This window comes from Triturus cristatus, chromosome 9 (assembly GCF_964204655.1).
Source record: "Triturus cristatus chromosome 9, aTriCri1.1, whole genome shotgun sequence".
In the NCBI taxonomy this organism is placed as follows: Eukaryota; Metazoa; Chordata; class Amphibia; order Caudata; family Salamandridae; genus Triturus; species Triturus cristatus.
The window spans coordinates 971,715,691-971,859,869 of record NC_140592.1 but is presented as its reverse complement, the minus strand read 5'-3'; positions in this window follow the sequence as shown (position 1 = coordinate 971,859,869).

The window sequence follows — 144,179 nt, the reverse complement described above, 5'->3', positions numbered from 1 at the left end:
GAATCGCATCCATTGCAAGCCATGGTTAGCTTACGACCGAGACGTACGGAGCAGTCCGGACCCAGAAACGACTTGGTCGGTGAATTTCATGTAGCACGCATCGTACTGGTTCGCTCGTACAGCTGTACGAGTGGGGTGGGAAACACACGTATGGCTCATAGTTTTTCCGGCCGGATCGCGTTTGGTGCCCTTCCGACCCGGATCAGAATCGGCTGCTCTTTGGTACTCCTCTGCAATCCAACACTTTCGCTACTGTTACAATGATTGGAGTGGGAATAGTGAATTTTACCCCTCCGCTATCCAAAACTTTCCCTACTGTTACAATTATTGAGGTGGGAATAGTAAATGTTATCTCTCCGTATTCCAACAATTTCTCTACTGTTGCACTCACTGGAGTAGGAATAGTAATTTTTACTGCTCCGCTATCCAACACTTTCCCTTCTGTTGCACTCATTAGAGTGGTAATAGTAATTTTGACCCCTCCGCTCTCTAACACTTTCCCTACTGTTACACTTATTGCAGTGGGAATAGTAATTGTCACCCTTCCGCTATCAAAAACATTCCCTATTGTTGCACTCAATGGAGTGGGAATAGTAATTTTTATACCTCCGCTATCTAACACTCTCCCTATTGTTGCATTCACTGGAGTGGGAAAAGTAATTTTTACCCCGCCACTATCCTACACTTTTCCTACTGTTGCACTCACTGGAGTGGGAATAGTAATTTTTACCCCTCCGCTATCCAACACTTTCTCTACTGTTACAATTATTGGAGGGGGAATAGTAAATTTTATCTCTCCGTAATCCAAACATTTCTCTACTGTTGCACTCACTGGAATGCTAATAGTGATTTTTACCCTTCCGCTATCCAACACTTTCCCTACTGTTGCTCTCATTGGGGTGGTAATAGTAATTTTTACCACGCCACTATCCAACGCTATCCCTCCTATTAAACTTATTGGAGTGGGAATAGTAATTTTTACCCCTCCGCTATCTAACACTCTCCCTACTGTTGCACTGACTGGAGTGGGAATAGAAAATGTTATCCCTCCGCTATACAACACTTTCCCTACTGTTGCACTCACTGGAATGGGAATAGTAATTTTTACCTCTCTGCTATCCAACACTTTCCCTGTTGTTGCACTCACTGGAGAGGAAATAGTAATTTTTACCCCTCCGCTATGCAACACTTTCACTATTGTTGCACTCACTAGAGTGGGAATAGCAATGTATATTTTTATATAATTTTTATATCATTTTAAAATTATAAAGTAAATGAAAATTAATAGTTTAATAATTGTTTTAAAGTGAATAAATATATATTTATTTATTATTATTATGTGTGTTTAACTTTTTTAATTACATTTATGTTATATTTCTTAAAATGTATATTAAATCTACTTTATTTAAAAATAATATTATTTAATATATTACATTTTGAATATTTTATTATATATATGTATATATATATATATATGTAACTTTAACATACTTGTTATCTGATGGACTACTGTGGTTATTCTTCTTCTTTTTTTCTTTTAAAGTTGTCCCTCATTTAGGGCTTTTTTCTTTAGCACGGTGAGCACTTTATATGAATATTAATGTGACATATTATGACGTGACACAAAGATACGCAATTGAAGTATTTTTACTGATAATAATATATGCATTTAGGCTTTTATTATTGTCAGACGCAATGCAATATAATTTATGAAATTGTGAAAACTGAATTTCCATTTCAATCGCATTGTGCCTACATAGTATTTCTTCGTGTATACATGTTTTCTATGTCTATGACAGAAAAGTAAAAAAATGTGTTGCATTTGCACTTTAAATACCGGGCCTGCACGGATGTGTGGTCAGGTGACCAAGGCTGCTGTGACGGCCGAAACGCGTCCTGACATCCGTTATGGGGATTGTAAATAAATAAAACTGCTGGCACGACAAGAGGTCTGCGCTCGTGATTTCCTCCTAGGAAGTGTGCTTACGAGTGGTTAAGAAACATTACCGGCAGGCGGCTGCTGCCGGCTCGCAGACCCCCTCCTATGCAAGAGGATTTGCTACGAAATCAGCTGCTGCACTCGAGGGTTTCCCGGGCGGACATAACCACAGGCTTGTGGTAAGTGACGGCGGGGACCCCCGGGGCACTTCGCAGAGTCCAGGAAAAGGAACCAGGCAAAGCCCCTCGGGACCCGACAGAGTAACCAGTACGGCGTTATCCGGAGGAGTTTGAAGCACGAGAAGGTGCTCTTCGACCGCTGGTGAGGAATGCTCGGCTGAGCTGTCACCGTGTGAGGAGCGTCCAGTGCCGTATTATGCTTCTATCCCTCCGGTAAGAAATTACGTTGGCTTTCTGGCTTGGAGGTTACCGGGAAGGAGGTGTGCCCGCACTGGGAGGAAAAACGGACTTACAAGTGTTCTTAGCTTTACCCGTAATATTGTTTCCCCAGTGTGTCAAAAAGCAGTTTAATTCAGTTGAAACCCCCCAAAAAAGGATGTCGGCTGACACGCGTGCAGCCCGTGAGCTTGCCGCTAATGAAATATTCTCTGATGCTTTAGAGAATGAGGCGACTATACAAGCCAAGGCATCAAATGAGACTAATAAAGAGCCTACTGGCTTAAGAGAACAATTCAAAATTCTGGAGAAAATGAAAAAACAAGAAACTGCCAAGTGGTGGGAAGCCCGATCACTTAAAAGATATTTAGATGTTGGAAGAATTCCAAGGGGGCTTCGCATTATGCTGGCCCCCAGCTATGAGACACCCAATCCCCTTATGATGGCAGAATGGGGAGAATGCAATCTGGACTCGTCCAGGCGTCTAGTCCAGATTTTAGTAAAATATGCTGAAATAGATGGGGCAGCCTTGCAAATAAAAATAGACGCGCATGAAGTATAAATTGAACAACAAAAACATGATCCCCAGCAGCAAGCAAAATTAAGGGAAGAGATGAACAAGCGGCTGGAAAAAGAGGAGGAGAAAATAAAGGAACGGAAGATATGGAAGTTTAAAAGGGACCGCGATGATTACGCAAATGGTCAAATCTTCACCTTCTCGCGGCGCTATGATTCCCTGAGAGCAGCTACAGCCAAAAAAAGATATGGGAATAAGGGACCTCAAATGGAACAAGTGGAACTTTCCTCACTTTCCAGTTCCGCACTGGAAAGTGAATCTGAAAATGAAGGGACACGTAATACATCAGGAATTAAACTGACGGTGGGGGAAGAGTTGGATGTTTTAAAACAGGGAAGAAGGGAGACATTGAGACCAAGACCACAAGACATGAAGGCACCACAAAATGCCAAAGAAGACGGGCGAGACGTCGGGCAAATAAGCAACGGCGAACCAAGGAAGAGAGGACGCGGTCGCGGACGCTCCCGAAGGTATTAGAGACAGAGAATGTTGGTTTTCAGGCTGACAAAATCAAGACTATCATCAACCTGGGACAAATAGACCTTACGAAAGCAGAAAACCAACTATTGAGTTTGGGCCTGAGCTACTGCCCGGAAACGAGTTTCCATTATACTCGTACCAGGGCAGACGTGTACCTATTTATTAGGAAACTAAAACTCAAAAAACTATATCTACAGAAGCCGGGCCTGGATATTGACAAAAGGTCTAGCAACAGCAACAGTCCCAGCAACCTCCAAGTCTCTGATGCAGCCCTATATAATGACTTATACCAACTGGCAACAGGCGACCAGGTAGAGGCAGGTGAATCAATGCCAACTCTCAACCAAAAGAAGCCTGATACTCCCTTCAAACCGAAATCTAAATTTATCCCTATTTCGTCCCATGACGGGCTGGACACCTTTAATGACCATGTGACAGTTCAACTAAAAAAACTTATGTACATGAGCAATTCAGTAAGAAAAAAGAAATATTGCAATCAAGAAAGGAGATTTAAACAATTGATTTCAAAGCTACAGAAGGCTGATTTAATAATCCGCAATTCCGATAAAGGGGGAAATATTGTACTTTGGCCCACAGCGGATTATCTCAAAGAGGCGCACAGACAATTGGATGAAGTAGGATGTTATAGCAAAAGTACCCCTTTCAAATATAAAAATGCGCAGGAGACCCTATTTAAAAATGTATTAGCGTGGAAAGGCTTGGGTCTCCTTAGCTGGGAAGAATTCAAATTCATCAAAAAAGAATATCCATCAACGCCTTACATGTACTTCATCCCCAAGGTTCATAAAAGTCTGACCTCACCTCCGGGCAGACCTATCATATCTGCCTGTGATGGCCCCTTTGAGAACCTTTCAAAATACATTGACTATTTCCTGCAAGACCATATGAAAAAACTGGATTCATACATCCAAGATACTGGTGACTTCCTTAAAAAGATTGATAATTTTAAATGGAAAGAGGATTATCTATTAGTCACCCTGGATGTATGTTCACTATACACCAGCATCAAACACCAAGATGGCCTGAGAGCGGCAGAGTTTTATTTGAGTACCAGGACAATTGAATTTGCTGATCATACTAAAATGTTATTGAACATGCTTTCCTTTTGTTTGGAAAATAACTTTTTTTTATTCAATGGTTGTTTTTTCCAGCAATTACGAGGAGTAGCTATGGGCGCCAGCTTCTCCCCCAGCTATGCTTGTTTATTTATGGGCTGGTGGGAGGAGCTGGTGATCAGGCGACAATATCAGCAGATTTTTACTCAAAATGTGATGCGATGGTTCCGTTATATTGATGATCTTTTTATCATATGGCAGGGATCTAAGGAAAGTGTACTCAAATTTGTAGAGGAAATCAATTGTAACAATTTTAATCTTTCTTTTACATCAAATGTTAGTAATGAGACAGTGACATTTTTAGATGTACAGGATTTAGTTAATAATAACATTTTAACTACTACCCTTTTTAGAAAACCTACGGCAGGCAACACACTCCTTCATGCAACCAGTGCGCATCCCCCACATCTTATTAAAAGCATCCCGTATGGGGAGATGCTCCGTATCCGACGTATATGTAGTGACCCTCTGGATACGGAAATTAAACAAAAAGAATGCATGACTAGGTTTTTAGATAGAGGGTATAGTTTGGAAGTAGTGGAAGCGGCCATGAATAGATCCCGGCTAAAACCAAGAGAGGAAATTTTGGAATATAGAAAAAAAGATAAAAATGAGGTTTCAAATACTGATAATGAACCAGTACGCCTTATTTTAACATATTCCAAACAGGAAAAGGAATTAAGGAATATCATGAGGAAACATTGGCATTTTATACGCGAAGACCCAGTGATAGGGGGACTTATGCCACTTAATCCCTCTATCACCTTTCGTAAAGCAAAAAGTATGGGTAACATGTTAACTGCCAACAGCCAAGACACCTCCAACAAACAAATGTGGCTGCCTATTAGAAATGGTTTTTACAAATGCTCTATATGCAAGGCCTGCCAATTTGGTACAAATACCAAAACTTATTGCACGAAATTCCCCAATACACAACGGGAAATTAAACAACACCTTACGTGCAAAACGGACTATTGTGTCTATGTCCTAGAATGTGACTGCACTTTAAAATATATTGGCAGCACAAAACTGGCGGTACACAAACGCATTTTGCAGCATATTAGAGCCATTAATAACAAGGATCAAAATTATCCCGTGGCTAGGCACTTTGAAAAGGTACACAACAGCAACCCTAAATGCCTGAAATATTTTGCCATCGAATCTGTACCACTGAGAAAACGAGGTGGCAATAGGGAGGCCACACTGCGTCGTTTGGAGACTCAATACATTCTAGAGTTCGATTCGAAATGGCCAGGTGGCCTCAATGCCACGGAGGATCTTTACACCTTTCTTTGAATTTCATACAGACATACACATCCATTCCTTGGTTCCATCACAAAACAAATATAGGTGGAATACATATTGGGGTCATATGTGCATATTTTAATGATTGGTTTTTAGGATATTGTAGGGTAGTATTAACAATCTTATATTCCCATCTCCTTTTATTGATCATTTTAATCATGTCACTGGTTTTTATCCCTCATAGATAATGTCTGTATATTCTTTTTGCCTTTCGTGACTCAGATGAATTTGATTGCTAAAAATGAATTGCGTATGGGATATTTTCTCCGTCCATTCTGTATGTTTACATAATAGGATTGAATTGTATTTTTAGATCGGTGGTCTCCATTAGTTGATTGCCAAGATGTGTTTTGCACTAGTTGCATTAGTCACTTTATGGTATTTAGTACTGTTGCATCATGCACTTTATTTGAAACTGTACATAGAGTTTGACAAGCACTAGTAGCATTAGTTAAACTAGATTATCAAGTACTGTTGCATTATGCACCTTATCTGATTTTATAGGTTTGTTCGCCTCATTCTATTTAGATTAGCACTAGCCACTTTATGTCCTTCCATCAGTGGGGCATTTATGCACTTTAACATACTTGTTATCTGATGGACTACTGTGGTTATTCTTCTTCTTTTTTTCTTTTAAAGTTGTCCCTCATTTAGGGCTTTTTTCTTTAGCACGGTGAGCACTTTATATGAATATTAATGTGACATATTATGACGTGACACAAAGATACGCAATTGAAGTATTTTTACTGATATTAATATATGCATTTAGGCTTTTATTATTGTCAGACGCAATGCAATATAATTTATGAAATTGTGAAAACTGAATTTCCATTTCAATCGCATTGTGCCTACATAGTATTTCTTCGTGTATACATGTTTTCTATGTCTATGACAGAAAAGTAAAAAAATGTGTTGCATTTGCACTTTAAATACCGGGCCTGCACGGATGTGTGGTCAGGTGACCAAGGCTGCTGTGACGGCCGAAACGCGTCCTGACATCCGTTATGGGGATTGTAAATAAATAAAACTGCTGGCACGACAAGAGGTCTGCGCTCGTGATTTCCTCCTAGGAAGTGTGCTTACGAGTGGTTAAGAAATATATATATGTATATATATATATATATATATATATATATTGTACAACTATATATTTAACACTGATATTATATTTTTTTCTATATATTTTTGTACTTACCTGTTTAAGTATAGGGAGTCGATATTTTTTTTTTTGTAAAAGAATTTTTATTGTTTTGTAAACAGTTAAAACAGTAGGACACTGAAACGAACCTTGCGTACATAACCCTTGATAGATCACCACCCAAGTGCACAATTCTTCAACCAACCCTAGCTCTACTGCTGTGCGAAAGACTCTGGCTCCCCACCTCCCCACCAACCTGCAGGCCCGCTTAACCATCCGAATCTGAGGAGTCTTCATCTGAAAGAGGCGGTGGATCGCATATACCTCCCCTGTGCTTGTTCCACGCCCCCCAGACCTTGGCCCACTTGCGAGGACATCCCCGTTTAATAAATACAGAACGCTCTGCAAACATGGCTGCATCCATCTCCCTACGCCATATGGAGAGCAATGACGCCTCCACCGCACCCCATTTTTGGGCTATATTCCGTTTGGCCGTCATGATCCCCAGCGTCACCCAGCCCTGCGTCTGACGATCGAGATCATTGGGTTCCCATACATTTACCAAACAGCGTCTGGGCTCCGGCATCAACGATATCCCACACGCCTGTGACATTGTACGTAGCACTCGCTTCCAAAAGTCTTGAACGATTGGGCAGTCCCAGATAGTGTGGTAAAAAGTTCCCTCCTCCCCACAACCCCGCAAGCAGAAGGGGTGTGGCGCTCTGCCCATCCTGTGTAGTAAGCACCTGGTGTAATAGGAGCGATGTAAAATACGAAGCTGCACCAGTCACAGTCTCGATGGTATACCCGCCTCGCGCGGCGAGGCCAGTGCCTCACGCCACTCTGGGTCATCAAAGTCGCCGAGTTCGTCAGCCCACTTCTCCCGCAAGCGCCCCATGGGGTCCGGCAGATTGTTGATCAGTTTGCGGTACGTAAAGGAAGTAGCCTTCTTCGGCATGTATTCCGTTAGCAACCTGTCCTCCAGCGGGGACGCCTCCGGAACCTTCGCGCCAGGAGTCAGCTGTGACATCAGGGCATGCCTCATCTGGAGGTATCTGAACCACTCAGAGGGGGCCAGCTTGTACTGCTGTTGCAGGCGCGCGAACTGGACGATCTCCCCCTTTTGCCACACATCGCCTATCACCGATATTCCAATGTTGTCCCAAACGTCGAAGCCCTTACTGTCCCTCAAACATCCCAGCTTCTTGGCATCCCATAGAGGTGTAAGCTGAGTCAAGACCCCTCGCCATCCCAACCTGGCCTGCGCGGCATGCCAGATGGATATAGTCTGCCTCAAAGGGCCGATCATCCTCGAGGCCATTCGGGTATCATACAGTGGGGACAGCATACCCCTTTCACCCAGCACGTCCCTGTCCGCCTTAAATGCCGGGTCAGATTGAGGCGCGTGGAGCCACTGGTTAATCACCTTCAGCTGCGCCGCCCAGTAATAAAGCTGGATATCCTGGAGCGCAATTCCTCCATCATACCACCCGCAAACCAGTTTGGACTGTGCTATGCGCGCCGGCTTGTTGCCCCAGAGCAGGCTGGACACCTGCGCCGCTATCACGCAGAAGTAGGCCGGAGGCACCTGGTACGGGGTATTCTCCAGCACGTATAGAAACCGCGGCAGAGCCATCATCTTGAAGAGCGCCGCTCTCCCAACCAGGGTCAGGGGCAACGCTCCCCAGTACTGCACATCCCGCTTAAGGCGATCCATCTGAGGGCTGAGGTTGCGCTTGAAGAACTCCATCTGATCCAACGAGATGTGTATCCCTAGGTACTTGAACGACCCCTCCGCCACTCGGAGCGGGCAGCTCGCCGGTAGCCGTGGAGGCGGGCCCCGCAGCACCAGGAGGACCGACTTCGACCAGTTGATCGTATAGCCAGACGCCCGGCCGAAAATCTCACAGATGTTAAGTAGCGTCAAGATGGAACGCCTCGGGGAGGACAAATAGAGCTGTATGCCATCCGCATAGAGAGAGACGCGGTCCTCCCAGTCGGCAGACCACCGGAGGCCCCGCATCATGGGCTCCCAGCGGATCCAAGCCGCGAGCGGCTCGAGCACTAGGGCGAAAAGCAGAGGCGACAGAGGGCAGCCCTGCCTCGTGCCACGCGTCAAGGGGAAGTCCTCCGACATGTGTCCGTTGGCCGCGACATGGGCCAGCGGTTTAGCATAAAGGAGTTGGATCCAGGCACAAAATTTGGGTCCGAACCCCAAATGCTGGAACTCCCCGAAGAGAAAGGGCCATTCCACCATGTCGAACACCATTCGTGCGTCAAGGGAGAGAAGAACAGCCGGTTCCTGCAACCGCTCCACTCGGGCCAGCACACCATGCAGTCGCCTCAAATTGTGAGACGTGCTTCTGCCAGGCATAAAACCGGATTGATCCGGGTGTACTATGTCAGATAACTGAGGTGTGAGCCGGGCGGCCAACACTTTCGCGAGGATCTTGGCCTCTGCGTTGAGCAGCGAGATGGGGCGGTAGGAGGTACATCGGTCCGCCGGCTTACCCGGCTTCGGAATTACCACAATGGTGGCCGTTCGCTGGTCCTCAGGGAGTTCTCCCACCTCGAGGCTGTGCGTAAACATATTCAGTAGGTGCGGTGCTAACGTCTCGGAGAGCATTTGGTAAAGCTCGATTGGGATGCCGTTCGGTCCGAGCGCCTTACCAGGCTCAGCGCGTTGATAGCCGCCTGGAGCTCCTCTACCGTGAGCTCAGCCTCAAGTGCCTCTCGAGCCTCAGGGGAAAGCTTGGGCATCTGCAGGTCTCAGATGTATGTCAGCGCAATCTCCACCGTCATGGACGAGTTGGAGGAGTATACTCCACGAAAGTGCTCTGCCAGAGTGCGCACTATTACTCGTGGGTCTGTCGCTACTTCCCCCTCATCCGTGCTCAGCTGCGCAATCCACCTGGTGCCCGTATCGCGCCTGTCAAGCCACGCCAGCAGCCTACCGGTTTTATCTCCCACATCATAAACCGTGTGCCTCGAGGCCTCTAGGCGCTGCCTGACGCGCTCTGCGAGGTGCTCTTTATATTTCGTCTGAATCACATGCAGGTCATGTGAGGCTGCACGGGAGGGAGCCGCGGCCTGGCGAGCCTCCGCCGCCCGGAGCTCGAGCTCAAGCGACTGCAGCTCAGCTACCTGTTCCCGCCTGTGCTCCGAAATGGCGGCCATCGCTCGGCCCCGCACCACCGTTTTGTACGCTTCCCAGAGAACTGCCGGGGAGTCGACCGAGGCGGCATTTTCCTTGAAGTAAAGTTTCGTTGCCTGCACTATGGATTTATTAATCTTTGGTAGGCGCATGTAGCTAGGGCGCAGCGGATAAACGTGACGGCGCACCAGGTGGTAACTGGTGTAGTGCAAGAGGATCGGGGAGTGATCAGAGATGCCTCTGGGTCTAATGTCTATACTGTCAATATTGTGAAGGCAACCGGGGGAACCCAGAAAGTAATCAATGCGGGTGAGACTGTCATGCACCCCTGAGTGATACGTGTACTGTTGTGCCGTCGGATGATGGAGCCGCCATAAGTCCGTTAACCCGATCGCCGTCGCGAACCCCGCAAGGCGGGACACTCCCCCACTCTTCCCCCGAGGTGGAGACCGGTCAGTAAGATCGTTCATTACAGCATTAAAGTCGCCACCCAATAACACCTCCCCCTCTGGGAGTGCGAGCAGAAACTCACTGAGTGCCGGGAGCGTCGAAGCGTGCAGTCCAGGTGGGATATAGACAGACACTATGTTGAGGGGCCGCCCCCTCCCACTGAGTGTGTGCTGCGGCGAAGCGCCCAGCCCCGTCCGTGTGTACACTGAGCACGATCAAGTGGGACTGACGCCGCAGCAAGATACCAACCCCCCGGGACCCGGAGGAGAATTCAGAGTGCGCCACCATCTTATACCCCCATCTATCAAGCGCTTTAGTTGTGATGACAGTGAGGTGGGTCTCCTGGAGCAGGACCACTGTCGGGGAACATCTTTTGTGGCTGTGCAGGACCAGGCCCCGCTTGATTTTATCCCCCAGTCCCCGTACATTCCACGAGAGTAAAGAGAGGGGTTGCACGGGAGTCAGAGTGTTGTCAGGGGGTGGGTCGTGCAACACGCCAGACATTACGGTGGCTGGGCGAAGTGACGGATCATGGTGCGGATAGCGTGGCGTGATGCATGTGTCTGGCAGCGAGATCGCGCTGGGTTTAGGTCAAAGGCCCGTGTCCTACAGAACCCCAACATAACAACAAAACCGTAAAACATCCCCCATCCCCAAACCCCCCTCCCTGCCTCCCTGCCACACGGACTTAGAACTGCCCGCCACCCCAACTCAGCAGAGTGCTCCATTCCCAGAACCCCAACCAGTACTTGCGCTGTAAGGAGCGTGGGGTCCGAGGAAGACCAGAACATCCCCTGTCCCCAGGTCCCATCGTTCACACCCTCTGGCAATAGGACATAGGCCAGTCCAGCATCGGCGGGCACCAGGTATTAGTCTCCGACTTCATGCCGGGGGCAGCCGCTGCCACGATGTCATCCGGTGGGCTCCCCCTCAGCCTCCTCCGCGCGCCGGTCACGGCCATCAGAGTCCTCCTCACTCCCTAAGCGCCTCGTCCTGCAGGTCGAGCGCCCACCACCCTTAGCTTGGCGCCATCCCTCCAGCCAGTCGTGAGCCTCCTCCGGTGTGTTGAAAAATACCGTTTTGCCATCCGCCACAACGCGGAGTTGCGCCAGGAAGATCATGGCGTAGGGGAGTTCTCGAGCCCGTAGTTTCTTTTTGACCTCCAAGAAGCTGCGGCACTGCGCCGCCACCGCCGCTGCTCCGCCACCGCCGCTGCTCCGCCACCGCCGCCGTGTAATCCGGGAAGAAGGACACCGTGGAATTCTGGAGACAGATGGGCGGCGCCACCCGCGCCGCCTGAAGAATGGCGTCTCTGTCGCGGAAATTAAACAGGCGGGCCAGGACAGGCCGCGGGGGCGCACCCACTCTCGGTCGGCCGCCGGGTACTCTATGGGCGCGTTCCACCGAGAAAAAGGTTGACAGGCCCCTGGGCTGTAATTTGGACTTGATCAAGTCTTCAATGTAGAGGTCCATGGCCGGGTGCCCCTCGCTTTCGGGAATCCCGTTGATGCGCACGTTGTTGCGGCGAGAGCGCCCCTCTTGGTCGTCCAGCCTGGCCGCCATGCGCTTGTTGTCCGCCTCCAACTGAGACACCTTTTGCAGGAGATAGCTTGAGTCTTTTGCTAGGGTCTCCGTCACCTGTTCCACATCCGCAACCCTGGCGGACATTTTTTGGAAGTCCGCGCAGAGAAGAGACACGTCCGTGGAAATTGACCCCACAGTCGTCTGCACTTGTGTCAAGGCAGCCATAATGTCCTCCAGCGTTACCTTAGGCGTCTCCTTATCCGTCGTCAGCTTCTCGGTGCGCCCGCCACGGTCCGTCAATGCGGAGGAGTCCTTGGTGTAGGCGAATTTGTCGAGTTTGCCCTGCGGGTTCCCTTTGGGCCCCTTCCCGCTCATAGTCGCAGCAGGTGGTGCCACCAGACTTTCCTTCTCGCTCACCACTAGTGAGCCGGTGAAATGGGCCTCCCTGACCGGGCGACGTCTCACTCAGGCAGTCCAGGAGATGCACACCGCATCCAGTCGCTCGCCTGGGTTCAGCCCGGCGAAGCGTCCAGGGCACAGCGAAATTCAGCAAAGGGCGGGTGCACAGCCCTCAGTCCTCACCTCCGGTCACAATTATTAATAGGCGCCCCGGGGGGCCTCACCGGCGTCAGGCAGCAGCTCCAGGAGTCGTTATACAGGCAGCCAGGACGAGCAGCACCCCAGCTCCGTTCTGCCAGTCGGTCCTCGCAGCAGGGGCCGATCAGGATCTCCGTGCCCGGGTGCTCCGCCCCCGCCGGGCTGCTCGCCTCAGTATCGCTCAGGCCTCTTCCCTCCTCTCAGGCATTGGTCCGCCAGGGGCCGCAAACACACCGCCTCCGCCTCAGAGACGGCCCGGTCCGGTCGCGCTCCGCTCGGGGCACCGCAGTCACTCGAGGCCCCGGCTTCCAGCGCCAATGCAGGCCGCAAATCCCCGAACCTCGCTGCTCACGCCCTGGGTGCCCGGGAAACTCCGGGATCGGATCAAACAGTGTCACTTCGCCTCCGCCGTCAGTACAGGGACCCTGGAGTCGGATCGCTTCACGGATGCTGCACGGATGTCAGGGGAGTCGATCTCACCCTCGGAGCCCAACTAGGCTGCGGCCATCTTGCTCGGCTGCAAGCCACGCCCCCCGGGAGTCGATATTTTTGCATTTTTTTTTCATCTAGGTTTTTGACATTGAGATTTTGTCAGTGAATCCCCTGTACAACCCCCCCCCTGCATTGGTTGGCGAGCCAGAATACGAAGTGGACTACATTGTGGACCCCGTAGAGTACGACGCAGACTGCAGTATCTGATACATCGGAAAGGGTATGGGCCTGAATAACGGCCTTGGGAACCCGCTAGCCATGTTCATGCTTCCAGGCTTTTGCAATTGTTCAATCGACATTATCCAGCTAAACCCAAGCCTGTAGGGGGGGTTCTAGGGGGAGTGTACTGTCATGGTTGCCTGCTCACCGAAGGATGTCCGCGAGCAGGGGCGATGCTTAGGTCCAATAAAGAGGGCGGTCTGTGAATGGAGCGCACTTTTGCGTTCCATCACAGATTCCTACTGAGACTTCCCGCACTCCAGTATTTCCCTGCACTAACCTGCAGTCTTGATCAGATATGCTTCGGGTCACAGAGAAGTCTCCAGCGCATTCTCGCAACGATGGGTAGAGTCTTTCTCTTTCAAGTTGCAGTCCTTCTTCCAGGTCAGCAGCTGTGTTGGCGTTCCCTCGCTAGCTCCTCTCCGGGCCAGCGCTCCCACTGCACAGTTTTTGCCTTAACCTGTAAGGAAAGAGAATGGTTGTGTTTTATTTAAAGTATCCTAGCCTCCAGTATGACGGTAGGATTGAGAAACATGTGATTAATGTATTTTCACTTATCTGATTTCCTGCATTCTACACAGTGTGGATTTGGAGATTCTTCCTTGTTTTTTTCTGCATTCACTCCTATGCTGTTAAATAAGAGAGTGGTAATTGGTTACTTTTTGTGAATCCTAAGGATAGCCTATCCTAATCTGACCCAGCACCTTTTTGTGTATTGTTTCTCTTATTTTTTTATCCTGTCTAGGAAAATACGTTTTTTATTTTCTTTCTAGTAGTTCAGGATAGATATAACCTTTAGGTATAGTGGATACTTATGGTGGTCTTCATTAAGGTTAGTATAGTTTACGCTTTTCATGATTGAATGCCTGGTTCTGCAGTCCTAATGTTAATGCTTTGTACTTTTATTTTCTTGTAGACACAACAGTTCTAACTTTATTCCTACATGTCCATATCTTAAATTGAATTGGAAGAAGGATGTCCATCAGGTATATCCCTCCTAAATATATATCACATCATTATTAATATTATTGTCCTTTGTATGCATGGACATTATTTACTACATGTCATTTTCACCTAGGATGTATATGCAATCAAACCTATAAGAACATCATGCCAGACATACCATCATGTTCTACTCCTATTCCCCTTTCCTTGTTTTGTTTCCCCTCTTCCCCACTTTCACCTCTTTGGCTTTTACTGTGTTGATCTGAATTGGTGGGTGAGGGAAGTTGGGATCCGGTATCTGTCCATCCACCTCGTCTCTGCAGAAACACCAGGTGAGCTCCACAACTTGGTGGTACTCTGCTCAGTTGTACAGTCATGTTTTGAGTCCTTTCTTGAACTCCTGGAGCGAGAAGGTGGTCCTTAGGTGCATGGGAATATCGTTCCAAGCCTTGGCCGTTAGGTGGGAGAATAAGCGCCCTCTGCTGTTGCTTCTCCAGATTTGGGGGGGTGTCAGCAAAGGAGAGGGAGGCGGAGCATTGGAGTCTGGTTGGTTTGTGGAAAGTGATGCACTTGATGATTTATCAAGGCCCTATATTGTGCAAGGCTTTGTGTGCGTGGGTCAGCATTTTGAACTGGCACCGCTTCTGGATTCAGAGCCAGTGCAGTTTTTGATGTGATGTGAGTTCTTCTCGGGAGGTCGCAGATGAGTCTTGCTGCTAAGTTCTATATTGTATGAAGTCTCATCAGTAGACGTGTGGTTATACCTATGTAGAGCATGTTCCCGTAGTCCAATATGATGGTGATGAGGGCCTGTGTGACGGTCTTTCTGATGTTGATGGGGAGCCACCTAAAGATTTTGCCGAGTATACGCTGAGTGTTGAAACAGGCTGAGGAAACTGTATTTACCTGTTTTTTCATGGATAGCTTGTTGTCCAGGATGATTGCAAGATTACGGGTGTGGCCTATGGGGGTGTGTGATGGTATGAGGAGCACTGTCCACCATGTTTTCTTCCATGGCGACAGGTTGCTTCCAAAGATGAGGACATCTGTTTTGTCTGAGTTGAACTTGAGATAATTGTCCTTCATGCAGTCGTCAACATTCAACATACATCTGTGGAAGTTGGTTTTGGTGATGGTGGGGTCTTCGGACAGTATGAGGATGAGTTGTGTATCGTACACGTATGAGAATATGTTGAACCCGCGTTAATTGGCTGTGTCTGTGAAAAGAAGTACAAATGCAGATAAGGTTGGTACTTCATTTAATTATGTCCCATCAGGGCAGCTCCCAGGCAGCAACTCCCACAACAAAGCATTCTATGTTCCACACAGGGAACAGTGCTGCAGGAGAATTCTACAAGGTGGAACGTGAAGGAGAACCCAACACACCTCCCTTCCCACACAATAAAAGAAAAGAAAAGAAGGGAGGGAAATGGATAATAGCCAATGAGAAAAATAGAAAAGCAAGAATCAACAACTATAAAAACAAGGTACATTAATGCATTGAAAGTCTTGACATTTAACCGGATTCGATCTCATCCTAGAAGAAAAATATAGTAACACAAAAACACAGTATCATCAATGTATAACATAATCTTGAAACTTAACAATAGTAGATCTCAATCTGGAAGAAAACCTGTTAGAAGAAGAACAATCCGAACGAACATTGCCATTAGAAGAATCTGCATTAGACGAAGAGCAACCTGGAAGAACAGGAGTTACATTAGCGGAATCAAAAGGAACACCCATTTTCCCGCCAACATACACAATTGTGGAATGAGGAACAACAGAAATAGCACACTTATTCAAAATCTTGCCATTCTTCAACACCACCACAGTGTCTGTTACTTCTCTCACCTTAGCCGGGGCTGAGAACCGAGAAGTCCCCTTGTGAATGAAGCCAGGCATCTTGATTCTTACCCAATCTCCAACACACACAGGAGAAACCCTTCCAGAAACAGTGGTGTACTTTGATTGAACAGCAGTTCTCACATCGGCAACCTTGACAAGTCTAGCTTGGTCAACTTCTTTCCTGGACATCCAATCCTTGTTCAACTTAGAACCGGCAACTCTTCCCCTAAGCAGAGTGAAAGGAGACATCCCAGTACTAATATGAGGAGTAGTTCTGATTGCCCACAACATATCTGAAATGGCCATACGCCAGGATAAACTATTCACCAAAGCCAATTGTAATTGATCTTTTGATAACGCGATTAAAGCGTTCAACCAATCCGTTGCTTCGAGGGTGATAAAGGGAAATTAAAACGTGTTTGATGTAGTTTTCTTTGAGGAACTTTTGCATTTCCAGAGACACCAATGGGTCCCATTATCTGTCACTAGTTCCTCAGGAAACCCCTGCTGAAGAAACACTTCCTTGAAGAAATTAATGACAGACGAAGAATTCACACACTCCACAAACTTAATCTCCGGCCACTTGGACATATAGTCCACTAAGACTAGGGCATACAAACGAAAACCTCCAGAAATCCCAAAAGGACCAGCAACGTCAAAAGCTAATTTGCACCAGGGCAAATTCTTGACAATGATAGGATCAATGGGAGAGGGATGAGTTACTTGAGTCTTATGGCTGAGAACTAAGCCTGGGCGAAGCACTACGCTACGCTCGCGTAGTTTGCGAAGTTCGCGCTACTTCGCACTACGCGAACTGCACGTAGCACAGTGCGAACACGCGTAGCGTAGTGTTGCGTAGTGCTGCGGTCATTTTTTGCTTGCTCGCGGTCCTCAACGTCAAGTTGGCGACCGCGAGCAAGCAAAATGACATCCCGGCGAGACTTTTTCCTTGTTCGCGATCAGCAACTTCAAGTTGGCGATCGCGAGCATGGAAAATAAACCTCCCGGCGAGATTCCCAACGCGAGGAGGTCAGGTTTCCCATTGCGAGTGGTCGCGTATGCTCGCGACCGCTCGCGATGAGAAACTACCAGTTCGCGTTGAGAAAGCTGAAGCTCGAGTAAAAATCTACTCGAGCAGCAGAAAACTACAGCTCGCACTGTGCAAGATGCCATTTTCAATGATTGCACAGTGCCGGTTGCTTGTTCGCACTGTGCAATCATTGAAAACGACATCTGGCACAGTGCGAACAAGGTACTACGCAGTTCGCGAAGTGCTACGCGTAGCTCGCGTAGTGCGAACTTCACTTTGCGTAGCTTCGCGAAGTGCTACTTCGCGAACTACGCCCAGGCCTACTGAGAACACATGCACAACAGTCCCTAATATAATGCTCGATGGACCTGTTCACCCCGGGCCACCAAAAGTCCTCATGGATTCTGCTTTTCATAGCACGAATACCAAGGTGACCTTCGTGAGCCAGATCTAAAACGTTTTTTTTGCATGCATGTAGGAACGACCAAAACACCCCCCCTGTGTAAAATTCCATCCACCATGGATAACTCATCACAAACTCTTTTGAAAGGAATTAACTCGGGAGGCAAATCCTTGTTGATAGGCCAACCATGAACCAAGAAGTCAATGACCATCTTGTTTTCATTGTCCTCTGATAAAGCTTGCAACCATTCATGTTCAGAAAGTGCGCCTTTCATAATGTCAACAACAGCACCTACGGCACACACAATGTCAAGATCCTCCTCAGGAGATTCACTGATGTGTTTGACAAGGGGCAAATGAGATAAACAATCCGCAATGTTATTTTTGACACCAGCAACATACACCAAACGGAAATTGAAATCCTGCAGTCTATATTGCCATTTGGCAATCCGTGGAGTGGCGCAACCGCCACCTTTGGTGGTGAAGAGATCAACCAAGGGTTTGTGATCGGTCCTGAGGATAAATTCATTTCCCCACAGGAAATTTCAATTGTACTGGACACCCCACCATAAGGCTGACGCCTCTTTCTCAATGGTGGAGTACGAATCCTCAGCACCACGAAGAGTCCTGGAGGCAAACGCAATGATCTCCTCACGACCATCACTCCTCCTTTGCATAAGAACAGCACCCAATCGTATGTTGCTGGCATCTGTAGAGACGATACACTTATCATTAATATAAAACAATTTCAAAGGACGTGCTTGCACAATTTCCTTTTTTAGAAGATTGAATTGGTCAACACACTTGTCGCACCACACAAACTTAACATTCTTCTTCAGTAATTGACGCAAACAGGAGATCTTATTAGCAAAATTCCCCACAAATTTGGCATAGTACTCCACGAGGCCTAGAAAGGAGTGAAGTTGGTCTTTATTGGTTGGTGAAGGTGCATTTTGAATGGCATCTAAAATTTTAATTTTGGGTTCAATTCCTTTAGAGGAAATGTGGTGACCCAAATAATCCACACCTTCCAGAAAACATTTACACTTGTCCTTCCTTAAAGTTAGCCCATGGAGTTTCACAGTATCCAGTACATGTTTAACTCTGCTGTCGTGCTCTACCTCAGTTTGTGCATACACAAGAATATCATCTTGGAAAAACATGACTCCTGCTGTGTCTTCGAATAAATTCCCCATGAGGCGCTGAAACACAGCAGAAGCCGAGGCCAGACCACAAGGCATTCGTTTGTAACGGAAAGCTCCTTCCGGAGTCACAAACAAGGTGAGATGTCTGGAGTCCTTGCTTAATTCAATTTAATGGTAAGCTGAGGAAATATCAAATGACAAAAAATACTTGTCTCCATCTAATGTTGTAAGCATTTCATTTATATTGGTCAACGGCTGGCGGTCGATCCAAATATTAGCATTCAGATCGCGCAAGTCTACACACATCCTAAGAAACTTGTCAGCCTTGTGTGCAAGAACTATGGGGGCCAACCATTCAAATCCCTCTATGGCCTTAATTACATCCATGGTGCATAAGCGTTCAAGTTCATGTTTTAATTCCACACGCAAGCTCAGGGGTACCTTGCGCACCTTATGTGCAACAGCCTTAGCAGCACTTTTTAGGATGATGCGGTGCTGAAAACCCTTTAGCTTCCTAGGTTTATCACAAAAAACTTCGGGATACTTCGAAACCCACTCATCTCCCGATAAATGTCCAATAACCAACACACTAGGTAGATTGGAAGATGAGGAAGGATTATAAAATTTGCGTGCTTCATGCCTAGACAGAACCATGTTAGGATGATTAGGATCAAGAATGATGCCAAGTTCTCCTTGCTCCTCCCATCCCAACAAGTTTGCACCATCCTCAACAATGTATACAGTTCCTGTGGCAAAATCCCCACAGAATTCCAAATTTGCTTCAAATTTCTCAAGAACTTCTACTCTTTTGCCACCGTATGCAAAATATTTTATATTTGACTGATGCAACTGAATGTCTTCTAACACCCCAAAATCCTTAGCATTGATAAGGGTGAATGGGGAACCGGAATCAACCAAACAAATTACTTTTTTCCCATTCACACAAATAATGCATGAGGGGGATTTTCTTTTACGCAAACCACTCATGGATGCGATTTCCACAACACCCTCAGATTGTAACGATGAAGAAGATAACATTGGCAACATATTATCATTTTCTTCACTAGAGTCAATGAAGTCTTCTTCAATGGACTTGACCATTTGCATGTTCCCTTTGTTGGATCCCATGGCTTTGCAGAGAAGTGCCAGATGACCTTTCTTCCCACATTTGTAATAAGTCTGGTTCAAAGCAAAACAAAACTTCGCATTACCTAAGTGAATTTTGCTCCCTCAACGAAAACAAAAGAGTTGAACTTTCTCAGGTTTGATCTTAGGCGAAGGTAGAGAAGGAGAATTTTGCATTTTATTCTCAATGGTAACTTTGGTAGACTTAACATTATGCTTTGATGATAACAGTTTAACTTCAGTGGGATGAGAAGGGTTGCCAGTTATTTCTTTCATGCAAAATTGAGAATGTTCAATGCTTTTCGCGAGAGTGATTGCTGTCTCAAGATGGGATCATCAGATGAAATCTAACAATGTGCCGGAACCTGCAGTCATCTTCCTTCTTTTTTGCTGCTGCCCTTAAGATAAGTCTTGCATGCGGTTGCTCTGAAACTATCTTAGAAACAATCTGTTTTCTATTCTTGGTGTGTTATTTAACTCTGGATGAATGAAATTCATATCTTTAGATTTGATCTAAACATAGATTCTGAGACTGTCATTTAATAAATTACGTTTTTAGACTAAGCATAGAATCGGATAGATTTTGATGTGACTTAATGATTGTAGGTTTATTCTATGTAAGCGTACATGTTTTGAAATTTGTCTATGAAGTATAATTGTCGATTTCTTAGATTTCTGAGAAGAAGAAGTTTGAGAATATCGTCGTGCCGTGTGGGAAGGCTGTTTAGTTTACATGCGGCGCGTCATTATTAACATTTTTTTCAATAATATTGAAAACGCTTGATTTGCTGCATAAACATATTTTGGCACGTTACAATAAAAAAATTAAAAAAAATTTGCTGGAAGAATAATAGATTTTAACGTCGCAGTTTAACGATGCAGAATGTGTATTGCTTAGGATTGAATGGTCCTTACCGTTAGTGGTGAGCGCGTGCAGCGAACGTCATAATGCCCTAGTAGCCATGTTACAGTCAGGCTGCTTTGGTGGAATGACGCGCTGATGGCATACGCACGTTTATTTATCGCGTATGTTTCAGGCGTGTGCACAGCGTGAGGAGAAGTGTCAGTTTAGTCAGAAACTGACTAGGGAGTCGTGTACGTGGTTTTTGAACTTGGATGGAATAACGGTGATCCGTATTAGCAGGTGGTCGAGCATAATTGGTTGTGCAGAAGGGATGGTTTATGTAAGCTGTCGGTCATATTTGTGAAGTAATTCTAAGTAGGAATTAAGAATCTTGGTGGGTGAGGATTACCTTGAGCTTTGATTCATCTTGTTTATTTACTCAGTGGTGTTCATAGTATATTCAAGATGTCAGAGGAAAATGGAAATGCACAAGCCGGGTCAGGATTGGAGGAGATTAGTCAAATGTTGAATAAGTTTGCAACAGACTTAGATAGAAAGATGGATAAAACATTTGAGGATTTTATTAGAAATAATGGCCATCCCTCACAAGATGAGCATTTTTGGTCTGCTGGAGAAGGTCCAGTACCAAAAGAAAAGAAAGGTGGAAAAGTGAGCAGAAAGAGGAAAAATACGGATGCAGCTGTTTTTAAAGGCAAAAAAGCTAAATCTGTTAATCCGGGTATGTTTTTTTGTAACAACAAGAGTTGTGTCGAGGACACACAAGGGGACCTTGTTAGAGGTCAGAAGGAGTCTAGAAGACATACAAATATCCTTTGCGATGATTCTTCTGCAAGCGCAGAGATTGAGTTGAGCTGCTCATCCAATTTTTGATCTGAGGTAGAATTTGTGGAGAATGATAAGCCAGTTGCGATTAAATCAAAATATATTTCAGATGGCATTGGTGGGGTCAAGGACCCTTTAGGAGAGTCAATGTTTGACCCTATGTTATTGAAACACCCTTTGTCTCCAGAATGGAGTCCAGCTCTTCATGTTGCAGAATATGTACAAATGTGGCTGAGGAACAGATTCCAAAGGACGTGAGATTGAGGCTCCGTTCAGATTGCCCAAGACCTAATTTGGCAAACAAAATCGGAATGACTCCTGATCTTGATGCTAAGATAATTGCATTCATAGGGAAAGGAGTCAGCGACCCAAAAAAAGGGATGGACAAGGGTCTAAGGATGTGTCAGGACAGACTTTTAGATTTAAAAGGACCACTGACAAAGATATTTGATATGGACAAAGAGGCATATGTTAGTAAGAAAGTTTTGGATGTAGAGGAACTTAGGGAATGGATTCAGAGAGCGGTGTGTTTGCTGGGGAATGCAAACACCGCAATTTCTTTGGAAAGGGGGAAGATTATTCTCCTCAAAATTGATCCCAAGCTAGTTGAATTAGCAAATAATGAGGGTGGAATGGAAGCTGAAGGCATGTTGTTTGGAGAATCCTTTATTAAGGAAATGTCCAAATATGTTGGGGCATTTAGTTCCTTCCAGAAATCGCAAAGGGATATTAAAAAGGTCTTTGATCGTCGTGTTTTTGACAAAACTAGAGGTCTCTTCCCAGGCCGAGATCAAGGGATTACAAGGACCTCGTTTTCAAGGGGTTTCAGACCCTACAATTATAGATATCAGTCTCAATATGGTTTCCAATCAGGGAGCTTTTACCCTCAAAAGGAAAGAGGAAACTCAAGAGGGAATAGAAGATCAAGAAAATCAGGTAAGAATAGACCTTATGGTTACCCAAATAAAGTTGGGCGGCAGACTTGTCCAATTTTACCAGAATTGGCGTATGTTAACAGGGGATCCGTGGGTCCTTCAGTCTGTGTTGGGGTATCGCATAGATTTTGTGGAGGAACCAGCTCAGAATCCATATCCTCCCATGATAAAATTCAAAAAAGATCTTGTAGAGGAATTGGATGTATGTGCGGGTTTCGTAAGTGATATTTTCCTGGTGGAATAGAAAGGGAAAGGTATGAGGCCAGTAATAAATTTAAAGCATCTGAACGATTGGGTGGTGGACCATCAATTCAACATGGAAGGAATGCATATGCTAAGAGATATCTTACAAACCAGAGATTGGATGACTCGTCTATACCTAAAGGACGTTTATTTAACTATTCCAATTTGGTCGGAACATCAGAGGTTTCTGAGGTTCAGATGGGGAGGGAAGTTGTGGAAGTGTGTTTGTCTCCCTTTCGGGCTATCCTCGGCCCGTGGTGTTTCACAAAAATGCTTCAACCAGTAGTTGACTTTTTGAGAGAGAGAGAGGTATACGTGTGATTATTTATTCAGACGATATCTTAATTATGGATCAGGAAGAATTGAGAGTGGTAGATCATACGAGGTTAGCGGTGGACCTTTTAGAGAGTCTCGGTTTTGTAGTAAACAGGAAGAAGTCATGCTTAGTTCCAAGTCAGGAAACTCAATTTTTGGGGGTTTTGATAAACACAATTCAAGGTCAATTGAGATTGCCTATGGAGAAAATAAAGAGAATAAGGAAGAAAATTCGAAGAGTGTTATCTTTAGATATAATTTCATTGAGAATGTTGGCAAGAATGAATGGGCTGTTGTCCTCAACTATCCAGGCTATTTTTCCAGGACCATTGAATTATCGTGCTCTTCAGAGATTGAAGAGCAGTCACTTAAGACATGGTATGAAGTATTCAGAGGAGGTTACACTTTCAAGGAAAGCGAGGTCAGAGCTCCTTTGGTTGCTAAGAAATATAGAGGCTTGGAATGGGAAAGCAATTTTTGGAGTAAATCGGGATTGATTAGAATCAGATGCGAGTTTAACTGGATGGGGAGCTCGCTGTGGTGCTACTTTGACAGGTGGAACCTGGACTATAGAGGAAAGGAAAATGCACATAAAAAATTGTCTGGAGCTACTTGCAGGGTCTTTTGCGATAAAGAGCTTTACAAAGGACAAGGCAAGGTGTTCGGTCCTATTGAGAATTGACAATGTCTCAGCTGTGAGATATGTCAACAAACTGGGGGGCCCGAGATCAAGGGACCTGGCGGATCTTGCAAGGGTGTTTTGGGATTATTGTTTGAATCAGAATATCTTGGTTCAGGCGGAACACATTCCTGGCCTGAAAAATGTGCAAGCGGATTGGTATTCGAGGAACTACATGGATTCAAGTGACTGGACTCTTCACAGGTTGGTGTTTTTGAGGTTGATGGAGATTTGGGGTCCTTGTTATGTGGATCTGTTTGTGAAAAGGGGGAATACTCAGCTAGTGAAGTTTTTCAGTTTGCGTCTGGATCCGGACTCAGCAGGGATAGATGCCTTCAGACAGGATTGGAGGGGTCTTTGTCCTTATGCCTTCCCTCCATTTGTTTTTATAACAGGTGTAACCTTGTTGGTTCGCAAATGGAAGGAAACAGTGGTTTTGATAACACCCCTATGGAAGTCCCAAGTCTGGTATCCAATCCTTCTAGAAATGTCAATAGATTTTCCTATTCTGATTCCATTGTTTCAAGACGTACTGACAGGTCCTTTGGGGGAACATCACGATTTAGTGGTTTCGGGTCAGTTGAGACTGATGGCATGGAGAATTTCATGATGCGGGAGAATTCTACAAGGTGGAACATGAAGGAGAACCCAACAGTCTGCTAAAGGGGTCATCTAGGTGTTGAAGAGGGTGCAAGTGGTGTGATTTCAGAAAGAGATTTTCTAGCATCTTTAAATTTAGAAATATACAGAACTAGTACTAATCCTTTCAGACCTAAATCCTTATGTAACCTCAAAACTCTGCATGATTCGATAGACACATTTCACAAGATAATCAATCGAGATCTCAAGAATCTGTGGAAAAAATCTATGAATAACGTTGCCTCAAACCTGACCAGTAGACAGAGAAAAGCTTTGAGAACTCTATCCAAGGACCAGAGTATCCTTATTAAACCCTCAGATAAGGGCAGGGGCCATGGGGTACTCTGGGATGTAAATAAATGCCTGAGGGAAGCACAGAGACAGCTACACTCCAACAGCTATGAAGTAAGCACCCACTATTGCATAGCAATTGGGATATTTCATGATATGTCATATGGATGGAAATCGAAAGAACTACTGAACACTGACGAATATCAGTTTCTTTTAATAAAGAAACTAGTTGCCCTCGTTTTTATATGTAGGCCAAAGTGCACAAAAACAAGACAGAGCCACCTGGCAGACCAATAATATCAGCCAATGGAAGTCTGCTTGAGCAAACTTCCAATTACCTTGACTTCCACCTTCTCCCCTATGTTCTTGCTCTGACGTCGTATTGCATAGACAGCACAGACTTCACCATCAAAATTTCAGGCATACCGTGGCAGCCCAACTTTACCATTCTCACCCTTGATGTAGTATTCGTATACACATATATTGACCATGATTTAGGCATAAGAGCCTGAAAACACTTTTTCATGGACAGGCAGATACATAGATTTGATCACTTTTGATGCTATTGGACATGCTACGTTTTTGCCCAGAAAACAACTTTTTTATATTCAATGATGTTTGGTACCGCCAACTTGATGGCACTGCTATGGGAAGTTTCTTTGCTCCAAGCTAGGCCTGTATGTTTATGGAATGGTGGGAGGAGCAATGTGTTTGGACAGATGAGAATGAAGGATGGACGAACCACATTATGTTTTGGACAAATTACATTGATGACTTGTTTCTATTATGGGAAGATCCTGAACATAAATTAAATGATTTCTTGACACATATTGCTCAAAAAAATTTAAACCTGGCCTTCACACACAAAATCACCAACACTGTGATGGACTTCCTAGACGTATCTGTCAGAGTAGTAGAAGGAAACATCCAAAGCAGCCTATACCACAAAGTGACTGTGGAAACAGTATCCTTCATGCAAAAATTCACCACCCAGAGAAATTGAAGTAGATTATCCCTTATGGAGATCTTTTGTGGTCAAAAAGAGCATGTAGCACCACATAGATTTTTAAGGATGAGGAGTGTCATATGACATCCAGAGTTAGAACTAGGGGATACCCCTGAAAAGTTATGAAAGAGGCTAGCGGCAAGGCAGCACTAACATCTAGAGAGCACCTGCTGACCCACAAAAAGAAGGAGCAAGAAGATCCCCATATGGTCAGGCTTATTACAACTTACAATAGTGAATCAGGTGCCTCAAGAATGATTTTCAATAAACATTGGCATCTGAATAAAACAGATCCAGTCATTGGTAAAGTTATGCCACCACATCCTTCTGTGACTTACCGCAAAGTGAAATCTTTGAGGGATCTTCTAGTTCATACTGACACCATTACTGCCACTGACAGGAGGGGGTGGTTACAAGAACGGATGGGCTTTTTCAAAGTGGTTGATACAAAGCCTGCTGCTGCAGGACGAATAAGACAGAATATGTATTACCCACTGGGCAAACAAGCCGCAATAACAAATTCATTACATGTGGCACTGATTGTGGTATATGTCCTTGTTGTCGGATTTAGGGTCTTTCTTACCAGTCTCGAGGTGTTGGGATGGTTCCCGGCTTTGGTTTTTGTAAGTCCTGGTTTGGCCGAGATGGGGGTGACCCCTTCCAGTAACCACGGTGCTGCAGACAATTAAAGCCTAAGCAGCCAGTGCCCTCCATAAGGAGTCCCGAGAGGCAAAACCCCAGAGAAAAAAAACCTCTGATGTTGAAGATGAGGCCCTAGGAATGAAGGAGAAGACAAGGAGCCAGAAAACACTGGAAAACCAGGAGCCTAAATAGGAACCAGCAGAGGACTGGAAGACAAGCTGGAACAGAAGGCGCAAGGGGAAAAATAAGCGCCAACAGAAGGAAGGAATCACCACAAGAGGAGCCACAGGACCAACAGGAGCGAGGACACACCAGCAGGACCCAACAGGAGCAAGGACACACCAGCAAGAACCAACAGGAGTGAGGACACACCAGCAGGAACAAGGAGTGTTGCAACACAAGGAAGGACAGGTTCTGATCAATTATATACAGAAAAAACAGGAAGTGACATACAGGAACAGGAAGTGACATATAGGAACAGGAACTGACATACAGGAACAGGAAATGACAAAACGGGAAGGAGAGGTGTCATCATCTTGGATAGGGAAAGAAGTGAAGTGCAATATATTGGCCCCCAAGGAAGGGGGATCACCAGACGCCAACACCAGGTGAGTGTAATGTCCCAATGTGCCTCGCGAATCAGATGGGCCGCTGTGCAAGTATGCAGCATGCCCAAAAACCAACAGGCATCGCGGGTGCTTTCCGCGATGCCGTTGAAATGGCCACAGCGGGCCTCAATGCTGTACCGCAGGCACCCCCGAAGAGGAGGGAGGGGTGCCGTGGGCTGCATCACGGCCGGCGAAGAGGAAACGGGTGGCGCCGCGGGTTGTGAGTCGGCGCGCGGTGTAACACTTGTGTGTCAATGTGAGTGTCAGTATGTGGAGAGCACTATCTGCCCTATAAAGAAGAGGGTGCTGGAACATTACAGAGCCATTAAGAACATGGATATAAATGATCCAGTAGCAAGACAATGGGCAAAGATGCATAATCGAAATGCTGACCTATTGTGTTATTTTGGCATGACAGGATTCCACTGAATGTCCGCAGAGGAGAAGGGAGAAGAAACTGGTGGAGTCAGAATTTATCATCCTGCTTAGGAGTAAATCTCGGGAGGCCTCAGTGAAGATGAAGAAATTCATGTCCACATCGGCTGATGGGACATAGGATAACTTTAACTCTGCATCTTTACTCTCCTCATTGGTGAGCGCATAGGCTTAGTTTTCCCTCCCTCCAATGGCTGGTCTTGTTTTGGGTTTTTTGAGTGCTTTGATGGTTTTGAGTCTTCTTATATCTGAGTTGTATGTACATCTTATACTCACATATAGGATTTGTGTTTAGCCATCCATTTTCTCCTAAGCAGGATACTGGCTGGTATTTATATGTAATATTTTGAGCAGTCATGAGATAGCATGTTTTATTTGTTGGACACATGGTGCGGGTATAGGCTTCATACTCGATGCAGAGGCTTCAAGCTCATCTATCTTTTTGTTTGTTTGTGGTCTGATTTTGCTATGGTCTTTACTCGTTGCACTTTAACACGCATGTCTACAAGCTTCTAAAAAAACACTAGGATATCTAATAGTCTATTGTGGATAACCGAGATGGGGATGGTCAGCCACTTGGCTGAACCATAATATTAATTATTACAGGTTGGGACTTATGTGAGCAATCATGTCTGACCACTATAAGGGTCCAACAAGAGTTGTACCTTAAGAATCTCACTAATTTGAATTTTCAACCACTTGGCTTCAAAATTGCTAAACATGTTTTTTGTACGCTCCTTAAATTGCCTGTACATTACTTCTAATGAGCATCTGGTTTTTACAAAAATGCCACACAAATGCTTTATTTGTTTTATTTTATTTAAAAAATGTCCCCTTAATGGACATTGAATACAGCTATGCAAATTATCAAGCGAAATTGGGCAAGTCGGGGAATACGACTCTAGTTTGAGTATTTCATTTATTTCCTTTATGTCTATTGCTGTGCACATCCTCCTGTGTTCAAAGGGAATTAGGCACTGTGTTTTCCGTGTAACTGGCCGTGACAAAGCCTGAGTGAGGGTGAAAATGTTGCCAAAATAAGCAACCTGAAAATCAGAACTGTGGAGTGCGAGTTTTCTGGAGTGTTATACATTAACCCCAGTTTCTGCCTGAATATAAATGAGGGATTCTACACCTGTGTTCTTGCACCAGCCCAATTAGTGTGGACGAGCCTTGATTTTTTGCAGCAGGGATCAATTTTGCATGTATGTATATATGCATGTATATCTGTATATATATGTAGATGTAGATTTGCCATTGCTGGTAGACCTGGGAATCCCCCTTAATGCTACTCCTTCCCAGGTAAGGTGTTACTTCCTCTTTCTTTGTGTGCTGCATCTTGCTGCACACATAGATAGAGGAATATACCTCAGGAGATTATTACTAAATCAATCCTGCATGCAACACAGGCACCCTTGCGCCATGGTGCAAGGCTGCCTGTGTTGGTGTTAGGCAGCCTATTGTGTGCAAGCACTAGGGAAAGGAGAGGAGTGCACCTTAATGCAATAAATACAGGCCATTCCTGGCCTCTCCTCTAATGCAGTGCAGTGCAGCAAGGTAACTTGCTGCACTGCGCTGTGCTGCATTACTTTACATTAACATAAATATGGCCCTATGTTATTTGCCCACAAACAGCACCAGAACTAAACCTGGCTCTCCTGATGCAAAGTTGATATCTGTGCATGTTAGGCCACATCCCTATCTTTCAATTTATGTGTGAAAGACATACACAAGTTGGATGACTCTCTATGAATACATATAGCAAGCACATTCTCTGTTTACTGGAAGGTTCACCCAGAGTCTTGCAAATGTTTGTTATAAACCTAGACGTAGGCACATAGTTCAGTAGTATTGCACCAGGGTTTTATGCCATTACCATGCATGCAGTTACAACGCATGCATTTACCAGGCATCCATTACAACACAATGACTTTACCACACATTGACTTTACCATGCAAGCGTTTACTATGCATATACTTTTACCACGCATGCTTATCCAATGCATAGCAAGTTTATATAAGGTAAGTGAAACCATATATATACTTTTATACAGATATATATAGGTTTTGTAATCCCTACTCTTTTAAAATTATTATAAAAACACATATTTTATGTTTTTGGGGGAGCTCCCTAAACCCTCCTTTATTTCATAACCTTACCATCCTATTCCCTTACTAACTACTAAACCCTAAAATCACCCTTCCCACCCAAAACACCCTTAGAAGCACTGCCGTTAAGACTGATGAACAGACGTACACTAAATTTGGAAGGAAACTAAATCTTGGTTGTCCACAAATTGTTCTTTTTGTGACTTGGTGTAAATCCATTCAGTAGTTATTGAGAAATTCAGGTTAGAAAACTATTTTATATCTGGACAGTTGGGTCTACAAGAGATTCTTGAGAGTCTCATGGGAGTGCTTATTTAAAAATAGTGCACTCTGATTGGCCCAGGAAGCTTTTATCCTTGGGCCAATTCGCTGCAATGAAAGTCAGAATCCCGTGGGAGCAAGTACTCTGATTGGCTTCCAGCAACATAAGAACAATGTTGCTGACAGCCATTACAGGACTCAGGGACTTGGTACCCTGTCCTGAAGTGTGAAAGAAATTATAAAGCAGGACAGGGATACCCTGCCATCCGGGCCCCCTGGGGGGACCCAGAGGGACCACTCCAGGGGGATAAATTGAAGACAAATTGGCAAATTTCTGCAGTCATAAATAATTGTCATTTAAGCTGTTATCTGTGATGTCATAAATGATGTCTTAGCTCTGCTAACTATAACTAGGGCTTCCGGTTTTATGGTATTTATTTTTTTACCCTTTCCGTATTTTTTGCTAATTTTATCTGTACTTATCCATATTTATTTTGGGTTTCATTGAAAAAGTAAGCTGAAATTAGTATATTTCCACATTTATTTAACTGAGAATATGCGCTCATGCTTGAATGTCTGCCAGGTTTCAGTGCGGTAAACACCCGCCGAAGATAAATCAGTGAATTATATAAAAATATGCAAATTTCTTAATCAACCTTGTGCATATCTACTGCTGTTAAAGCCTCTTAACTAAAATTCCTTTCTTTTTTAACCCCCTTATCTATCAATCCACCCATCTATTGGCCTGGCAGTCATGGTAAACAGTGTTTAGAATTACTCAGAAAGCACTCCAATTTCCATTTTTATCCACATTTAAAAATAAATACAGACAAAAAAATAAATGTTTTCTGTCTGTATTTATCTGTAAAAATAAGTAAAAATGGAAAATAGGGAGCCTTAACTATAACTGATTAATTTCTGTGTTTTTTTAGTTCAAAACATTAGTGTTATGGCTGACGTATTCACTTTCATATATAACGTTACTCATGTCTTTTCAGTGAATATGTATATATGTATACACACACACACAAATACACACACACACTTACCTTATATATATATACTTCCCATTATTTCATCATTTTGTCTTGAAGTCATTTGTGAGAAAGGCATATGGATGGTAAAAAACATGCATTGTCAAGGCATTGGGTGGTAATGGATACATGGTAAAGGCATTATGTTTTAATGCCTGTATGGTAAGCCTGTTTCCCTTGCACAAGTGGTGCTGGAACTATTTTCTGAGTGGGAGAACTGACATCAATGTTACATCACTGAACTCATACGGGTTCTAAAAAATCCTAGCTTCGCACAAACTGTAGCAAATGTATTCAGTAGTAGAGCGGTAAGGGTGCAGTATGTAGCTGGTGGTGCATTTTGGCTCACACTGCCGCAATTATATTACTAAAGCATTGTGCAGTATTGCACTGTAACTTATAAACAGCACATTTTCCACTGAAATGGTGTTAGACCGGGCATCCTTAGGGTGGTCTTACCATGGACTTTTTGCCTTTTGCCTTCTCGTTTTGCTGATTCTTTTGTTGGCCTTAGGATGACTCTGAGCACTTTACAATTCCTAAACAGTGCTAAAGTGCATGTTCTTCTCCCATAAACATGATGACATTGGTGTATATCTGATTTGAATCTTTGTTGTACTGTAAAGTGGCATACCATATACCCAGGGCCTGTACTACAAATGCTACTAGTGGGCTGCAGCACTGATTGTGCAACCCACAGAAGTAGCCTTTCCAACCCGTCTCAGGCCTGCACTTCAGTGCCTGTCTGTGCAGTTTACTGCCACTTCGACTTGGCATTTAACTACTTACCAAGCCTTAAACTCCACTTTTATTACATATATCTCACCCCTAAGGTTGGCCCTAAGGGCATGGTACCATGTAAGTAAAAGATAGGACATGTCCTTGGATGTTTTGCATGTCCTGGTAGTGACTAACAGCCTATTTTGTTTTTCACTACTGCGAGGCCTACCCCTCTCATAGACCAGCTTTGGGAGTTCCTTAATACACTTTTAAGCATTAATTCTTAATCAGAGAGGAGTAGCTGTTACATGTTTCATATGTTTGGAATGATATCGATACATCCTCCTTACTGGTGAAGTTGGATTTAGCATTACTATTTTAGAAATGCCACATTTATAAAATGGACATTTCTCTGCTCTCAGTTCATTTGTGCCTTACAGCCTGTCTTCAACACACATCTGGGTTGGGTGACAGATATGCTTTGTTCATTCCCCCTAGACAGCCACAAACACAGGAAGGTAAGGCTCATCTGCATTATGAGCACTCATCTGCATTCATCTGCATTCTGATGGGTCTTCCTGGGCAGAGAGGAATGGGAGGGGCTGACACTTACACTTCAATAGGTAGTGTCCTGTCCACACACAAATCACTGATTTACCCCCTACAGATAGCCTGGCAGAAAGGACTGGGTTGAAAGGGATCCTTGTGCACTTCAGAGACCTGCTTTGAGGTCACCCCCTACATCAAAGAAACTTTTGGGTATAAGTACTGGGTTTCTGACCCCCTAAAATCAGACACTTTTGTATTTTTAACTGAAACTCAGAAGGACTGCTGTGCTGCTTAAAGGACTCAACTGGACTGCTTTTCTGGAGAGACTGCTGCTCTATTTGTAGCACTGCTGATCCCTGACTCTACTGAAGGAAAGTTGGACTCTGTCTTCCTTACAAGTGTCCAAGGGCTTGCTGGCTTGCCTCCTCTTTTCTGGAGTCTCAGGGTCACAAAAGATTTCCAGCAATTCTGCTGGTACAGCTGAACTCTGACTTCTGTGAGTCCTACCATTGCCTGAGATGCCCACTCCCAGTTCTGGGCCTTGAAGGTGGGCTCTGCAGCTGTGTTCCACAAAACTGACACATTGTCACCACTGCGCTGATCAGAACCGATGTATCACCCTTCAACGCCAAAGCAGAGGCTATTCGAGGACAGCAGTTCTACAGCCTTGATGACGACACTGTGTGGCTTGACACCGACACATTGCCTTCACCTCAGCGAAGCTCGACGATGACACAGTGACTGTGTGCATAACTCATTGAACCAGGAATCCCATTTCTAACAAATGGCCACTACATTTGCATGGACATATGGTTTTACTGATAGATCTATATAGCACACAAATTATACTGTGTTGAGATTGCCTTTCTGTGAATATCCATCAGCTGTGCATCACCAAGTAAAAGTGTCTTGATTTGTTTTGATCCTATTAAAATCTTTGTTTCCATCACACCTCAGAATTACCTACAAATGCTTCATGTTTGTTTTCCTAGTTTCTGACTTATTCTAACATATGTGTGCAGTTAATTTACAGGCATTTAAATTGCATTGTGTGTCACAAAATGACAACCTACAGCCTTTCCTTTCACACCCCATGTGCCTCAGCAAGATTGTCACAAAGTTGAATTCAAAAGCACCTCTCACATTGCAGCCAGAGAAAGAAAAGTAAACACCAATCCCTATTTATCAGCTTGTTTCCCACCAGTGGCCCGCGATCCACAGTTTGGGAAGTGCCAGTTTTAATCATTAATTCAGTTTTACATTATTTCCTATGGAGTTTTATCTAAAGTCCAATCTCTTTATTTGTATAGTAGTGTTTTGGAGTCCTTGTCATTGGCCATTGGCCTAGACTTACTCCATCCCTGAGCTGAAGACCTACTGCTATTTGTTTGGGTCCTTTTTTGGCATTAGTAACTTGAAAAGTGCAGTTTAGGAATAGCAATGGGTTTACTATTTTTGAGTGGGTACACATCCATCCCTATTTCCCTGCCTACCTTTCGTGAACCCTTCCTTACTCTTCCCTTAAACCGCCATCCTTCATTTGTAAGTATTCTCTATTTTCCAGCCACTCTCCTCTGTTCATCTCGCATTTACTACAGAAACATACACTTATGTGTACGGAGACTCTACAGTTGAGGAGGAGCGGTACAATGACAATATTTTTTTTAATTTAACATATGTCAAAAGAATTTTTCGAAGAGCATAGATGCAGTTGTACCAAATCAATACAACAATCATGCATTTTAAAGAGGTTAGTAGCTACAGTCCACCCTAGTGTCTTGACAAAAATATTCACGTTTTATTTTATCTGTTGCATATCTAACTTCACATTTATCTCCCTTCTGTATTTTAGACATTTGATTTTGTCTGCTGTTGGTGGAAATGTACTTACTTTACACTTTGGTCTATTTTGTGAACATTCTCCTCCTCTCAAGAGATATTGTAGTTTATAATTGGCAATTATGGTAGCTACTGAACTGCTCAAATAATTTACGCACAAATAAGTGATTTTATAAAAATAAAATAGTCTTCAACAGTAACACCTACGGAATGGTTACCTGTGGCATCTCAAGATGTTGATTTTAACGATAGCCTAAGGCTCTGGACCATGACTCAGCAACTATCTCCTAATTTAAGATAATGTTCCTGTCACTTCCTGTGTAGGTTCCAGACGATGGACCCAGCCCTGCATCAGGCCACAAGTTCACACAGCAATGTCTCAAATATAAAATATTAATAACCAGTATAAGTTGACAGTGAAGAGATCCACTTGTGTCTGATCATCGGTGTTCCTACCAAAATGGCTGTGGAGTAGGAATACTTTTTACCTACAGCCATAAATGTATTGTGCCAACTTAGGGGCATATTTACAATGAAATGGTGCAGCATGGCTCAAATTTTGTTCCGCTGACCTGCATCATTTGAAAAATGCAGGGATGCGCCGTATTTATAAGAATACGGTGCACTCCTGTGCTCTCCCTTGGGCCGGTGCTAAAACAGCGCCAACGCAGGCACCCTTGCACGGCGTTGTAGTCATGATTGTTGTTGTCCAGTAAGGGCCACAAACCTTCCTGCACAAAAACAATCATTGATTGCTTTTTGCTTTTTCTCTGTGTGCTGCAAAATGCAGCGCATATAGAGTGAGCAAAACATGAGAAATAAAAGTATTTCCCCTTGTTACACCACTCTGATGCCTCCCCTGGAAAGACTGTAGTTTTTGGCACTGACTCAGAATTTACAAATCTGTGTAAATCTGTGGCATTGTCAAAGCCATGGGTATTGTGTGGGAGAGTACTGCGTAAAAAAGGGCCATATTTACAAGCTGTGTAAAGCAGAGCAAAGTGGCTTTGAATGGCCTTGAAATATGGGCCAGCACACAGAGCCACCGGAGCATCAAAAAAAGTGACATTCCAATGGAGCTAGGGACTTGTAAGTATGAATATTTTTGTTAAATAGCATCGAGTGTCCTGCTTCCAAATCCAGCTTTGCCTCTTTAGTGTTTTATTCATTATTTATTACAGTGGGCCAAGCCCCAGCCTTTAACTATTAATGTACTAGTCAGTCGGTCAGCTTTTAGTCACTTTTTGGGAGTGTTAGCCTTATTTATTGACAAACTTTAAACACTTTGGGCCATATTTACAAGGAAGTAATGCAGCGCGGTGATACAAGCTATTTGGCTGCGCCATGCTACGTTACTTATGAATCAGCTCTCCCCTGCTCTGGCTCACAATTGGATGCCATGCACCAATGCAGGCATCCTTGCACCATGGTGCAAGGTTGGCTGCGTTGCAGGGATGATTGTTTCTGTGCAGGAAAGGACCCCTTCCTGCACAAAAACAATCACAAGAGGTGTTTTCCTCTTTCTATGTGTGCAGCAGAATGCAGCATGCAAATAAAGAGGAAAATATGTGGAGAAATAAAATAATTTCTCCTCGTTGCACCTCCTTACACCTCCCCTGGGGAGGTTAGGATTCTGACACATTCCCAGGTTTACGAAAGGTTGTAAATCTGGGAACACCAACAGTAATACCCATGGAATGCCCCTTTCACGCAAAGTGCTGTATGAAAAGGAGCCGTATTTACAAGGACACGAAACGTTACACATGGTGGCTTTACGTGTCCTTGTAAAGATGGAGCACCACACTGAGCCACCGGTGCATCACAAAAAGTGATGCACATGCGGGGCAAAGGGCTTGGAAATATACCTGTACATCTGTACCTTTTGTTTTTCATCTAATTCAATATAGAAACATGGGTGCAGGAAATATCACCTGCTCTGGTTTATCACCAGATCTCTTGTTCTTTTAGGACCCCTAGATTTTGATACAGTTGTAAATCAGACTTGGCAACCAGTCTTCAGACCCTGTGTTGTTTTCTTTCCAAAGTGCATTCCTCTATGTCAATCAGGGAGGCCTGACATACAGGGCCTTATTCACAAAGGGACTTACGTCTTGAAAAGTTACGAGTGTGGAGTACCCACACTCTGGACAGAATCTCTGCACTCCTTGCACAATCCGAGCAGGGGCAGCTCCTCCCTATGAGCAGAGTAGAGTTGCCCCGCTAACCAAAATGCACAAAAAAGGCCCAGAGAGGAAAAATAAAAAGGTAATAAGGTTCATTTATAACCATTTTATTTTTCATTCTCCCCATCCCCAACTCAGTGTCAGGAAGGGGTGGAGCTTGTTGCGTGGTAGCTGCAGGGAGAAGGGCGGGCTGCCTCTGCACCTTTCAAAATGTGCATGTCCCTTTGGCTGGCTATGTTGGCCATATGTCTCAGTATTTCCCTCCATAAAAAAGTATCTTCTCGAGATGTTACAATCTGAAGATCACTGCAACACAAACCACTTCCATTCTGATGGCCTACCTTTGTCCTGTTCTCAAAAACAGAAACATTTACACATATATAACTTCACAAAACGGTGCAATAAATGATGCAAAAATATATGTCATAATATGTAAAGATCACACAACAAAACATCTATTGTTCCATAAGGCAGAGCAGATGGATAGGGCAGAAGGAGCTAAACAGAATGAATCAAGCACAGGATATGAACGAAGTTATGGGTTTAATGCATGGTACACGCTTTCGTTTTTTTCACTTAAAATGTTTTATCATCCAGTCAATCTCTTTTCTAACAAGATTAAAAGTATTAAAGGCACATTCTTGTCTTTACATTGTATGAGTGGTCAGAGTGGACAATGTGTGCCTAGATGTTAGTGATGCAGTTGCAAATCCTGTCATCCAAGCCATCGAGAAATTCTGCCATAACACCATGGGGAAGATGTTTATCATCTTTGATTTATGGAGGCAATAGCATGCCTAAACTTCTACTCTATGTTGAACATCATTCCTTCCTACTGGTAGCACTTAAGGCTGCATCGTTAGTGCGGGCAATGAGAGTAGCAAGGAGTCCTAGGTCGGGGAATTACCATGATTAACTATTTTCCACCAACCCACTCGAGCTAAAGTGAGTTAGTGGTGAAATTTGGGACCCTACCCCAACTAGAAGATGACTTCTCCTGACCTTACCGTGAACCTGATGTCTTGTTTGCCAGAGTGTCCTGGCAGGAATAGTCTGATTCACCATACTGTCAAAAGCACATACTAGACATTTTGGTGAGAAAGACTTATGCACTTTTATTTTCGATGCTACTTGTCAATTGATGCACTTCAGAATGACCACAATTGATGAAAAATCCTTTAAATTGTTAGTTGATTTTCCTCTTGAATCCTTCCTGCATAATATTGTGGAAGAGTGAAAGGAGAAAAATGCTCTCCTTCAATGGGATGTATAAAAGAATATCATGAAGAACAAAATCATGACCCACAATAGTGTCACAGCTTTTGTCCAAACAAATATTGAATTTGCATAATTATACAATATAACATATATGTATATATATGCACACACCCCAAAACTGATCCCTGGATGCTTGTTTCTGGTCCAGGGATTACCTAGCCTGTCAGTTCAGGCTGGCTTGTTCCCATGTGGAGCAGGGGCAAAACTGATTTGCATATGTCTGGGTCTAAACTGGAATGGCATGGCGGGCAAAACAACTATGGATTCAACCCAGATCTGTGACTGGGGGTGAATGCTTGATTCCTTCAGCATTCCGTCCATCATTTGTTCTTTTTGCATTTGTTGGCCTAAGTGGAAAGGGTATGCCCAGACTTGGGTCCCGTGCTCACTACGCCACCGGATTTGTGCTAGCCTGGCTCATGAGGGGGTGATACCCCAAAACCGGTCCCAGGATGCTTATTCTGGTGCAGGGAAGACCTGGCCTGGCAGTTCAGGCTGGACTGTTCCCATGTGGAGCAGTGTCAATTTGCATATGACTGGGTCTAAACTGAAATGGTGTGGCGTGCAAAAAACTACGGATTTAACCAAGATCGTTGACTGGGGTGAATGTTTGATTCATTCAGCATTCCGTCCATCATTTGTTGTTTTTGCATACCTCCAAGTCCCTCCAGTCCTCGTTCCATTCCTAACAAAGTGGAGATGACCATCTCCACAACAGAAAAAAAGAACAGGAGAATGCTGGGACAACTAACCCCAACCCTCCCACTGGGAGTACATAAGCTGTACCAACCCAGCATTCCGCCTGTTCTTTTTATTCTGTCTTGCGACAGAATGGGAGGAATTTTGATGGTTCTTACCTATTTGCAGTCTTCTTTGGATGTTTTTGTTGGGCTGCTAAGCTGTCCTCAGCATATTGCTGCTCATCTCCTGGCCTGTCGGGCTTGTCGAGAGCCACCTTGGTTGACAGCCAGCTCTTTCGGGCTGGGGCACCGTTCCTCCCGCTCTGTTCCGGGTTGGAGTGTGCGTCTTCCTGTGGCTGCAAGACGCGCTGCTGCTGCTGCTGTGGAGTGTCCTAGAGCCAGTCTTGGGGGTGCCCCTGGGGTTCCAGGATTACTGATGGGGGCCTGCTTGTGTCCTTTTCCTCCCTGGAGGCCCTTCCAGATTTCTGTGGTGGTGCAGGGACAGGCCTGGTCTCTCCTTCACTGTCTGACCGCCTGGGAGTGCTGAATGCTGCAGACTTTCCCCTTCTCCCCGGCGCTGGTTTGGTGGAGGGTGCCTCGGCTGGCTGGTGGGGGCAGTCGGTCTGTGGTGCTATCCACCTGCCCCAGTGGTGAGTACCGCATAGCGGTTTCTTTTCCGATCCTGATGCTGCCTGTAGTCATATCACCCTTTTTTTTCCAGTGTTCTGGTCTACTCTCCTGTGGGACCTGGTTGTTGCCTTCCCTGGGGAGCCGCCTGGAGGTGCCTGTCCTTGTTGGCTGGCTTTCCTGTACTCAAATGGCGTTGCAGCGCGTGCAATGTAATTAATTTTATTTATGTACTTAACTCTGGTAGGCCGAAGGCCAGAATTTACTACCCACACCCTGCCCCGACCCCACCCCACCCCACCGCCCCGCAGCACTCCCTCCAGGAGCTGCAAAAGGCTGGGGGGCTTGCTCGTGGTTACTGCTCCCTCCCGTCCTGGTTTGTCCAGTTTGGGTCTCTGGGTCAGTGCCTTGGTTCTTTCATCGAGCACCGTCCTCTTCTGTCTCCGCTGGTCTGCTGGGGGCTTCCCCTGGTATGTTGGGGTTGGTCCTGTGGTTGTTCGTGTTGCTCCTTTGTCTCCTGCTTTGGGTGGAGCCTGTTCGGTATCTCCTTCCTTTCCCTTGGCTTTTGGTGAGGTTGTTGTGGGTTCTTTTGGTGGTGCGTGGCGTTCTTCCCTTGTCTGGAGGGGTCGCTCTCTGACGTTTCTACTGCTGGGTTCCAGGCACCGGGTGGTGTTCCTATCCTTGGCAGCCTTCTCGCTGGTTAGATGCCCTTCCTGGCTTTTTGTGCCCTGTGGGCGCTTCCGCTTTTTCCCTACCTCCTTCTGCTGGTTGTTCTGGGGAGGGGGCTGGTTGTTTCTGCCCCTCTTGGGGTTCACTTGGGGCTTGGCCCTGTGTGCTTGGCCTGTTTTCTGTCCTTGCTTGGGGGTCTTTTCTCCCTCTCGGTGTGGCCCTGGCTCCTTGCTATGTTGGGTTGCTCTGGGTCTTCTACTGTGGTGGCCTCATCGCTGTCCTTCTGGTGGGGTCAGTCTTTGGTCATTTCTTTTTAGGTTTTCCTCCTCTGTGGTTGGTTTGGAGGTTCCTTGTGTCGGTTTTTTGCCCTTTGAGGGGTGGCTCCTTGGTTTTGCTCCTTGTCTTGTCTCTACCTGGTCATCCCTTGCTTGTTTTGGGGTTTAGGCCCTGTTGTTTGGTTGGTAGCCTTACGAGTTGTGTGCTCCTGCCTGTGTTTTTTCTTGTGGTTCTCCCATTTGCTTCTTTTGGGGTGCTGCTTTCGGTGTGGTGTCCCTGGTGTTGGTGGGAGTTTGGAAGGCCGGGTCATTTGCTTTGGCATTCTCCACTTTGTTAGGACAGGGACGAGGACTCGAGGGACCGGGAGGGTATGCCCTATTACTTACCGATAATTTTCATTACTCCTGGTCTCGTTGTCCTTGTCTCATTCTTTACGCCCTCCCTCCCAGCCAGCCGGCCTTCCGGTTGGTGGCTTGGTAGTTCAGGCGGAATGCTGTGTTGGTACAGCTTATGTACTCCCAGTGGGAGGGGGTGGGGTTAGGTGTCCCAGCATTCACCTGTTCTTTTTTTCTGTCTTGGAGTTGGTCATCTCCACTTTGTCAGGAATGGAATGAGGAGAACGGGACCAGGAGTAATGAAGATTACCAGTGAGTATTAGGGCATTACTATGAATAGTGTGTTGACAATTGATTTAGTTTTGTGTATTTTAACATTGCTCTTACATGCATTTTTTATGTGTAATGCATTTGTTTCCATTTTACAACTTATCAAGGTAAAATGAACACACCCGTACTGACACTTAAAAAAACAAAATATGTTGTTGTGATGGGTATGGATATTGTGCTTGTGGTGCCTGTGGGCGTGCATTCAATAGTGTCTGTGTTTGTGTTGTTTATGTGCTCAGCAATGTGTAAGAAAAGGGGCATAACATATTACCCACATATATTTTAGAAGCAAACACAACATACAGTGGCGTAGCTAGGGGGGACGGTCCGCCCCAGGCGGCACTATTTTGGGGGCAGACAAAGGCATTCAGATAAGGCTCAGCTTGCTTTCGTGGACGTTCGGGGATGGACAGAGAAGGAATAGGACTCGGGCAATGTCCTCTTCTTTTTTGTGCTGGCAGCTGTCCCCCCCCTCTTCCTATTATTCCCTCTCTTTCTGTCTTGCTCCTCACTTACTAAAAACCGTAACTTGAAGAAACGGTTCACAACCTCTTTCCTTCTTTCATTTAGTTGCTTCCCTGTGAAATGGATCAAAAAAAGAAAAATACTCTTGCGGGAAATGCCCTTTTTCTGACATTTTTCTATTCCAAAGTGCAGCGGGATGGAGAGAAATAGAAGGTTTTAAATACTAAAAATAAATACATAACTAAATAAAGCAAGACAGAGTGGTTGCAAAGTGGCCAGATTGGTTTTATTCACATCCAAACACATCAGCCTCACTTTACAGACTTTGCAGTGAAGCGCTACTTTTGTTTTCTTGGCATTGTTGCTCCCAGGTGGGGAAGTGTACCATTCCTGGAGGTACTGCAATACCTGTTGATGGGTGGATTGGAAAAGGATTGGCTCTGTTTATGGATGTGGTCTTTTTAAACCTTACTGCTTACGTTTATTAAGGATATAAGCAATAGACATTGAAACGGTTCCCTTCAGGGCCCTGTAGTCATGTCCTTAACTTTTCAAGTAACACCACTCGCTGATTTCTGAATAGTGAGTGAGAGATCGTTAAGGTAACCATGTTGTTTCTGCTTACATTTCACATGCTTTACTTAATCTTGCATTCCCTATGAGTGTTTGTTTTTACTTTTTTTTTTTAGGCAGCATATTAATCTTATCAAGTGCATAATTTGAATTGAGCCACATCCAAGTGTTTATAGCGGGTACAATTAGGTTGTAGCTGAAGGCAGTGCGAGTTTCTCTCAGTGGGGCAGTATGGTGTTCAGTGGGGGAGAGGATGTGGCACTATGGCCAGAGCTGTCGAATTTGGAACTGGGGAACTGGGTTCAGTCTTCATGACCAGTCCACCAGACCACTCTACTGAGGGAGCACATTCCCATGTAAGACCTTAGGGGGCCCCACTAGACCTTAGAAGGCTTGATGTCTTAGCACAAGCAGGTGTACCCTAGTGGTGTCAATTGTGGTTTAACCTTGAAGGCCTGTCCACCACAATCCATATTGAAGTTCATCTCCAGTCTTGCGGGCAGGCCTACGAAGCAGCACACCCTAGAGCGACAGTGATCCAGTCACTGTGACTCTGTCACTGAGGTCACATGAACCTTGAGCAGGTTAGGGCAGTGCGAACGGTGTGACCGCACTGGGTACCTATTTCGGTGGGTGCGTAGTGTTTGCAAGTATATTATGGTTTAAAAAAAACTTGCTGCCTCCTTTCTGGCCTCCAGCAATTTTCAGAAACAATAAAAATGTCATGATAACTTCGGTAATTAATGTTCTTCCTAGAGAGAGATCCGAGTTTTGTCTAGTGAAAGGGTTGCCTCCTGGAAAGGTAGCAAAGAATATGTACCATGCAGATCACAAAGTGCACTGCTTTAATGGGGGGACCATGATGAATGGTCATTTAATGTCAGCTGTAGATGATGGATCCCTGAACAGTGTCATGTATGTGCATGTTTGCATTGTGCTGAGGGGAACACCAGGTAATTGTTCACGCAGCTCTCTGATAGATGTCACATGCGGTTTTTCTGAGTCCCCAGATAGATCATGCAGTCTGTGTGTTCTCTTTTGTACTGCCAGTCACTGCCAGTCACCGGTGTATTCAACTGTGTAGCCTTGGACCGTGTCATGTATGTGCATGTAACTTGCATGATTGAGGTAACTATTAACGGCAAAACAACGTGTCTCTCGGTCCTCTTTCAAATGCTTGCCATCCTTTTTCCCCAGCAAACCCCCCCCCAGGGGCGGCAATCTGAGGGATAGCCCCGGGCGCCACAAGCTCTAGCTACGCCTCTGACAACATATATGTGTATTGACAAATACATCAGTAATACTTACCCGTCTCCACACCACCAGGGACTTACTCCGACAGCAAACCACTGCTAGGACAAAGCCAGCACAACTGGAACATCTAAAAGGCTCAGTGCAAACCCGTTGACCTGATGGTGATGGAGTACTGTTGTACCAGCAGGAGTGTGCCGCCTCGACAACGGTGCACCGCTTATGCGACAGGAAACAGTCTATCGATGCAGAAGGCTGTTTAGCCTTTGGAGGGGTTACATTTACTATTCCCAATCCAACCTAAATAACAATAAGAAATTGTTGGACTTTGGAGAAGAATGATTTACTATTCCATTCCAATCTAATCAACAGTAGGGAGATTGCTAGACTTCAGAGGGGTTAGATTTACTATTCCTACTCCTATGTAAACATAATCAGGAAAAGTGTTGTACTTTGCAGGGGTTAAATTAACTATTCTCTATCCATCGTAAGCAAAATCAGGGAAAGTGTTGGACTTAGGAAGGATTAGAGATACCATTCAAAAGCCTTATCATTTCTAAAGAAATATTTAAATACCTAACAACATAAAAATATTAAAACCTTTCCAAAATAAAAAATATATAATGAATGACATTTTTTATTAAAATGTAAAAAAGTAAATCCAACAATAATGTTCCAAATAGAAAACCAAATCAATGCACCTCTCTCTCCACTACCCAACACATGCAAAGCCCTCCCCACAAAAAGTATAATAAATTATAAATAAAACAATATTGATATTAAAATATTTATTACATTAAAGAAATAATTTAAAACAAAATAAGCCTAAAAAGCATTTGACAAATTGTATTATTAAATCCACTAATTATTGAAGCATCAATTAATTTAAAAACAGCAAAAAAATTCATAACAAATAATCAGTTAACAATGCATTACACATTTAATATTTAATTAAAATTAAAAAAATGGAAAAAAGATATAGGACCTGGTTTAGATATCGGTGGACAGGTTACTCGGTCACAACAGTAATGGATATTGCATGTGCCAAAATATAAATTCTATAATATCCTATGGGATTTAGATTTCGGCAGACGTGATATCTGTCTCAGTTGTGATGGAGTAACCCACCCTGCGATATCTAAATCAGGCCCATAATTTAAATAACTTTCCACACTATTCTCCTATAATACCACCAGCTATACAAATAAAATATAAATAAAAAATTTAATGATGGAAAAGTTAGTTTATATTGAAAAGCACAAAATACCCTACATTTTTAAAATAACAATTAATCAATCAATATACATAATTAATCACAAATTAAATATGTAAGTAACATAAACATAATGAAATGTTAAAAAACAATAATTTATGATTTAAATAACTGTACACCATATTTCTCTATAAACCCAACAACCCACTACTAAATTATAAATAGGGCTCCCTGTTTTCCGTTTTTACTGATTTTTACACATAAATAAAGACAGAAAACATTTACAAATTTACATTTACAAATTGGGTTGCTTTTTAAGTAATTCTAAATACTGTCTGCCATGACTGCCAGGCCAATAGCTGTGTGAATTGATAGGTGATGGGGTTAAAAAAGAAAGGAATCTTAGCATAGAGGCTTTAACACCAGAAGATATGCACAAGGTTGATACTGAAATGTGCATATTTTCATATATGTGCATTGATTTATCTTCTGCGGGTGTTCATATCACTGAAATCTGGCAGGCATTCAAGCATAAGTGCATATTTATTGGTTAAATAAACGTGGAAATATACTCATTTCAGCTTCATTTTTCCACAAAACCCCAAATAAATATGGATAAATACAGAAAAAATTAGCAAAAAATAAATATGGATAAATACAGACGGAAATGTCAAAAAAATAAATACCATAAAACCGGGAACCCTAATTATAAATTGCTAATTAAATGTAAAACAAAATAATTACACAATAAAATGTACAGTCTGTACATATTTCAAACATTTACACTTATATTATTAACACCTACAATTTACATAATAATTATAGCATAATAAATAAATTAAAACGATATTTAATACAACTTTATTAAAGTAAATATTATTATATACAATGCTATTTTCAAAAACACAGAAATAAACAATTTCCTTACCTTCCATTTTTGTTACTCAGTATTTTTGTAGTCTCAATGTTATTGACTCAATATTCATTACGCACAACATTTTTGAATCGATATATTTGTTTTTCACCCCTCCAATGCTTACATGAGAAGTTATTATGTTACTGATAGTTCCATTATATTATTTTCAAGGATGGTCTTCGTTGGCCGGCTCTTCATTTTAGGAGGTGACACAGCAGTAAATAGGAAACAAAATTGGCGAGAGATATCTGCACAAGCATCATCTTGGGAGTCACTCTATTGATGTTCAAGGAGATCACACTCTTGATCTCTTACCATCTTGTTCTGAAATATGTCTGCTTACACTTAATACATATCTGTCCTTCACAACTGCTCCACATGAATTGGGTGTCTTTTTACCAAATAGTACATGCTGAAAAGGGGTCTTGGGCCGCTGGAACTTACCTGGCCCCACCCAGAAAAAGGATGAAGCAGGAGGAATTACTGTCCTTATGGAGAAAGCAAAATATGTAGCAGATACTTGCAACAGCATGAACCCGGATGTCCTGGCCACAGTTTCATAGCTCAAGAGGGTTTCGAACAAAGCAATGTTCAGTTGTAGCAGTTTTCCTTTTATCTGAATTACTGAAAGCATGTTTCAATGGTACTCACATATGCTCATGTTCTACTCATTTAAAGCTCTGCAAGAATGAGCTTGGAGATCAAGCATTAACGTTCCAGCTGAGCCACTAACTTTCTACAGTTCGCTAACTATAGCAATACAAAAGAACAATCACTGGCAAAGTTAATATATCTGGCTTGCATTCTGCATAAGCATACAAAATCTTATGCAGGGGAAAATAGCAAAACAAAAGAACAATTGCTTTCTGTACATAGTGCTATCTATGAGATGTAAAATTTATTTTGTGATGATCCAGTGTACTTTTGGGATGTAAAATAGCCCTGCAGGCTTTCCAATAAAAGCACTCCATATCAGATGGAATAATACAGGAAGCCCACTCTGTATATTTTACCGTATTGGTTGCAAATCAATACGACTAAGCACTGACAAAACCAGTAGGTCTTGCCGTTCAGTGGCATTACCCAACCTTTTAGTTTTGCCAAAGCTGTTTTTTTTTTGTTTTTTTTGATGATGATGAAACTTTGCATTGTCAAAAAGAAAAAAAAGTACATCTTTGCAGACCTAGAACTGCATCAGCAAAAAAGCTGAGCAGATGAATACACATGCATGATGCTACCACAGCCCCGATTTCATGACATAAGTGTCCATGTGTCATGATGGAACAGCCATATTTGTATAATTTACAGTTCCATAACGGAGGACACCCTTCTTGGAATGGCAAATTAAAGCCAAGTGATAAGGGAATGGGCAGCAAAGACGAACTTTGGGGACGGGGGGAGCGGGGGGGGGGCAAGAACACATATGAACTCCATGAGGTGCTTGAAGAAAAACAAAAAAGTAGTTTCTAAATGTGAGGCAGTGAAGGGCTTCAAGTCAGTCTATCAAAAGCATGATGGAGAAGCTATGATATAGAGAGAAAACAACACAAGAAGAAGAAAGTAAGTAAGTGGATAAAATACAGGTAAATGAGACATTAAATAAAGCCAATCAGTGGTATGCAATGTGCTGACCCAAAGCCCACTGTAAATAATGCCATTGCCCGCAATAGATCCACAGCATTATAGATCGGCCATAAAAGCAGGAGGCTATGCCATCAACTAGATCTAAAAAAGTGCACGGAAAATCTTGCTACAAATTGTGGGGCATATCATCAAGGCGGCGCAATGAAATTACCGCCGCTTTTGAGGCCGTTTTCGGCCGAAAAGCGGCGACAATTTCATCGCCTTATCAGCAAAGACACACTATCGCGTGTTTTGCTGATTTAGCCCCCATTTCCAGCACGCCTAACTTTGCATCGCTAATGAGATGCAAAGTAGGCGTGGCTGTGAAACCAACCAGGGGAAATATCGCAAAGGCAGCTTCGTGATATTATCAAGGAAGGTGAACGATTTTTTAAAATCGCGTTAAGTATGCCTTAACGCAGGAACTTAACGTCTGTTAAATTCCTGACTAAGGCATACTTAACATGGGGGTGGATTGTGTGGCTAAGACCACAGGCCCCTATCATCTAGGATATCGACATTTGTCACCATGGAAAAACGGCGAAATCCCAACTATCTCTGGAATTTTTATCGCCTCGGTGATGCGCGTTGTTGATAACGCGCTAACCGGGCGATAAATTCCAGAGATAGCCGGCGATAAATATGCAAGCGCTAAGCGCGCTTTGCGATGTTTATCACCGGACCTTGATAATATGCCCCTATATTGCTTTCCTATCTATTATTCTAATAGCAAACAAAGGGCCATATTATCAAGGAACGGTTTAACATTATCGCCGCTTTAGCCCTTGTAAATTCCCATAGAAGCTCAGGTTCTGGTGTGAACCGGGGCGTCTATGGGAATTCACAAGGGCATATTATCAAGCCCATTATCGCCGCTTTAGCGGCAGTTTCCTGCCGCTAAAGCGGCGATAATGTCATCGCAGTTCCTTGATAATATAGCCCAAAATCATTAGCAACTTTTTAACCAGAGCTCAATATTTTTCACTTTCAATTTCTTTTTTTACAATTCTGTAATGTTGTTTGTTATTCTATACCCAACATGTTTATGAAACAACGGCAAATATGTGTATTTGCAGCTACTCAGATAACTGTCGGTTCCTTTTGATGAGTTTATATGGCCTTCAAACACCAACATACATATAATCAGTATGCTCTTCTTCCCAGCCATCCGTCTGCTTTTATTATTTGATATTTCATACTTAAGTAATGTGGCTTGTCCACGACGTAAATCATACCTGGACCCTAAAGATCTACTACCCTGTTATTGAAAGTATCCACAGGCTTTACCTCTCCATATGAAATAACCCATCTCGTTTTCTCCTCTGCAGTAGTGAGCAAGCCGCAAGACTGTTGCAACATGTATTATTTTGGCAAAGCAGCCCATATTTAATGACTATTATTTACGGTATAGTATTATATTAAACAAATGGGCGAGAAGGGAATGTGCTACACGTTAATTAACGCAGAGCAATGTAAACTAAAAGTACATTGTAGTTGGATAAAAAGCTTAGAAACAAGGCGCCGTGCGGGGAGGACTCAGCAGGAAGCCGAAATTGAATAGAAGTGTTGACAAGACGTAGGAAGGTTAACATAAAAACAATTGCCCCTGACAATCAAACACACAAAAGAAAATGAAGGTGTTGGGCGCACAGGCGGTAAAAGGGAGGCACGCTCATTCAGTGAACACGCAAAGCCCTAAATGCTCGCTCCCGAAGTGAGTCCGAAGAGGCACAGTGTTACAGGGAGAACGGCGCTCTTTGGCACGCTACGGTTCTCTAGTTTTCTTCCGATATTTATATGTAAGAATACCGAATCCGAGTGGAGAATAGTTAGTACATGTATAGATAATTCTTCCTACCTTTCTAAGCTGCTAGAAGGCTCGACCATGGCTCGTGATCGCAGTCCAATCCTAAACAGAGTCACTTGCAATTAGGGCTACTAAATTATTACTCATTCATTTTGCAGAGCAAATGGTATTAATTATTTAGCATTGTTTAGCGAACATTGTATCTTATTGATTTCCAGCTGATTGCTTTCTAATGTGAAAAATGGAACACCGCCATGATGTTAATTTACCGCGATTAACTCGCGTCGTTGTTGAGGATCAAATAAAGCGAAGGTAGCAGCGCTGCAGGTGGATGTATTGGCCTCTCTGGGTGCTTATGGAAAACTAATTACTATGGTATGCTCTTGACATCAACAACAAACGGACATGACCATAGCAAGTCACAATGTTTCACATTGGCAGGGGAAAATATTCGTCATTTAATGTTTGCTCAAACATCTGAAGGCTTTGGCACAGCACTATTTGGATGTTCAACAAGCTTTTAAGACCATCACACATCACAGGACAACAGGGTCCGATTGATTACGTAAGTTATGCCCTTCCTGGTGCAAATGTAAATCTTCATTTCCAGGGAACATAGATTGCACTGGCACCATTTTGCAAAGACATTTCAACACTATTGGTGTCCCCAACAAATTCCAGGTTCCATTTAAAGACTTGTAAGTGGTGATCAAATCAGTCAACTACAAAATTCTGCTGTATTGACTGCATTTAACAGCAATGGTGCTTAGCAAAAATCCAGTGGGTGGTCACCTTTTTGTCCAGTAGGTCTCCTTGTGTCAAGCTGACGTCCTTCCTCTTGAAGTCCAACGTAATTGTCTATGGTGTCTTACAAGCATCATTTCTGTCCCACACCCAATTCAATGTTTATGTGGTAATATTTGCAAAACTCAAATTACCAAGACTGGATGCACCACACTTGTCTCTGTCATAATGCTTTTGAGATTATCGTTCTACTAATAGGAACAGATAACTCTTTCCTTCCTACATTTCATTGCTCTGATTCCATAGGCCATTCATTGCATTGCCAAGTAATAGTGACCATACCTGGTAGATTTCCCTTGGCCTCTAGATAATACAGGTACACCCTCTTACCATTTGGAGCAGAGAAAAGAAAGTTGTTCAATCAACCTCTCTCATCACTTTACCTTGAGAATGACAACACCTGTCAGAGTTGACAGGTACTGTTGGGGCTTGCTAGGGCCTCACTATCCCCAATATCCACAGACGCCCATTCCTTTTTAAGGGAGAGGCAGTGGACGAGGCAGGCGCAAGATAAGAGGAACACTAGGGGTACAATGGGAAGAACTCAATCAGGGGGTAACAAAGAGCATGGCACGGGACCCCTCACCTGAGACCGGCAGGGGGGCAGTCTAGTAATTAACCTAACAGACACCCCACTCACCGCTCCCCAAGAAAGGTTGTTAAACAAGGGATTGGGGTTTGTTTCCACAAATACTTTAGACAGCATCAGACTGGGGCAAGAACTGTCAGAGTTCTTCAGAGCAGTAAGACTTAAAGTCTTTTTTGAAGGACACACAGAGAGTTCAGAAGGCAGAGGAGGTACAAATTTCCACCCAAAATCGAACTTCACTCCTCTGATTTCCACTCTCCTTCTTGAAGGCATCACTTTTGAAAGAGAAGTGGTTCATGAGGTGGAAGAGCTGGCTAGGTCACACACTCAACCCTTCAGGAATCTCACTAGGGAGGAGAAAGTGGCTTTTGACCAACTTAAGAACAACCAAGACGTGGTCATAAGCCTGCAGACAAGGGAGGATCCATTGTCATTCAAACAAGAACAGCATACGACCAGGAATGCTTGAGATTACTCAAATCAATATTTGTTTATCTAATTAATGCAATAATTTAGTTCCATCTAGTAAGTTTATTAGACTTTCCGCAAATCACAACACACCATATTTACCTAATCTGGCTATTTGTCGTCCTCTAAGTCATCAAATTTAGTCGTCAATCAGTCAGAATTGGGGAGTTCTTCGTGCAGCACGCTACAGTCCCAAGAACGGACAAGGACCAGAGACGTGCAAGATTCTATCAGTGCCCATAGGTTTTATTAAGTTCTTAGCTTGTCAAAGAAATGGGCAGCATTCAGTCTATCAAAGATTCAGGAACGCAGCAATCACGTAGCGTCACCATCGTCTCCGTCAGCAAAAAGGAAAGAGATTTAAGGGAAAGTGTCTTCTCTATTCTACCGTCATTTTTATAGTAAAAGTAAAGTCAAGATGTTACATTTTACAAAATTTGGGCTTATCCCATAGGTCGGTTGGGATCGAACGGTGAGGTTTCACACAGTTCAGGAGGTTATGTCATTATACATGATCTTTCCGGTTCCTTGTGTCTGTCCTTTGTTAGAGTACTTGGTGGGCTTCCCACCGTGGCCTTGCTTGGGTACAGCGAGAGCAGGGTCATGTCGAGGCCATAGGAACATGTTGTAGCGCAGGCGCACTTCGCCCAAAACCTCGTGGAATGGTGGCCATCACGTCGTGTTAAGTCGGTGGCCATCTTTGCTTTAGGCCCAAAGGACAAATTAAGCAAAACAAACACAAAAGAGTATTTAATACAAAGAAATAATGAATAAAATGTTAAACCCTCACTAATTCCCCTATGTGCTTGTAATTATCTAGCATATAGGGACATTTAAAGCGTTCATATTCCCCCATTGATGTAATCTGGTGCGACATTACGAAAACGTCACAAAAGCAACATATATCATGCAATATTCTATTTTCTAGTGTTAGTATGCGTACATATTTTTAATTACAAATTATTTAGCCATGCAAAATGCAAATCCCACGTGTATTTCGTACATTAGTAATGTTGATTAAACTTCATGCAAACACATTAATATTATTATAATTAATAGACTATTCTAATTAGTGTAGGCATGCAGAATAGGGGGGGTATACAACATTTCGTACTACCCGCTCCATCAGTATGTTGTAAGTTTGAATGCACTTATGAAAATATATACCATACAACATTTTGTTGAAAATAAAAAAATTTCATGGTCACAACCATTCTTTTGATTAAGGGTGGGCATCAAATTCCGTTCCGCTCGCGGAATTTGCGAAATTTAGGCATTTTCGCGTTCCGCGGAGAACGCGGAGATGTCAAAATTTTCGCGATCTGTGGCGTAGCGGAGATTTTTTTCATGTTCATGCTTTAAAAATAAATTCTCGCGCGTGCGGTCAACTTACCCGGATCCCTGCGTTCGCCGGCGAGTTTTCAGATGCATGCACCACGAGATGTCGGTAGCCGGTCGCGCTCTCCTGCAAGAGTTTGCCATCGCGAACACGTAATTCGCAACGCCATCGGACACCGCGAGATGTCTGCGATCGCGAATACGTCATTCACCACCGCAAGAGTGAGCGTGCGATTGCAAACATATCATTTGGACGTGCAATCCGACATCCGGCAGAAGTGTGGTGAAGCTCGCGATCCCGCAAAATTTTCAATCTGGAGAAGAATATCTCGAGCAGCATAAAACCTTCTGTAAATGATGAATGGATGAAAAAAACTCCTCAGATTGACATTTGGCTGTCCTTTTTTGTGCAAGGAGTCCTTTTAAAAAAAATAGTAAAATTGGGGGAGAGGAAGGAAGTGCCACAGAGTCTCCAACTTCCTGTTCCTTTCCAGCTAACTCCTCCCAGGGCTTTGTCCATCTCCTGTTCATTCTGACATTGGATTTTGAGCTGGTAGGATCATTACAAGTAAGTTGGTGTGGTTCTTGTTTGATTGGGGCATTGCAGTTGCTGCAACTACAATTTTGGTACTTATCATAATTTTTTTTTTTTTATTGTTGTGGGTAGCCAGTAGGACCAGAGCTAGTCATGGGTGGGTGTATGATGAAGCAACTGTTCCTTTGGTGTGTGTTGAATTTATTTCAAACATCATTTAGGGCATGGATGGCATTTGATTGATGTGCAAAATGTGTATTTTTGGGGGTATTTCTGTTCTTTTTGGGTTTGTGGTAAATAAATGCCTTTGTTGTGAGTGGCGTGTTGTTGTGTACCCTGCAGACCTTGTCTAGCCCTGTGGATTTTCGTTTTTGCATTTTATTGCATTAATAGGCAAAGCAGTGTGGTTTAGCGTGCATTCTTTGCCTGGCTATTATAGGACTTTTGTCAGTACATTGTTTTCCAGGCCTCCTGCTTTGTGCTTGTGATTTTTTGTGAGTGGCCATTTCTGTTGGGAGTTATATAAGTGTGCTGCTTTTGTCATTTAGGCCTGTATGGGTTTCCTCTTGGCTTACTGCTTCCATCCATCCCCTTTGTAGCTCTCTGAATGATGTGATGAGATGGCGAGCACATAACGTAATGCCAAACTGGGTCCACTTCCAGTACCTTTTCTTTTTTGTTGTTCTTCTTTCCTATCCTTCCTGAGAGTGTACGCAGTATAACATGAAATCCCTTGTTGACACCATCTCACAAATGGCTACACTAAGTTATATCTTGTATTTGTTTGTTTGTACTAGTAGTAATTGAACCACAACAACAAATGCAACATTTCACTGATGATCTTCTCATAGGTTCTTGGCATTTAGGTGCACAAAAAGACAGAGGAGGAGGTGTCATCATCATCACCCGTTGTACTGCCAGACAGAAGTCCTGCTGCGCACCACGTCACGAGTGACCACAGACATCTCTGCAACTTGTGCACCTACGTCCTGCTAATATCTGAAGAAGATGGCCCCAAAGAGAGGTAGCAGGTCCTCCAGTACCAAGAAAGTTGTCGGTGAGAAGAACGAACAGAAAAAGAAAGTGGCACTTACCAAGACTGGTGTGCCGCCCCAGATGTTTGTTGGAAAACAAAATATTACGCCTGCAGCAGCATTGTCCAGGGACCAAGCTGGGAGCAGCACCTCCGCATCAGAGGGCCAGACCCACCAACCTAGGTGCAAGCCCATGAGTGTCGCAGAGGTAGCTAGTTTACTAACAAGCAGCGATGTTGAAATGTCATTATCGCAAAGTAGTACACAATCAACGCAGGCGGAAACTCAGCAGATAAGTGGGCAGCAGCAGGCACTGCAGCAGGCGCAGCAGCTGCTGCAAGAACAGCAGCAGCCGTAAGAACAGCAGCAGCCACAGCCCACAATAATAGTTGTTCCTCCTGAAGTAGGGGCATTTCAGGAGATTGAGCTTCCTGCAGACAAAGAGGGGCAAGCCACTGTTTCAGAAGATCTATTGTCTTCCAGACACCTAGCAAGGAAAAGGAGGGTTAGTCCATCATCTTTTTCTTCAAGCCCCGCTTCTGATGATCTTGATGCCACTTGGAAGCTACCAGCTCAGTCTGAGAGTGATGCACGCCACAAGACAAGGCTAGTGAAAAGGAAGGCTCCAGAAAGCCTTACAGTTATGGAGGTAGATGTACAAGAGGGGGATGATGATGACGAGCCAGTCATCACATGCATCACTCCCGACCCGAGAAGATGGAGACCAACATTATTACCCTATCCAAAATCGCTGCGAGGGATGTAGCATGGATACCTCCAACACAGGTAACAACAACATGACCTCCAGCTTCCATATTTGCAAAGGCCCGGCAGGGACCTACATCCAGCTCAACCACCACCTCAGTAGGTAGTGGCAGTGTAACTGCACAGAGTAAATTCCAGGCCCACCCTCCAGTCCATCTGGTATTGAAAGTGGCAAATCCAGCTGCGCCAGAAAGTTCTCCTCCCCAGTATGGGACTTCTTTTTGGTTAGCAGTAAGGAGGAGAACATTGCTATATGCTCAATTTGTCGACAGGCTGTTAGGCGGGGTAAGCTTGGTACAAACTATGGTACCAGAGGCCAAACAAGTCATCTCAAAATACACCACAGTATCCAGTGGGTGGCTCACCTACTTTGCTTAGAAAAAAGTAAAACTGAACCCATTGATGTTGTTGGGGATGAAGAAATAGGGGAAGATATGATCGCGGTGGAAGGTGAGCAAGAGGGAGACATTTCTAGCCCTGTTCCCAGCAGTGTAGTGGTACTGCCCGCATCCTCAGCAACATCTCAGTGGCACCGCAGTAAGAGTCATACTCAGAGTCAGACTGAGACGCCAAGGCGACCGAGTACTGCAATGAAAAAAAGTGAATAGTTGAGCCTAAATGGGTTCAAGAAAACAGCTGCCCCACAAAGTAAAAAAATCCAGCCTACCATTCTCAGCATGTTTAGGTTCGAGGGGCAGTACGAACAAAACCACCCAATGGCACTGTTGTACAATGCAAAGCTGGCTAAAATGTTAGCGCTGGACCTTCTCCCTTTTTCATTTGTGGAAGGGGTGGGTTTCCTTGAATTTGTGTCAGCCATCTGCCCTAAATGGAAAGTTCCCAGCCAGTCCTATTTTGCAAGAGTTGCTGTTCCAGCACTACATCACGATGTACTGGAATTGGTTAGACAAGCTTTGCAGCAGAGTGCTGTTCACAATATCCACCTGACTACAGACATGTGGACCAGTTGCCAAGCCACTGATTACATGTGCATCACTGCACACTGGGTCTATTTTGTGGGGGCTAGAGATAAGCTATCTGAAGTAGGTGCTGTTGATACAGCTGATATCTTTAATGCTACTCGGAAACATGCAACTGTAGCCATGCTCGCCATGGAAAAATCTCATACTGCTGTAAACATTTTGGAAGAGTTTCACAGCAAGATCTTTGAATGGCTGCGCCCAACAGGGCTTAAGATTGGTTTTGTTTCCACAGATAATGGCAGTAATGTACTTAAGGCCATGCATCTTGGTTCCTATTTCAGGGTGCCGTGTTTGGCGCACTGCATTAACATTATAGTTCAAGACTTTCTGAAAAAAGAAGCCATAGTCAGCAACTTACTGACCACCTGCCGAAGAATATGCACTCATTTCAGCCATTCTTTTAAAGCTCGGAAGCAGCTGAGGATCATTCAATGTGACTATAGAATGCCAGTCAAAGTACCCATCCAGGAGGTGGCAACACGTTGGAACTCAACTTATTACATGCTTGACTGTCTGTTTGAGCAGTACAGGCCAATCAATTAATATGTCATGAGAAGAGGGGATGCTACTGTGAAAGGCACATGGACCAATGGTGCCTAGTTAAATGCCTGACTGAGATGATTCTTCCTTTCGAGGTCTTCACATGTGAAGTCAGCAAGGAGGACTGTACTATGGGCCAAGCTATCCCATTGTTGCAAATGCTAGACCAACAGCTGAAGGAGGTGTCTGAAGTGTACAAAGGTGTAGATGAAAAAAAAGAAGCATATGAGTTGGTGGAGAGCTTATCCCGTCACTTAGCTGACAATACAAGGGAACATTACATTTGTGCCACAATTCTGGATCCGCTGTCCAAATCTGCACTGAAAAGTAAGACATTAATTCCTTTTTCTGAAGTGGATGTTGCCCGGTACAAAACTTGGATAGCTGAGGCAGCCAGTAAGTTGAAAAATGAACGGCTAGTAATTAAAAGCCCGCTCCATACACCCACAACAACAACAAGTACTGCAGCAGTGCATCCGGTGTCAAGTTCAACTTCGGAGTCTGAGGGCAGTGCGTTTCACTCAGAACACTCACCACCACTATCGACAACAGCAAGAACCGGATCATCAGCCCCAGTAAAATCGTTAAAGAATTAGTATTTACAGCAAGGACTTGCTAGGTCCAGTGCTGATGCTAAGACAAAAGAGGCCAAACAAAGTGTAGCACCCCTGAACATTGAGCGGATGGTCCAGGCCTATATGTATGACCCGACAGAGGTGTACAATGATCAAAAACCATTGCGGTATTGGTATGGGAAAAGGGGCCAATGGCCACTGCTCTGCAGGCTGGCGATAATCTATCTGGCTTGCCCTGTCGCAAGTGTCTCTTATGAACGTGTTTTCAGTGCTGCTGGTTCCATTGTAACAGTGAGAAGGACCAGTCTCTCGCCCAAAAACGTGGAGAGGTTAACCATGATCAAAATAAGTCAGCACTTTATACCACCGAATTATACAATACATGAATCAACGCAGGAAGATGAGGACATCGGCTCGGAAGTAGCATCTTAGATGATGATTATTACCTACTTCTGGTTGAACCCCCAGAGTTTGAAGACAAGCTATACTTCCCTGACAACTAGACTTCAACTTCTTACTGTCTTTCTCCCTTTTTGACTTTTATTTGTGTGTCTGTCTTTCTGGTTGGAAACTTCGAATCACAACAAATCCATCACCACCGTATTCTAGTCTTTTATTGTCATATATGAGTTTCAGCTTTCTGCATTTCAGTCCACTCCTCCGAGTCCTGCTCCTCCATCCTCCTGAATTGCCCTAAATCTATTGTCCTCAAGCCAGATGATTAGCATAATAGAAAAAAATCTTGCCTCATTGAGTCCCTCCAAAAGAAGTGGAACATGATGATGACTACTATAGCTATCCTCCTTTGCGAGCAGAGAGAGACTGCCCATTAACTGAAGATGAGAAGAAACAGGTAATGAACCTAATGATGACATGCATTGGATGCTGACTGAGTAATTTGTGTTGTTGTTGTTTGTAGTGCTTGAAGTTATTCATTGTGTACTATTATCTAATCTACACACGAAAAGTAACTCAAGGCAATGTTTGTTTCCCTTCTCGTTTTTTAATAAAATTTTTTAATTCTACTGCAGGCCGATCCATTGCATTTTGAATATGGAAAGGGGACTCAATCTTTACAATGCACACTGAGTTGGACAACACCATGATGATGACCACAGTGAGATAATATCTTTGCAGTCACTCAGTAGGATCCAAGATGATTGATGGAATAACTCATGGTGTTTCATGAGTGGAATAAAAGGTAAACAAGTCAACAACAACCACTGCAGACCTACATGTCTGTGTAGTGGTGGAGTCGAGTGTGGTGGTATGACTGAGAGGTGCATTGATTTAGTCACTGAATTTGTAAAATGCTATGTTGCTGTATATTATGTGCTTTGTCTGCCTCTGTCCCCCCAAAAAAAGTACGCTAAACTGAGGAGGGGTCATGGCGGGTGCCATGGGCCTGCTCTGTCCTGTTGTTGTTGGAGGTTAATGCTGGACACAGACTAGAGTAGACATGATGTATCATGCCACCTCTGAAAGTGTTCTTGTTGCACTCCACCGTAATTTATGCATTTTTTTTCTACTTGATCTTCAATATGCCTTTTGTTTTTCCATCTACATTTACAGGCCAGCCCTTACCCTGTGCTATACTGGAAAAATCAACTCACACTTACCTGACCAATAAATCTACATCTGCCAGGCAGGCAGTGGCGTCACCCAAGATTGATGGCCGGAGCGTCCATGGAAGGGAGGACCAAGAGGAATGCCGAGATGCAACTCCCCATTTTGACCAGGATAACATACAGTAACAGTATCAACTTTCATCATCTTTTAAATAATTTGATTCATTTGTTGTCTTCAATCATTAGTACTGTGTGTTGTTGTTATTAGTATGTTTGCTCTCCCTACAGCTATTCTTGAATTTCCTTTGCAATCTTTAACCCCTTCCCTGCTCATGACGGAACCACTCCGTCATGAGCCACGGGCGCCGTGTGCTCATGACGGAGTGGTTCCGTCATGCTGCGGCCGTTGGCGGCCGCTCCGCCCACGCGGCACTGATTCCCCGCCTGTGCGGGCGATCAATGCAAGTGGGCGGAGTCATGACGGAACCACTCCGTCATGAGCACAGCGCGCCCGTGGCTCATGACGGAGTGGTTCCGTCATGAGCATGGCGGCGCCGCGATGACCCCGAACTCCCCAGCGCCGCGCCGGAATTTGTGCCGCGGGGAAGGGGTTAATAGTAAGCCCGTGCAGGTACAACAGAACAGAAACTTTGTGTAATTCGGGTCTCTGAGGGCAGATTGCATAATATACTGTTGCCTTGTACTGTCTAATTGTAGTTAGTAAGTTCTTCATTAACCATCAAGTTATCATCATCAACATGCATGCATTTCCTTTTTCTCCCTTAACAGATTTATGGATATGGTTGTCTGCCAAGATTGTTTTTTCTTTTGTTGTTGTCCATGCATACTGTTTTTCTTTATCAAACCTTTCCCTAAACCCCCCTTCCCAACCATTCATCAAACCCTAACCCTCTTGCCCCTGGCTGTGTGACTTATTGAGGTGTAACTAAATTAAATGGACACCAATAATTTATCACACGCTTGCTGGCGAGGATGTGGCAAAAGCAACACTAATTCAATTTCAAAGCAGGTCGAGGATGTTCTTCTGCTTGCCCACCCATGAGCAGTATATATTTGCGAGGTAATTTTTTTACCAAAGGAACCTAATCCATCAGCATTAATTGCCGGCATCGATTGGATTTGTTGTCATCCTCCTACACAGCACTAACGGTTACGCTTGTGTCGAGTGTACTGTAGGTAGGCCTAGTCGAGTGACTCGACACAACTAGAGTTTGTAACTCTATGTACTGGGCTATCCCCACCACCATTATGTTTTATTGGATTTTTGCACATTATTGCTTGGCAGTAAGTTCTATACTGTACTTCGTTCTACTACTCCTCCAACAGTCTCTCGCAGGCGACTGACGGTCTCATTTTCTTTTTTTGCAAATGCTACTGCCAGTGTCTACTACTACTACCACCACAACCAATGGCATGTTGGGAAAGAAAACCATCATCACCATGCAGGCATCGCTGTGCCTAAGTTAAACATCAAGCACAGGTAAGAGAAGAAGTTTGGGGAGGCATAATTAATAATGGGAATTTTTTCATTAATTCAATTTCACACACCCCTTTGAGTCCAGTTGCATAATGCATAGACTAGGAGGAGAGAATGACAGTACTAGTAGGACAAGTCACTCAGTGAGGAGTACCACATCTATCTGTTTGTGCCTTACAAAGTCAGCCAATTATTTAAATCAAACACTGGCTGTGGCCCTGCACCAGCAAGGAAACAATGTGACGTAAAACAGTAAAACCACCCACAAAACATTAACAACATCGTATGTAAAGAATTAACATATAATTTAATCCCCTAACAAAATCAGACTTTGTAAAAAACCCGCAACAACACCTGACCTACCCCTCTCCCTAACCTCAACCAATGTCCGCAGCGAAAAAGTCCAATTGTCCATTGAAAGTTAACACCAACGCCCGATTCCCACCCACCTAAAGAATAAATAAAAAAGGGGCAATTAACTGGGTCTTATCAGCAGGCTCGCCTCTCCAGGAGGACACAAACTTGCTCCTCTAGCCGAGCGATGCGGTGCTTCAAACGCAGCAATTGCATCCACAGGGGGGCAGCATTGATGTAAGATGGGCGGTGGTGGGCGCGTGCCAGACGGTGGCGCTCTAACGCTGGAGGGGGGTGGCTGGGGCCCAGGCATTGGAGGAGGCTGCAGCTGCTGCTGCCTCCTCCTCCTCCGCCAAAACCACCAGCCGCCAGTATTCCCTTAGTATGGCCTCCAGCTTCCAGCGCCGGGCCTTCGTTGCCAACTCCTTCCTGTCGGGTTCCCCTTAGGAAGGAGTAGCTATATCAAGAAAAAAAACAAGACTATTGTAAAATATACTCTTAGCAAAGCACTGCAGTAAGACAAATTAATTCTACACATAGTGGCACAGTAGCACTAGCAAGCACAGTACATAACATTTGTGGTATGTATCTATCCTCCCACTTCCTCGGCCTCTACCATTTGTGGGAGTTTTAGGCATTTAACCACCCATGCATCTGATTCCTATCAGCCGCCTATGCATGCATGCATCCCATGTAGCCTTCTCTGCCAGTCATAAATATTAACTCTCGCCGTCCTTCCTTCCACCCTTCTTTTCCTTTTCGCTCAACCCATCCATCAAGGTCATCTGATCTGACTTTTAGTCTTCTCCATCAAACGTTCACAGCTGAGTTGAAGTCAGATTGAAGAGGCCATTGGTTACTCAACACTCCCACCGCTGATGCTTTTGCTAATGCTAAGTAAAGGGTGTCTTCAACCGTTCACAACAACATCTTACTTAATGTCTCAACAGTACAGAATACAGTACACCTTTGCAGTGAGTGTAATGCATTGTCAATAAGTAAGGATTAGGAATATAACTTACCACCGCCTGCCACTGCTGCTGGCTCACCCCCTGCAGCTCCTCCTGCAACTGCCGCCTCTTCTCCTGCCTCAGCAGCTGAGTCGCCTTCGCCGCTGGCCCCGGCACTGGTTGACGGTAGTACGCCTAGAAAAAATTAACACATTTTTTAGACGCTATATACACCTCCCCCTATTTTTCACTAGCAAGATTGAAAAAAAAGTTAATACATACATATACAACAGACATCACTAGTACAATTCAGGTAGTAGAGTAGACACTAGTAGTATAATATGGTCCCTAGGGTCATTCTAGTCTTTGCTCAGCCAGCCCGAGCCATGCAACCATTTTACCTTTGTGTCTTTTATTTTTGCGCACGATACCTCGCAGCTTGTTGCGTAAAACGCCTTTGAGCCCACATGAGCTCATACTGCTACTGTATGAGCGCTGCGTACAAGGTCGAAAAACAAGCCACTTTGTTATGGAGTTCTGGTGTTAGTCCATATTGCTTATCCATAAAAATGCTACACTTTTTGGCACAACTGAGAAATGCTTGCAATATAGTACTAACGTGCACCGTTTTTCTCATAACAGACGGAAGATTCCATTCTACGAATCAGAGCTTTTCAGAGCTTATGATGTAACCAGTACTAGGGTCTTCTTAGGTGAGGGGTCTCCAGAATTCACTCAGAGATCTTCATTTATAATTTTATATAAACTATATTCCTAACAAGGGGAGGGTGATGCTTCCACCACTGTTCAGTTATCATGATTTCGCCTTTTGTCTTCTACTTGTAGTTGTTGTAAGTGTAACGAACTGTAACAATGTTTATTGTTTTAATCTTATGCATTTTGCTGTTGGTGCTGCATTTTAGAACAACGTACAGAGCTTGTCAGTTGAAAATAAACCTTTTGAACTTACATAGACACTGTGGTATTTGGTGTGGACTTACACGAGTGAGTGAGCGAAAGGGAGTGCAATGTCCATGTGCATTGCTTCTGCGACTGAGAGGTCGGGAGTGTTCTAATCTGGGTTGTCTACTCATTGTGTATGGGGGTTTGGAGAGATAATAGTAATGAGACACTGTCTATAACTAGTCGGTCAGGGGATTTTGGTGGGTTCTCTGATTGAGGTGTGAGGAAGGTCCAACCTCCAATCACCAACGTCCTATTTTCTTGTGCAAAGTTCTGTATGTGCAGAATCCCTACAACAGTAGTAGTGTTGCAGGGATTCTGCGTATGCGCAGAACTATGCGCAGGAACCCAGGCCCTCAGTGAATTGTGGTGTACCAAAAACTCACCTCAGAACCCAGAACGCCTTATCCGGCCAGCAGCAGTGTCCCATTCGTTATCCGAGGTTTAGCTTGGCGGTCCCAATGTATAGACAACCCAGAACAAGCGATTTAGTATATTTCTCAGGAATGGTGGGAATCAGAAATACCTTTTCGTAATTATTCTCGTACCAGTCCACAACAGAATAAACAGAGACACGGTAAAAGTTTAAAGAGTTTATTTTATAAACTTCGTGTCCTAAGATGCAGCAGTTTGGCTAACATTAGCAGACAAACGATTAAAATCAAAACCATCAGCATAGTTACAATACCATAGAAAATGAAAGAAGTAATCATACTAAAATGACAGTGGATCTAAGCCACCTTCCTTTCTCTAACACACTATTAGTATTATTAGACTAATAAAAGGTCTCTAGGCTTGAATGTGGAACCCCATACCGTAAAGATCAGCTCAGAGAGTTCACATCACAGGATCAGCTATGCTCTGCTCCTAGGAACGCTCTTCTTCCGAAAGTAATGAAAACATGTAACACTGCAATATTAAAAGCACTCGACTTTCAGGTATTTGCAGCTGTGTGCGTGTTATGGCTAAACTAGTGGGCCGATCAACCTGAACTCAACAACATGCACCGTCTAGTGACCCAGACTGTGGGGCCGATTCACAGAACTAACTTAAGACAAAATCCTAAACTTAGTACTTTTGGTATTCACAGAAGTTAGGATTTTGTCTTAAGTTTGTCTTAAGACAAACTTAAGACAAACTTAAGACAGACTTAAGACAGACTTAAGACTGACTTAAGACTGACTTAAGACAGACTTAAGACAAACTTAAGACAAAATCCTAACTTCTGTGAATACCAAAAGTAGTAAGTTTAGGATTTTGTCTTAAGTTAGTTCTGTGAATCGGGCCCACAGTCTTTTACACTGTGTACAGACCAAGGTCGCTTCTCACTGTTTGGGATGTTAACAACAGACAGTTCTCATGTGAAGCAAAGTCGAGTAAGCATTTCTCAATTTAATAACATGTGACTACAGTGTCGTGTGCAAAAGCAGCAAAAGCGGCAAGATGGCTTTCTAACATCTAACGCGGTTATGCTAACTTAGCATTGTACATATGTAGATAACGATCTTCACTACACCCCCCCCTTGATCAGACCACTAACCAGTAGGGGCACACTTGCAAGAACGCAGAGTTCAAGTCTGATAGAACGGAACCAAGGGCATGAACTGTAAGTCCATATAAGGTAAGTGAAAAAAGTTTGAAGAAAAAAAACAAAGAAAAAAGTTAAAACGGAGTAAAGAAAAACCCATGTAGAGGATAAAAAAACATCATTGAAGGACGCAGGACGAAATGAAAGTACAAAAGTCAATCCATCAATGTATAGGCACAATAAGTTGTAACAGCTTCCAAGAGGAAATCATTGGAACGTTCCACAAAATTATCTGCCATCCAGTTCAGGACTGGGAAGGAACATACATGCTCCTCAACGTTCGGAGCCTCCAGCACCAGACGAGGACAACTGGCGTGCTCTTCAAGATAACCTCCTGCTAAGAAGTCAATCGCAGCCGTTCCGATGTCCCAAATCCCAAGGACTCCATGCGCTGCTGCACAGGCCATAATCCCGACACCAGAACAGTCCAACTCATGAGCCACTAAGGAGCTCATTAGCCGATCATAATCCGGGACAGGAGACACCGTGTTCGACAGTCACAAATCCAGAGCCCATTGGAACGGACAATCTAGGCAATGAAAGACTGGCTGCACACAAGTAAAATAGGCAAACCGGAAGGACAATCCATAGGCTACGCTCAAAGTTGCCAGTGGTGAAGTGCCATAGTATTCAAGCATCCGGTTACGAAGATGGAGCAGCCGGGACATGTTGTCATGTGACGCAAGTTGTGCATCCATAGCGCAGGGCGCAGATCAACAAAAGTATTCCAGCTATGAGGGCAAGAAGCAAAGGGAGACCTCCGAAGACGCTGGAAAAAATAGAATGAAAAAAGGCCGGGATCACTCCAAACATAGTTTGAAAAGAGGTCACGAGGCCGGAGCCCACAATTTAAAAAAAATGAGCTATGCCACTTGTGGACGATGCATTAAAGATAGTCTGAATCAGAGTCCCAAAATGAAGTGGTAGATCAGTATTCAAAAGCGCTTGCACCTCAGTGCGCGTGTTTGCTACGTGAAGGACAAATGTTTCCCGGGACGAAGTCAACGCGACTTCTTTTTGAGACAATAGAGCCCTTATTCTGCTCATCTTGTTGAACTCTGCTTTCAAGGTTGGAATGGAAGGTCAGATGGATACATCGAGCCGGCCATGCGGCGGTGGGAACAGGACGTTATTACAGCAAACTACTCTCTGTGATACAGTCACTGTGTAGGGAATTCCCACTAACATCCCACAGCAAGCTTCATTATTTAACAGCAAATAACTACCGTTAGCAAGCAGCGTAAAAGATGGAGTAATAACTGGCACAGGAATCCCCTTCAGGACCCAAGCTAAATTGGGGGCGTGCATATTACATGCACCATGCAATTGAATGTGCCTACACACAACAGAGTGATCCGGTGTGGAAGTGCACTCTTCACCTTTCAAGTAAACCTCCTTGCCGTCCCTCACACATCTCTATGTGAAAGGGAGTGACCAAACTTCATGCAGGAAGGCAGTACCAAATTGTTCATATCTGCCTAGAGCATAATGTTTCATGCACAAACTAAACTTAAACAGGGGAAACGGTAACGTGATCAACCCATGTACAAGCCACACAGCAGAATTCAATTCAGCAACAGAGAAAGGCAAAGGTTCTAACTTTTCAATGTGTAGCAATGAATATGTAGCATCTTTCATGGACATGAACTGCTGTTTTGCAGTTAAATTAAAAGAGAGGAACAAAGATGAAGTATTCATGTAATCCCAAGGGACTTTCCCTGCCTTTAAAGTTTGCAACGTCCATGCAAACTGCATAATAGAGCGCAACTGATTTTGACCATGATACAATACAGACAAATCATCCTGCACAATGTCTACCACAGATGATACAATATTATCTATGGTATAAATTCTAGAAGAGAGGGTGTTAATAATATTATCTATTACAGCCAACACTTTTTCCATATTGGCTTGATCAATAGCACGTAATCTGGACGCAGCCTCAACTTGTGATAACTTCCAAACTTCATTATAAACAGCATACACCCATCGTTTGGGCCTGCCAACAGCAGGACCCTTAACAAAATCATTCAAATCTATTTTGTCATTCAAACGTGCCAAATGAAGTTTAACAGATGCTAAAGTGGAATGTTGCAGCCAAGACTGGCATAACTTCCCTACTGAGTAGGTAGTTACAGTGTGAGAAGATTCAAAACGGGGGTCTACACGAACTTGTGTATACCCCTGCTTCAAATCCAGAATCCGATGTTGACAGGAGTCTGAACTCGTTTGCCACACCAACCACCCTTCCGGATTCAAATCAGAAATATTGAAGGACGTGTTGGAAACCTGTGTATGCAACACAGCAAGTGATAGATCCGTATGATTACCCCAATTGGGATAAGCACCCAGACCCGGAACGGAGGGAGAATTACATTTTTTAGAAGTAGCCAATCCAAAACAGGTTGTCTGAAAAATGGATGAATTTAAAAATAACAAGTGATTCGGGATAAGACAGGCACGATGCAAAGCTTCTGTTCCCTGTACTTGCCATCGTTTGGAGCCCCAAACCGATTTAAGATCGACTGTAGCTTTCCACAGATCATACCCGCCAATTGCCAACTCGTCCATAAAGGACTTGGAATACAACAATTTGGTGTGTGTCAGTTTAACTTTAGAAGCAGACTCAGGAGCAACTTTAAAATAAAAGGAGGCCGGATTGGACATACTAAAATCAGAAAAATAAGTGAATTTTTCCACAAAAGTGGCAGAGCTGCCCATCCTAGGGGCGGGGCAGTGTTCCCACTGCGTAAAATTTACAAAATTTCTAAACGTATTTGCTTTGTGTAGAAAATGCGTGCCATAATGTTGATAACATAATTGCTCATCATAATTAGCAGTATCCAAATACAAATCCTCAGCATCAAATGCAGCATAATATTTCAAATCAGAAAACAGTGCTTCTATGGCTTGAACATCCCAAACATCTGAGTGAATGTTCTGCTTAACGACACCACCCATAGAAACATGAAATACATTTGGCACATTAATCACTTCAGTGGGGCCATGAATTTGAAATTTAACGGCATCCCAAGCGATCCCATCACGTACAGGCCAGGCAGTAATGTTCACAAAAGTCTGGTCCCTCTTCATAATGTTTGATGAGGAGTGGGGGGCCAAAGTTCCATTAATTAGTCGAATCGTAGACCTTTCATTCAGGTAGTGTCCATTGATAAGTCTAAAACACACTACCACAAAGCCAATGGACATAAACAAAAAAACATATATGAGCACCAGCCAAATGTAAGTCCAAGGGGGTATTAAAAAATGTCTTTTGAACCAAGCCACAAAAATTGAAACCTTGGACGGGGCCTTGGAAGTCATTGAACGAGAATCAGAAGAGTCTTGTGAGAGGGCAACTGTGGTGGATTGTAAAACAGGCAAGGTAACATCCGCAGGATAAGCATACTCAACTTCTTCAAGCACACCACTAGGTGTTTGTGGCAACAAAGGACTAGTAACGGCATGCATCTCGATGGCAACATCAGGCACTTTGTCAGAAGCTCGGGCCACAACAGAATTTCTCAGCATCGAAGGGCAGGAAACCGCCGGAGTCATACTAAGAAGAATCGGCAACTCGCTGTAGTTTGACATTGTCAATCGAAATGTACCTGTTATCCTTTCGACCAGGAAGTGGAGGTAAAATGACTGTTCTAGTACCCTGCACTCCAAGCACTGGAACCGGTGCACGATAAGAGGGGCCAAACTCCTTCTTGTTCTCCACCTTATCACGGACCAGATCACCAACTCGAGGTAGCCAGCCGACTACCGGAATCTGAAGTTCAGCTTCAGACGAGGAGGGTATGTGTTCCTTCGCTAGACTGTTTCTGGCTTCTTGAAGATTCTGCAATACAGCACAGTGTTCATCTACGTCAAAGGGTGCGGCTGACGCCGCCATGTCTAGACCATCAAGGTCTGGGACAAACATTCGTACACCAAAGAGCATCATCTATGGGGTCCGCCCACCCAGAGACCTTCTAGGGAGATTATTAAGTGCACGTTGCACATCATACAAGTGGGCTAGCCAGTTCCGGCCAGTACCCAAAACTCTGGCTGTCAAAGATTGCTTTAAGTCACGGTTCATTCGCTCCACTACACTATTACCCTCAGGCCGGTATGGAGACAAAAATTTGACTTGGATCCCCAAATTTCTCATGGCCTCTTTGTACGCCTTAGAGGCGAACGCCGGGCCCTGATCAGAATGAAAGGTACCACATGCAAAACTCCCAATAAAGACACGCAAATCTTTTATGACAGTGCGAGAATCAGCACTCCTTTGTGGCCACACCCACAGAAAACGTGTGCACGAATCTACTGCAACCAAGATGTATTTGTACGCAGTATCAGAGGTAAAAGGACCGCAATGATCTAAATAAACACAACCCATTGGTTTATTAGATATGTACAACTGAGTTTGTGGTGGGCGCGCCGCAGTTGAACGTTTAATCTGCTAGCAAATGTCGCAATTAAGAACATAAGCTCTGGCCTGTTTGTACAAACCGCACCACCAGTAACGTTGTTGTAGCAGAGATACAGTAGCTGCAACGCCGGCATGCGCAGACGCCATGCCCTCGTGAGCCGCTAATATCAAAGAAGGTCTGCAGTCCGCGTTGGGAATCAATCTGTCACCAACGTCATTAATCCTCACTAATGGGACTTTATCAGGACTTAAGCGATAATGGTAATGAGCAGGGAAACCTCTCGGTGGCTTCGTTCCCTGCTCTGTAGCAGCAATAGCTGCCAAGATGTCATCATCGATCTTACTTTTGGACCTTGTAACTGCTGCTACTAAATATGTCGCCACTGCTGTTTTTGCTGCCTCGTCAGCTAGGCTGTTGCTGACAGCATGGACACCAACTTGTTGGTGACCAAGAGTGTGAATTACATTCACGAGAGGCAGACGTTCTTTAAGATCTGCCACTCGAACCCAAAGCAGTTTATGCTTAATAGTGCTACCTTTGGAATCATGGTAGTCATTCTGAGACCAAAAATGTAGATTGTCGTTGTAAGATTGAACACAATAAAAGGAGTCACTCACTATAAAAGTAGTGACTTGGGGATCAGCAAACTCCAGTGCAAGCACCAGAGCACGAAGCTCCGCCAACTGAGCGGTACAATCACCCAATGACTGCGTATGCACGACATCGGACTGGAAGTCACCATTTACGAAAGTACCGACTGCAATTGCGCAAGCCGCTGAATAGTCGTGCTTTGATCCAGTTGCGGGTTGCGCAGAACCGTCAGTGTATATGACACAATGGTAATCCTCGAGCGGGCGCAAGGACAGAGGAGCCGGATGAACGAATTCATACTGCAAAAACTCCTGAGTCTGAAGTGCCGCGTCAAATATAAAAGTGACGTCCGGCGAGGTCAACCAAGTGGCACATTGTATCCACCTTGGATGCAAAGCTTTAGAATTCGGTACACTTGATTTTGTCACCGCCTCAAGGGCAGGATAGGGTGTTACCACCAACATGCGTTTTCCTTGCGAAAGCGCTCATTCTTTCAGAATCGCCATCTGCACCGCTGTCAGGACCTTCTCGACAGCGGAAAAACGCAGTTCAGCTGAAGTGTACAAGTGAGATTTGTAAGCAATGGGGACGGTGTCGCCCTCATTGAACGTTAAGTATGTGAAACCAACTGCGCCAGGCACTATTCTTATGGCCAGGTTAGTGTGGTTATCACGTGTCAGTAAGTATTTAGAAGCAAGAAGATCAGCTTGCAATAACTGCAATACAGCTGAATGCTCTGGCAGCCAACAAGATTTGGAAAAAGTAGGTTGTACCAAGGCGTAAAGCGGCTTGATACGCTGGGCATAATCCGGGACGTAAGTTTGACCGAAATTCAAAAAACCCAGCAGGGATTGTAATTTCTTCAGTGAAGTAGGAGCACGGAGGCATGCACACTTCTCTAGAAAGTGCGGAGCCAATCCTCGACCTTCATTGTTGAGTTCGTACCCCAAGAACAACACTGTATATTCCGCAATGTGTGACTTCGCAAAGTTGAATTTGTAACCGAAGTCTGCAAACAAAACAATAATGCGATCAACGCGACGGAGATGCGGGTCCAACTCGTCATCTGTGAGATAAATGTCATCCACATATGAGTACGCATCAGGGTCTATACCCTCCAAGAGGGAGACCACGCGAGCGGCAAAGACTCCTGGGCTGTTCTTATAGCCCATTGGTAATCTTTTGAGTTGTTTTTGTTTGCCACCAGAGGTGAACGCCGTCCACTCACTACTAAGAGAGGACAGGTTATGGCTGTAAAAGCCATTGGAAATGTCAAGTGTGGTTTTAAACCTTTTTCTCACAAGACTACCGACGAGAGACGAACTGTGGGTGTTCTGTACTGCACAGGTCCGGCAATGAGAGTTTAGGTGCCGGTATTCCAAAACTAGGCGGTACGACCCGTCAGGCTTCGTCACAGTGAACAAGGGATTATTCATAGTTGAAACACATTCCCAGCCTACCTGATTTCGATATAACGCAGGCGCTTGCACCTGAGCCCATTCCCCGGCGTACATATTAGCTAGGACCTTAGGCACCGTGTGCGCAAAGGACGGGAGGATTACTTCCTCCCCTCTAGGAGCATCTAAAACGAAAGCCGGGGGGGCTGAAATCTGCCAGGACAGCTGGGGAAAAACAGGGACCGTCGGAGGCAAGATGGCGGCTGTGTGAATGCTGTCGGAGCCGCTCTCCCTGCCGTTGGATTAATGCTGGTATTTACCGGCTAAAGCAGATTTTCACTTAATAGGAAATAGCCCCGGAAAGACACGATTCAACTATCTAAATTAAACTTACTGTTGGTGGTGTGAAGCGAAGAGGAAGGAGACGGTACACTCTGGAGAACCTCGGACGAAGGCGGATGAAGTCGTTTCATGCGGCCAACAATCTGCTTGCAGTTGCCACCAGTGTAGTGAAGCGAGCTTGCCTCTCAGCTGCCGGGGCGAGGCTGGTGCTTTTTCGCTGGGCTCAGAGGACCGTGCAGGCTTTGGTGCCTCTCCAGGGCGAAAGTATGCCGCCAAGGATCAAGGCACTTCTGAAGGACTGTGGGACAGCTGGCGGCAGCGGGAGAGGTGCTACTCCGCTCCGACGTGTTCACGCTGCTCCGGGGGTTCCAAACACAGCTCTCCCAGCTGGTCAGAGCGAGGAGGGGCCAAACGTGGCGACGCCTCTGGGGGAGAAGTGTCTCGACACAACAACTAGACCAAAGCAGCAGAAGACACTTCCCAGATTGTTCGCAGGGCAGGCAAAGGAGGACTCTTTGGGGAAAAAGTCTCTGAGCAAGGGCAAATCTAAGAATAATCTATTTAAGACAACAAATATCCCTAAGATGTCGGAAACTATAATAGGGGACTCAACTGTGGAAGCTCTTATTATAAATGAAATGTCTCTGCCAGTGGCAGGAACAATGTCTAAAACATTTATTAATACAGACAGTAAAGAGTCAGACTTGAGTGACCCGAATGCCAAATCTTTGAATACAAATAGAGGTGAAGAGGAAGAGAGAGTGGTTAACACTGAAAAACAAGGAGACATTGCTAATATTTCTGACTCTGGCGGCTACCGAGACTCAAAGCTAAAAAACATGGTCTCTTCCCAGATGGATCGGAAACATATTGGGACTCCAGAGGGAGATACATTTTTTTCGTTGACAGATGACTCTGAACTCACTAATAACAGTGAGAGTGAAGGCTCTGATCATGAGTTCTCTGGAGTGGATAGTGGTAGCCCTCCTTTAAAACCCCAAACCCAAAGGCGATTACCAATTCGCACTAAAAGGCGAAGCACTCATGATAGGGAAAAAAGTTTAGAGTCGGACAATAGTCAATTAAAATGGGATTACTCCACCACTCATTGTGGGATAGAAACGGACGAAGAAAATGGTTTTCGGTCAGATCTCCCAAAAACAACAGGGGAGTCAGAAAGTAAAATTAGTCCGGAACTGCCTCCGTCGATGGAGTTAATTTACTCAACGCTAAAACAAATGCAGACAGAAGCTCGACATGAGCATAAGAGAGCCCATCTAGCTACTAAGAAGCTTCAAGGAGCTACCCGCAAGGTTAACAAAACATGCTCCGAAATCAATGAGCGTACTTCAGCACTGAGGAACGTATCATTCAACTTGAGGCAGGGGCCGATAACACAGGACAACAAATAGCATCAAATGATAGCAGGATGTCCGATGTGATGTGGAAACTTGAGGACTTTGAAAATCTACAGCGTCGTAATAATCTCCGCTTACTTGGGATCGCTGAAAAGGCAGAAGGAGATGACATCCGTGGATTTGTCCTTAAGCTTTTTAAGAGTGCTTTTCCCGAACGGACTCAATGGAACTGGGAAGCGGAGATCCAAAGAGTACATCGATTTCCGCTGATGTTAAAGAAGAGAGCTGGACAGGAGGAGAAACCCAGAGCCATACTTATATTTTTGGGACATTTTTTACTTCGCCAGTCTATTTTTGAGAAGGCTAGACCGGATGCGAGACGATCAGCCGAAGGATATTCCTTCTTTGTTCGCCCGGATTTTTGTCACACTACCGTAGAGCGGAGATGGAGACTTCGGCAGTTAATAACCCCTTTCCAGAAATTGGGTTGTGAGGTCTTTCTAATGAACCCTGCTAGACTTAAGGTTACGCTTAAAGGCACAAGCAGAGTATTCACGTCAGAAATACAAGCACAGGAATACATGCAGGAACTCTCTCAGAAATAGGGGCTTTTCTCTCCTTTTCTCCTTCTCTTCATTTGTCTCTTGTTTTTTTTTTTCTCTAGGGGGCTTTTTCCGATTCGATTGTTTGATTATCACGCTGTGATATGTTCTCTTGGCAGGGAACGGCTAGGGGCCCGGCTTGACACAGGAGGCATCACAAGGGTCTACGGACCTTTTTTGCCTTTTTGTATGGGCGAGGGGTCAGGGGCGGGGGAGGGGGGTCCAGAATGGGGCAGAGGATTTTTTCTTTTTTCTTTTTTCTCTTCACACATTGGTATTTGTTATGGCTGGACAATTCCTCGGATGGGTAATTATATCTTTTAATGAAGAAATTAAGAATAGCATCAATTAATATCTGCGGGTTGAATAATCCCCCAAAAAGACGGAGAATTAGCCTGGATATTCAATTCCTGCAGGTAGATATTCTTTGCCTCCAGGAGACACATATAGAAGCCAGCAGATGTGGGCTTTTGGAGTTGGCTGGTTATCAGCTGATTGCTAGTACTACACAGGATACCAGGACCAGAGAGGTGGCCATACTGGGGAGAAAAGGGATTGCCAGATTTTCACGATCTTATGTCGATAAAATGGGCAGGTGGATAATTATACAATGCTGTCTGGAAAACACCACCTTTACACTTTTCAGTCTATGGTTCAGTGTTCGATGATTCAGCACTGTTTGATTGGCTCAAGACAGAATTAGTATGCTGGCCTTTACCCCTTATAATTTGCGGGGATATTAATATCAATATGACTCGTCAGATCTCCAACCAGTCCGACGCAGTGTATAAGGGTCGTAAACCAAAAGTCTATAGATCCATTGTACAATTCAAATCCTTGCATGGATTGGTAGACGTTTGGGCTAAACAAGAAGACAATGATCCAGGTTTTACGTATTACTCTGCGCCACACAGAACACATGTACGGTTGGATTATTTTTTTGTGTCACAGGAATTCTTACAAGGAAGTAGAGTTAGAAAATTTCCAAGAGTTATGTCGGACCACAACCCGCTGGTGTTAGAAGTAAACATTCAGATAAAAACTCCACTGTCTCAAAGGACATTTAATAGAGCTCTATTAAGCCAGGAAGATTATATACTACACATGGAGAAGTGGATCCCTAGGTTTATTGAGGAGAACTTGGGTAGTACCAGTATTTGTTTGGTTTGGGACACTCTAAAAGCTGGCATCAGAGGAGAAACATCTAAGTTTGGCTGGGAAACGCAATGGAAAGATAAAAAGTGGCTACAGACACTATATGACGATCTGGCAAAAGCAGAGGCTGATCTGAGTGAGACTCTTTCAAGCGGGGGTGACCCGGTGTTAGCTCAATCTAGAATTATATCTTTTAGACCAGCTATTATAGAGATCTCGACTCAAAAGGCAGCTGGTAGATATATGGCTTGGCGGAGTAGGGCGCACAAAAGTAACGAAAGGGTTGGACACATGCTCGCAGTTCGTACGCGGGAAAAAATGATCCAAACTCGGATTAGTGAAATTAAAGACCCCATTGTCGGCATGGTCTCGAACCCGGGAGATATTCTTTCTGCTTTTCAAAAATTCTATCAGAATCTGTATACAGATGATATTCAGATAGGGGATCAAGAGTTTAGTGACTACCTCGCTGGGCTAAATGTAGCGAAGATTTCCCCTGAGGAGAGATGTAGATTAGAAGCACCAATCACTATTGATGAGATAATAAAGGCAATCGACTCTATACCGTCCGGTAAAGCAGTAGGTACGGACCTGATTCCAGGGGAGTTTTATAAAAAGTTTAAAACACAGCTGATAAGTATTATATCTGAGCTTTTTCTAAATGCGCAGCTAAGGGAGTCAGCTCCTGAGTCATGGAAGCCCGCCAACATTGTCGTATTTCCAAAGAAAGATAAGCCTTTAAACGAACTAGGATCATATCGCCCTATAACGCTAGTTAACAGTGATACAAAAATCTACTCGAAGATTTTAGCCAATAGATTTGCCTCAGTGATTCAGAAAGTAGTCTCTCCTTATCAACATGGCTTTGTCCCTGGGAGAGGAACGATAGATCATGTTCGGCGTACTATTGCGCTATTTGATTCCTCTAAGGTTACAGGAGAGCCTATGGCTCTTATACTTTTGGACGCAGAAAAAGTCTTTGATAGGGTCTCCTGGCCTTTCTTATGGGCATTCATGGAAAAAAAGGGTCTGGGAACCGGGTTTATCAGGGCAATTAGCTGTATGTATCACGAACCTGTTGCTAGAATTGCCATGATGGGGTCTACGTCTGATATTATTCAAATTCGTTGTGGCACGTGACAAGGGTGCCCCTGTTCTCCTCTACTGTTTGCGGTCTATATCGACCCCTTAATAAAGAAAATAGAGGAGAATCATATGATTAAAACTTTATATACTATCGGCGGGGGCACCAAGATCTTAGCCTACGCGGACGACTTGGCAATTATAACACCCGACCCGAGAGAGGTTCTTATAGAAATCGAAAAGGAAGCAATCTTATTTGGTAAAATCTCAGGGTATCATCTTAATGAAAGCAAGACGCTTATAGTCAAGAATGACAAAGTTGATCTGGATGATTCCAGAGTAGTCGGAAATGCTAGGTATCTAGGGGTTAAAATCAGTGCTAACATAGATGAAATCGTCAATATCAATCTGGAACCTCTGATTCTGAAATCTAAGAGAGAGTTTGACAGGATGAATAATCTCCATTTGACACTTTTAGGCAGGTGCAATGTGATCAACATGCTGTTTCTACCAAAAGTCTTATATACTTTTTTAGAGCCATTCCCGTGGAGATAAACAAATCTTGCTTTATGATGATGAATCAAATGATCACTAGATTTTTGCGGGCTGGGCACCGCCCTCGAAGGGCATTGAAATATATAATATTGTCTAGAGATCATGGAGGCTGGTCAGTCCCTAATTGTCAACTATATTATTGGGCTTCGGCACTTCAGCAGATGTCTGTGTTATTGGGAAGACAAAGCGGGACAATAAGAGAAACAGTCAATGTTTCCATATATGAGTTAATATATGGGACTGAAGCTCGAGGTTGTCTTATGCGACATATTGATTTTGCTTATTTTAAGAGAGTTAAATTTAAGGTATTGATTGGAGCATTTAGGGTGTGGACTGCTGTTCGGAAAAAATTGGATATTGGTAGAATTCATAGATACTCTCCCTTAGTTAATAATGATTTACTTCCACCTATATTTCATGATGGCTATATGAAAGTATGGGTGGACAAGGGTGTCAGACTTATCGGGGATTTAATGGAAGATAAGGAGGTATATTCTTTTGTTATTATTAAGGATAGATTCGAGATTGGGAACAATATTTTGTTCAAATATTTACAATTGAGGGATTTCTTAATTAAAAAACTAGCCACTGGTAGCAAAGTTCCCCTTTTGGAATTACTGCTTGGAGCTTCTCCATCCTTGTCCGTAATTTATAAAATACTTAATAATGAATTGGGGGATGATATAAACAAGCATTTAACTCGTTGGCAGGAGTTGCTTCAAGCAGACATCGAGGAATGTGAGGTGTCACTTTGGCTTAGCCAGACAGCATTTATCTCGGCCAATCTTCAAGTGCAGTGTTTTAAAACTTGGCTTAATCTATATATTACCCCAGCTCGAATTTTTAGATGGGGTGGGACGTGGGGCATACACTGCTCTCACTGTGGTTTCTTAGCCGCCGATAGCGTCCATATGTTTGCCACCTGTCCCAAACTTGCTCCCTTAGTAAATACGCTCGGCAATTACTTAAGAAATATATTTGGATTTGAGTTAGATATTACGCCTCATGTAATAGTCCTGGGGGTCAGTAAACAGGAAATGGCAGAACCAAATCAGATTTTGTTATATACTGCTATGGTGGTGTTCAGGCTATGTTTAGCCAGTGCTTGGCTCGACAAAGAACCCCCATCGATACATGTTTGGTTGGGGAAATTACTAGCTACATACCGTTGGGAGAGCGAAGTTTATAACCGAAGGGGTTTTAGAGCAAAAAAGAAGGGGACTGCTGTATGGGCACCAATATTTAAATGGCTTAACAAGGAAGCAGTCTCTCTATTGGCAGAATAGTTCCATTATTTTGAAATCGGCTTAGGATAAGGGGATGCAGAATGTACTTTTATTTTTTTCCTTGTTTTTTTTCTCCTCCCTTTTTTAAAAAACAAAAAAAACAGCAGTTTTTCTATGTAAATGTATCTGTTCTGGACCCGAGAGAGGGGGTTGGGATGGGGAGGGTCAGGGTGGGATCTCTGGATGGGGGTAAAAATGTATAAGACATCGAGAGATATGTTTGGGTTAGCACATGTTGTGCTTTCCTTTTTTTCTGTTCTTTTGCCTGATGTCAAAATAAAAAATTTATAAAAAAAAAAACTAAAAAAAAAACGAAAGCCGGGGGCCAATCTGCCTCCGCCAACAAGATATCATAGGTAGTAGTCAGATTATCCCAAAAAAACGCTTGAATTGTACGTTGTATGTCACCTTCAATTTGAATGACTATATTATACAGTCTATCAGGGGAAGACACCCGAGTGTCAGCAGTTTCAATATTCACAAATATATCAGTTGCTGTCGCCACCAGATATGGACGCAGTGCTTGTCGCACTACTGTAACTTCCGCCGCGCTGTCTAGCAGCGTTAGCGCTCATGTCAGGTTCTGAAGCTGCGTCCATACCATCTGAGGCATACCTCGCTGTCAGTGCAGCAACTTTCTTCTTCTGAAACGGGGGTCGTTGACGTGCAGAGTGCTCTTGCTTGCCCTTGCCGTCAGTCTGTCGGGATTGCTCACGTGTTTGCGGTGCACCCCTCCTTTTTCCACCGCCTCCGCCACCGGACTGTGAAGCCGATGTTTCCTGTGAAGAACGAGGAGAAAGTTGTTCAGAAACCTGAAATCGATCAGGTGACTTAATAGTAGCACGATCACGCAGATCATAAGTGCGTTCACTACTTGACTGTATTGGAGAGGCAGGACGAGACCCCTGTTTCTGTTGCTGCTTCTCCTGGTTTTTCGCCCGCCAACTTTGTTTTGGAAAATTAGGGCGTTCGTCCTTACCAGACGAGTTTGCCTTTGTCTGCTGTATTTAATCAGGATTCTTCACAGTTGGTTTAACACCTAAGGCGCTACGACCAACTTGTTTATAGGCGTTCGTGATAATTTTCGCAAATTCCCTCGGCTTGTCGTCTTCGTTCACTGCGTCTAATTTATTAAGCACTTGGAATTGCATAGCATCTACTTTGAGGTTGCCCAGTATCATGGTAGCAACCACATCGAACACAACGACAAGCCGCATTCCCAATTCAATAGCAGCCTCCGCACCATGATTCTCCTGAACACGTTTGATAACGGAGGGCAGTACCGACAGAGACGGAGTGCCAAAGCACTTCGAGTATGTCGCTGCAAAGACCTTACCCCGGTTCTCACAATCGGCCATATCTGGGACTAAGTCTTTCGGCAAAGTGATGGTATGTATCCTGTGTTTTTCCACAGGAGTCGTATGCGGATAAACCGCTTCCAGCTGGTCAAATTTCTCAGCAAGCCAATAAGGGAAATCATGCCTATTTTGGGGTTGCTTGCCTACAACCGAATTAACCATAACAGGACTAATAACCACCGTGTGGTGGTCAGTTGGTTGTCCCGCAACAGCAGTAGCGACCACCTGCACGTTGTGTGACACGTACTGCACTAAAGCCCTATGTACTGTAATAAGGGCTGTGTGAAGCACACGCAACTCAGCCACCGTTACCTGTAGATAGCGGGGATGAGGCGTATATCCTGCTAGTAGCGGCCATGTGGCCCCCGCAATCAACAAAGGGCCCATTCTCTCCGGCATGACCGCATGGGGAAGGGCGCCATTAAACCAAATATTAGGAATTTCCTGAGTCCTATATGGCGTATAGTTGGCTGGTAGCTGCGTGGCAGTATAGGTGTGGAACGTATCATCGTCTTCACTCACCACCGGCAAAGTAACCCAAGAGTAGAACAACTCAAACGGAAACAACGCATCGGCACTCACCACAAAAATCACAGCCATACCATCGTCCGGCACCCCATACTGCGCCAGATGACGTTTCAGGGGTGCCCGGTTATGAGCCGGAATATCGACCGCCATTAGGACACAACAGTAAATCTACAAAATATTAGTAGCACTAGGGTTCAGATTAAATAACCTTTTTAATGATCAAGCTTGAAGGAACCTATTTAGTTGAAACACAGGTAGGTTAAACCGTCACTCCCGTTATCCGGAAACCAGAGTGAGGGTGTTGTGGACTAATACAAGCACTACTAAGGCGTCTCAAATCAATAGACCAAACGTTAGGTGCGCCATGTTGCAGGGATTCTGCTTATGCGCAGAACTATGCGCAGGAACCCAGGCCCTCAGTGAATTGTGGTGTACCAAAAACTCACCTCAGAACCCAGAACCCCTTATCCGGCCAGCATCAGTGTCCCATTCATTATCCGAGGTTTAGCTCGGCGGTCCCAATGTATAGACAACCCAGAACAAGCGACTTAGTATATTTCTCAGGAATGGTGGGAATCAGAAATACCTTTTCGTAATTATTCTCATACCAGTCCACAACAGAATAAACAGAGACACGCTAAAAGTTTAAAGAGTTTATTTTATAAACCTCGTGTCCTAAGATGCAGCAGTTTGGCTAACATTAGCAGACAAACGTTTAAAATCAAAACCATCAGCATAGTTACAATACCATAGAAAATGAAAGGAGTAATCATACTAAAATGACAGTGGATCTAAGCCACCTTCCTTTCTCTAACACACTATTAGTATTATTAGACTAATAAAAGGTGTCTAGGCTTGAATGGGGGACCCCATACCGTAAAGATCAGCTCAGAGAGTTCACATCACAGGATCAGTTATGCTCTGCTCCTAGGAACGCTCTTCTTCCGAATGTAATGAAAACATGTAACACTGCAATATTAAAAGCACTCGACCTTCAGGTATTTGCAGCTGCGTGCGTGTTATGGCTAAACTAGTGGGCCGATCAGCCTGAACTCAACAACATGCACCGTCTAGCGACCCAGACTGTTTCTTTTACACTGTGTACAGACCAAGGTCGCTGCTCACTGTTTGGGATGTTAACAACAGACAGTTCTCATGTGAAGCAAAGTCGAGTAAGCATTTCTCAATTTAATAACATGTGACTACAGTGTCGTGTGCAAAAGCAGCAAAAGCGGCAAGATGGCTTTCTAACATCTAACGCGGTTATTCTAACTTAGCATTGTACATATGTAGATAACGATCTTCACTACATTAGTATATCCTATCCTATCAAAAATAGTACAATCTGGTTGGGCATTTTGTTGGTGGGAATTGTCAATGCCTCAAGATTAAGAAAGCCTCAAGATTCAGAAGACTTGATGTAGTAGAAGAGGACAACCCAAAGGACTGGACTAAATGGCTAGACCTATTGGTGAATCTGAGTTTTATTTAAAGCCTTTCAAATAAAGAGTGGCCAACTGGGTAAGCTTAGCTACAGACAGAATAGTAGTAGTACAGAGAGTCATAGCAGAGGCAGTTAGAGGCAAGGATAACAAGAATTTAGAAACAGATAGTTTAGATCGAAGAAGAATTGGTAAAAAAAATAGCATTAGGAAGCGGAAACAATAGTTCGGAAAAAATAAGGTGCAGTAAAAGTTAGGGAATAATAATTATTAATATTAACAACAGGAAGACTTACTGGGGTCAGCAGCAGAACCCTCGATAGAGGAGCGGTCCTGGTCCTGTTCCTCCTGTGCCGACTCAGTCTTGTTGCTCCTGGATGCTGATCATGAAAGATTTTTAAAAACGGTCAAAAAGACATTTATGGAAACAACAATTGCAATAAAATTGAGCTATCTAATCTGGTCTACTAGTAGTATCGGGGGATTTGCGGACCGACTTGTTATTATTTATCAAAACACTAATCCAACACTAATCCAGTGTTCCATTCTAATTCCAGAATACCAACTAATCCTAAGTACCATCTGACCTAGCCCACCTCTTACAGGCGGCATAATTTTCCACTCCAATTATTGTAGTTCTCAAAAATGCATAAATGGAGGACAAATTGTTGGTTGGTTGCTGCTGATGTAATGCTAGTGCTAAGCCTCTATTACCTCTCACTAAACAAACTACAAAAGGTTCTACTAAGGACTGGGGTAAGCAGCATGTGACTTAACAGAGGGTGTATCACGAAGACCAGTAAAAAATTACCAACTCATACTAATAAGCATCTAAACCTAAGTATCAATCCACCACTATCTCTTAGTGACAGACGGACAAAGGAAGGACTAGTCTCTCTAGCATTACTTAAGTTAAGTTCTCTAAAAGAAACTCTTACATAATCACGCTAAGCGAGCGCAAAGTTGCAAACAAGTAAGATTAGTAGCGCCGAACACCTGTGTCATAACAATCACAGAAGATTTTTAAATGTAATTTACCTGCAATGTAAGCAGCAGCAAGCATTCTTGCTGGTCGGTAAAAAAATATATTCGCAATATATAACACAGAGCAGAAGAACAGACACAAAGTAGTGATATTAAATAGCTACTCACCAAGCCCCGGAACCTCCACTCCTATCAGGTCCAGCAGGTTTTGGGTGCGCCGGACACCAGAGCAGCGAAACACTGCCCGGTACACCTTTCCCCAACGCTGCCGTACCCGGACCCAGGCCTGCCGCCTGCCGCCTGCTGCCAGGGTTAAGGGGAGGTGGCGCTGCACAAAAAAAACCAGTGCGGCCACCTCGGCCTCACCGAATAAGGCCCATTGCTGCAACCCGGGTTGGCGCCGCCTTCCGCGAGGAAGGCGGTCGCTGCTGTGGCTACGGCTATGAGCCCTGCACCCCTTTGCCATGGTTCTGGGTAGTAGGATGGGGCGGAATGAAAAAAGTAAGTAAAAGAAATTTAAAAAGCAGGTAATAGAAAAAGAGTGAACAAGTATTGAAAAATACACAAAAAGTTGGAAAAAACTCAAAATATAGAATCAGGAAAATAGAGAGATAGATAATAAATAAAAACAGTTCAAAAAAAAATTCCACAAAGAAAGGATTGAAAAGATACAGGGAGGATTGAAAAGCTGGCCCAGAACCATAGCAATAGAGTGATAAAGAATATGGCCGCGCCCATTGCGACTGCGTTGGCAAGTTCGCGCAATATTTCCCCCGTGAGCACGCATAAAGCGTCGCTAACACGTAATATGTGTTCCCGAACAGGAAACACTTATCGTGAACGGGCGGGAGCATGCAGTACGTGACCCTGAACAGGAAATAACCATTGTGAGCGGGCGGGGCAAGTGAAAAACAAGGTGGCTGTGCCCATTAGCGACCTCATGGGCAAGTTGGCGATCGCGAGCACGCAAAACACATAGCGAACGGGCGGGAAAAGCAATCTCCGCGTCTTCGCGAAAGTTCCGCGTGCTCACGGAGATTTAGAGCAATTTCGCGATAATTTGTGTAGGACAACTACAGAAATTCTGCCCTGATCTACTTTTGATGCCTAGCGTTGGTTTTTTTCCTGCCCACTATGTTTCTCTCATTCCAGTCCATAGTGTACATGTTTTGACCTCTAAAGCGTAGTAAAATTGACTAATCCTCAATTTGCATTTTTCAATTTCTAATTTGGCATGCAAGGCTAAATATCACCTATGGACTGAATTTCATATTGTGCCATCCGGTAGGCCGACAAGGAAAACATGGTGTCATGCCTAGATGTGTAGACTAACTATTGCAACTTGCAATCTTGAAGGTGAATGTTGGACTTGGACCTTTTTGCAGGGTCATCTCTGAACTTTTTGCCTCCTTCCTATATTTTTTCTGACCTGTTGTTTGCTGTTTTATGACTCTGGGCACTTTACCACTGCTGATCAGTGCTAAAGTGCATATGCTCTCCCTATTAGAAATTGATGTATGGATTAGTGATTTCATGATTGTCTGGTTTGGTTTACCTGTCAGACCCTAGTACAGTGCACCAGGAGTGCCCAGGGCTGGTAATCCAAATGCTGCTGGTGGGCTTGCAGCACTGGTTGTGCCACCCACAGAAGCAGCCTGTAAAAGTGTGTCTAAGGCTTGCCATTGCAGAGCCTGTGTGCAGTCTGGTACTGTCATTCTGACTGAGCAAGTGCACCCACTTGCCAGTACCTAAACATTCCCTTTTCTTCATATCAGACACCCCTATGGTAGGCCCAAGGCAGGGTGCAGTGTAAGTATAAGGTAGGACATGTCCTGGTGTGTGTGGCATGTCCTAATAGAGAGTTACAGCCATTTTCGTTTTTCACTATTGCAAGGCTACCTGTTCCCCCTAGGCTAGAATGGGTAGTTTGATTATTACATCTTATAATCCTAACTGACTCAGGGAACATGGTGAAAATTCGAGTTTAGTATGCCTGAACTCAGAATGATAAAATACATATTTTAGTGAAGTTGGTTTTAACATTCTGTGTTTGAAAATACCACTTTAAGAAATTAGATATTTTCTTGTCTAACCATCCAGGCCTGCTTCTGCTAGGTTGTGTATTCCTTGCCCGGAGTTTGAGTGACAGGGGCTGGGGGATTCCAGGAGGCAGGGTGCGTCAGCACAGGGCTGAATAGAGAGATCTGCATCTAGATGGGTGGGAGGAGTTGCACCTGGGACGTGAATATGGCTGTGCCTTCCCTCCACAATGCTTGCTCCACCTCCTGTGGTACGTCTGATGTCTCTGCCCTGCACTCTGAAAGGAAAGAAGGAGTGTTGTCAACAAATTGCTCTAGGACTGACCAAAACTAAGCAAAGGCTTCTCTGCCTTCAGAGAACAAAGAGAAAGTGGGTATAAATATTTGGACCCAAACCCAAGAACTTTAGATCACTTTGGGAAACAAGGTGAAACCTTTGCTGAGGAGAGGAACCAGAGAGACTGAGGAGAAACTATCCCTAAGCTGAAGTGCTGCTTGGGGGATTGGCCTGCAGTGGTTGCCTGACTTCCTAAGAAAGGAGAAAAGAACTTTGTCTGTACTTTATTCAACTTGTGAAGGATCTCCAAGGGATTGAGAAAAGAGCTTGCCTCCTGCTGAAGTCTCAGGGACATAATACTTCAACCACTAGCTCCCCAAGAGTTCTTTGGAAGTGCCTGCAGCTGTATTGGGGCCTTCTGAGGGACTGCGTGTCACAAGGAGCTTAAAGCGCGACTCACGAAGAAGAAGCGTGCTGCCACCGCAGCCGCTGCGTCGCATCACTGAAGAAGGGTGTCGCCGCTGTAGCTGTCGCATTGCATTGCAAGAAACGTCTCGCAACTTTGAAAAAGCGTGCTGCCACCGCAGCCGCTGTCGTCGCATCACTGAACAAGAGTGTCGCCGCTGCAGCTGTCGCATCGAACCGAAGCGTCTTGCATCACCGGAGAAGAGTGCTGCCGCTGTTGTCGCATCACTGAACAAGGGTGTCGCCACTGCAGCTGTTGCATCGAGCTGAAGCATCTCGCATCACCGGAGAAGCGTGCCGCTGCCGCAGCCGCTGTCGTCGCATCGCTGAGCAAGGTTGTCGCCGCTGCAGCTGTTGCATCGAGCCAAAGCGTCTAGCATCATCAAACAAGAGTGTCGTCACCATAGCCGCTGTCGTTGCATCAGGGAACAAGGGTGTCGCCGCTGCAGCTGTCGCACATCTTGCATTATCGGAGAAGCCTGTTGCAGGGCCTGTTGTGTCTCAGAAGAATCGTTTCGTTGAGTTGCCGTACTGCCTTCGGGCGTGCACGCATCAAGAAGAAAACGCCATCTTTGTTTCATTGCACCGGATCTTCATTGCATCACGGCGTAGCAGGCCACATCGCCACAGAAGCGCAGTATGAAACCGACACGTCACCGATCCTGCGTGTAAGGGACCGACGCATCACCTTCCCTGCAACACTTTCATTGTTTAGCGTTACGCATCCAAAGGTACATTGACTCAAAGTGTCGCACTTTAACATCTAAAGAGAAGTAAGCTAATTCTACCATTTTTAAGTACAGTATTGTGGATTTTTGTCGTTTATGGTCTTGTGATAAGTCTATTTAAAGAATACTTATTTTTGATATAAAACTTGTGTGGTGTCCATCTGTAGTGTTGTTACTGGTTTGCTGTATGTGTTCACAAATGCTGTACACACTGCTTCTGAGAGAAGCCGGTCTCCTCGTGCCAAGCTACCAAGGGGGTGAGCAGGGGTTATTTTAGTTGTGTACCCCTTACCCTGACTAGACGCAAGGGTCTCTATTTGTCAAAGGTACCTACCGCTCCCACCTAGAGACCCCCAAATCTAACAGCGAACCTGTCAAAATAACCTTTTTTGACAAGAAAGAACCTTACCTCTAAAGGTTTTGAAAGTAACCCCTAATTAGGCTGCATTTCATGTAACTGATTCTATCAGAATAAAGCAAAGTACAGATTAAATATTATTTTGGTTACTTTGATTGGTGAAATTGGATCTTTAAATAAACACACAGAAGTAACTTTTACAAAGTTAAATTTCACCTGTCCGAATTTCCATTGGGTTAATAAGCCGCCTGCAGTCACCCTCCCTATCAGAGTTTTCCTCTTGAAAGGAGATGAGAAAAAAGATCCCAGAGCAGAGAGAGTGGCTTTGACCTTTTTACAGGAAGACTGGGATGTGAGGTATGCGACTCATCCCTCTTTAGAAAAGCAGTTGCAGAGAGTTCAAGCACTTCATTATTATGAAAGTGACCTGGTTGAAGGCAAGCCTGCCCATAAATAGTTAAGTGTAAAGTGTGGCCTGGGTAGTGTGGTCTGGGTAAGAGGGTTCTGGGCCAACTTTAACCATCCTGCTCACATTCCTGTGGGAGAGTGAGCTGATCCCAGAAGCAGTGTGGTGTGGCTGAGGAGGCGGGGACTGCTAATTTCAACACACACACATCTACCTGGGCCACCATTCTCTTCCAAGGGCAGAAAGGTTATGCCATCTTGATTTTCTCTTAGAATGGTGCACTCCAGGATAGTTCTCTGTAAGGCAAACAGGATATGCTACAAAACTGGGAAAATTTGCCCTTGGAAATCTTTTACCCCTTGGTTAAGTAGAGTCCAGGAGTGACCCCCGTGCACTGGCTTATGAATTGTACAAAAACAGCATTTCACTCAGAATGCATCTCAACTTGTGGAAGATTAGAAGAGGAAGACTCCTTTTGTCTGTGAGCTTTGTGGAGATCTAAAGGATTGGACCTGCTCCGATTTGTACCTAGTACTGGAGTGACCAGAAGAGCAGTAGTAAATGGACCTTTGACTGGACTATGCCGAAAACCCCTGCTGAAATAGCTCTTGGACCCTAAGTGCTGTAACTGAGGTCCTTGGAAGTGACTAAAAAAAGTTACTTTGGAAAGCAAATCATATTGGGACTTAGAACAATTTCAAACTTTCAGATCTCAGTGAGGACTGACACCAACAACTCAAAGCTATCAACCAATGTACCATGTCAGAGAGCAAGAAAATCAGGTTGATCCCACTAAGAGCATTTTGTCAAAGCTTTTTCCAACCTGAAAAAGACTTAAGTGAACCTCAGTGGCTATGGTTTTTAGCGTCAGTGGGATCTGCACAGCTGCATCCCCCGCGCGTGTTCCGCTGAAGGTTCTTGAACTCCAAAAAGAGACACAATTCCAGTGCAGATATCTTGAGTGGGTGAAGGCTTGAAAAGATCCTGGATATCACTGCACCCAAAATTTGAATTCTCTCACTCTGAGCTCTTTCTGCCAAAAACAACAGCTTCAGTGGGACTTCTGCCAATGAGTATCCAACCTTGAATGGACCTCACTCGATAAAGCCTGAAAGCTAGCCCCTCTGAAAGCTTTGAACTTCCATAAAAAAGATTATGTCAGAAGGTAGGCACTACGACCAGGATGACTGCTTGATGTATTTGCCCTCAACTCCATTGTGGTCTGCATGAAACCATGCCTAGGTCCTGGCTTACAGTGTACAACGACTCCTGGTTATGTCTTTACGTTGTCTTGGCACTCTTTGCACTGAAAATTTTACAATTCATGCTCTGAATACCATGATTGGCTTTTAAACATTTTGAGTAAGCCTGGGCATAGTTTGCATAGCCGGGCTACGCAGAACTCCGCGAAGCGGCAAAAGAAATCTGCTGCGCTACACAGAGTTCCGGGAATTGCCCGTTTGTGTCACGTTTCTGCCGTAGAGCAATTCGGATGGCATGTTCTTGGGGAAATATCAACTGAACTGCACCATGTGATCACGCATGGGCGTGGCCATCTTGTTTTCTTCTCTCTGTTATGGTGCCGGGGCCTACTTCTCAATCCTGCCTTAATCTTTTCAATGGTTCTTTCTGAAAACTTTTTTAAAATCTTTTTTATTTATTATCTTATTCTGTGTCTTGTAAGTGTACATTTTATGTTGTTTTCTACTTTTTGTGTTTTTTACTGCATTTTGTACTGTTTTTCTCTATTATGGCTTTCTAATTTTTTTACTTCCTTTCTTCTTCCCTTCCGTTACTTTTTGACTATCTACATTTTCTTTTCTGCTCACGCAAACCCCCCGAGCAACATGGCAGAGAGTGTGACCCGGGAAAAGAGGAGCCGCCTTACTTGCGGAAGGCGACGCCCGGAAGGGGTGCAGCACTGGGACTTGTTTTCGGAGGTGGCTGTGACAGCTCTTGTTTTGTTCGTACAGCGCCTCCTCCCCTCCACCCTGACACCAGGCCTGGGTCTAGGTACAGGCTCCGGGAGCATTATCAGTGGTGGGCTAGGATGTGTCAGGCAATGTATCGCTGCTCTGGGATCCGGCGCACCCATAACCAAGTGATGCACCGGTGCTCTGATATCCTGGACCGAGAGCAAGACCTGCTGGACCTGCTAGGTGTTGAGGTCGCTGGGCTTGGCGAGTAGCTAATTATTATTATTGTATGTTTTTGCAAAAATTATTTTTATCCCAAATGGCAAGAATGCTGCTGCTTACATGCAGGTAAATGATGTTTAAAAATCTTATATTATGTGATCGTTATTCCTTTAGACGGGTGCTCAGCGGTACTAATCGTACTTGAAGTTGTTTGCAACTTTCTGCTCACTTGGGCTGATTATGTAAGAGAAGTTATAGAACTTAAGTTAGGTAATGCAGACAAGAGAGACTCCTTTCCTTTGTCCTATTACTAAGATAGTGGTAGTTAGTTACTTAGTATTAGTTAGTAATTTAGAGGCCCGCATGACGCATCCTGTCAGGTTACTTCAGTCCTTGACTCCTTATGATGAATACAGGCCCCAGCTAGGCCCGCAGGACACAAGGGTTCGCTTTCCTGCAAATGAATCTATAAGGAAGTTGGCACGGAAACTGCAAAGTACAAAGACAAAGTTTATTAACCCTTAAGGGTGGTCCTACAATCCATACAATACCCTTCGGTATTGCATAGAGTAGCACAAAGAGCTTGCGTACACGGTCCCCTTTTATACACAACAGAGGGGCTCATAAGTGGAAGGATACAACATGAGGCAAGGAATGTTACCTTTTATGGACATTTTCGATACAAGATCAATATGTGGGCGGAGCTGACATACTCCTTGAGCCCGTGAAAACATGGTCAAGCAAGGACTAACTGATAACAGATGTGGTCAAGCCTGGGCATGCGCCAGGCGGACAAAGGAACTATTTATAGACTGTTACTAGGCAGATTACAAGAGCAACTAACACGAAGATAGGACTCTTCTCATGTTGAGCACGTGGAGACATGACAATACAAAATGGAGTCCAGACTTTAGTCAACATAACGAAAGAGACATTTCTAAGGAAGGAGAATTCATGTCTTTAGTAAATGCTTAATCACATCGTGGTTTCAATTTACAACAGACGACCCTTTCAGCATTTACTGAAGACATCCGGTTTATTAGGATAATCATCGTATATGTCAATTGTCATCATTTCTTCCACTTCTTTGGCTAAACGTTTCTGATAAGTGACATTGGAAATAGCTTTCTTATCGGGGATACAGAATGATACACATAAGGAACAGAGCAAGGGACCACATTGGACACAGATGCAGCAAGAAAACAGAGCTGCTATAATTATACAGAGACCAGTTAAAACCTTCCAACACCAAGCAGTGATCAATGCCCAAAACCATCCAGAAAAGGACCAAGTGCCGTTTTCTGTATGGATTTCAGCTGCAATTTTATGCAACCTGTTGATTGCATTATAGACTGACGGCGTGTGGTCAGGGATAAACACACAGCAACTACTTCCGATAATTTTACAAGCTCCACCTCGGTCAGCTAACATAACATCTAACACCATACGATTCTGTAATGCAACAATTCTGGTAATCTGCAATTCTTCCGTAAGATTCCCAAGAGCAGCAGCGGTTTGGTTTGTCACAGCCTCTACCACTCTTGTTAATCTTCGAACTTTCCTACTATTTAGGGCAGCTCCAACGAAGAAAAACAATCCTAAATTAAAATCAATGTACTGCTGCAGACTGGTGTCAGTCTGGTCCACATCATCAATTGATAGAGTACGTTTGTACCTATTTACAGTCACATTATTTAACAACTTCAAATCCTTATGATAGGACGCAGGTGCCAAAAATACAGGAGGCAATAGAAATGCTACATAACATACTCCGGACCAACCGGCTGGCAAACGGTAATAACCTTTATTTCCGCATACGAAGTATGTATTATGGGATGCTAAGAAGGTACTGTTATTCAACCCATCAATGTTTAATATGGTAATGCAATCACTAACACCAACAGGAATATAACCCACACTCTGGACACACAGGTCCGCTTGAGCTTGTGCCACTTGAATCACAAATTTGTCTTTTCCCACAGTGTCTCTGGTGTTCGTGAAAATATAAGGAATCGATTCATTGTCTGGTCGATACTCTTCCCATTCCCAAATCGTCCCATTCGCTTGCGGATATCCATCTTTATCCTGATGACATTCTTTATTGAGTCTGAAGAGTAATCGTCCCACTGTGGGTTTCCGAGTGGCAAAAAGCAAAGTGTACCATGCTCTACAAGAGCCATTATGAGAGAAAGGAAGAGGTATGAATGGCGTTCCTCCTTTCTTCTGATGAGCTGGCATCATACCACATATCCAACAGTTCGTAGCATTCGTGGCAACGTGGGTATGATGCAACATCTGGATGAAAGTGTTATTCAAATAAGACTGACGATGCTTCAATTCTTGATACGGAAGGGTATAGAAGTAGTGCTCCTCAGGCACTGGAGTGGTCAACACAAGTAACTCTCGAGCAGGAGTCACATCCTCCACAAACCATGTGGTTATCCCAACAATAGCTACTGTAAGCATAAAACCTGTTGCACAAAGGATCTTCTTTTGCTCCATGTCAAGATAAAGAATCAATATCTTCCTGAAACTAAAAGCTTGTCAGAACTCTTCCCCTTGGGCAGCGGTCGATTTCTTCACCAACGGGCCAAGACGGGTGTCACTACACTAATGCAGGGCTGATCCCCCCCCCCTTGCCTCATTGGCTCTCCGTTTCACTAACCCAAGGGCCGTTCTGACATCATGTCCCGATACTGAAGAGTTCACTTCCTTGGCCTGAGATGATATCGCTTTCCTCCAGGAGTCACGTGGTCCGGAAAGAGCTCCTCAGCGTCGTTCGGTTCCACAGCACGGCCTTTTTCTGTGGTCAGAATCTCTCGTTGATCGGTCAATACAGCAGGCTCCACCAATCCGGGCGGTACTTTGCGGCAGTGCAGGGAATGAATCCAATTCTTTCTGTTGGAAACTCGCACAGCCGTCCTCGTTGCCAGTAGGACTTGCTCAGGACCAACCCATCTCGGCTCCAGGCTGTTCGTCCTGTCAAAGATTTTTATCATGACATGGTCGCCAGGCCGGAGACCATGTCCTTCACCGGTGGACCGATCAGGGAGCGCCTTCCCGGACCTGTTGATGAATAGAAACCAAGTTATCCGTTAACTGTGCCAGATAATCATTCATCATTACACAAGGTACATCATACACAGTCTTAGGTTTTGGTGGACCCCAAATATTCATTGGACGTCCAAAGACAATCTCGTACGGTGTAAGACCGATTCGAGAGTGCGGTACCGACCTAATTGACAACAACGCCAGCGGTAAAGCATCTGGCCAAGTCAAAGACGTTGAAGCTTGGATTTTAGCGATCTTGAGCTTCAGTGTACCATTATACTTCTCGACTAGTCCTGCAGATTGAGGGTGGAATACTGCGTGGAACTTCTGGGTGATGCCCAGACCCTTCAAAACATACTTTATAACATCCGCTATAAAATGGGGTCCGTTATCACTCCACAGAAGTCTACAAACGCCATATCGAGGGAAGAACTCCTTCAACAGCATCTTGGCGGTAGTCATTGCAGTATTATCTTTCGTAGGGTATGCCTCAACCCATTTGCTAAAGGCACAAACCACTACTAGAACATACTTCAAATTGTTACAGCGCTCAAGCTGGATGTAATCCATCTGCAGAACCTCAAAGGGTGCAGTAGGTGTTACAAATCCTCCTGCTGGGGTTCGAGTACCCTTTCCTGGGTTGTACCTCAGGCAGATCATACAGGTCTGCACCACCCTCTTTGCCGTGCTAGCAATCTCTGGATGCTCCCAGACTTGGGTAAGCAATTTTACAATTGCGGAAGCTCCAACATGTGCTAGCCCATGTGCCATCTGAACCATAGGTTGTACAAAAGCCGTGGGTAATTTCCATCTATCCATCTGCTTATTTCTCCAGCAACCCTCATCATCCAATTCTCCCTCACTGGACCATTGCTCCCGTTCTTTATCAGAAGCGGTCCTCTGTATTTCTCGCACTTCTTCCTTCGCATCGTGCCATCTTTCTACTTGCGACTTCACTACATACATGGCAGTAGCACCGGGCTGCATCGCAGTTTCCCGTGCCACTCGGTCTGCTAACGCATTCCCTTCTCCAACTTTATCGACTACCTTCCTATGGGCGCTACATTTAATGATGGCAATTTTCTTCGGATATGTCAATGCAGTTAAAAGATTATGAACTAACTCCCCATGCATTATTTGTACTCCATGTGACGTTAAAAACCCTCTCTCCTTCCAGAGCAGGCCGAAATCGTGCGCTACTCCGAAGGCATAGCGGCTATCTGTATAAACATTCACACACAATCCTGTACTGAGCTCACATGCTCGTGTTAATGCTATCAGTTCCGCTGCTTGAGCTGATTTCTGTGGTATGCGTGCTGTCTCCACTATTGTTTGCAATGTGGTAATTGCATACGCTGCTGAAGTCGTACCATCTGGTAGCTTCAGGCATGACCCGTCCACCCACAGTTCTCCATCTACATCTGAAAAGGGCGTATCCTGGAGATCAATACGACCCTTTGTTTGTTCCTCAGTCACAAGGATACAATCATGTGCTTTCCGTGCCTCAGACTGAGTCTCGGGGTATGGCAACAATGTGGCCGGATTTAACGTTACGCACCTCTTTAACGTAATATGAGGAGCCAAAAGCGTCAGCTCATATCCCGTTAAACGGGCACTGGTCAAATGCTGCGTCTTTGTCTGATTAAGCAGGGCATCAACAGCATGGGGGACTAATACCAACAGCTTATGAGATAACACAATTCCCTCGCTTTGGCGTATTGACACAGCTGTTGCCGCAACCGAGCGAAAACAACCAGGCAATGCTCGGGCAACAGGATCAAGTACAGCCGAAAAATATGCACAAGGGCGCTGCTTGTCGCCGTGCATCTGCACTAAAACTGATAATGCACATCCATCTTTCTCATGCACATACAGCGAAAAAGGTTTGGTATAATCAGGAGTCCCTAACACTGGTGCTGAACAGAGGGCCTGTCGCAATTTCTGAAAGGCAGTGTCACACTCATTCGTCCAAGGAAGCGGGATAGGTGTGTCTTTTGTCAAAAGGGCTAACAATGGCTTAGCTATGTGTGAAAACCCTAGTATCCATTGCCTACAAAACGACACAAGACCCAAAAATGCACGCACGTCCTTCTGCGTGGACGGCGTCGGCGTGTCCAGAATTACTTGGACACGATCTGGTGTGAGTGCACGCCCCTCCTTAGACAAAAGGTGACCCAGATAAGTCACCTTTGGTCTACAGAATTGCAACTTTTTCCGAGATACTTTGTGATTGCGGGATGCCAAAAAGGAAAGCAAAGACAACGTACTTGTTTCACACAACTCCGGAGTGTCGGCCGCCAGCAAGATGTCATCGACATATTGAATGAGGGCGACACCCTCAGGCAGAACAAAGGAGTCCAATTGTCTTTTCAAAGCTTGACTGTAAATGCTAGGGCTTTCTGTGTAGCCCTGAGGGATTCTACAAAATCAGTAAGACCTATTATTTAGAGTGAAACCAAAGAGGTATCGACTATCGGGATGAATGGGAATTGAAAAGAAGGCATTTTTCAAATCGATAACCGAAAACGTGGTCGCCGTAGGCGGGACCAAAGTAAGCAACGTCGTGATATCAGAAACCACTGGGTACTGAGGTATCACGATCTTGTTTACTTCTCTCAAATCAATGATAAACCGATAGACTTTGGCATCCGTATCCTTTTTCAAAATGGGTAGAATCGGGCTATTACAGACGTTATAGGGAACTTCTTCCACTACTCCCACCTTAATCAAATCCTGCACAATCTGTATAAGAGCCTCTTCCCCCTCCTGCGAAATACGATACTGTGGAAGGCGTGGTAACACCGCCCCCTCCTGGACACTAATATGAACAGGCGGAATCACCATCTGTCCCACATCAGTATCCGAGGTGGCCCACAAAGCGCAAGGGAGGGTAGCTAACACAGCATCTTCTGCAACCACACACATCCGTTCAGACAGGGGGTAATTGTCGTTTAATATCACCCGCACTCCAGCAGGGGAGCAGCGGATCGTAGCTCTGAAGTGCTTCAACATATCAAGGCCCATAATATTGTCCGGCGTGTTCGGGGCAAGCAGAAACGGACAGTGTGCAGAAAAAGAATCAACCTGAAATGTGAGGGGCCGCGAAAGAGGGCTTCGGGAGAGTGTACCATCAAACCCTACCGATGTAACCATTAAGCCAGATGGGGGAGCCCTCGGAACCAATTGTTTAGACAGCGCACTACGAGTCGCTCCTGTATCCACTAGGAACTGATCAGTAGAACCCAAAACCTCAGCTGATACATAAGGACCCTTCTGATCAACCGGCACCTCAACTGATTCTAACCCCCATCCAACGCATTCCTATGCATGCTGAGAATCATGGTACCCAGAACGGTCAATCCCCGACACTTGATACTGGTTTTGTCGATCGAAAACATTAGGCCTATCTCGTTGCTGCCCGGCAGGGTCAAAACGAGCGTGATCGACAGAATTCCCTCTAAAATTCGAGAAACCCCCTCTACCTCTCGGGCCACCCTGATTGTGTCCCTGACGCGAAGCATGCAACGCCGGGCAATCTCTGGCCCAGTGTCCCGATTGCTTACAATACGCACATTGATTCCTGTTCAAATCAGATCGACCCGAGGGAGGACCATAAAATCCTCCCCTACCTCTATTGACACCACGGCGGGGCGGACCATATACTTGCGCTAACATCACCTTCGTTTTTAAATCCTTCGATTACTTCTCCTCCTGCCCCTTCGCTTCTTGCTCCTGGCGCTCATAGTACTGAGCTATAGTCAGGAGGGCTGTCGGGGTCGCAGTGGACCAAGAACTTTCACTCGCTTTTAAGCGGGCTGCGATCGCCGGTAGTAAATTCGCCACATATTTATCAGCAAAAAGGTGTCGACCCGTATCATCCGTAAGTGACTGACCACTAAAATCATGAAACGTCTCCTCAAAGCGCGTAAAGAAATCTGCAACTGATTCATCAACTTTCTGCTTACACGAGGCTAGCATATTCCAGTCAATCTTTTTAGGGGGAATGATTGTCTTCAACTTAGTCAGAATAGCAGCGGGGAGATCTAAGATAATCTGAGGTGGTTTCTGCGCGGGCTTTCTCTCCCTATCCTCATCCTCAAGCTCAGACCACCGAGCCTTAAAAGCGGCAACATCGTCCACCTTCCGCACAGATCGCCACATATCTGGTGGTAGAATAAGCCCAAAGAACAAATCTATATCTGCTAAGGTCATAGTACAAGAATTCAAGGCCCCCTCGACTTCTTCGTAAAAGGCCGCTGGATTCTTGCGGGGATCAGGCAACGCATTCTTTAATGCCATGACGTCAGCCCTGTGCCAGGGAGTATAAACCCAATTATACACAAAATATCCCTTAGCATCGGCGGAGGTAATATCTGAGCTAGTCCCCGCTCCTTTAGGAGGAACATACAAAGGCGCCGCCTCTCGCATTGGTTTAGCATGCACTAGGTCGCTCTTATCTGACTGAGAGGTGGATGAATGGCCATCTCCGGTACGCGAATCCGACCGCTTCTCCTCCTCAGCTTGTTGGCGTGCTTTCTCTTTAAGGTCCCTCGCCGCGTCCCGCAACGCAAACAGTCGCCGAACCGCATCAGGCGCCTTAGAGGGAGAAAAAACACCATTACGCAATGCTTTAGCATCTAATACCACATCGTCAGGTTCAAAGACACTGGAATATTTCCGAAAAGCAGCAATCACTTCATCAGAAAAGTGTCCTAAAAAATACAACCTTTCTCTATCCTGCCACAACTCCCAAGAATCCAACAACTCAGCAAGGGATAACTTGCCCTTAAGTGCACGATAGGAAACTTGCCGAAGCTCACCCATTCGGTCAGCCGATAACATGGACCGCGTGTCTACCTTACCCGAACTCGATCCAGAATCTTGTGGCCTCGGGGCAGACGCACCGACATAAGGAGGCTGAGAACGATCTAATAAATAAAAATCATCGTCATGATTATCAAGGACAGGATAAAGTGACTGACGAACAGCATATTGACCCGAGACTTGTAACCTACGCTCTTTCTCTTGCCTCTCCGTCTGTTCTCGCTCCTCCCGACGCTTTGCTTCCTGTGCTCTCACATGATCATTCTTCCGTTGCTCTTTATCAAACAGCGCTTTCTCACGTTTCTCACGCTCACGCACTTCCTTCACCCATAATCGCACACATTCAAACATGTCTTGCCGAGCACGCCGCTTACACATACACTGTTCCACATACTCAATCTTACGCATATCAAACGACCCATACAACGGCCACCGTAGCTCAGGATCCTTTCTGGTATATTTCCTCCATACTGTGCTGTACATTATGGAAGAAAGACCATGCTTCACATACATATCCCTATTAGGAGTCCCCTCTGGGGGAGCTCGAGCAGATTCCTCGAGGTTTAACCGGTTTCCAAAGCAGCAGCACCACTTACGGAGTGCGCTAAAAGCAGGCATGCTAAAAAATAATGCAAAATATGCAGTATTATCAAAAATGGCACTTAAACTTTGTGCCGTTCAAAGTTACACAATTCCGGAGAAATATCTCCACATTACCTGCCTATATGTGTTGCAACGCATATATTCTCACAATAATCAATACAAGATATGACCGGTCATCACAAATCAAACTCAAATAGCCAAACCAGGCTTCAAAAACTCGGAGCAAGTACCGTACAACGGTTCTTACCAATCAAGAGTCCAGATTCCAACTGCCAAGCTCCAAAATTCGCCCAAACGGCTGTCACGGCAGGACCGACAGAAGAGGTCTCAGTCGAGGACCGGCGCCACCCAGATGGTCAGCTCGGAAGGGAAGGAAGAAAAACCTCGGGATGCCAGGACTAAAGTGCCTCTGGCAGTGATCACATCTCCGGCCAAATTCCTCACCTTCGTCCCGACCAATCCTTCGAGCATCCGAGTCGCCGATGAGCCCCACGTGACGGGCGCCAATTGATGAATACAGGCCCCAGCTAGGCCCGCAGGACACAAGGGTTCGCTCTCCTGCAAATGAATCTATAAGGAAGTTGGCACGGAAACTGCAAAGTACAAAGACAAAGTTTATTAACCCTTAAGGGTGGTCCTACAATCCATACAATACCCTTCGGTATTGCATAGAGTAGCACAAAGAGCTTGCGTACACGGTCCCCTTTTATACACAACAGAGGGGCTCATAAGTGGGAGGATACAACATGAGGCAAGGAATGTTACCTTTTATGGACATTTTCGATACAAGATCAATATGTGGGCGGAGCTGACATACTCCTTGAGCCCGCGAAAACATGGTCAAGCAAGGACTAACTGATAACAGATGTGGTCAAGCCTGGGCATGCGCCAGGCGGACAAAGGAACTATTTATAGACTGTTACTAGGCAGATTACAAGAGCAACTAACACGAAGATAGGACTCTTCTCATGTTGAGCACGTGGAGACATGACAATACAAACTGGAGTCCAGACTTTAGTCAACATAACGAAAGAGACATTTCTAAGGAAGGAGAATTCATGTCTTTAGTAAATGCTTAATCACATCGTGGTTTCAATTTACAACACTTAGTCCTTAGTAAAACCTTTTTTGTAGTTTGCATGGTGAGTGAAAAGCAACCAACCAATTTGGTCTATGCAATATGCATGCGTCCATCTATGCATTTAAGAATCCTAAATGCAGCCTTAGTGAATTGGCCCCTCAAAGGGGGAAGAGATGATTGCGAATAAGATTCGGAACTTAGAAGCAAATAACATTTTTTTGCAGTTCATTCAAAAGTCATTGGAATAGGTGGGCTAGGTAGGTTTAGGATTCAGGAATCAGAATGGAATTGTGAAATAATGAAGTGAGAGTGGTCCGCGACCACAATACTAGTTTACTACCAGCCGATCTGGTTTAGGAAAGGTCAATGGTATTGCAATTGCTGTTTCCTATCAGAAAATGTTTTTGGAGCGATTATTTAATGTTTATTTAACACCAATCATTTTTTGTCTCTTGAATTATTTCTTACATGATCATCAGCATCCAGGGGTGAGAATATGACGTGGAGGTCTTCCGAGGTAGATGTGGGAGCTGGAGGGGTCTCCCAGGGGCAGGAACGATCCTCAGAAGATGGCTCTGCTGGCCCCACTAAGTACTCTGTCATTTTGTTAATATTAATATATATTTCCTTAACTTTTACCACTCCCTATTTTGAAATCTTATTTCAGTTTCCTAATTTTGGGTCCGATTCTGATCCCGTACAAAGGCCCTACGAATCGTCCTACGGAGCGTTTTCCCCGTGCGACTCGCACCCGGTAAACTGTCCCTACAACCTAGGAAGCACGATTCGTACAGAAAGCCTATTTCCGTACGAATCGTACAAAAGACCGTACGTGGAAAAAATACCTACGATTCTGATCCAGAACAGCTTGTACGCGACGTCCGGACGTATTCAGGCAGCGGTTTCCGTCCCAGCAAGTACGATTCGTCCCTACGTCACTCCGTACGGCTCTTTTTCTACGGGAGTCAAACACAGCCGGAAAAGCAGAGTTTGACGTGAACCGCTACGCAACGGAGCCCCGGTACGCGACGTACACGCCATGAACCCCATCATACGTGTCATCCCTGTCCTCTTGGCCTACGACCTGGTACACCGCACCTGACGCACACGCCGCAGAAGGTGAGAACAACACCCAGGGGCCAGGGTGGGGGTGAGGGCCACGAAACATACCCCATAACCAAACCCAAACCTATAATATGGAGGCCATACATTACCACCAGGGTCTGGTCACTTTGGGGGGCCTGTCCAGCAACCCCTGCGTACCGCAACAACGGAAGTGGACTTGTACGGTGCGTACCACACGTACCCCTATGGCACCATTACAACAGTGGCACGGACAGTACTCACGCATGAATCCGTGGGTACGGTGCGTACCACACGTACCCCTACAGCACCATGACAACTCAGGTACAGACCGTATCCTGGGTACGGTGCGTACCACACGTACTCCTATGGCACCATTACAACTCAGGTACGGACCGGACCCAGGCATGAATGCGTGGGTACAGTGCATACCACACGTACCCCTACGGCACCATGACAACTCAGGTACGGATCGTACCCTGGGTACGATGCGTACCACACGTACCCCTACGGCACCATTACAACTCAGGTACGGACCGTACCCACGCATTAATGTGTGGGTACAGTGCGTACCACACGTACCCCTACGGCACCATGACAACTCAGGTACGGATCGTACCCTGGGTACGATGCGTACCACACGTACCCCTACGGCACCATTACAACTCAGGTACGGACCGTACCCACGCATTAATGCGTGGGTACGGTGCGTACCACACGTACCCTGTTACAGCAGCAGTAAATTTGGGATAGGATGCGTACACACGCCAGGAATTTGGGCCTAGAGGACTGGCCCAGCATGTTACCTTCCTATTGGTGTGTGTGTAGGTCCAGGCCAGCAGTGTACAGCCCCAAGGCGGTGCGTGGGTGTGTGCATATGACTCCCAGCAGCGTCCAGACATATGAGGGGTGGGTGCATATCACTACCAGCAGCGTCCAGACATATGAGGGGTGGGTGCAGAGGACTCCCAGCAGCGTCCAGACCTATGAGGGGTGGGTGCATATCACTACCAGCAGCGTCCAGCCATATGCAGGGTGGGTGCATATCACTACCAGCAGCGTCCAGACATATGAGGGGTGGGTGCAGAGGACTCCCAGCAGCGTCCAGACATATGAGGGGCGGGTGCATATGACTCCCAGCAGCGCCCAGACCTATGAGGGGTGGGTGCATATCACTACCAGTAGTGGACAGACATATAAGGGGTGTGTGCATATCACTACCAGCAGTGTTCAGACATATGAGGGGTGGGTGCAGAGGACTCCCAGCAGTGGACAGACATATGAGGGGTGGGTGCATATCACACCCACAAGTGGCCAGACATATGAGGTGTGGGTGCAGAGGACTCCCAGCAGTAGACAGACATATGAGGGGTGGGTGCATATCACTACCAGCAGTGGCCAGACATATGAGGTGTGGGTGCAGAGGACTCCCAGCAGTGGACAGACATATGCGGGGTGGGTGCATATCACTATCAGCAGCATCCAGATATATGGGTGGTGGGTGCATATCACTACCAGCAGTGTCCAGACATATGAGGGGTGGGTGCATATGACTCCCAGCAGCGTCCAGACCTATGAGGGGTGGGTGCATATCACTACCAGCAGTGGACAGACATATGAGGGGTGTGTGCATATCACTACCAGCAGTGTCAGACATATGCGGGGCGGGTGCAGAGGACTCCCAGCAGTGGACAGACATATGCGAGTTGGGTGCATATCACCATCAGCAGCATCCAGACATATGAGGGGTGGGTGCATATCACTACCAGCAGCATCCAGACATATGAGGGGTGGGTGCATATGACTCCCAGCAGAGTCCAGACCTATGAGGGGTGGGTGCATATCACAACCAGCAGTGGACAGACATATGAGGGGTGGGTGCATATCACTACCAGCAGTGTCCAGACATATGAGGGGTGGGTGCAGATGATTCCCAGCAGTGGACAGACATATGAGGGGTGGGTGCATATCACTACCAGCAGCGTCCAGACATATGAGGGGTGGGTGCAGAGGACTCCCAGCAGCGTCCATACCTATGCGGGGTGGGTGCATATCACTACCAGCAGTGTCCAGACATATGAGGGGTGGGTGCAGAGGACTCCCAGCAGTGGACAGACATATGAGTGGTGGGTGCATATCACTACCAGCAGTGTCCAGACATATGAGGGGTGGGTGCAGAGGACTCCCAGTTGTGGACAGACATATGCGGGGTGGGTGCATATCACTATCAGCTGCGTCCAGACATATGAGGGGTGGGTGCATATCACTACCAGCAGCGTCCAGACATATGAGGGGTGGGTGCAGAGGACTCCCAGCAGCGTCCATACCTATGAGGGGTGGGTGCATATCACTACCAGCAGCGCCCAGACATATGAGGGGTGGGTGCATATCACTACCAGCAGCATCCAGACATATGAGGGGTGGGTGCAGAGGACTCCCAGCAGCGTCCAGACATATGAGGGGTGGGTGCATATAACTCCCAGCAGCGTCCAGACCTATGAGGGGTGGGTGCATATCACTACCAGCAGTGTCCAGACATATGAGGGGTGGGTGCAGAGGACTCCCAGCAGTGGACAGACATATGCGGGGTGGGTGCATATCACTATCAGAAGCGTCCAAACATATGAGGGGTGGGTGCATATCACTACCACCAGCATCCAGACATATGAGGGGTGGGTGCAGAGGACTCCCAGCAGCATCCAGACCTATGAGGGGTGGGTGCATATCACTACCAGCAGCGTCCAGACCTATGAGGGTTGGGTGCATATCACTACCAGCAGCATCCAGACATATGAGGGGTGGGTGCAGAGGACTCCCAGCAGTGGACAGGCATATGAGGGGTGGGTGCATATCACTACCAGCAGTGTCCAGACATATGAGGGGTGTGTTCAGAGGACTCCCAGCAGTGTCCCACTCCCAGGAGGATGGATGTCTTTCACACACTGCATGACACACAACATGTGGGTGTGAGGACATATAACACATGCATACCCACCTATGGTGGATGCAGCACAATACACACCCAGATTTCATGCCAATAGACTGTATAGTCATGTAACTGCATACAAAACTAAGATAGCCAAAGGGAACACACACTGTCACGCACATCCCAGGACTGATAGGAATGTCCAGGTGCTGGTCCAGCCACCAAGATCTTGTCTCTCATGGAAGGAATAGGGTTAAATTCCACCAGATACAATGCCCACAATTGTGAGTCAGGTGCCCAAATACCCTGCATAACAAGTACCATTTGTGTGGTAGGCCGTGATTACACACATGCATAGTGCTGATAAGGGCCAATTTGTCCCTGAAGGTATTCCTACATACCCAAAACACAAGTACAGTGACTAGCAAGGATGGCACAGACGATTCAGCAGGAGACATCGGTGAGCAGGCATGGCCATTGTTGAAGGGATCCGTCACCAACAAACGAAATGTTGACACAGGTCAGCACAACAATTGTGCAACTGTTTGCAGGGAAGATGTCAGGTGCCACAGTGGAAGGAACACTCCTTGGGACAATGTCTCAAAACAAAATGAACACACACTACCAATGATTCTTTGCAGAGACCTTGTGATGGCACACAGATACCATGGTCCACCTCATGACCATCATACAAAAACATTTCTCAGAACCCTAACAGATTACCAGAACAACAACTCCAGGAGCCTCATCACCAACATCAAGTACCTGAAATGCAATAGTGTTGAAAGTAAAAGAAAAGGCTTTATTCAGCACACAAAAATAATAAATTAAGATGACACTATCTACAAAGGCCAATGGCCAGTCCTTTGTTATAGTCCATGGGTGGACGTAGGGGACTGTGTCCACCCCTAACTTGCCTGCACAAAGTAACCTTAAGGTTTGTCGACCCGGGGGGGGGCATCATCTGTGGCAGTACCAGGCACCTCAGGGATAGGAGGGGGTTGGGTAGGTGTGGTGGGTGCAGGGCTGGACGTCTCCACCACAGGGGGTGGGGCAGTGCCAAAGGTGGACCTGAACTCGGTGCTGCACACTGCTGCCAGGGCGTCCAGAGTAACCCCTGTGCCTGAAGAGACCCTAGGGCCAATGGAGGGGGGGGGTGGCCGAGGGATGGGGTGCAGTGCTCTTGGGGGAGGGGGTGGACATGGGGTGGACTCAACTCCCCTGCCCGGGGACTTCCTCGCCCGCTTGCGGGGTGGTGTCACAGTGGGGGTGAGGGCCAGCCCACCCATGTAGAGCTCTTTGGGTGACAGTTTGGCAGGGGAGCTAAGGGGAGTGGTTTTGGAGGGACTGGGTTGTGAGGACTGCGGACTCTGACTGTGGCTGCATGTCTGTTGTTTGCCCCCAGACCCTGTGGGTGTGCCTACATCCCCCTGAGTGTGCGCGCCAGGAGGTGTGCACTGTGCCTTACTTGGGGGTGTGCTGGATGTGTCTGTTGGGGTGCATGCCCGTGACTGTCTGTGTGTGCGTTGGGCAGGCATGGGAGAGGGCAGTGTGGATGGGTCCGGGGTAGGGGGGGGAGGAGCGCCGCAGGAGAGAATCTGCTTCCGTCAGTGAAGAGTCCATGGACCGCAGAATCCTGCGTTACTCTGACATCATTGATGACATACTCTCCACGAACGACACCAACTGTGTGAGCAGTTTAGTGTGTCCATAGAGGACATGCAGCACTGATGCCTGACCAACCTGCAACTGGCGCAGTGTGTCCACAGACTCTTCACTGAGGACAGCAGGGGTGACAGGGGCAGGGGGTGCGGTGCCTGGTCCGAAGGAGACACGGTGGGACCCTGCATGGACAGAAGGGACAGGAGCAACTGGGAGGGCGGAGATGTCAATGGAGGAGGCGGGTACAGATGGTGGGATGCTGCCAGTTGTTGGGGCATCCTCCGCCTCCTCAGGGAGTTCAGCCTCGGACCCGTCGGCGTCGTAGATGCTTTCGCCTCCAGACAAGTCCTCCGACTGACTCCCCTCGCCCTCGGTGCCACTGGCTCCTGCTGACTCCACAGCACTGGCAGCACTGTCGCTGGGTCCCTCCTCAAGGTCCATGCAGGTGTCTCCCTCGCTTGCGGATGATGATGCTGTGGGCAAGGAGAAGAAACCAAAATGCATCAGTCACCTGTATACATCTGACACATGAGCGCAAGAACAATTGGTCACAGTGCATATCAGGCAATGCATCATGAGTAACAGCTAGCTTACTCCGCACATATGTAAGCCCTGTACTGCCCAGTTGTTAGACCCACCATGCCACTTTGACACCAGGAAAATACATACACAAAAGGCCACAACTTGAATGAGAAATACACTGAGAAGCTAGTGTCTGTGAACCGGTGAGCACAGCAATACAATGAAGTCATGACACCTCTTGTTTAGTCTGAAAGAAACAGTAGTGATGCACTCAAGGTAAACTAACACACCTCAATACTCAAGGTGTCACCACACTCAGAGACCTGTAAGTCCTTTGGAACACAAAACGAACAAATGTTGGTACCTTTGGACTCACAATACTTTACACAATCTACATGTTTTGAATGTGCCAATTGGCCATTTCGTGAAAAGAACACTCATGTGGCTGCATGCAATATGTCGCACAAGGCAGTGCACACAAAAGTACATGTACACTGTCATTGAAGAAGCTGGCACCTTTTCTGAGAAGCCACTGTTAGAAATAAATGGTGTTGCAGAAAGTACATATACATGGGCCCACGGAGGTCTTGATGTCTTGAGACTCGTTAGTTTGTATCACCAACAACAAAGGAGTCTCACAAAATCAAGACCACTGTGGGAACATGTATATGGAGAATCTGCAACACCATTTAATTTGAACAATGGCTTCTTTGAATAGGTGCCAGTGTGTTCCATGAAAGTCGAAATGTCGTTTGGTGTGCGCTTCCTTGGTAGACTTATTTCATGCAGGCACATCAGTGTACTTAACACAAATCCTCCAATTTCCATATTTAAAACATGAACAACTGTTGACAAGTGCTGTGAGTGCCAAAGTACAATTTTGTAAGAGTAACAACTTTAATTATGTCAGTTGTCACCAGGCCATCCGTCACCTGATTACACAGTTGGCTACACATATGACCTACTGCCTGTCATCTGGAGTGGCACACATGTCCACACCCAGGACAATGCATAAGCTAATGGGCCTGCAATTGGCTGGTAAAAAAAAGCCCAGCTGTAGTGTGGGGACACCCTCATGCCAAGCCAGAATGTACACACAGATGTCAGCACACAAAGTCCAAAATGCGTTGCATCAGAACCACACACAGGTGCAAAAAATGTATGATCAGGATTCATGTTGGTAAAAAAATGACACAGGCTGCAAAGCACGAACATTGAGCACTGGCCACCATCACAGGGGCACTGCACAGTGTATTTTAGTACAGGCAATTCTCACACACAAGTCAGACCTGCCAATGAAAAATCAGGGATGCACATGTATGCCTCTCCCGCACCCCCCCCCCCCCAATACCTGAGTCAATGTGATTGATACAGATCAAGAACTGACACCTCTTATTCTGGGTTACAACAACTGTGCTTGAAAAATAGCTTCATTTACACAACATCACCTCGTGGGGCTGCAAACACATATTTGTGACAAACAACCATCAACAGATTGTTGTGAATAGCCACACAGGCACTGCCCAGTGTGAGTATGCACAAGCAAAATGGTGTATCCCTGACACACGCAGCACACATTAGCAAAATACAAACTAGGCCAGGGAACAATGCCACAAAGTCAGACCTATGCAGAACACACAGAGAAAGTGCACAGTGTTGGATGACACACATGATTAGGAGGCCAGGGTGTCTCAGGGGACTGTAGTGGGCACACTGCTCCGTGGTCCTGGAATGAGCTGACTGTGCCATGTTCAACCGTCATGGCACTATGCACATCTCACACTCATGCCCATCATGTCTGAGGCGACAACATTGGTCATGCATGCTGCAAGGGTGTCCAGTTGAAACCTCACGCTCCTATGTGGAGAATCAGCATCAGTGACAACAACTATGGACCCCCAACATAGTGAACAGGTCATGGCACAGGCAAGGTACCAACACAAGTCACAGACCACCCTCCCACATGATGCAGAAAGCAATGTGCACTTAGATTTACTGGCACCCTAGATGACCATGTGCAAATGTGATTACACACAGACCAGGGGACACATGTCAAGGAGGGGAATGGATGAAAAAGAGCAACAGGTGACATTGGGGAACAGAAAATTCACTGCACATATCAACTCTGGGAGTGTATCCAGGCTACAGAGCACTTACAAAAGCTTGCGACACATAACACGACAAACAGCCATGTACCTACCCCCTCCTTGCTGCAGTCTCTCCTGTGACTGCCTATCAAGGTCTGAGAAGACCACCGCCAGGACACAACTCATTTGGGGGGGTCAGCCGTCGGCGTCTGCCATGGGGGCGAGGACTGTCGAGCACCGGATGTCCTGCCACCTCTTGCGGACCTGTGGCAGCTGGCGATGACGCTCCCCCTCAGATCTCACGGCCCTGACGATGTGGTTCCAAATCACCCCCTTCACGTAGGCAGTTACCTGTCAGGATGACAAAGTGACACACCATCAATATACCTGCTCCATGTCCCCAAGACACACATTTGAACCTCTTATAAATGTTGAACAGGGCATAGGATGCAGACAGGAATTACATCATACACTATAAGAAATTGGCCTCTGTGCAAGCCCCAATGCACTACATGGCATTGAAAGTCAACCGGTTGGCATGAGGGTTGCGACACACTCACTGATCATGCCACACACTGTGCAGCACATGCAACAGCAGGCTGATGGCCAGCACGTGCCAAGCAGTCACATGTCCCACTCCACTGACGCACCCTCAGCATACTAGACAGACACACCCAAGCACAGATCACTCGCCTGTCATAGACAACAGCAGATACAACCCTCACTCTGCACATGTGCCACTTGCCAGTGGGGTGTCACAGGTGTCATGCTAGCTATGCAAGTCAGACACATAGCACGGCTTACTTGTCACATCAGATGGGTAGATATGTTGCCACCTCCATGCAGCTGTGGTGCAACACTTCACATAGACACTCACCCACATGTAAAGGAAGATTCACACACATCAATGTCCATGAGGTCATACACATCATTTGGACACTCTCGCCACAGGTCCACTCAACTCATACACATCTGTGGGTACAGTCATCTGTCACACCGGGGGGAGCACTGAATCACCTCAGGACAATAGGTAAAAAAAACACCAAGGATTTCACTGGCTGAATGTGTCATGCACTATGCAGTGAAAGTCACAGTAAGCGCAATGCAAGTGAGGAGTGCACACAGAAACTACATCAGGCTCTGCATGAGAGATATCAGCATGTCCCCCACCCTGGGACCCACTCTAAACAACATAGCGTGTCTGTCCCACCTGGACACAATATTGACAGTCACACAAGATGTGCCTAGGCAAAGGTAGTGGACTCAGTACTCACCTGCTCCCCTCGTCTCCCATACAGGCTGGGATACTGTGGGAGGAGGGCATCCAGCAAGGCCTGATTCTCCTCCTGGGTGAATGGCTGGGCCCTCTCCACAGTACGCGACATGGTCCAGAGGATGCAGAGACAGCAGCAATGTTGTCGACCAGAAAGTTGTGCAGGCAAGTGCCCTCTCATGGGTTCTGGCTGCCTTATATCTGTCTTGCTGAGGGGCATTCATTTAGAGGAGTACATAGTGATTGGTCAGACTCATTAGCATCCTACGTTTTCTCCAATCCCTTTAAACATACACCAATGACTTTAAACATACACCAATGACAGCATTTGCATCGTTCAAATTTTAAGCATCATGTCAAGTCAACAACCACTTTGCAACATTGTATTTTGTGGCCAACTGACTGTTCCAGGACACATGATCGACACTTTCCAACTGAAAACTCTGTCTCCATGACAACCAGCATGCATTTAGGGCCTAATACTTGTCCCTTATGAGTCCCCTATGTAATTTTTAAATCCACACACAGGTACGGTGTGTTTCACACGTACCCCTACGGCACAAGTACAATGGTGAAACGAAGCGTAGACACGCGATGATAGCGGGTGTACGGTACGTTTCACACGTACCCCTACGGCACAAGTACAATGGTGAAACGAAGCATACACACGCAATGATAGCGGGTGTACAGTGCGTTTCACACGTACCCCTATGGCACAAGTACAATGGTGAAACGAAGCGTACACACGTGATGATAGCGGGTGTACGGTGCGTTTCACACGTACCCCTACGGCACCAGTTGTACAGTGCGTTTGACAGGTACATGTACTACTAGTGCGTACACGTACGTGTACGCACTAGTAGTACACGTACCCGTACATATACTACTAGTGCGTACAGGTACGTGTACTAAGGTAGTACACGTATGGGTACACACTAGTAGTACACGTACGGGTACGTGTACTACTAGTGTGTACACGTACGTGTACCAAGGTAGTACACATACCTGTATGCACTAGTAGTACACGTACGGTGCATGCACTAGTAGTACAGTTCATAAAATAATAATAAATAACGTACAAAAATGTTAAACAATTCTATGTTGAAACAATGTACTGACACTTTACTTGAATATGTATTAATAAATAAATAAAAATCTGTATTTTTAAATACGCCGTAGTTGTAAAAATCATATTGTGACAAACGTATTTATCGTAGGGACTAAATAATTCATTAAAAAAAAACTGCAAAACTACTATGAAAAATGAATCTACACTGTAGCTAAATATATGACATGTTAATTATTGTGAAGTAAAAAAAAGAGATTGCTCTAAAAATTACAGAAAATATAGGAAAAATGTTATATATTGAAATAGATATTTAGACAATGTATATAATGAAAAACTAAGAAAATACACTTAGCATGAAATGTAGCAATAAAGAAACAATTCATACTATGAATTACTATAATGTTTCAAGATACGAAAAAGATATACAAAAGCACAGTAACACTTCCTGTATATCCCATTTACTTTTCCCACTTAAAACTTGGCCTCATTGGGGAAAGTGTTGTATTTTGGTGAATATTTAATTTACTAATCCTATTCCAAAATGCACCACATTGGGGAAAGTGTTGGATCTTAGATGGCTAGGATATGCTAATACTACTTCAAACGTATCCACATTGGGGAAATTGCTGGACTGTGGAGGGGGAAGATTTAGTATTCCAATGTCAAAATTAACCACACAGGGGAAAGGCTTGGACTTTGGGTGGGTCACATTTACTATTTCCACTCTGAACTTAACTGCAATTGGAAAACTGTTCAACTGATGGGGGGTATCAAATTTGCTATTCCTACTTTAAGTCTAACCATATTGGGGAAAGTGAATTTGGTTGGATGAGAGGCAATACATAGGAAACATTGGGAAAAGTCTTGGAAATTCACGGTAGTGAGATTTACTACTCCCACTCCAAACTTAACCGCGTTGGGAAAAATGTTGTACTTTAGAAGTAGGGTTAGGCTTACTATTCCCACCCAAACTTAACTACTTTGTGGGATGTGTTGGAATTTGTGAGGGTCAAGTGTGCCATTCCTACTCCAAACTTAACCACATTTGAGGACATGTCTGAGTTTGAGTGTTTGTAATTAACTATGCCCAGGAAATTCTAATACACATTATACTAAAAATAATACATTGGTGGAACCCATTTTACTTATCCGCTCCAAAAATGTAAAATATGGTATAAATGGAAAATATTTTTCACAATAATCATAAATAAAAAAATAACATAAAATGTAAATTTGAAAAAATATTTTATAATAACATATTCAAAAACAAAATTCTTTTAAAGCAAACCAAAGGTAAATAAGGGACATACATGTAATTATAAATACAATTTAATATTAGGAAACAAACATTTTAATGTAAGTAGTTTAGAACCATAATTGTTTTAAGGATTACATTAATAAAATATACTAAGAAAATATTTAGCGGGAGGAGGAGCCTAGCACGCATCCAAGATGGTCGCGTGAGCACAGGGCTCCCCGGACCCTTGCTGCTCCTCGGAACTTATCCTGACTTTATCCTGACTTGGTTGACGGATTCTGGAAGATGAACGTTGGCTGAACCCTAAACTCTTTTCAGAAACCAAATCGGATCTGGGAGACCTGATCTATGGTGGTTTGAACTTTTGAGGCCCAACTGATGGCTGTGCCGGTGCAAAGGTGAACTGTGGAGCCGGGGCATAGTTGAACAACAACGGCATCGGGGCTGTGCCAGCGGCCGTCCCATCACTTTCGGTTTCACTTTTGGATCTCCGAGTGGCTGGACAGTGGAGTTGCTTTGTGCGGCTGGGTTTCCACTCGGCCTTCGCTTGGTGCCTTTGCCTCCGCCTGATACCAGTGTGCCCATTGACTTTGATCCTCTCGCACCGCCACATTGCGGTCTGGGGTACGGCTCGTGTCTGCTTCGCCTGTGCCCCTTCGCCGCTTGCTCGGTGGTCCCCTTCGGCGAGTGTGGTTCAACATGGGTGGCAGGGGGGATCCCGAGAGGCGTAAGACCAAGACATCCCTACGTGGGGGACCGGTCCAGACTAACAACATGGACCGCTACACCCAAGGTAGAGGGTCCCCTGGGGCGGCCAGTGTTCTCCCGGATGACGCTGGTGGTATTCCGTCCGTCCCTCCGGATTTGTCATTGCAGGACATCATGGGCGCCATTAATGGCATCAAGGAGACCATCGCTAAGCAGTACGAGGCCTTGGCCCGTAAAATCGACACGGTGGCCATTGATGTTACGCTAATTCGGGCGGATCTCTCTAAGACCAATGAGAGGGTTCAATCGCTGGATTTGCGGACGTCCACCCTTGGTACGGATGTGTCGGACCTGCATACTGCTCTTGGCGACCTCAAGTTGGCCAACGACCTGATGGCCCGGCGGCTGGAGGACTTCGAGGGACGGGCCCGACGCAATAACATCCGCGTCATAGGTGTTCCAGAGACCTCCGACAATCGCCCGGTTGATCTTATGGTTGAGGATCTCATCCTCAACCAGCTTGCCCCCACTGGCCTGAGTAAGTTATTTGCCGTGGAGCGGGCCCATCGAGTCCCAGGCGGTCGGCCGCGACCGGGGGCTCCCCCGAGGCCTATTGTTGCAAAACTTTTTCACTACAGAGACCGAGATGCGATTCTGCAGGCCTCACGAGTACATGGCCCAGTCCGATATGAGAACTCATCCGTTAACTTTTTCCCGGACTTTACCCAACTTGTCCAGAAGCAGCGGATGGGCTTCCAGGGGGTGAAGCGTCGTCTCCGGGACCTGGGTCTTAAGTACTCTATGCTTTTTCCTGCTAGGCTCCGAGTGGAATACGAAGACCGGACTACCTTTTTTGACTGTCCTGCGACTGTGAGTGACTGGCTGGATTCTCTGCCGGACCGGGGTGACCGGCCTGGGCCTTCTGGTGGTGCCGAGGGTGGCGGGCCTCTTTCCGAGTGACTTTTGGTCCTTGACTTTGACATTTTGTTTTGTTCGGCTGGGTTCTACTTCTTTTGTACATTTTGTTTAATTATGATCTGTGTTGGGGGCGGGCAGGGACGGGTCCCTTTCCTCCTCCGGGGTCTTTTCGTAGAATGGGGTTTCTAGGGCGACAGGCACACTGCAAGTTGGGGTGGTTTTTTGGATCGCAGGGGTGCAGGGTGGGGAGAGTTGAATTCGGGGGGGGGTGGGTGGGAGGGGTTGTTTGGATTTGTGTTTTTTGTTTTCAAGGTGAGGTATTGGCTCTGTTTCAGTTTCAGGTGTCGCGCTATTTGTTGGGGGACCCTTGACCTACTGGAGGGGATGGGGGGGGACGGGTTGAGATTGATGTCTTGGAACGTCAATGGATTGGGGGATCGCATCAAACGTGTTGTGCTGCAATATTTGCGTCGTTTGACTCCTGATGTGGTATTCTTACAAGAGACGCATTTGGTTGGTAATGTTTGTCATGCCATGAACAGGGGGGGCTACCGACTCGTGGCCCATTCCGGTTTCACCACCGGCTCTAGAGGGGTGGGCATTCTCCTACGATCTTCACTTCCACTAGAGATCACCAGGGTTGTCCTAGACGATAGAGGGCGCTATGCGGCCCTGACTGGGAGGTGGGAGGGACAGTCCCTTTCCTTGGTTTCGGTTTATGTTCCCCCGGGCCTCCAGAACTCCACTTTCTCAGACTTGGGTCGTATGCTGCTTGAGCTTCCTGACAGTCTTTTGCTTATGGGTGGGGATTTTAATTCGGTTGTTTCGGGAGAGCTGGATCGCCACCCGCCCAGGGCCCTCCCTGCTGCCCAGGCGTGGCTCGGCGGGCTCTTGGATACCCTCGGTCTGGTGGATTGTTGGAGGTTAATGCATCCGACACAGTGCCAGTACACATTTCTCTCTGGGGCCCATGGGAGTCTCTCCAGATTGGATTATTTTCTTATGCCCGCGGCCCAGACTGCCCGGATTCGAGAGGTTAAGCACCTGGCCCGGGGTATCTCTGATCATTCCCCACTGTGGTTGCTTTTTGACACCGGGACGCGGTCCGCTGGGCGGATCGCCCCTATTAACCCTTGGTACTTGCGTGACCCCAAGATTCGTGATAGCCTTGTTAAGTCGATTGATCAGTATTTTCTCGAGAATGAGGGGTCGGTGCTGTCCTCAGTGTCCCTGTGGGAAGCCTTCAAAGCAGTGCTCCGAGGGCACGCCCTATCCCAGATAGTGGAGGCTAAGAGGGTTAAGAATGAGGCGGTGGTGAAGCTGGAGACTGAAATATCGGGGCTGGAGGCAGCTCTGGAGACGGGTGTCACTCAGGATGGGCTTCACGCCCTCAGCTTGAAGCAGTTTGAATATAAGTCTCTTGTCACTGACGCTGCCAAGACCATGTATAGGGAGCAGCAGGGTAGGTTGTATGATGCCGGGGACAAGGCGGGTAAACTGATTGCTTGGTTGGATAAGAAGGAGAGAGTGAATCGTGTGGTCCCGGAGCTTCGGGTTTCGGATGGAGTGTGTGTGACTGACCCTGGTGAGATTGTGGAGTGTTTTGCGGACCACCTCCGGGCGGTGTACTCCCCGTTGTCTGATAGAGATGAGGATGACTCTCGTCTCTTGCTGCGGGATATTGCCTTGCCCGGCTTATCCGTCGAGGACCGTGAGCAGATGGAAGCCTCCCTGTCTGTCGATGAGATTGCTACCGCGATTCGTTCCCTTCGCTCGGGCAAGGCAATGGGCCCCAATGGACTGCCGATTGAACTGTATAAACTACGCCCGGATAAAATCGCGCCCTTCCTCCGTCGTATGTTTCTGGAGTCGCTCGAGCGGGGTTCCCTTCCCGACGACCAGCGTCTGGCGACCTGAGGAAATATGAATTTTGTGATCAGTTATGTCCCCTATCGTAGACCCCAACGGCTCCATGTGCATGCTATAAGTACATGTATGTTCCCTCCAGTTCCAGTTATGAAGACGCAAATACATGTGCGTCCACCGTCAACATGTCCTCTTTCAGATCCGCCATGAATGGGTCAGATATTCCATTCCTAAGTATGAAAGGCCACCGACTTTATGTGGTTCACTTTCCACATTTTACAGATTCAGGCGAGTAGGCCCTGAATTCTGTCATCAAGCCTTTTCCTGCCTTCTGCCTCTGAAAGCTCCAGTCCGAGCCTGCATCAGTATCCATGAACTTTGTCCTACTCCCTGCGCGGCTAACGGTGCCTGATCCAGCCTGTTGCCTGCCAAAAACTGTATTTCACCTTCAAGATTATCTGCTCCGCTCCTCATCCGATGCATTCCTGTCTAGTAGTTTAGGTAAACATTCCTCTAGCTACCGTGCTAAGGGCCAGGCCTCGCTGTCCTCATGCAAGTAATTCATAGCCCCTGTTACCATGGAAGATTCCTGCCCCCTCGCATCTCATGTAGACACTTAGACGCTTGTACACGCACTAATAGTCAGTATAGAATAGATTCTATCCTAGAGACCTTTCCTTTTGGATAATACAGTTCTTTAAACATAAGATATTAGATATGATTTGGGATTAGGTTGACATGACCCCCCAGACTTCTGTCTCCACATGTAGAGCTAAATGTCAAGTCCCCTTCACCCTCTAGTTGCACGTCGATCACACGTCATGCGGCTGCGCGCGCATCTCTGCCAAATATTTCTGCTGACATTGCAGGATTCTCTTATGGATCCACCCACTTGTGACATCATGTATAATGACGTTTACTAAGTTACGCCTATATGTCCGCCTTTTTAGTTACGTATGCATATTTTATCTGTATTATCAGCTGTTACGCCTCTTGCATCTGTCTTAATGTAATGCTTTCCATATAAATACCATTACCTGTCAATAATGTATTGCCTTCCCTTCCTGAACTTTCGTGGTGATGGAATTTGAAGCCTGCAGTTCGAACTGTACTGTAATTTCCTTTGTAGAGGAATAAAGCCTTTTAGAACCTCTAATACCACGGATTCTGCCTCTTATATTTACTGAGTTATTCTTACTAGACTTTACCGCATAAAAAATAGTACCGGTAATGAAATATTTACCACATAAATTGGCGCCCGAACAGGGACACTTTCTCATCTCACGCGCCGGAGGTGCGTTGCAGGCCCGGTCTCCTGCCACAGCTGAACGGACAAAAACGCGTACCTGCAGGATTTCCTGTATCTCCCTCCGGCCAAGCGGGGGCGACTGAGGCTGCGATCAACACCCAGACGAGGCGGTGAGAAGTGCGAAGTATCCCGACCAGAGCCTAGCTGAGAGAGCAAGATCCGAGGTATACAGAGGCCCACCAGGTTCCGAAGTTCCGAATCCAGTCGAGTCCAGTCCAGTCCGGTCCAGTTTCAGTTCAGTTCCGAGGCCTTCCGTTCCGAGCTACCCGGTGAGTACCATTGCCGGGGAGGCATTTAAACGTGCACATAGTCTGTGCCGGTCAAGACGGGTTTGGGTACACAAATCCGGTCTGCACTGTTTCAGCAGTGTATCTGTACTGTTTAGCAGTATATCTAGTATGTCTTGCATATAATTTAGTATTATCTAGTGTTAAGTATTATGTCAGTAACTAGTTTCTTATTAGTTATCATCGTTCGTTAAAACTGTTAAATGTTAAATGTTTTAAATACGTTCTACATATTGTGGTGTGAATGATTGTTCATTATTGTGTTTATTGTATTAAGTGTGTTCAAGGTTAAGTAACCAGATCTAAAAATGCCGCTCTTTTCGAAATTAAGACAGATCAAAACTAGAAAAGGGGTACTCGAAGAAGCTGTTCCCATTCCACCTAGGGACACTCCAGGATACTTCATGTATCATAAACATGGCCTAGATGCCGTATTATTTCTTGATTTATGGGTGGACTACACCAAGGATTTGCCAGAAAGTCAGAGATGGCCCGCAGCTGGGACCTGGGATGCAGATTGCATCATGAGAGTAGAAGAAGAATTATGGAAAAAGAAAGCCAGACAGTCACAGAAAGATGCCATTGAATTATGGCGTAAAGAATCATATAGACGTACAGAAAACGCGCTCAGACAGGAAGAGAAAGGTAGGGAGAATTCAAATAAAGCCCGAGAAAATCTATTAATTGAGGAAGGTACCCGAGTAAAATCAGAACAAGTAGATAGACAAAGAAACACACTTATGAATGGTATGTATCCTCTTCTGGCCGAAGGGTTACCTAAGGCTACCCCGGAAATACCAAAAGACTTGACTCCTCCATTGCTCCCGATAAAAGCACATCCCAAAACACATCCTAAAACAGCAAAGGACGTTTTCCTTTCCTCCTATTTAGATGACGTAGCTCCCGAGTATGCTAATTCCACCCCACACACACCGCTTGCCGATGGTGTTCAACATCAAGAGCATCCGTCTGTATCTCCGGAACAACAAACTCCTACACAAGTTCCAACAGGTCCGTCCGTTTCTACTGTTTTTCCCGCATCTACAATTTCTATCTTACGTCCAACGAATCCTTTCTTGCCCAGCACCTCAGATGGTGCTACAGGAGGTACGACAGACATATTTGCCACACCGCCGCGAAATAAACAGACCCTTAGAGATTTAGCACTCCAACGTACACCCCAACTAGGGACATCCGATATGTTTAAAGAACATCTTGTGGATTGTAGATATGACCCAGTGCCAGGTAAGCAGGACAGACTGCTACTATCATCACTACGTATACGACGAGCTACATTGTATTTAATGACGATACCAGGAATGGTTGAACACCTAGACAATATATATCACTTTGTCCAAACAGGACGAGGCCCAGAAAGTATTAACGAAGCTATGGAATACCAGAAAGTGGATGTACAAAGACAACTACTACGTTTTTTCATAAACTGCGTGATCAGGAACCAAGACAGGCCTGGGGCAGATCATGATACCATGCAAAAACTTGCCAAATGGGGTCAGAACATATCAGACGAGAAACATGATAGACAGGCATGTATAATCGCCATGTATCGAAAGATCCGCAAGGAAGTAGAACGAATACATAAAGAAAGACGAGAAGCAGACAGAATTGAATCCGAGGGAGAGGAGGAGCAAGAATCAGAACAATTAGAAACGATAGCTTACGTAGGTAGAGGAAGACCACATAATAATGCTAGAGGCTTTAATGATCCGATACGTCCGATACGTCTAGAATGTAATAGACATTTTCAAACCCCTATGTTAAATACAAGATCCCCTGAACACCTATTCCAAGCCGCTGATAAATTACTCCGAGATCGAAGGGGGTACCATATGCTCGATTCCATGGACGAACAAGAATTAGCCAGGTCAGCAGTACAATGGGCTGACAGTCCCAGCAAATACAGTGATGATGCACTAGCAAACACGTTTCTGAATCTTGCCCCAGACGAACAGCGTTTAGCTAGTATATACATGATTCAACACCTCCTTATATTATATAAAAGCCAACACTCCGATCCTGGACCCTTACCTGACATATTGACAGAACTACTCACGAATAAATGGAGAGGGTCAGGTACTGATTTAATTAAAGAAATTCTAGAATTTCGAAACCAGTATATAGCTTTCGTGTGCCCAGAACACGTTCCAGTTCCCACTATGGGAAGAAAAATGTATCACATAGATAGACAGAATCCGTTACGCGAAGTACACCCAATCAGAGGTGAAGATAATAACTTTACACGCGTGTTTGTGTACACGCCTATAACTAAAATTGAATTATTAGAAATGAAGAAAGTAGTACCCAGCCATGACAAGGATCCAGCAGGTTTCCACCGTGAGATAAAAGACATGTTACTCATGGGAGAGTATACCTACCCCGACATTATGAAAATATTGAAAGTGTTAATGCCTGCCGGTGTTTACGAGAAACTCAAAGAAAAAGAATGGGAGGTGGGAGACCAAAAGATAGATTGGACAGCATTAGAAAACGAAGAAAAGGCCCGAGCTGCAGGATCAGGGCTTGGGGAAAAGACTACAGCACTACCAGGATTACTAGTGCAGGTACTGCCACGTTTATTAACTACGAAAAAGGAAGACTGGGGTGCAATCTCAGCCTGTAAACAAAAACAAGATGAAGACACTAGTGATTTCTATTCCCGATTTGAAAAATGTTTTGGTATTAATAGTGGCATAAAAGCAAGCAGCGAGTCATATCCACATCTGTTTGTGACAAAATTAGTTGAAAATTCCCTGCCGCAAGTTAAGAATAGAGTATTGAAATTCGAGAGTACCTGGCAAGGTAACACCCCGTCACAGATGTTACAGATGTTACAATATCACCACAATAGAATTAGAGAAGAACAAGAACACGAACAAAGACGTATGAAAGATACAAAAATGAAAATGCTTGTTGCTCAGTCAGTTCCAGCTGATGGTCATCAAAAGGGTGATTCAACAGGTCCAGTTAAAGGGACATGTAACTATTGTAAACAACAAGGTCATTATATACACGATTGTCCAGTCCTGAAACATAATATTGCCACAGGTAGAACACAGGAAAGACCACGTCCACCTAGACAGGATCAGAATCAACAACAAATCCCTCAGCATGCACAACCTAGGTCAGCTCCGCAACAACTAGCTCCGCAACAGGCGGCTCCACAACAGATGGTAGCACCACCACAAGCACAGCCTATTGCTGCCACACAAGCAACAACGCAACAAATGTATCAGTATGCACAAGCAGATTATCCCGATTATCAGCGATACACATGAAATAGCCTAGAGAGGGAAGTTGGCTTACCCCTTATCGAGGTTCCTGTAGACCAAGAGGGACCTTATGTACATAGTGAACTATTAGGGGAAGACAGAAAGTTTTTACTTGATACAGGGGCAAGCAGAACAACTATACGACGCAGTGAAGTTCCAGGGCCACCCCTCTCAGGCTCACAGAATATTTCCCTTGGATTCTCAGGAAAACCTATAATTAATGACGTAACACAACCTCTTCCACTCACGGTTGGTCCATTGACACGTACTACAGATCTATTACTTACTAAATCATGCCCAGAAAACTTGTTAGGAATAAAAACATTGAAAGCTCTAGGAGCTATAATATGTTGTTCTCCAGAAGGAGTACGACTATTTTTACGTGACTTTAAAGGTCACTACGTGTCCAGAGACATGGATCACCGGCTGCAGAATTTACCTACACATTTATGGGCACAAGGCCCCACTGATGTTGGTTGCATGAACATTACACCATATCGTGTCACACTAAAAACAGGAGTAGTACTACCACGAATGCTACAATACAAGTTACCATCAGATGCTGTTGTGGCTTTGCTGCAAATCATTGACGAGCTCATTGCACAAGGAGTGGTTGTCGAAACCGACTCCAATGTATGCAATTCCCCGATAATTCCGATTCTTAAAAGAACGGATCCAAAAGCATCACCAGTATATCGATTAGTTATTGATCTGCGCGAATTAAATAAATGTATTGTACCACAATACCCTGTGGTCCCAGATATCTCTTCATTACTAACAGCTATTGACTCAGAAGCAACGTTCTTCACTGTAATTGATCTCAAGAATGCTTTCTTTAGCGTCCCAATAGATCCGGAAAGTCAATATTTGTTCGGATTCAGTTTAAATGGACGAAGTTTTAAATTCACACGCGCTCCTCAAGGATTCACAGAAAGCCCCAGCATCTATAGTCAAGCACTGAAAAGAGAACTTGACAGTATCCACATGCCAGTTAACACTGCCTTGCTTCAATATGTCGATGATCTGCTGATCACCGCCCGAAGCGAACCTGAATGTGAAAAAGCGTCACTGGCGGTTTTAAGATTTCTGGCCGACAAGGGGCACAAAGTGTCCCCTTCTAAGCTGCAATTCTGTGTCCAGCGAGTTGTTTACCTTGGGCACTCGCTGTCCAAGGAGGGAAGACAGCTTACATCTGATCGCATCCAGTTAATCGCTAACATGCCACCACCCAAGACACAAAAGGAGGTGCGGGCTTTTAAAGGTCTCACTTCATACTGTAGGCAGTGGATCCCTCAATATGCATTTCTAGCAAAACCACTCATCCAGTTGACAACACAGGAGGCAGCCACATCGACTGTCCTCCCTTGGACTCAAGAACATACACATGCCTTTGAAAGCTTAAAGAAAGCTTTATGCCAAGCACCTGTTTTAGCAACACCATGTTACAGTAAACAGTTTACACTCTTTGTTACAGAACGCGACGGTACTGCCTTGTCAGTACTCACTCAGGAACAAGCAGGATCACACAAACCATGTGCTTATTTCTCTAGTACATTAGATCCAGTAGCTCAGGCTCTTCCTGCGTGCCTGAAATCGGTGGCAGCAACAGCTTTAGCAATCAGACAAAGCGATGCCATAGTGTTAGGACATCAATTGATAGTACAAGTACCACACGCAGTAGAAGTTCTCTTGAACCGCACACAAACACAACACTTGACTATAGCGAGACTCACCGGTTATGAATTAACATTGTTTCAGCCACATATAGAAATCAGACGTTGTAACACGTTAAATCCTGCCACACTGTTGCCAGTAGGCGGAACAGATCCATTGGCACATGATTGTGTTGAAGTCATTACTATCACGACGAAACCCAGACAAGACTTGACAGACATCCCTTTATCAGATCCAGACCTGACATTGTATGTAGATGGTTCATGTATGAGAACAAGTACAGGAGAGTTAGTGGCCGCTTATGCAGTCACAACAGACGCTGAAGTCATTGAAACAAATTGTATTAACACTCTGTCAGCTCAAGCAGCCGAGCTCATCGCTCTGACACAAGCCTGTATTCAAGCCACAAATAAGAAAGTCAACGTATACACAGATTCACGTTATGCATTCGGAGTCGTCCATGACTTCGGTGTACTGTGGCGAGAGAGAGGTTATTTAACTTCTCACGGTGCCCACATCCAACACGGACCCCTCATTCAAGCCCTATTAGACGCGATTCATCTACCTACTGCAATATCGATTATGAAATGCAAAGCTCATACAAAAGTTACCGATATCATTTCTCAGGGTAATGAGCTAGCTGACAGAACAGCTAAACAGACTGCTCAGAACCAGACTCATACAACTGACGCGACAAAGACAATAGTTCCGACACCAACACATTGCATGACAGTTAAGGATCCCGCCCTTGATGTAATTGACATACAGACACATGCTACACCAGAAGAAATAAAGAAATGGACTGAATTAGGAGGGATCCAAACGGATCAAGGATGGATGACGAAGGAAAAATCTATATGGTTTCTTCCCGACTCCATGGTTCAAGTCATCATTAACACAATACATAGTCCAGCGCACCTAGGAGAAAAAGCTATGCTAGACAGTATTCAACACATTTGGTTCAACAAACACTTACGAGCAGCAGCCAAACAGAAAGTACGTACCTGTATGATATGTTGTCAGTTCAATCCAGGTAAAAGCATCCCCGTAGAGCAGGGTGGATTTCAACCTCCCGATCATGCTTTTGAAGCCCTCCAGATGGATTATATCCAGATGGAACGATGTCGAGGATTCAAATATGTTCTCGTAGTTGTTTGTGCTCTTTCCCGTTGGACTGAAGCCTACCCGGTTTCAGATTACACTGCCCCGACTACTGCCAAACAGTTAGTTCGAGAATTCTTCCCACGGTACGGTTTACCACGTGTTGTCTACTCAGATAACGGCCAGCCATTCTCATCCGAATTAATGAAACACGTTTCACTTTTGTTAGGCTACCAATGGAAATTCCACTGTGTCCGACATCCCGAGGCAGCAGGGCTCGTGGAACGCCATAATCAAACTCTGAAAATCAGATTGTCCAAAATATGTAGAGAAAAAGGTGTTGATTGGGTAGTAGCCTTACCAGTTGCGCTCTTTTACATGAGAATGGTGGCACATTCTCGAACAGGGCTATCCCCGTACGAGGTGATCTTCGGTAGACCACCAAATATGTGGGGGACGCCTATACCTCGCAAAATCACTGATGTTGACTGTAATATGCTGACAGATTACCTGGCTTCCTTGATGTCTGCACTACAATCTTGTCGTTCACAGGTAGCCGCAGCTTTTCCCGATAACACTGAGGTGAAGCCCCATGACGTGGTTCCAGGTGACTTGGTTCTGGTACGGAATTTCGACCGGAAGACCCAACTGGAGCCTAGGTGGAAGTCGCCTAAACTTGTTCTACTAACAACAAGGACAGCCGTGAAGATCGAGGGACGTAAAGGGTGGTTGCACTCGAGTCATATCAAAAAATTTTATGGACTACCGTCCAGTGTGAACACTCAGCCCTGCATGCCCTCACAGACGGACTCAAAGCTCCCCTTGGTTGAACCAACAAAACACGAACTTTATAAACTGAAATTAAGGTCTAGCAAGTCAGACAATTTGATTGTTTAAGTCCTCTCCAAGGTGAATCGGTTGAATTTGTCTTTGACATGTATCCTCTAGACCGGAATAGAGAAAGAAATCGACAGATGCAGCTTAAAAAGCATGCGTATTGTAAATCACTTCGTAGTCATTGCACAGTAACATTATTAATTTTGTTTTTTCTAAGTTTTCTGATCATTATAACTAGTGTATTGCTTCATATGTATTACCCTATTTCTAAGCGTACTTACAATGTTACTGCTGAACATTCTTTTAGTGAATTACCTCCGCATGAGTTGTCTTATAGATTTGCGCTGCGCAACAACACTTTTATTAGTATGTTACATCATTCTCATCAGACCAGCAATGCTACCAATTGTTGGATATGTGGCCGACTCCCTCCCTATCAGAACTATAAGGGAGTTTTGCCCCTCTTTCCGTATCCATTTACACACAATGGCTCCTGTGGAGCATGGTTTAGTTTGATCAATTCCCTAGATTCAAATCCAGTAGTTTATCAAGACAACTGGGTATGGGGAAACCTGAACCTAGTTTTGCTTAAAGTCTGCTGCCCTAACAAGGAGGGACTTCCCAAAAGAACAGGAACTGATCTAGAAAATGAAGTATATGGATTGGGTAATTTTACACTTAACCTCATGATCCTGAATGTTGAATCCGAAGCCACACCAATCTTGCCCGCTATGTCAGTATTCCCAGTTAAAGGGGAATTATGTGTAAGAAAGAATGGTTCCATACACATGGGCCATAGTAAATGCACCACTGTGATAAAATTCAGTGATCAAGGCAAGTCTACATTTAGAGCTTCCCGTCATTCCTACTTCATATGTGGCCAGACCGCATATATACGTCTACCTCTAGATTGGGATGGTACCTGTTACATAGCATTCCTTCTGCCACCTGTTTTCCTAGCTCCTCCTGATTATCACAGAAATACCCATTTAGTACACAATAGACAGCAGAGAGATCTCCCGATTGTCGATTACACTGAAACGACATGGGAGCAATACACAGATTTCAATAAAGGTTTCTTTCCCTATATAGGTACAGTCACTAATAGTAAGCTGATACGTAGATTAACTAGAACCCTTGAAGCAGTAGTGAACGAGACTACTTCCGCCTTAGGCAATTTAACAGAAGAGCAGTCTGCTATGCGGATTGTTGTGCTTCAAAATCGTCTTGTCCTTGACGTCATCCCGGCCGATAGGGGCGGAGCTTGTAGGGTCATCGGATCAAGTTGCTGTGTTTTCATACCAGAAAACTCGCCGTCAGTATATAAAGCCATAACTCGCCTTCATAAGATTATAAGCCAGATACACCAGAGTCCAGGCACCTGGACTTGATCCGGTTGGTTCTGGAGCGTGTTGTCAGCCTGGGGATGGAGGATCCTATCGTTCCTAGGTATTGGCTTTCTCATACTATTCAGTTGCTGCTTATGTCTACAATGTGGGCCAGCGATTTGTGGTCTGTGTGCCACATCGTGTATCCCACATCCAAGTTTTCGTTCAAGATCCCGGAAGAAGAAAGAAGAACAAATGATGCTATATGAACAGATCGATGGATTGATGAAGATCGATATCTCCTGAGGGTCCGTAGGGGACAAGGAGGGAATGAGGAAATATGAATTTTGTGATCAGTTATGTCCCCTATCGTAGACCCCAACGGCTCCATGTGCATGCTATAAGTACATGTATGTTCCCTCCAGTTCCAGTTATGAAGACGCAAATACATGTGCGTCCACCGTCAACATGTCCTCTTTCAGATCCGCCATGAATGGGTCAGATATTCCATTCCTAAGTATGAAAGGCCACCGACTTTATGTGGTTCACTTTCCACATTTTACAGATTCAGGCGAGTAGGCCCTGAATTCTGTCATCAAGCCTTTTCCTGCCTTCTGCCTCTGAAAGCTCCAGTCCGAGCCTGCATCAGTATCCATGAACTTTGTCCTACTCCCTGCGCGGCTAACGGTGCCTGATCCAGCCTGTTGCCTGCCAAAAACTGTATTTCACCTTCAAGATTATCTGCTCCGCTCCTCATCCGATGCATTCCTGTCTAGTAGTTTAGGTAAACATTCCTCCAGCTACCGTGCTAAGGGCCAGGCCTCGCTGTCCTCATGCAAGTAATTCATAGCCCCTGTTACCATGGAAGATTCCTGCCCCCTCGCATCTCATGTAGACACTTAGACGCTTGTACACGCACTAATAGTCAGTATAGAATAGATTCTATCCTAGAGACCTTTCCTTTTGGATAATACAGTTCTTTAAACATAAGATATTAGATTTGATTTGGGATTAGGTTGACATGACCCCCCAGACTTCTGTCTCCACATGTAGAGCTAAATGTCAAGTCCCCTTCACCCTCTAGTTGCACGTCGATCACACGTCATGCGGCTGCGCGAGCATCTCTGCCAAATATTTCTGCTGACATTGCAGGATTCTCTTATGGATCCACCCACTTGTGACATCATGTATAATGACGTTTACTAAGTTACGCCTATATGTTCGCCTTTTTAGTTACGTATGCATATTTTATCTGTATTATCAGCTGTTACGCCTCTTGCATCTGTCTTAATGTAATGCTTTCCATATAAATACCATTACCTGTCAATAATGTATTGCCTTCCCTTCCTGAACTTTCGTGGTGATGGAATTTGAAGCCTGCAGTTCGAACTGTACTGTAATTTCCTTTGTAGAGGAATAAAGCCTTTTAGAACCTCTAATACCACGGATTCTGCCTCTTATATTTACTGAGTTATTCTTACTAGACTTTACCGCATAAAAAATAGTACCGGTAATGAAATATTTACCACAGACCATAGTGGTGATTCCCAAGGACCGTAAGCCACGAGACCGCTGTGCCTCATATAGGCCTATTTCCCTCCTAAATGCCGAACCAAAAATCCTTGCCAAGGTCCTCGCTAATCGCTTGCTGAGAGTTATATGTGATCTGATACATTCGGATCAATGTGGCTTTATCCCGCATCGTAATACCGCGCTCAACTTGCGGCGTCTCCATGGCGTCCTCGCTAGGGCGGAGTACTTCTCTGACTCAGCCATATTGGTTTCCTTAGACGCCACGATGGCCTTTGATACCATCGAGTGGCCATTCCTTTGGGCCGTCTTGGCAAAGTTTGGCTTTGGGGAGGGATTTATTAGTTGGGTTAAGCTCCTCTATGCTGGACCAATGGCTCAGGATGTTGTCAATGGGCGGGTTTCTCGGCCCTTCGCTCTCGGGAGGGGTACTAGGCAGGGGTGCCCGTTGTCCCCTCTGCTCTTTGCTCTCGCCTTGGAACCGCTCGCTGCCTGGCTCCGCTGGGAGCCCTCGATCAGAGGGATCCGGTGGGCCCGGGCTTCGAGGATCGGGTCTCGTTGTACGCGGATGACATTCTCTTGTACCTCACCTCGCCGCGGAAGTCGCTCAATGTGCTTTTTGATGTTCTTACTTCCTTCGGGAGAAATTCGGGTTTGATAATTAACTGGTCCAAATCTTGCGTGTATCCTATCTCCGGTGGCCTTCCTCTCTTGCCGCCTCGGCTTCCGATCCAAACATCTCAATCCGGCTTTAAATACTTGGGGGTGTACGTTTCGTTGGATCCGGCGGTCCGCTACGAGCAGAATCTCCTGTCTCCCCTCCGGCGTTTGAGGGTGGATACGGCTCGGTGGTGTAAGCTGCCCTTGTCTCCACTTGGTTGCGCAGCACTGTTTAAAATGATGTCCCTTCCCAGATTCCTTTACGCACTCCAGAACTCCTTCGATATCATTCCGGCGGCCTACTTTAGGGAAGTGGAGAGTTTGCAGAGGAGACTGGTTTGGGACGGTCGTGCGCGTATCGCTTTGGCAAAGCTGACTCTTCCCGACGGGGGCATCGCGCTTCCTGACATTAGAAGGTACTATTGGGCCTCCCAGCTGGCTGCCATTAACCATGCTACATACGCTCCTGGTTCGAACCCGGCATATGAGATGGATAAATTCCTGCTTCCCGGCGGTAACTATAACAGAGCGATTTACTCTCGGTCTGCCGGTAGGACCCTCACGGGCCCTACTAGGATTGCGGTACGTGTGTGGAAGGCGGCGAATGTAGCTGTGGGCTGGAGTGAGCGTTTAACGTGTGCTACTCCTTTATTCGCCTCAGAGCGCTTGGGAAGCCTCTGGACAACGATAGGCTTTGAGCACTGGGATACGATCGGCATTAGCAGAGTGGGGGACCTATGGGTTAAAGGCGCGGTTAAATCCTTCGCGGCGCTTCAGAGCGAGTACGTGCTTAGTGAAAGGGAGTTCTTCCGCTATGCCCAGGTTCGGCACGCCCTGCTCTCGATCTTTGGGGAGGGGACCACGGTCCCTGTCTCTTCGCCTCTCGAGGACCGTATACTCGACGGACACGTCCCCGACAGTACTATCTCCCTGATTTATAAAAAACTAATAAATAATCGGGCTGATCTCTTGGTGCGTCTTCGGGAGGCGTGGACGGGTGATGGGGTTGAGTTGGACGACGAGGACTGGCAGTCTGCGCTGTCATCCCCTAAGGAGGTTGCCATCCCGGCCCGTCTCCGTCTGGTCCAGCTTAAGATTCTCCATCGTGTCTATGTGACGGGTCCCCGTTTGGTCTCGATGGGGTTTTCTGATGACGGGCTCTGTAAGCGTGGCTGCGGGCTCAGTGCCACCTTGCTCCACATCCTCTGGGAGTGCCGCGAGGTGGCGGAATATTGGCGCCAGGTGCATGATGTTATGAAACGAGTCACTGGGGTCGCTCTGCTGCCGGAGGTGCGCCGATGTGTTCTGAATGTGTGGGAGCCCAATGACTATAATGCGGCCCAGGCTCGGTGGGCGGCCCTTGGGAACATGATTGCAAAGAGAGATATTGCGCAGCTTTGGGGTTCCCAACGGCCTCCCACCGTGTCCGTATGGAAGGAGAACATGGACTGGTGCATGTTCAGGGAGAAGTCGGTGTATGTGGCTCGTGGTAAACCGGGGGCGTGGGGTAGAATCTGGGGTCAGTGGAATGTGTATCGAGGGACTATCTGTTCTCCCCCCCTGGTGGATACGTCTGAGGTTGCCTTGTCCCCCTGATCCTTGAGGGTTCCTTGCTTAATTTGTTCATCTATGTATAGATTTGGTTTTCCCGTGGCCCCCCCCCTCCCTCTCAGACCCCCCCTTTTTATTGACCACCCTAGGGTGGTCGGGTGTGGAGTTCCTCTACTATGGTTAGACGCCCTTTCAATGTTTTTCGCCTTGCTTTTTGTTTTTCTTTACTTTTGTTGATATTTATGTAAAAAGGGTATATCCTGACGTCCCTTATGTGCAGTCTGATCTCCTGTAATTTAGCGGAGCCCCTGTGGGCCAGTCAGTGTTTTTTGAACTGCTTGATCATTTCTGAAGACTAGCGGCCGGCCCCGGAGGTTGTAGGCCCGTGCTTGTACCCTTTTTATCTGCACAATAAAATTTTTATAAAAAAAAGAAAATATTTAGCAATCTACTTAAAAATAAAACAAAATTTAAAACAAACAAAAATATCTATGCAACATAATATACTCAATGTTCAAAATGTACATACAAATATATTTTATCATTTCAATACAAAATGCAATCAAATATAAAAGTATTTTACATTTTAAAAAATATAATAAAAAATATATACCACACAATTTAAAATATAGCAAATGTATAATACAATTATTTACATTTATTCCCACCTTATACCCTATTAACCCAAAATCCCACTCCTAAAATTATTTAAAAACATTTAAACAAATAAGAGATAATGAGGTAAAATAACATAAAACAAATATGATAAAAAAATATATAAATTGCAGACATTTTAGTGATTATCTCTCCCACAATATGTTTCATCATCATGACGTAAAATACAATCTTTGTGCCTCATAAAAAACTTGATTTAATAGTTTGGCATGACACCCAAGCTGGAAAGCCACTTTGAGATCCAATAGTATAGTGACCCCTGAACAACAGTGGCAAATGATTCCAATTGGCAACATTATACCCTAGTAATCTTTGTTGCATGGGAATACCCATGCAGTGCCCATGGAATGCCTTTTCTGGGCAGAGTAAAACAACACAGAGTTTTGCGCTGTGTTGCATTACTCCAGATTTATGAAGCCACTCTGCCATGCAAGGTGCCTTGCATGGCTTTATAAATTGCATTTTGGACGTGTGCCACTCTTGCACCACATTGCATGGTGCAATAGCGATGCAACTCCTCTCACAAATATAAATCTTTCAAACACAGCTGTTAAAACACACCCTTTAAATGAGCTGATACTTATATTAATTTGCTTTTATTCTTCTCTACTCTCATACCCTCATCATTACAAGCAAACTTGTTGCTACAGGTGAGGTAGGAGTACTTCCTAATGCTGCAAGGCAACACATAAGGCATGTCTTTAAAACCAAATCCTACAACATACACATGTATGTTCTTATGGTACCAATGTTAATAACACACTTGAGTGGATTTAAATCTTTATTTGTTTTATCAAGTGCTTAATTTGAGCCGATGGATTTTGGTTCTTGGCACCTGCACTTAATTGACAAGACCAGCACTTATAAGAGCTGCCACATGGTGTCACTGTTTGTGGAATTTAGAGATGAGCAGATCAACAATTATTATTTAATTCAATATACATTAATAACAAGTAGTACCTCCCGCACAAGCTATTCCTATAGCTTTGGGGCCCTGGAATAGTCTCAACTGGCACACCTGTAGGAGTGTGATGGTTATTACTTGTGCTGTCATTGGCAGCTCTGGCAGTGCCAATGGGTGTTGGAAGCTGAGGTGGTCTCTTGAGAAGGGCCCTGGCACTTCTTTTTTTACAAATTAAGAACTGGTTATACCCTAATGGTTTTAGTAATGGGTGTTTTATCTTGACAAATTTCTATACTAAATTATAACTTGAACTTTCATATTTTTAACACTATTATACCATGCCCATTTGTAATCCACTTACTCCAAGAATGGACTGAGGTACATTTGTGATTTTTTTATGGTCTTCTCAGCTGTAGTCAGTGTAGGGTGTGAATAGCAATGGCCTTACTCTTTTGTGGATATGTATTTGTATTAACATGCCCCTCCCTTAGACCATCCTTACACCTTTATAAAACCCTCCTATTTTGTAGTTGGCATTCCTCATTTTCCAGAAACACCCCCAATTCCTCCGATATTTTATACTAAATAGAATACTTACATATGCAGAGAACACCTCATAGAAAAGATATGAGGTGCATTTTGTAGAAAGTAAGTAGCAATAGAGACATATATGTCCCTCTATAAGAAAGCAACAGGCCCTGGTGTCCTCATTGAGTCCAAACCATAAAGTACATCAGAAGAGATCCTGGCATCAGCAATTAGGTCTATTACCAGTAAGTCTGTTTTATTTAAAGTGTGCATTTTATTTAAATGTAGATTGTACTATGATTTATTGCTTTTCTTTGGTGTGCTTTATGTCACACCACTGTTATAGTTTGATTCATAACTCTCTAATCAACATTTCACATTGATCTTCTCTCCATCTGCTATAGCACAGAATATCTTCCTAACTCCTGCTGCAGGGACATTGGACAAGGGGGTCATGCAGAAAGCAAGCATCCACAGCTGGCACCAAAGATGTGACATTATATGTATGTAATAATTCCACACAAGGATCAACTTCAACTTCATATGTTTATTTTAGCTCTCATTTTACTAACTCAAGATGGGTTTTAGTTCAAATCTGCTTAATTAAACTAGTTTGTAAAAGCATGAGGACAAAACTTCACTTTATGTATTTCAACATTTATGATCTTTCTCTTGTAGGTACCGGGGAAACTGAGCCTAACAGTAATGCTGTATCCTACATAAGTGGAGCAAGGCAGATAACCCCAATAGAAAATCCAATCTGCCTCCAAGCAGCTATATCAGTGATCAGAATTGAACAAGAAGAGGAGGAAGACCACAAAATGAGGATGAGGATTGTGATGAGAAAAGGGATGAGGACATTATTGACTCCACAGAGAAACCATCAGACAAGACCACCTCAGTGGCAGCTAGCAGTCTTCTGCCATGATTATGTCTGAGAACTTCCAGTCCCTAGTGCCCAGTCACCAGCTAAACAGTCATAGATCCTTGGCAAATATGTGCACAGCTCCTCTCCACACAGCCCTCAAACTTTGGGTGCCACTGTAAGGTCAACTACAAAATGCTCCTATGCAGGCACATCTCTGGCTTCTCTCAATAATCCGAGGGAGGTTACTCTCCTGGTGGGGAGCATTTCTCCCCTTCACTAATCTCCCCACCCCAAAAAAACATCCAGAGGGCAACCTTTTCCATGATGAACAACCTGTTGGCTAGGTCCGATGGCCATGCATGTGGGAAGGGGACTGACATTGCTAAATCCTGTCCTCTGGGAGAATCAGTTTTTACAACAGTAGTGTGGTATGTAGGGGGATATTCATGAGAAGGGGACAGGTCTCTATGTGATTGCAGACCACCTTAAAGAACTTCCTCAGGTGATTGACAAGCAGACCCATGCCTTAGATAACTGTGTGAAATATTACCAAGACCTAGCAAAGATGCACCTTCATAGTTTGAAGAGAGAGTGTACAACAACATGCCTTGACCATGAAGATGATAGAGGCAATAACAAAGAATAAAAAATAAGTGCCAATGTCAAATTGCAGAGCTAAGGCATGCACAAGAGTCTACAGAGGCACAAGGCTTATAAGGCACACACCACCCACAAACCATGAATTCCAACCCATTTCATTACCCATAAACCACCACCATCTCAACCGCCACCCCCGAAACCTCCATCAACACCATGAATACAAGCACCATCACAACCAGACTTACAAGTAAAGTATAGGCAGAGTTGTGTTGTAGGTGACATCCCTAGTAAGAATTCCTATTTTTTTTTAAATCAGTCTGGTAGCAACACACCCACTCAAACACATCTGAAGTAACATTTATTAGCAGGCAGTATCCCTCTACCGAGCGCAGCTACACTGCCACAGACCTCCGAGCCCTTGATCCCAGGCGCATCAACAAAACTGCTGCTGCATATCTCCATGCACCACCAGAGGACTGTTCTCCTGCCATTGCTGCTGCTTCACCCGAAACACCGAAGCAGCCAACAACTCTGGAGACACAGCAAACACACCTGTTTTCACCACGCCAACCAAGACAGGACTACTCCAGTACATTCTACTTAATGCATGATCGCTCAGCAAGCTCGCCATGGAGACACAATACCATTCTTCTCCGCAGATTTCATCTTCCTCACTGAGGCCTGGCTGATTCCTGCCTCTGTGCCAGACCTCACCATTGCCACCTCCGAAGGCTACAAGGTAACACACAAGGACTGAACCAACAAACACAGAGGTGAAATTGCCTCTTCAGACAACTCAACCCTAAAAATAGAACATCACAACTTCCAAATCCACACAGAAGAAAAAAGCCCCATCAGAGGCACACTAACCTACAGACTACCAGTGCCACGCCCCAGCTACTGCAACGCAATCCCTGACCTCATAGCCCTGATTGCCATCAACTACGAGCACTACATCTTCCTAGGGGATCTTAACTTCCATCTCGACGACCCCAGCAACACCAGCACAACCGACTTCCTGGAAACCATGAGCAACCTCGGCCTTAAGCAACTTGTCAACGACCCTACCCACATCACAGGACACATGCTTGACCCCATTTTCTTGTCCAGGACAGAGTCAAGTACAACCTCGTTTAACTGCTCATCTGGACCGCCCACTACAGTGCCCACCTCACCATCTCAGGACATACCAACACTGGTGCCATGCCCCCCAGCTCCACACCCGTGAACCTGGAAAATGATATTAGAAGACCAGTGAAACAACGCTCCCACACCCGCATCCCAGACCCAGCATCCAACCTAGAACAGGCTGCAAAGGACTTCTCCCAGTGGATCACAGAATACACCGACACAATCGCCCCACAGAGTCAACCAAATTCAAAGGTGCTGCCAGAAGAACCAGCTGTTTTCCTGTAAAGCTGAAATCCTCGAAACGCAACTGTCGGCAACTGGAAAGAAAGAGGTACACTAGCAAAGAGACAGGTGACACCTTCAAGTCAGCCCTTAACCAGTATCACCAACCCGGAAAGAAACAAAGAAGAACACCCTAGCAGACCTCACAGAAGCAAGCAGAAACTGCAGCAACCCCACAGCTGCTAAGAACAACATCACCCACTCCCAAGATCTGTGTGTTACCCTGGCGGACTTCTTCCATGACAAGGTCTCAATCTACAAAAACTTGAAACCCCAACCCCCGCCACAGACAGAATCAACCTGCTAATGCCAACTGACACAAACCCGAACACCTGCTCATCCATTGGGACCCTCTCAAAATGCAAGCCACAATCACCATTATGAATTCTGTGTACTCAGGAGCACCCACGGACCCCTGTCCTCACCACATCTTCAACCTCTGGAGCAAGATGATCAGCGACAAGCTCAAGAAAGTACTGAACACCTCCATCACCTTGGAAAAAAAATCCACTGACTCAGCGGAACTAAAGAATTTTCGGCCCATCTCCCGTCTCCCCTTTCCAATGAAGGTTCTCAAGAAGGCAATCAACCAGCAACTCACAGAACACCTGGTACCAAACAACCTCCTGGACTCTTCTCAACATAGATTCGGAGCCGACCTCAGCACTGAGACAGCCCTTAGCACAAATATTGATGACATCATGGCCCTCCTGGACCATTGCAATATGGAAGTCCCCATCCTCCTGGACATGTCAGCTGCCTTTAACACCGTCTCCCATCACAGCTTGATCAACAGACTCCACCACTTCGGGATACACCCTCAAATGAATGACCTCATACCTCATTGGAAGAACCCACAGAATATGTCTCCCATCATTCATCTTGGAACCCAAGAGGATCATCTGTAGTGACCACAAGGATCGTCACTCAGCCCCACTCTCTTCAACACATATATGACCCCCTTGCCAACAAATTTAGATCACACAGACTCAACATCATCTGATGACACACTCCATCACCAGAGCCAACTGCCACAGATGTATGGTGAACACAGCTAACTGGATGAAGGATAATTGTCTCAAGCTCATCATGGACAAGACAGAAGTCCTCATCTTTGGGAACAACACCTGTGGGATGACTCATGGTGACCTGCTGAACTTGGCCCATCCCATGTCTGACAGACCACACCCGCAACCTTGACATCATCTTAGACAGTGAGCAATCTAAGAAGAAAGAAGTGAACACAGTCTCATCCACCTCCTTCCACACCCTATGCATGCTCAAAAAGATCCTTGGGTGGTTCACAGTTAACACCAGAAAAACAAGCCCTTGTCACCAGCAGATTGGACTACAGAAACACACTCTACTTAGGAATCAACGCACGCCTCCTGAAGAGACTAGTGACAATACAAAATGCAGAGATAAGACTCATCCTTGACTTTCCCAGATGGCCCTACATTACACCCCACCTCGAGAAGCTACACTGGCTCCCAGTCCAGAGGAGATGCCAGTTCAAGATGCTCACCCACATACACAAAGCCCTGCACAATGAAGTACCAGCATACATCAACAAGTACATGACCTTCCACCAACTGACTAGACACCTACAATCAGACTACCTCTTCCTCGCAGCCTACCCCCCCTGGATCCACTGAGGCAAAAGTGGAAGACGCTCCTCACACCTGGCAGCTAAAGCTGGGAACGACCTTCCCCTGCACCTCAAGAACACCCCATTACTCTGGCTTTTCAGGAAAGGACTGAAGACCTGGCTGTTTGTATGACCAGATCACCATGAAGCAGTTAGCAACCAGCACTTTGAGACCCTCACGGGTAATATGCCACACTTTATAAATCCCTAATTGATTGATAATTCACAAAATCTATGGGGCATATTCTCAAGGATCTATCGCCGAGTTATCGGCACATTAGCGCAGCCAAAGTCGCGCTAAATTTATCTCCCCATTCACATACTGGTGCAAACAGCCGATATCACCAGTTTACCAGCGATAGCAGCAGCAAAAACATTGCCACAGATGACCTCGGCAACTATTGCTAATGAGATGCAGAGTAGGCATTCCCTAACAAAACACAGCGACAACACCACACCGCAACATTCTCAACGACTAGCCACATTGGCGATAACATCCCAAAACATACGATAAGGCACGTTAGCAGCAGGAAATGAACACCTGCTCTGACATGGTACAAAGTCAGACGACAGCCGGCACCAGAAAAGGGAGCCCAGCCAACAGCCACATCTGAAGAACAACAGATGCCATGGAGCTACTCATCATGCAGCTCGGAGCCCCAACAGGGCCACAACATCCACTGCCACCACCCCAAGGATCGCCACCCCCCCTGGACCTCCACCGCCCCCCGCAGACCACCACAGAGGCAGCACAGACAAAGACAGCAGACCTTCAGGAAATGCAACAGCCTCACAGACTTAACACCAGAGCATGTCATTGCCCACTAAAGACTCAAAAGGACAACCATCCTCCGCATCCTGAACATCATTGCCCACAGGCTGATGGCACCAACACAGCGGACAACCAACATTCCTCCGCAGAGAAAGCTGCTGGCTGTGCTGCACCTGTTGGCCTCTGGGACATTCCAACCAACAACCACCATGGTCGGAGGAGTCTCACAGCCAACCCTATCCAAGTTTCTCAAACCTGTCCTGGATGCCATCATCAGCTTGGTATCCCAGTACCTATACTTCCCACACACTGTGCAGGAACAGCTGGAGACCAAGCAAGGCTTCTACGCCATAGCCATAGCTATATTGTTCCCGCACATGTTGGGGGCAATTGACAGCACACATGTCCTACTTGTGCACACAATTACCACAACAGAAAGCACACGCATTCCATCAATGTGCAGGCAATAGTGGACCACCGTGGACTCTTCACCAATATCGTCGCCAACGTAAATGCAGTGCTCGTTGGTAAGTACCAAATGAACACACCACACACCTCCAATCAACAATCATGCAACTCACAACTCTGGCAATGCACACGTTACAAAAGCACATACAACATGCCAAACAACATGCCCACCCACCAGACAAGGAAGCACAACTTACCGTGGCAACCTGGGCTAGCCATGTACATGAGCCATCAACGTCATGACCCATGAATGAGAATGTACACAATGCCAAGTGTGGCGTGGATGTGCTGGACAGACTGCAGTATGCAGACCACAGACACATCCATGTTGACACATAATGCTGGTCGTGGTAGTGTTGTGAACAGTGGACGCAACCATTTCAACCCAGCCAGTGGGGAAGATCACGGAAATGTAGTTTGTTATGTCCCCCCTGTAAGTGTGTGCAGAGTGGGCTGGCCCGGCGTACGCCAGGCTAGCGTAGGGGTGTGAATAAAAAGCATTTGGTTCTCTTCCTGAATGCCCGTGTCTGCCAGGGCGGCGCCTCTCACCCAGCCACAAGGCCGATGCCATGTGGCCATGCCTGCGATCCTGGGCGCCTGCCGCAGCCTGGGCTGCTGCTTCCCGAACCTGTGTCATCCGCCCCTGCGCATTCCAGGCCTCACCGCTCACCTGCCGACACCGGCGTGTCTCCAAGAGTGCCCACCATGTGCCTGTGCCAGCCACAAGCCAGAGGCCCACGACCTTGGCAGCCTCCTCAGACCATTACGGACTCCGCGTGCAAGGCCCACAGTACTACTTTCCCGTTGACACACTCCACCAGCATACACAGCAGACAAGTAGGTTACACATTTGGAACTGAGTCTTGATTACACGATGGCAGAGTACATATTTGTGACATCGTTTAAATCCCTATACTCCCTTCGATGTGGTGCCACCAACTTTGTGCATAGCATTCCGACAACATGTGTCTGTGGGCTCCTGAGGACTTCTGCCTAAGGCCTACACACCGGTCCAGCAGGCCTCAGACAAATTCAATTCCAACCCGTCCCAGGCAAGACACGGCATCACCCGCTCAGCTCTGGTGCCCCTACCTCCGTCAACCAGAAATCTTCTCCACATGCCATTCCAACGCCGTGTGTTAGAGATCCAGGAGGAGCTGGCTGCACAGCAGTTGCCCCAAGCTGACCGCTGCCTACGGCACACACTGCGGTCAAGTAGGACACACAATTGGAACTGAGTCTTGATTTGTTCATTGCAGAGTTTATATCATCGTACAGGCCTCATCGCAGACTGCATCCCCTCACAGCTCTGGTGCCACTGACTCTATGCCACGGGAGTCATGGGCATTCTCCAGTTGAACTTTGTTGGCGTCTGAGTCGATGGCCTGGGGGTTGTCTTCATCATGTAGCTGATACTGAGATGGTGGAAAAAAGGAGACTATGGCATTCAACTCCTCAATAATGTCTGTTTCTGCCCTCTGCATCGTGCCCTGGATGGACACCTTCCACTGTCCCCCGTAACACTCCGCAATGAGGACCCGCTGAGCACTTGTGGCCCTATCTTAGTGCACCACAAGCCACCGTCCTTTGCGGGTGTACCTGTGCCGGCCGCATCGCATCCGGGGCCACTAACTCTGTGCAGCTCAATTCATGGACCCTTGCTGTTTGTACTTTGAACTTCTGATTGTCTGATCAGTGTTGTAGTTGTTGCCAGCACCAAACAACCCCTGAGGGGTTGCTTACACTACACAATACCCATACAGCACAGGCGTCACTGGACGTGTGACCCTGGCAATAAAAGGAGCAGGGCGCTTGTGCCTGTAGCCAGTTCCACAAATTCTCTCAGTGTGTCCGTGTCATCATTATGTATGCATGAGGGCCCTGGGCCATACCACATCACATTGTGCTGTGTACAGCATGTGCAACCTTGTCACCTCAGGCAGTAGGGTAGACCTGAAACATCTAGCTGTGCCAGACCCCCTGTGAGCGTATGTGAGTGGACCGGCGTATGGAGGCACGGCTTGGGGGGTGCGGTAATTGACACGTAGCTCTGGGCGTGGTTGAGTGTAGGCCTTGACAAGGAGATAACTGATGCGTGTGTCTCTGGTGTAGTGTCAGCACCAGCCGTCATGCAATGTGCGATGTTGCGATGTACCATGCCCACAGAGTGCAGCCTCGGCCAAGGGGTACATGAGCGTGAGCAAGCCCGCCCGGGGTTCGGTTTCAGACATGCCAACTGTTGTGTGTGTCGCTATTTCCGCAGCATAAGCCAAAGATCTACCCTCAACCACAGGGCGAGTTCAGCCAGGCATGTACTCTACATCTGTGTCCACCCTGTCCTTACCATAGGCCTACACACACGTGGCCGCCCACCTTCAGCACACAACATCACAGTGTCGTTGTCAGGCTTGTGGCCATGCGCAGACGGGCATGACAATGGTGTGCCATAGGGGTGCAAGTGATGCAACCGCATTGCGCACACTAGTGAATAGGCCCAGGGGGGAGCAGCAGTGAGGCTATTTACTACACATTGATGCTGCTCATTTGCAACAAGCAGTACATGTCATACAGGAATCACAAAGTCACACATATCACACACCAATGAACCAGTGAGCCTGCAAACACATCATGCAGAACCAACTATTGACTCATGTCTCTCTGCACTGTCACAGGTGACCAAGGATATACACTCTGTGCTTGGATGATGATGCCCCTCCGAGCCCCGAACACACAGGCCCAGAGGCAGTACATTCCGGCCCACAAACACACCAGGGGCATCGTGGAATGCACATTTGGCATGTTGAAGTCACGTTTCAGGTGCCTGGGCGTCACAGGTGGATGGCTCCTGTACAGCCCTAACATCGTGTGCATGATGATCGTTGCATGTTGTGTGTTGCACAACATATGTGTATGCTGCAAGGCACCATAGATACCAGTTCCAGAGGCACCGGACAATAATGATGAGGATGAGGCAGGTGGACCACACCCCACTGCAGCCGCAGCAGGAATAGCCTGCAGGGACACCATCATTGCAAATTTCTTCTGATGAGCACGTCACATTGTGACACTACAGAATGACCACAGGTACAGAATGTGCAAATAAATGCATTCCAAAATAACATTCCCTAAGTGCATGTCACTCATGTGTTTGGGCACGTCACTCAGACAAGTGTGAGTGTGTTATGTGTTATGTGTTGATGACGATTTTATGATGTGTTCATGGATGGTGGATGTGTCACCTCTGTGCAGAGGGGCTGTTTGGGGTGTCACATATTCAAAATGCCAGTTCTGTGTGTCACAGTTAGTAGGGTATCCAACTCTTCGGCATTTCACGTGTGTCCAAGGTCATTCCATTTTGGCTGCCATTTGTGATCTACAGGTGACAATAGGGCTCCTTTTGGGGTCAGTTATGTACCACCATTATGCAGGGATGCCCCCTGTGACTCAAGTCCCACAACATGGGCGACATGTACGTATGCAGGAGTCACTGCCCCTTTATTCGTCCACGCTGTCATTATTGATTGTTCATGGCGATGACATGTCTGTGTGCAGGAGGGGTTGCCTGTCCCTCTGTAATGTGAAGGGAAGATGTGGTTTCACTGTGTGTTCCATGCGTGTGTCTGCATTGGCGCAGTTGACATGCAGACTGCATGTCAATATACATTGTGAATGTGAGGAGATGCCTTTGTGATGCGGGACAATGGTCATTTGTTCTAAGTCACGGATGTGGGGTTGTGCTCGTACTTTGTCATCTCACCGTTTTTTTACTCTGCTTTTATGGTGCCTTTTCCCGCATGACGCGTGGGTATTGCAGGCCTATCGCTGGTTAGCGCAGATTTTTGTATCGCCCTTGGCCTCATCGCAGCTTTTTTTGTGTTCTTGTTTTGCATTTTTGCGGCGTCGCGTTGGTTTTAACGCGGTCATTTTACGTGTTGTTGTGGGTCTATCGCATGGTGCCGCCGTGTTGTGAATACCATGTTAACACAGTGTTATTTTCCCGCAATAGACTGCGATGTGAAGAGTTCCGTTAAGCTACTTTTGCGGTAGTTATCGCACATTCTTGAGGATAAGAAGCCAATGCCCCCAACAGGTAGGCCTGTTCAGAGGGGGCCCCCTACTTGTTTTAAGTGTGGCCAGGTGGGCCATAGGTACTTTGATCCCCAGTGTCCCCAAAGGGATACTACTGCACCACCCCGTGCACCGCTACTCACCCGTGAGGGTCTCAAGGCGCTGAAAAGGGGGGGTGGGTGCTGCTACTGCTCGAAGAGCCAGGTCTTGAGGTGTTTCCTGAAGGTGAGATGGTCCTGGGTCATACGTAGGTGTGCGGGGAGGGAGTTCCATGTTTTGGCTGCCAGGTAGGAGAACGATCTTCCTCCGGTGGTGGTTCTTCGAATCTGTGGGACGGTGGTGAGGGCGAGGCTGGCTGAGCGGAGCTGGCGGGTAGGAGTGTAGAATGAGAGGCGGTTGTTGAGGTATTCGGGGCCCATGTCGTGGAGCGCTTTGTGTGCGTGGGTGAGGAGCCTGAACGTGATCCTCTTGTTGATGGTGGAGCCAGTGCAGGTTTTTCAGGTGGGCGGATATGTGGCTGTGACGAGGGATGTCGAGGATGAGTCGTGCGGAGGCGTTCTGTATGCGTTGTAGTCGTTTCTGAAGTTTGGCGGTGGTTCCTCCGTATAGGGTGTTTCCGTACTCCAGACGGCTAGTGACGAGGGCCTGGGTGACCGTCTTTCTGGTTTCGATGGGGATCCACCGGAAGATCTTTCGGAGCATGCGCAGGGTGTTGAAACATGATGACGAGATGGGAGATGGATGGATGGATGCCCAAGGTGGGTGGGACCCCGTAGAATTGACCCTTGTCTCACTAGGAGACTTTGAGGTGGTTCCTAAGCCTACACTGCCTGATAACACTAAAAAGTACAGGCAGTGGGTAACCATCAATGGCCATAGAGTGGAGGCTCTGAGGGACACAGGAGCCAGTGTAACTGCTGTCAGCTCCCGGTTGGTGTCCAAAGAGCAGGTTGTGCCCCATGCATTCTACCCAGTAGGGCTGCAGACAACACAGAGAGCCAATGTGAGGTGGCTCAGGTTCCCTTTGAGTGGGGGGGGTCTCAGGAACTCTTCAGGTAGCTGTGAGGCCCACCATGCCTGTGGACTGTCTGTTGGGCAATGATTTAGAGAACTCACCGTGGGCTACGGTGGAGAGGAGAGCTCACTTACAAATGTTGGGTCTGCCTGAGTGGGCGTGTGCTACCACTCGGTCCATGGCAGCCATGAAGGGTGTTGAGAAAGACCTGGAGCCTGAGAGTATGGCCCAGGTCCCTGCCTTAGAGAGAAGGGGCAGGGGGCGCGGGAAGCCGTCCCCTTGGTTCCCACAGCCCAGGAGGGAGCAGACCCTGTGGGGGATGCCCTGGAGCCTACCAGGGAGCAGAGTACCGACCTAGGGGACCTACCTGAGCTGACCCAGTGGCAGCAGGAAGGAGGGCCCACCAGGGAGGAGTTTTATGAGCAGCAGAGAATTTGCCCTTCTCTTGAGGGAATGCGGCAACAGGCTGCAGCCCAGGCAGCAGGTGATATGTCTGGTTCACATCTGATGTATTGGGAGAACAGTCTCCTGTATAGCAAGCCTAAGGCTGCAGAGCCGGGGTCAATCCGTGTGCTGGTGGTACCCGAGTGCTTCATAGCCTTCCTACTGGGGTTGGCTCATGACATTCCATTGGCAGGACATCTGGGGCAGACCAAGACCTTTGAGAGGCTGGTCACCCACTTTTACTGGCCCCAGATGCGCAAAAGCTCAGATACATACTGTAGGACCTGTGAGACTTTCCAGGCAAGTGGGAAGAGTGGGGGAAGATCAAAGCCCCACTCCAGCCCTTTCCAGTTCTTAGTACCCCATTCGAGCGAGTGGGCATTGACATTGTGTGGCCTCTGGACCCCAAGACAGCCATGGGCAACAGGTACATCCTGGTCTTGGTGGACCATGCCACCCGGTACCCTGAAGCCATCCCGCTCAGGACAGTGACGGCCCCCGTGGTGGGACGTGCACTGATACGGATCTTCTCCCGTGTGGGGTTCCCCAGAGAGGTGGTGAGCGACAGGGGGACCAACTTCATCTCCCAGTATATGAAGTCTCTGTGGAAGGAGTGTGGGATAACTTACAAGTTCACCACTCCTTACCACCCCCAAGGTAACGGTCTGGTTGAAAGGTTCAACCGGACCTTGAAGGGCATGATCATGGGCCTGGAAGAGCCCCTGAGGCGAAAGTGGGACGTCCTCTTGCCATGCTTGTTGTTTGCATACTGTGAGGTGCCACAGAAGTCCTTAGGGTTCAGTCCCTTTGAACTGCTCTATGGCCATCCGGTAAGAGGGCCTCTGAGTCTGGTCAAGGAAGGCTGGGAGCAATCTCCCAGGAAACCTCCCCAGGATGTATTTAGCTACATTGTGGCCTTCAGGAACCAAACTCAGCGTTTCAGAAAAATTGCTGAGGCAAATCTGAAAGCCAGCCAGGAGGAGATGAAACGTTGGCATGACCAGAATACCACTCTGGTCGAATTTCAACCTGGTCAGAAGGTTTGGGTACTGGCCCCAGTGGAGCCTTGTGCGCTCCAAGATAAGTGGATCGGTCCATTTGAGGTGGTGGAGCGCAAAAGTCAAGTTACCTATTTGGTGGACTTTAAATCTCCCAGGAACCCCCTGCGGGTCCTGCATGTGAATCGCCTAAAGCCCCACTTTGAGAGGTCTGAATTGGGCATGCTTCTTGCCACAGATGCAGGGATGGAGGAGGAGAGTGAGCCTCTTCCTGACCTCCTGTGTGCAGGAGAGAAGGATGGGTCAGTGGAGGGTGTGGTCGTCTCCACCACACTGACCCCTGAGCAGCAGAGAGATTGCCACCAGCTGTTGGGGCAATTTCCTGATTTATTTTCCCTGGTGCCTGGTGTCACTGGTTGGTGCGTCCATGAGGTGGACACCGGGGACAGTCCTCCTGTCAAGCACAAGGCTTACAGAGTGACTGACAGGGTAAGGGCCTGCATTAAGGAGGAGGTCTCCAAAATGTTTGCCTAGGGGCGATTGAGTCCTCTAGCAGCCCCTGGTCCAGCCCCGTGGTCTTGGTACCAAAAGCTGCAGTGCCTGGTAAAACTCCAGAACTTAGGTTCTGTGTGGACTACCGAGGTCTCAATTCGGTCACTAGGACCGACGCGCACCCCATCCCCAGAGCTGATGAGCTCATAGATCGGCTAGGGGCTGCCTGGTACCTCAGCACATTTGATCTAACGTCTGGGTACTGGCAGATCGCCTTAACTGATGGGGCAAAGGAGAGGTCAGCCTTTTCCACCCCAGATGGGCACTACCAGTTCCGTGTGAAGCCCTTTGGGATGAAGAATGCCCCTGCCACCTTTCAGAGGTTGGTCAACCTGGTGTTGGCTGGGCTGTAGGATTTCAGTGTTGCCTACCTGCATGACATTGCAGTGTTTAGTTCCTCATGGGAAGACCACTTGCACCACCTCTGGGAAGTGTTGATATCGCTGCGCAGAGCAGGCCTCACAATCAAGGCCAGTAAGTGCCAGATTGGGCAGGGTTCTGTGGTGTACTTAGGACACCAGGTAGGGAGTGGCCAGGTGGCATCCCTACAGCCCAAGATTGAAACCATCCTGGCTTGGGAGCCCCCAAGGACCCAGACCCAGGTGAGGGCCTTCTTAGGACTCTCGGGTTATTACGAGAGGTTTGTCAAGGGGTATGGCAACATCGTTGCCCCCTTGACTGAGCTGACTTCCAATAAGCGGCCAAAGATTGTGAACTGGACTGACACCTGTCAGAAAGCTTTTGATGCCCTCAAGACTGTCATGTGTACAGCACCCGTACTCCAGGCGCCCAACTTTGCTAAGGAATTTATTGTCCAGACAGACGCTTCAGAGCATGGGGTTGGGGCTGTTCTTTCTGTCACAGATGAATGAGGAGGGACTAGACCAACCTGTAGCCTTCATCAGTAGGAGGTTACTTCCACGGGAACAGAGGTGGAGTGCAATTGAGCGTGAGGCATTCGCTGTGGTCTGGGCACTGAAGAAGCTGAGACCCTACCTGTTTGGGACTCACTTCCGGGTTCAGACAGACCACAGGCCCCTCAGATGGTTGATGCAGATGAGGGGTGAGAATCCCAAGTTGTTAAGGTGGACCATTTCCCTAAGGGTATGGACTTCACGGTGGAACATCGCCCTGGTACAGAACACGCCAATGCTGATGGTCTGTCCAGATTTTTCCGCCTTAGTGATGAGAACTTCCAAGGGGATGGGTAGTTCTCCCCACATTTCAACTGGAGGGGACGCGTGTTAGACCTGGCACCATTGGCGTGAGTCTCCCTTCCATTTTTCGCTGTGTCTCCTCTGTTTTTGCTGGTTCTAGATGCTCTGGGCGCTGTGCCAATGCCATTCAGTGCCACAGCGGGAATACTCCCTTTGTAAAGATGACATGTGAATCGGTACATCCATGATTGGCTTATTTGGTTTACCTGTTAGTCCCTAGTAGTGTGGCCTGTGTGTGCCCAGGGCTGGTAAACCGAATGCTGCTGCTGGGCCTGCAGCACTGGTTTGTGCCACCCACAGAAGCAGCTTGTAAAGTGTGTCTCAGACCTGCCACTGCAGTATCTGCGTGCAGTCCCGAACTGCCATCTTGGCTGTGAAGTGCACCCACTTCCCAGCCCCTGAACCTTCCCTTGGCATCCTGTAAGCCACCCTTATGATAGGGTGCATTGTATGTGTAAGGTAGGACATGCTCTGATGTGTGTAGCATGTCCTAGGAGTGAATTACACCCAATTTTGTTTTTCACTACTGTAAGGCTACCTGTTCTCCATAGGCCAGAATGGGAGGTCTGGGCTATTACATCCTATGGTCCTAACTGACCCACAGAACATGGTAGAAAAACGAATTTAGTATGCCTGAGCTCAGAATATTAAAATACATCTTTTAGTGAAGGTTATTTTTATATTCTGTGTTTGAAACTACCACTTTTAGAGTATAGGTACTTTCTTGCCTAGGCCTTCCAGTGTGCTCTGCTAATATGTGTATTGGCTGTCTGGTTTTGGAGGAACAGAGCAGGCTGAGTCAGAGCTGGGTTGAATAGAGAGATCTGCCTTGGAGTGAGGGGAGGGGGTAGCCCCTGCACTTGAATAGGGCTGTGCCTGGCAAGGTGAATGCTGGCTCCACCTCCCACTGTGCGTCTGAAGGCAGACCCCGTCTTTCTGACAGGAAGGATGCAGCCTGGTAAACAAAGTGCTCCAGGGCTGGGCAGAACTGGTTCTGGCTGGGTTCAGAGATTTGCGACTCCTAAGAACAAAGACTTTGGGGGTATAAATATTTGTGCCCAAACCCCTACAATTTGTATTGCTCCTGGACAACAAGAAGAACCTCTGTCCATGTGACTACAGGAATCTGCAGGAGAAGGACTGTCCTTGTGTTTTTGTGCTGTTTCTTGGACTGGCCTGCAGTGGTTACTACTGGACTTGGAAGAAGAGGAAAAGGACTTTGAAGGAACTTTGATTTTGTGGCTACAGCAATCACCCAAGGGCTAGAAGAGAGCTAACCTCCTGCAGGAGTCTCAGGCACACCAGACTCCACCACCAGCGTCCTGTGTCCTCCCAGCGAGGATTTCTATCTGCAGGTGAGGCTCCTGTGTGTTCCAGGGCCTCTAGTTCTACTGCTGAGAAAAGAGAGCTGAAAATCGTCGCTAACCCCCGTTAGCGAGCCGCTGCAGCTGGTGAGCATAAGAAAAATCGTCGCTCTGCTGCTGCTGAGCGCTCGCTACCGGAGATCATCGCTTCATCTGCCAGCGGGCCTGAAAACGCCCGCTATCCTGAAGATTATCGCTTCATCTGTCAGCGGGCCTGAAAACGCCCGCTATCCCGAAACTTATCGCATCACCCGTCAGCGGGCCTGAAAACGCCCGCTATCCCGAAGATCGTCGCAGAGCCTGTCAGCGGGTCTCAAAACACCCGCTATCCCGAAGATCGTCGCAGAGCCTGTCAGCGGGTCTGAAAACGCTCGCTAACCCAAGTATTTGAATCGCCTGACGGCGGGCCTGAAAACGCTTGCTAAACCCAAGGATTGTCGCATTGTTTGTTAGCGTGCCCCAAAGCGCTCGCTAACCCCGAATCATCGCACCAAGCTCATTGCAGCGCGGACGCCGAGCGTTTGCCCTTTTCCCCGCATCGTACCAGGATCGCCGCTCCCTCGCGGAGCGCCATTTTCTTCTATCGCAGCAAGATCGCACACGCACCAGGCTCGGTGCATCATCCTCCCTTAGCGGCAAGGATTTTATTGCATCACCGGCTTAGCGTGAAGAAGTTTGTCGCTTTGTCCTGCCCGCAACCCAGCGCATCACCCTCCCTTGCGGTAAGGATTCAACGCATCGCTGGTTAGCGTGAGGAAATTTATCGCTACAACTCCTTAGCGACATTTTTGTTACTTTGCTACAGAATCCAGATACCTTGTGAGTAAAAGGGTCGCAGAGACCACTGCATTGAACTGAACATAATTTTGTGCACCTTGAACTATTTTTCTAGTATTGTGGATTTTTACTGTTATTGGTCTTGCGATAAAGTCTATATAAATATACCTATTTTTTATAACTACTTGAGTGGTGTCCATTTGTAGTGTTCCTCATTGTATTACTGTTGATGGTCATAAATGCTTCACACATTGCCACTGAGATAGGCCTCGCTGCTCGTGCTATGTTACCACAGGGTTGAGCAGGGGTTATCAAAGGGTGTAGGATGCTTACTCTGACTTTGGAAGAAGGGTCCCTACTTGGACAGTGGCCAGCCATTGCCAACTAGAGACCCCCATTTCTAACACTCACTCATACACCCACACAACAATGTATATATCCATTTACACATCCATGCAAGCACTCTCATATCTGCTTACTCACCCATAAAGTCATTCACAGAGACACTCTCTTTCCAATATAACCATTCACATACCAACACACTTAACTAAACACTAACTGAAACAGCCACTCGCACACCTATACAGCCATTTATACACCCAGTCAGTCACTCATACTGACATTCAAATACCCACTCACTCTCCCATACAGTCACTCACATAGCCACTCACTCAACCATGCAACCACTGACACACCCACTCACTAAGCAACAGACACTCATTCACCCATTCACTCACCAGCACAGCTACTCACATACATATTTATACACCCATATGGCCACTAACACATCCATACAATCACACAACCACAAAACCTCTCACACACTCATACAACCACTCAGATAATCACTCACAAATCCATACAACCACTGACATAACCACTCACTCACCTACAGACCTAGTCCGAAATTCTCTGTCTCACCCAGGCAGTCACACTCCAATACAGCCACACACACACATATTCACAAAGAGATACAGTCACACACACACACACACACTCAGATCATTTGAGAGATAGTATCACTCATTAGTAGTACAACTAGTATACTAATCTAACTCTTGTAGTAGGTAGTATATATTTAGCTCCCATACAGTCTTACAAACACACTCACTTTATGATTTCATCAGTGATGTCATTTGAGATGTCATGAGTGATGTCACTGACCATGTCCTGTAATATGTGAGGT